At 41.1% G+C, this 144,179-nt stretch overlaps 6 protein-coding genes across 8 annotated transcripts; 1 reads left to right on the forward strand and 5 right to left on the reverse strand.

Moving 5' to 3' along the window:
* The first annotated feature begins 368 nt into the window (after positions 1 to 368).
* Positions 369 to 31,017, forward strand: LOC125905198 (carnitine O-acetyltransferase-like). The gene is made up of 13 exons (XM_049603090.1): positions 369 to 635; positions 3,788 to 3,906; positions 5,261 to 5,314; positions 7,725 to 7,875; positions 8,091 to 8,265; positions 9,744 to 9,922; positions 12,914 to 13,014; positions 14,542 to 14,661; positions 15,957 to 16,079; positions 17,443 to 17,578; positions 17,764 to 17,826; positions 29,202 to 29,339; positions 30,679 to 31,017. Exons 1-13 carry the CDS (start codon positions 369 to 371, stop codon positions 30,895 to 30,897), a joined length of 1,845 nt encoding a protein of 614 aa, XP_049459047.1. The 3' UTR covers positions 30,898 to 31,017.
* A 1,724-nt stretch (positions 31,018 to 32,741) lies between these two features.
* LOC125904197 (zinc finger protein OZF-like) lies at positions 32,742 to 43,811 on the reverse strand. Its single transcript, XM_049601447.1, has 2 exons — positions 43,170 to 43,811; positions 32,742 to 39,581 (listed from the first exon to the last, which is right to left on the reverse strand). Exons 1-2 carry the CDS (start codon positions 43,261 to 43,263, stop codon positions 38,320 to 38,322), a joined length of 1,356 nt encoding a protein of 451 aa, XP_049457404.1. The 5' UTR covers positions 43,264 to 43,811; the 3' UTR covers positions 32,742 to 38,319.
* Positions 43,812 to 56,846: 13,035 nt separating this feature from the next.
* Positions 56,847 to 67,512, reverse strand: LOC125904196 (gastrula zinc finger protein XlCGF57.1-like). Its single transcript, XM_049601446.1, has 2 exons — positions 66,798 to 67,512; positions 56,847 to 62,125 (listed from the first exon to the last, which is right to left on the reverse strand). The coding sequence occupies exons 1-2, from the start codon at positions 66,985 to 66,987 to the stop codon at positions 60,933 to 60,935; spliced, it is 1,383 nt and encodes a 460-aa protein (XP_049457403.1). The 5' UTR covers positions 66,988 to 67,512; the 3' UTR covers positions 56,847 to 60,932.
* A 14,017-nt stretch (positions 67,513 to 81,529) lies between these two features.
* Positions 81,530 to 90,505, reverse strand: LOC125904199 (zinc finger protein 771-like). The gene is made up of 2 exons (XM_049601450.1): positions 89,787 to 90,505; positions 81,530 to 86,117 (listed from the first exon to the last, which is right to left on the reverse strand). The coding sequence occupies exons 1-2, from the start codon at positions 89,974 to 89,976 to the stop codon at positions 85,054 to 85,056; spliced, it is 1,254 nt and encodes a 417-aa protein (XP_049457407.1). The 5' UTR covers positions 89,977 to 90,505; the 3' UTR covers positions 81,530 to 85,053.
* Positions 90,506 to 95,331: 4,826 nt separating this feature from the next.
* Positions 95,332 to 97,692, reverse strand: LOC125904203 (gastrula zinc finger protein XlCGF8.2DB-like). Of its 2 annotated transcripts, none has more exons than XM_049601456.1 (2): positions 97,353 to 97,692; positions 95,332 to 96,593 (listed from the first exon to the last, which is right to left on the reverse strand). In XM_049601456.1, the coding sequence occupies exons 1-2, from the start codon at positions 97,369 to 97,371 to the stop codon at positions 95,617 to 95,619; spliced, it is 996 nt and encodes a 331-aa protein (XP_049457413.1). In that variant the 5' UTR covers positions 97,372 to 97,692; the 3' UTR covers positions 95,332 to 95,616. The 2 variants fall into 2 exon arrangements, with proteins under 2 accessions (XP_049457413.1, XP_049457412.1); XM_049601455.1 differs by having other exon boundaries at positions 96,950 to 97,690.
* An 838-nt stretch (positions 97,693 to 98,530) lies between these two features.
* LOC125904204 (chorion transcription factor Cf2-like) lies at positions 98,531 to 103,979 on the reverse strand. Of its 2 annotated transcripts, XR_007451399.1 has the most exons (3): positions 103,263 to 103,979; positions 99,200 to 102,080; positions 98,531 to 98,684 (listed from the first exon to the last, which is right to left on the reverse strand). XR_007451399.1 is itself a non-coding variant. In XM_049601457.1 (2 exons), exons 1-2 carry the CDS (start codon positions 103,450 to 103,452, stop codon positions 101,191 to 101,193), a joined length of 1,080 nt encoding a protein of 359 aa, XP_049457414.1. In that variant the 5' UTR covers positions 103,453 to 103,979; the 3' UTR covers positions 98,971 to 101,190. The 2 variants fall into 2 exon arrangements, 1 of the variants encoding a protein (XP_049457414.1); XM_049601457.1 differs by lacking the exon at positions 98,531 to 98,684 and having other exon boundaries at positions 98,971 to 102,080.
* Between the last annotated feature and the right edge of the window lie 40,200 nt (positions 103,980 to 144,179).

A 144,179-nucleotide genomic window follows, 5' to 3' on the forward strand; every position in this document is an offset into this window, starting at 1 on the left:
TAGGTCATGCATAGCATTACCAGAGAGACCAAGGGAAGGGAGTAGTGAGATACTCTTTCAGACACTCTCGCATTATATATATCTTGTATATGAAATGTCTATTGTTGTGTCTAGTGATGTGGCGTTATTCTGAATCCCACTGCTTTTCTAAGCACGCCAAAAGTGTTTGTGTTATTACTCACTGCCAGAGAGGGCTGACAAATGCTACACACTCCAGCTTTAAATTCAATGCAGTCAGGTTTCTTCTTGTTTTTGCAGAATTGACTGTAACACAATAAATCCTCACTGGTATCTGATGAAACAGTTGTCATTATAACTAGTTATAAAATACATGTTTTTGTTGCTGTATCTCTCAGATAAAGGTGGGGATGGTGAAGCCCTATCACTTGGTGAAACCTGTATCAGTGACCCTGGCCTCTGGCAGAAACCTGAGCCAGCAGATGGGACTGCCCAGGCAGCCTATCCCTGATCTGCAGCAGACCTGTAACCGCTACCTCAGCTTCCTGGAGCCAATGGTGGAGGTGGACGAGCTGAAGCGAACACAGAAACTGACGGAAGAGTTTCTGAAAGCAGGAGGGGACGGAGAAAGACTGCAGAGAGGTCTGGAGAGGAAAGCACACAACACTGAGAACTGGGTGAGCTCAACAACTACACCAACAGCTGCAGACACATTTACTGAGACACATTGTGCAGTTATTTAGCCCCTGATTTATCAAATCAGTAGCTCATTATGCACTCAGCTCCTGGGACTGACCGTTAGAGACATTCAAAAAAGTGCAGAGAGAGAGAGAGAGAGAGAGAGAGAGAGAGAGAGAGAGAGAAAATTCGACTGCACTTACACTGGGCTACATAATGACGCGACGGCGGATGCTATGGGTCTGCTGTGGTGAAACTGCAATGTTCTGAAGATAGACTACAAAAAGCGCATCTTAGATAATGTGCCCCGTCCGTTCTCACCGTGTTGTTTCATGCAGGATATATAAACATGGTCAACACAGTGAAAGATATTATTTAATTACTAAGGTCGGAAGTGAATTAAAAAAGGAATAGGCCTATAGGCTATCAGCCACAAACTGAAACGAAATTGTCACATTGAGAATGTTTGCTCACACTCACCCATCTGAATCCCAAGTAGTAAAATGAATTAATGATATTACTAAAGGCTGGCAATACAACAATGCTCAAATGAATAAATGACTGATGCAAACTGAGCATATGTCACGGGTGCGTGTCCCCTCCGCCCACAACTGTGTTCAACTTGTTTGTTTTATAACAGGATAAACAAATATTAAATGCATTATTTTGTTTGTCCGTGTGAATTAAAAAAAGAATGGAAATCCACGTGCTTTTTCCATTTTCTTCTTCAAATGGGCAATTGGAGGCGAAATGAGACCACAACCAGTAATTAACTTGTGTTTGGCCTTTATTGTTATATCAATATTATGTGCCCCTACTGCATAGATAAATAATAAATAATAATATTAATAATAAAAGTGATGTTGCGGTGCCTTGTGCTTAAATGCGCACAGCGTCTCTCTTTATGGGGAAACACGCTTATTGTTTCTGCTGCGGGGTGGGGGGTGGGGTGCTCTTGCAAGTAGCCCATTTAATAACCTCAGGCAGATATCTGTTAACGTTACAGTCTTTTGTATTTTTTGTTATGATCCTTCCACTGTAGCTCTGCAGGGAAACACTGTACAGGGGAATAAACGGTGACAAGCAGTAACTTCATTGATTATTTAAATCTCCAGATACACTGCACGTTATGTCATTGATTATTTATCCTTTTTTTTTTCAATTCAGTTTTATTTATATAGTGCCAAATCACAACAAAAGTCATCTCAGGGCACTTTACCCATAGAGCAGGTCTAGATAATACTCTAGGTCTAGATAATACTCTCGAATCTATCTATCTATCTATCTATCTATCTATCTATCTATCTATCTATCTATCTATCTATCTATCATCTATCTAGGTCATAAGCATAGCCGATGCTTATCGATGTTTTGAGATGCAATAGCGGCAGATAATATCGATATAACAATCAAGGCGAAAAACAAGTAGGTTTCTGGTTTTGGCTTAATTTCTGTTTCAATAAGCCATTTGAAGACGACAACAGGAAACGTGGATTTCCGTTTTTTTCTCATTCACACTAAAATTGGAAAATTAAAATGATGCATTGTATATTTGTTTATCCTGTTATAAAACAAGTTCAACAAAGCTGTGGATGGAGGCTACACCAATAGTAAAGAAATGTTCATAGTTCGCGTCTAAGTTTGGACAAGTTATAACACGAGATGTGTAATGCTTCATAAACATATAGCATATGAAGAAGTTATGGCATGAGATGTATAATGCTTCATAAACATATAGAATATGAAGAAGTTATGGCATGAGATGTATAATGCTTCATAAACATATAGAATATGAAGAAGTTATGGCATGAGATGTATAATGCTTCATAAACAACGTTAACTTAGATGGTGATCTCCTTCCTTTCTCCGTCATGTTGATCTTTTTTTCTTTCCTGATCATTTGAGTTTATGAATGGTTCGTCGCTTGGTCGCTTTAAAAATTGCCACTGCAAGGACTTGTGGGACGGAATAATCTCCTTTCCTTTTGTAAAGGATGGTCCAGTGTACCCTATGCTACAGGAGATTAGAAAGGAAGCACTGAAGCACCTTTCCTTAAAATTTAGAGAATTCGACCAGCTCTTGTCATGGCTGCCACTGAGATACTTCTGGTTCATTTCACACAGTTAGGAACCTTCCTAAGCAAAAAAGACTATTTGACCACAGCCAGAGGGTGGTCAAATAGTCGTTTTTGCTTAGGAAAAAAGACTATTTGACCACCCTCTGGCTGTGGTCAAATAGTCTTTTTTGCTTAGGAAAAAAAAGACTATTTGACCACAGCCAGAGGGTGGGCCTGGAGACAGTGGGTGGGGCTGGAGGTAGAGGACGGGGCTGGAGAGAGAGGGTGGGGCTGGAGAGAGCTGGAGAGGGTTGAAGAGAGAGGGTGGGGCAGGGGAGAGAGGGTGGGGCTGGAGACAGAGGGTGGGGCTGGAGACAGAGGGTGTGGCTGGAGAGGGATGGAGACAGAGGGTGGGGCTGGAGACAGAGGGTGTGGCTGGAGAGGGATGGAGACAGAGGGTGGGGCTGGAGACAGAGGGTGTGGCTATAGAGGGATGGAGACAGAGGGTGTGGCTGGAGAGGGATGTAGAGAGGGTGGGTGGGGCTGGAGACAGAGGGTGTGGCTATAGAGGGACGGAGAGAGGGTGGGGCAAGTGCACATACACGCACTCACAGATAGTGATTTTTTTTTTTTTAATTCTTTTTTTGTTACGCATTGTGGCAGTATCAAAACCTTGCACAAATAAGAGGAGAGCCTGGGCATAGAAAGCTAGCAGCTCATGTATTGGCTCTCACAATGGTGACTGTGACTGACTTATTGGAAACTTAACTCCTTTTTTGTACATTTTGTACAATTCAACCTTCAAATACCTTCTTTACAAACTCATGGCCAGTGGCGGTTCTAGCCTAAATGGTGCCCCCCCCCACCCCCCCCCAGAGGTCAAGTTAATTTAATTTAATTTAATTTTCTATGTAGCGCCAGATCACAACACAAGTCATTTAAGGTTACTTTTCCTACAGAACAGGTCTATACCTTGTCCCTTTATTAAACAAACTAACAAACTCCTGCCCATTCGGCCCATATCAGGATCCGCTACTGTTCAAGGCACTGTCCATGTTTGTGTGTATCATCTGTGTGTCACTCACCTGTTTGTAGTTTACAGAGGACTACGTGAAAATGGATTATCTCTACAAGAGGCATTCTGTTGTGGGTTATTCAAATCCTGGGGCGCTTTATCCCGAAACAGACTACAGAGATAAAAAGGGACAAATAAGGTACACACACACACACACACACACACACACACACACACACACACACACAGGTTTGTGACCCAGAGTCGCCCTTTTTTGCAACAAGTAGCACATGAGCTGCTTTGGTGCACATCAAAGTGACAACAAGTGCAATTGAGAGGCAAAGGCAAAATAACCTCTAAAGGGGGAACGGTTTTACATGTGGTGGCCACAGACAGTTGCTCTCTCCTTCTCCAAAGCAGCTCATAGATGAGTATCTTAGTTTCAAACAGCACATACAGTATTTAGTAACAAAATTATCTAAATATGTTGGTTTATTTTATAAAATTAGACACCACCTGCCAGTATCTACTCTTCTTAGTATCTATCAAACTCTATTTGAACCCCATACCAATTACTGTAATGTTATTTGGTGTAACATGTTCCCCAGCCATATTAAAAAACTTGAAACCTTGCAAAAGAAAATCACAAGAGCCATGTCTTGGTCCAGGTTTGATGCCCCCTCACACCCACACCCTCTGTTCCAGCGCTATGGTCTTATTAGACTTGCAGAGTTGAACTAATAATCATGCCATTGACTGGCCCTCTTGTTCCCCTGACCTAAATCCAATTTAGCACCTATGGTACATGTATTGATGCATCAGATGCCAGAGACTCTCCAGGAGCTCACTGATCTAGGTCTGGGAGGAGATCCCAGAGGACACCATCTGCTGACTCAGCAGGAGCATGCCCAGACGTTGTCAGAAGTGCATACAGGCCTGCAGGGGCCGTACACACTACTGTGACATTATGAGTTGATATAAAATTCACACAAGTTGGATCAGCCTGTGATTTCAATTTTTTATTTTGATTTTCGATGTGATTTTGAATCCAGCCCTCAGTGAGTTGATCATTTTGGTTTCCACTGGCCCTCGGTCTGTCATTTTGTTCTCAACAAATTATACAATGTACATCAGTAAAAACTTTCAACTTGAATAATTTGTTCATGAAGATCAGATGTGTGATTTAAGTGTTTAATTATTGTTTTTGAACACTGTATATTACCTGAATACCACTGTCATACTGAGCATCCTGCTGAGCCCGTTCAATCATTAACACTTTGTATGAAAAAAAACCCTTGAATTGTCGAATGTTCATCATCAGTTTGTTATATAATGTCCTCTGTGGCTCTGGAGGTAACCTTCTAAAAGCTGAGAAACTACATCAGGGTTATTTTGGATTGGTCTTGAGATTTCAGTTTTTGGGGTTTTAGGAGATTGAGCTATACAAGGGATAAAAGTCAGGATATCTCAGCTCTAATTTGGACGATTCTTTTATAAAATTTTTAGAGTTCCTTTCGAACATTTAATTGAATAACCACATCTTCTCTGTTCAGGTTTGCTGCCAAATTCATAGCAGCTACAATGGACTTAAAAACAATGATTGACAAGTAAGTACTGAACTTCAACTTCTGATTTTGAATTTTTACCAGATGTAAGAGATCTTTATCATCCTAAAAGTTTCATTACTTTCTGTCATGACGTATTGCTTCGCACAGTGTAATACTGAATACAACTATTGTGCAGCTCAGAAATGAACTGTAACAATGACTCAATTTCTTTGTTGTTCTCACCTTCAAACATTAAATGGCAGAAGCAGTTTATACATTAACAGAGGTTTTAACTGGTTTTAACTGGTTTTAACTGGTGCCTGAAAGTAGTACTGTGCTTTTTTTCAATGATTGTTGAGTAACATACAGTATGTTTTTGATGTTGATGTTGCCTGAAGTTGCTTTGTGTCGAAGATGGCTGCTGGTTAGATGCATTGTGTTGTTCTGCCCTTCCACTCCATCAAATATCATGGAAATAACTTGACATCTAAGTAGGAAGTAAACTTTTTTGATTTTATATGAACATTCTTTTTTAACATTTATTTCCCAGATTAATAATACAACACAAACAATATACAGAAACATAGACAGGGCAGGATATAACACAAATATCGAAATTACTCCACCAATCTTGCTCCCCAGAAGACACACTGTTGGACATAATGTGAAATCTATATTGAATATTTTGCACAAAAAAATCTTTCACATTTATTCAACACTTTTTTTTTAACCTCTGTTTGACTACCTATACTTTGACCAGCTCAGTATAACTTCCCACTGATCTAATGTGAGAGGTACACCCAGGTCCTTCTCCTATTGTGTTTTGGTAGATGCACAGCATTTAGAAAAGGTATGACATAATATTCTATATAATTTAGAGACAGTTCCTCTGCCAGCATGTGCATCTCTTAAAGTCATATCAATAGTTTCATTATTACCAAGAGCAATGTTTTTCAGTGTATAACTGCACAAAATAGATTTTAATTGCAAATAATGGAAGAAGTATGAATTATTTAAACCAAAATGTATCTTGAGTTTGTGGAAATGTATCCATCCTTTAGTAACTGCCCCAGCTTTACAATATTTTCATTTTGCAGTATGTCATTATTAAGAGGTTTACCACCTGTTGTAAATAATGGATAAACCACTGATTTTAAGATGTTTATGTATTTCTTTAACCATTTTACATGAAAACAGCATCACATGGCTCTTTATTTTCTTATCACATTTAGGATGATAGCAGGGGGAGACCAGAGAAACATGTTTATTGTTTTCAGAAACCATCTTCTGCTCCAGCCATCTCCAGCTACCTACATCTACATGCTCTGTCTTATAGGCCCAGGATAATGGATATATACTATTGTAAGCCACGTAATATAAATACACATCTGGTACCCCTAACCCACCTTTGTTCCTAGGAACAGCTAATTTTTTTTTCAGGCTAATTTGGGGCTTTTTGTCCCTCCATAGAATCAATGAAAGTAGTTTGTTAATCTCATTGAAACATTTTGGGGGAAATTGTAATGGGATTGCAGAAAACAGATAACAGAAAAAGATAATCTGGGGAGTACATTCACTTTTAATACTTCTGCCCTCCCCCTCAGTGACAGCAGTGATTTTGTCAATCTCGTTAAATTTTTGGGGGGGCATTTTGCCTTTAATGGACAGGACAGCCAAGTGTGAAGGAGGGGGAGAGAGAGAGAGGGGATGACAAGCAGCAAAGGCCACAGGCTGGACTTGAACCTGGGCCGCTGCGGCAACAGCCTTGTACATGGGGCGCCTGCTCTATCCACTAAGCCACCGACGCCCCAATCTCTTTAAATCTTTGACAGTTTTCAAGAGCTTGGGGTCATTCAACTCGAAGATACTCCCAATTGGAGTTCTGATGCTGACTCCAAGATATTTCATGCCCTGTGATTTCCATACAACAGGAGTTGTGGTCAGATGTCCAGGGTGTGTTAGACGGTTTAAAGAGATAGCTTCACTCTTAGACCAGTTGATTTTGTACCCAGAAATCAGGCCAAAATCACTGATAAATTTGAGAAGGTGTGGAATTGAATGATTTGGACTGGACAATGTCATTAAAATATCATCTGCTTAAAGGTTGGCATTGAAATCATGATTAAAAAGTGTGATACTGATTATATCTTGGTTAGCCCTGATAGCACAGGCAAGAGGCTAAAGTGCTACCGTAAAGATAACTGGTGAGGCTGAGCATCCCTGTCTGGTGGATCCGAAAAGCTGGAAAGGAGAAGATATTAAGCCATTAGTTTTGACACATGCAACTGGGATAAAGATAAGATAGATCCAGCTATAAAACCCAATTGATCTAAATACTTTATAGTCATTATTTAACAGGCTGAGAGGATAGAAATTGCACATTTCTAAATGGTCTTTACCTGGTTTTGGTAACAAGACAAGACATCTTGGAAACAAAAGGCCTAGTATTTAATGTTTGTATGTTTTCCAGTGACACACTACCAGTTGAGTACATGAGAGGGAAGCCAATGTGTATGAAGCAGTACGAGCAGTTGTTTTCATCATGCCGTAAGCCTGGTCTGAACATAGACACCATTGAGTACTACACCAGCAAACACATCACCGTAGTACACAACGGTCAGGTGAGGAGCATCACATCACTGTAGTACACAACTGACAGGTGACAAACACCTCATCACTGTAGTAATTACAGTTATTTATTGTAAAGCAAAATACCACAAAGTAATTTCCTCACAGACTACCTGAGGCCTCCGGAGGCCTGAGTTTCTTTGGTCCTGGGGGTTTTGCTCAGTTGGTAATTCAGTCTTGCTTTCATGTTTTCCCCTCTTGGATTCAGTTCTTTGTGCTGGAAATGTACAACAGTGATGGGACTCTGCTGACAGTTGATCAGCTCTGTGTTCAGCTGGAGAGGATCTACAACTCCTCCCTACAGACCAACATGGAGCCTGTTGGGATCCTCACCACCCAGCATCGTGATGTCTGGGCCAAACACTATACTGACCTCATCAAGGGTGAGGGTCAACTCTGCTCTCATGCAAGTCAAACTAAAGAACCACTAACCTAATAATTAATAAGGACATGTGAAATAAACTTTTGTCTACAGTGATGCATGCCTGGTGTAGAACAAGAAGAAGAGGACATACACCAATCAGCCAAAATATTAAAACCACTGACAGATGACGTGAATAACACTCATCATCTTGTTACAATCCAGTATTCTGCTGGAAAACCTTTGGTCCTTGCATTCATGTGGATGCCATTTGACTCGCTCCATCCACCCAAACACTGATGCAGACCAATTACCCTGTGTCTGTGTTTGATTGACACTAGTTGGATGGTCGTGTTTAATTGCTAGTCTGGTCCTTACTCTATAATACTACTGCATACAACACACTGTCAGTCAAACACAGATACATCCATCCAGTGGCTGTAAGGCTGCTGAGATAAAAAGGAGCATGTCTTTTTTTCCCCCGAAGATCTTTTTCCTTTTCAATGATATACAAAAATTACATCTTCATATTTTTTATTGTAAAAAGGGATGACTAGTGGTGATCCCAGATAGACATTATTGACACCAGGAAATTTAAAATGAGATAGAAAAACAACATTTTTGCAAGCATCATGTTTTACACAAAGTGTGTATATGACCACCCAATTATCTGGCTTTGCTACACAAGCAAATATTGCAGGGAAGATAAGACAACAAACATGGGATCATGCTGAAATGTAGTATGAAAGAGGCTGAATCAGTTGTATGCATTTGTAGGATTTTTGCCGTAACATACAAAAAGTCTAATGCAGTTTTAAAGAGAATTCTAAATAACCTGAAACATGTGAAAAACACTTGAAATGTTTCCTGGAAAAGCAGGTCTAAGGCTCGGGCCACCCTGCATGCGTGAGCAGCGTGTGAGCTACCTCGCTGAACTGCTGCAGCACGCACGCTTGCGGTGTTCACACATTCAGCATTGTTGCCGTGGCACTGATGCAGAATGGCCTGCTGCTGTATCAACTGTATTTCCACAATTAAAAGCCAATATTCCGCTCATTAATGGAGCTGTGCAGCCACTGTGTTGTCAACACAAACATGCAAATATTTTACAATAAAAAGCCTTGTGTTAACAAATGAAGGAATTCTGTGCACAGAAATGTTGTCAAAGTGCTTTTATTTTTAAATGGAAATGGAAATCCATGGAAACAGTACTGAAGGGCGATATAATGTCAAACTGATTTTTAAAAGACCATTTTCACTGTCTGTTTTTGCTGACAACCTTGTGCCTCACACAATAAAAAAATGAGCCTCTGAATCTCTGGATGTGCTGCAGTTGAGCAGCAGCTGAGCCATGCCTGAGCAGCGCTGCTCATGCAGGCAGTGTGGCCTAGGTCTTAGTATATATTGTGAAAATATCTAGGACCGATTTGTTGAACTGTTGTAGTCGGATTACATAATAACATGATGTTTGTTCTGTGTGCATGTCCTTGATGTGTTTAGATAAGACCAACAAAGAGTCAGTGTCGGCTCTCGAACGCAGCATCGTCACAGTGTGTTTGGATGGAGCGATGCCCCCAGCGTCTGATAACATGTATCGCACCAGTGGTTTTCATCAGGTGCTGCATGGAGGAGGCAGCCAGTGGAACGGTGGAAACCGCTGGTTTGACAAGGGAATTCAGGTGATATAACGACCATGCCAATAATACACAATTCACAAGTTTATTGTCATTTGCAGTGTAAAAAGTCAGCGATTGCACCGAACAAGGAATTCTTAATTGCCAGTCGTTCTTCTTACCAGGCAATAATGGAAATAGAATTAAAGTTAGATTTCAAGATAGATAAATAAAATAGCAGAAACATAGAAATAAGTTGCAAAACCTGAGTTAAAATGGTGATGGGGTTTGATGGCCTGTGGGTACAAGCTGTTGGTCAGTCTTCTTGTTCTTGATTTAACACTCCTGTAGCATCTGCCTCATTGCAGAGGTGTGAAAAGAGTAAAAGGAAAAGTGGTTGGGGTGTGTACTGTCCTTGATGATGTTGTAGGCCCTTCTGATGACCCTGCTGTTACAAATTTCCTGAATGAAAGGAAATACTGCTTCTGAAATGAGTTGTGCAGTTTTAAATCACATGCTGGAGGGCCTTTCTGTCCTAAGTAGTACAATTTCCATACCAGACTGTGACTAAGCTGGTGAGGACACCCTCAACTGTACATCTGCACAAGTTAATGAGGATATTGGTTGGCATGCCAATTTCCTCAGCTTTCCTTAGAAGTACAGTTGCTGCTGGCATTTCCTAATGATCTGATGTGTGTTGATGTGGGTGTCAAGAAGCTTAAAGGTTTTCACCCTCTCTACTTCTGTCTCACCAATGCGTAGTGGCATGTGCTTCCCTTTCTACTTCCTGGGATCAATAATCATCTCACTTGTCTTATATGTATTTAGGGAGTGATTATTATCCCAACACCAGGCCACCAGTTCAGCTACCTGTCTTCTGTATGATATTTCTACCCTACCAGTGATCAGCCCAATGACTGTAGTGTCATCTGCAAATTTTTTAAGCTGGTATTGGTCTGGGAGGCCACACAATCATACGTGAAGAGTGTGAACAGCAGGGGGCTCAGCACATAGCCCTGGGAGGTCCCTGTGCTTACAGTTCTTATGCCTGATGTACAGTTTCCAACTCTGGCTGACTAGGGTCTGTCTGATAGGAATTCTGCACCCAGGCACAGAGGAAGGGTATCAGTCCGAGGATGAGGAGCTTTTCAGAGAGTTTGTGTGGTATGACTGTGTTGAATGCCGAGCTGTAGTCAGTAAATAGCATTCTCACATATGTGTCCTTGCACTCTAAGTGTGTGAGGTCTGTATGGATGGTGGTGTTGACTGCATCATCAGTGGACCAGTTCTGACAATATGCAATCTGCCATGGGTCCAAGGTGGTTTGAATGGCCTTTCTGATGTGAGTCATGACAATCCTTTCAAAACACTTCATCACAGTTGGGGTGAGTGCAACAGGACGATAATCGTTTTAGCAGGTCACAGTATTTTTCTCTGGGAGGGGCACAATAATGATGTACTTAAAGCAGGTGGACACAGAAGTCTGAGTGAGGGACAGATTGAAAAAGTCAGTAAACACACCAGCCAGCTCTGATGAGCAGAACCTGAGTGCTTTTGTCTGGACCAGCTGCCTTCCATGGATTTGTTCTCCTCAGAGCTGTGCACACCTCCACTGATGACACAGAGAGTGGTGCATCCTGTGTGCCCCCTGTGGCCGTAATCTCTCTCTGTTGGTTGGTGTTGTTGGTTTCAAAGCGAGCATAGATCTCGTTCAGCTCATCCGGTAGTGTGACTTGGCTGTGTTCCCCTAGGTCCTCTGCTGCAGACCTTGCCACATGCGTCAGGGGATCTGCAGGGGTGCAATATCCCTCCAGCTTCAGTCTGTACTGTCTCTTGGCCTGCTTGATTGATCTGCGCAGGTTATATCTGGCCTTTTTGTATTCCTCAGAATGAGGAGCTACCTGAGACATATGCATGGATTGTTCTTCACAGATAATCCAGGATTTCTGATTAGTCCTGCAGTGTTTGGTGGGAAAAGTGCTCTCAATGCATGTGCTAATATATGCAGTTACAGCTGAAGCATATTCCTCCCTGCTGTGTCTCACTGTTGTATACATGAGCTGTACGTGTAAGATACATATCAATGCTAATATAAATACTAAGTAGTGGTGGTAACGGGAGAGCGAAGCAAATACGTCAGCCACAATAAACGCCATCTGAAAAAAAACATACAACTAAATCGTACAAGAAAACACATTGTTTTGTGATGTTTTTTCTTCTGGCACAAATACTGTGATTAATAACATGAATCACAACTAGAATTTGTGGATCTAAAGGCACGACTGGGGAGAAGAAGGGGTCTGGTTTGGTGACCTCAGAATTGGATCTCTGCTTTTTGCAGATGATATGGTTCTGTTAGCTTCATCACACAATGACCTCCACCATGCACTGGGGCTGTTTGCAGCTGAGAGTCAAGCAGTCAGCCCCTCCCAGTCTGGCTGAATTAAAAAATGTCAGCTGGTTAAGGCAGTGCATTGGTGAAATACGTTTTTGAGTGATAGGGGATAGTAAACCTTCTCATTGGACAAATTAAAAAATGATTGACAGGTACTATGCCCCCTCAATGTCTCTGGTCTGCAGAGACACCCTTCTCTAATGTTGTGTTTACACCAAACATGATGTGAATTGTGACTGGCTATCGCTGCGCAAATTGGTCTCTGAAGTTCAGATTTTTCAGTAGTGGAAAATTTGCTTCTAATGGCATCTTTTACATGGACTTTACATGTAATTCACGTGAATTGTTTTATTTGCACCCCGTGTGAGCACAACATATAAAAGAAGAAATATGCTGAACAGTTTCACTCCTCGGAGTGGCACAACAGCAGGTTTCTTTTTGATGTGAGTTACTGTTGATTCACTACAAACAGGTATTTTGAAATAGTTGTTAAGCTCCAATACCATCTAGTCACCCTCTAGGTTTCCCTTCTTGTCAGAGGACACTTAGCATTTACACATTCACTGATTGGAATAACTTCAGCAACACAGTCACACACACAGGAACAAACAGACTCACGAGGAGTTTGGATGTAATGCTAATTGTTTCTTTTTTTTCTCCAGTTAATTATTGGAGAAGATGGGATACATGGTGTGACCTTCTCAAATACTGCTGCTGATGGTGTAGTCATGACATCCGTGAATGACTTTATAATAGCAGCCATGTAAGTAGACTAAAATTAAATGCGTTTCTGTAAGTGTAGCTGTTTGGATTTGCTCTTTGAATGACTGGAAGTTCAATGATTAGGCAGAGTGTACAATCACAACAACCAGTTGCATGGACAGGTGTAAGGATACCTGTCTTTGTTCAATCACACATATGGCTACATTACAGAGCTACTGAATTGTGCCCTGTGAAGTTTTGTGGTATAGAACACATTTGGCCTCATTCACCAATATCTTCCTACATTTTCTCTTAAATTTAACTATATGTACTGTGTATATGTATATATATGAAAGAACAAGATCCAAGCCATCAACACTCGCTGATTTAATTATAATTTGGCCAAAGGAGGAGACAGAAGCCACTGATATCAAGACAAGGAAGCTTTTCACAGTGCATGGAGGATTTAATCCCAAGCACTGGTGAACATCAGTGCCATTGTCCAGGACAAAACAACCAAGATCCAGGGATACATCAGGAAGATGGCCCCCGAAGATGAGCTACTAACCCTCAGGCAGCAGAAGAGAAAGACAAAGCATCATGAAAGGACAATCCCCTGTACAGCATGTACCACAGACAGATTGAAAAAGTGGCCAACATCAAGTGGCTAGAAAAGGCTAGACTAAAGAACAGCACAGAAGCACTAATCATGGCATCTTAAAGGGATAATGCACCCAAAAATGAAAATTCAGCCATTTTCTACTCACCCATACGCTGATGGAGGCTCAGGTGTTTTAGAGTCCTCACATCCCTTGCGGAGTCCAAAAACTCATAATTGAAACCACAAAGTATCTCCATTCTGCTCGTCCATAGTGATCCAAGTGTCCTGAAGCCCTGACATAAAAAGTTGTTTGGAAAAATGTCATTTGAACTCTGTTTTTAGCCTCATTATAGCCTGTAGCTCTGACTGCTTCTCTGTACACCGATCTTACGTGTGTGTGCTTGCGCGCAAGACCAGCGAAAGCACGTGAACACACATGAAGGTGGTGTGTTGCTACCCCCTCTCCCCTGGGATCTCCACAAGGGATGTGAGGACTCTAAAACTTCACCTGAGCCTCCCTCAGCATATGGGTGAGTAGATAATGGCTGAATTTTCATTTTTGGGTGCACTATCCCTTTAAGAACAGGCACTTCGTACAAGATCATGGATAATAGGAGCACTCAGGCTATGACCCCCAAACTGGGAGAGTGGCTCCAGCAGATTCCAGGTACAACATCTGAGGTCTCTGTGCAGAGGAGTGCAATCTTAGGAACAGCTAAGAACCAGATACAATAGGTAGCACTGAGAGCCTCAGCAAGAATTTCACCCATCAGCACACAAGGATCCTAAATGAAGACCCTGCCTACTACTTCCAAATCTTAATTTTACATTCACTATTACAGTCCTTTTTGTAATGCACAAATTGATGTAATTGACAGATTAAATTTCACTGAAATTGTATTTTACATACTTTAATGTGACAGATTGATTGATTGATTGATTGATTGATTGATTGATTGATCGATTTTCTCTTGTGTGTGGAAACAGGAAAAAGCCACAGGTGATGCGAGCTACCACAGAGCCTTTACCTGAACCCCAGAAATTACAATTCAACCTCACACCTGAGCTCAAGAAGAACATTGAGGAGGCCAAGCAGCACCTGAACATGTGAGAGCAGGTTTTAGTTATGATAGTTACATAGACACTCGGTGACCAGACAACAACTACATGCAGCAGTAACTCCATTTTCACAATTTATGTATATAAACTACAGATAAATGGCTTCAAATGCAACCTTAGAGATTTAAAATAACCCTGCATAAGCCTGTATTATGTCCAATGCTTTCATTTTTTTGCATTCAGGGTCAGCACTTTGAAAAATCTTTCTACTGAATTTGCCACAGAAAAATTGTGACTGATTGTGTCCTCTGGGTTGGGAGAGAGTTATTGCCTCAAGCAAGGGAGTTCAAGTATCTTGGTGTCTTGTTCACGAGTGAGGGTAGAATGCAGATGGATCCACGGTTCAGTGCGGCATCTGCAGTGATGCAGGCGCTGCACCATACCGTTGTAGTGAAGAAGGAGCTGAGCAGGAAGGCAAAGCTTTTGATTTACTGGTCCATCTTCTCAACCCTCACCTATGGTCATGAGCTCTGGGTAGTGACCGCAAGAATGAGATTGAGTTCAATGAAATGAGTGTCCTCTGTGTGGTGGCTGGGCTCAGTCTTAGAAACAGGGCGAGGAGCTCAGACATCCGGAGGGAGCTTGGAGTAGACCCGCTGCTCCTTTGCGTCGAAAAGGGTCAGTTGAGGTGATTCAGGCATCTGATCAGGATGCCTCCTGGGCGCCTCCTGTTAGAGGTGTTCCGGGTATGTCCCCCTGGTAGGAGGCAGGAGAGATTACATATCTTGTCTGGCCTGGGAATGCCTTGGGGTCCCCCAGGAGCTGGAATGTGTCGCAAGGGAGAGGGACGTCTGGGGTGCTTTGCCTGGCCTGCTGCCCCTGCGACCTGGCCCTGGATAAGCCAATGAAAATGGATGGATGGATGGATGGATGGATGAATAAGATATTATGTTTATAGTGATTAAACAGCTTTGTTCTCCTCCCAACCTTGATCATTGTTCACAAAAAAATCACTACAACCTGTGGGACCTCAGGCAATCTCAGCAGACATTAATGTCATTAAGAGGCTATTTAAAGCTTAACATTGTGAGAAACAGCAGTGTGAGTGAAAAGAAGCTGCTGCTCATCATTACTGTACAGAAGCTTTCTGTCCCAAAAAAGAGGGAGCAGAAAATTCAGTCTGATATGGACAGAAATAATACTGCAGCAAGTATGTAAGGGTATCACATTTTCAGAGAAATGTGTTTAACACATCACTTTTACTTAATGCATAATGCTGTCAAATACTTTTTCAAACATCTGTCAAACTACCCAAGAAATGTCTCTCATCCTCACCACCACAGACTGGTCCAAGACCTGCAAGTGTGCGCCATGGTATTTAAACACTACGGGAAAACTTTAATAAAGGCCCACAAGATGAGCCCTGATGGTTTCCTACAGATTGCACTACAGCTGGCCTACTACAGGTGAGGTGCTGAAAAGTCGTGTGGAGATGGATTGTCTTTGTATGGAAACTTTTTACTCTTTACTTTTTACTCATTAGAAGCCCAGGGGAACTACTGTAAAACAATTAAAAGCCTAGTCCCAATCTTATGCCCAGTCCCTTTTACCAGCCGGGTGCAGCTATACTTTTTGAAAAATATATTCTTGTCCCAGTTAGATGCCTGGTCTGGTTCCTAGCTGTTTATTTTTTACAGAAGTTGTTGGATGTATAAATTCGGGTTGTTGGCTCCCCACTTGAGCTTATGTTGGTTAGCTGCTTCAATCATGCATACATATACAAATGTTTAAACTTTTGTAAGTATGGATATACTACACATTTTTAGCTCTGGTAGATTCTCCACAATTCAATCCTGAGTTCTTTTTACTGAAACCATGAGCACCCAAGAATACAGTAATTGTTTTAGATTTAGCCGACCTGGTAAACATGAGAGACAAGAAAAACAAATTGGTGACTCCTTACCTTTGAAGCGGTCATAAAGTCAGAGTGTGTTCATTCCTTAGCCTATAAATTATTCATATTCCTTTTTTTTAGACGGGTCCAACAATCAAAAGAATCAAAAGGTTGTTGTTTTTTTTTCTAAAAAATTATCCAAGCTCTGAGTATTGTTTTGACACGAAAAGTGGTGTCTTGTCGGTATGCTGCAATCCGTGGGTGCCATAAAAAGAGTATCGTAACTTTGTCTCTAATTTTCTGTCTGTCTGAGCTAGAACAAATGACTGATTCATAATTAATATCATTCAAAGACCAATTTCTATACAAGTAATAATTATGTTGGTTTAAATCAACAACTTGATCATATTTCCCATCATTGTTGATCAACAGTTTTGTGTGAAGGGAAATAAGGGCCTGTCCCATAAACAGTAGACGCCTGTCCCAAATATAGGCCTGTTGAGTTCAGCGATTTAAGCAAATTAAAGTCTGGGTTATTTATTGAAGTTTTACAGTAGATAGCAGTAAAGGTCCCATTAAAAACAAACAAAAACAAAAACAAACAAAAAACCCCTTGATCATACAGTCAGGCAGGAACAGAGAATCTTGTAAAACTGAGTTTTCCAGAGCTTTCAGGTTAAGTTTAAAAAGTTGGCATTCGTGATCATGAATGATCGTGAATGATCGTAAATCACAGACAGCACATTTTCTTATCAGCCAGACACTGGAGTAATGAATTAACAAAAGCGCTCAGCAAACCCAAATTGGATAGTAAGTGAAACATTATACTAACTGTTGCAGAGCTCTGGTATTTCTCGACTGGTCACCAAGTTTTAGGGCTGTGCATGTTGGAACAAGGAGTATGATGAAAAAAAGTCTCTCATTTATTTTGTCAGGATGCACCAGAAGATCACTTCATCACTGGAACCTGTCTCCCTGCGTACATTCAGACTTGGTCGTTTGAGTGTGATGAATACAAACACGCCTGCTGCAGTTGCCTTTGTCGTGGCCTTTGATGATCCCAAAATACAGGTCAAAAATACAGGGGAACTTGTATGCAACTGTTACATAATGTAACTGTGCAATGAAAAAATGTGTTGACATCTTAGATACTGCCATGGTTTCCTTTAGATCATACTACTGCTGCATAGCAATCACGCTTATAAGCCTAAAAGTGGTGAATTGTAACATTCTTGTTGTCTTCTTGTTGTGCACAGAACCCAGAGAAGGTTGATTTATTGGACAAAGCTATGAAGGCGCACGTACAGAACATTGACATGGTGAGTACCATGCACCGCACCACTCAAGAATTCAGTTCAGTGTTTGTCCAGTTTATTTTCAGTGTAAGGATGCCGGTCAGCAATAACAAAGGTTACGATATGGTAATCCTAGTTCTGTTAACACAGACAGAGCTCTCTACTGGACTCTATGTGTACTCTCTCCTCCAATCATGAGCAAGCATTCACCCACTGAAACTTGCATAAAGCGTCCGTAACCCTTGTCGCTGCAGTGTGCCCTGCACCGTTGGCTCTCACTGGCACTAGTAGGCTTTTTTCCCCCACCAATTCAGCATGATGATTTAGCACTGGAGCCCATCTGTGATTGAAATCACTCTGATTGGCAGTTCAGCTCAGCCCATGAGAAAAGAAACGGAGGTAAGGAAAGTAAACAAACAGCTAAAGTCAAGAGGGAGTGAGAACAAAACAAAGTTGTTACATAAGGTAAGATTAGTTTTCTTTAGCCATTTAGCTCTTTAGCAGAAACATTTCCTGATGTGATTTGTGTTATTGTTTACTAGCCAATGGTAAATATTATACATGGGGACTGTTCTAAATTCCCCATCTTCGCCAGTAGGTGGCATTGTTTCCTAAGGAACGGTCTGGTCATTTGGGTCAGGCAGTGAGTTGGACCACTAAAGGAATCCCTGAAGGGTCCTTAACGTGTGCTCACCGTAGTTGCTTCGCGCTGGTCTGGACAGTCGGCACCTGAGCAGCATATGAGTGCATGAGCAAAGTAAGTTGGCTAATGATGTTTTGTCGTTAAGAATAATGTTGTTTCTGCTACACTTGTAAACTTTTGGGATGTTTATAATGACTTAAGTTGAGCTGTTGAGCAGTTATTTGCCAGTTATATGGCATGAATATTTGGTAACACTTCATAAGTCAGCCCGCTTTTTAGAGTGTACCACTCGCCCACTTTCCCGGGAGTTAGCGTTTAACTCCCGGGAACTTACATGTACTTTCCCGAGAGTTAGAGCATAATTCCTCCCGGTCACTTACCACATACTTTCTCAGGAGTTAGAACATAATTCCTCCCGGTCACTTACCACATACTTTCTCAGGAGTTAGTGTATAACGACACGGTCACTTGGTACATACTTCCCCGGGAGTTAGAGTATAACTCATCACTTATGTAATTTCCCAAAACTTGACCGCAAGGGATACTCTAACTTCTGGGAAAGTATGTGGTAAGTGACCACAAGGGATACTCTTAACTTCTGGGAAAGTATGTGGTAAGTGACCGCGAGGAATTATGCTCTAACTCCTGGGAAAGTACATGTAAGTTCCCGGGAGTTAGCGTATAACTCCCAGGAAAGTGGGCGAGAGGTACACTCTAAAACCCTATTATACTAGCATGTGTGGATGTTAAAGGGCTAGTCTGGTGTTTTCAATGCTTTATATGCAAGTTACTAATTGTGTGCTATTGTTTCTATGCTGTTGTGCTAGTTGTAGAGGCTAGTAGATTTGAGTTGATATTATAGTATTGCTATAAGGTACTTAATTCACTGCCTTCTTTATACTTATACATTTGGTGTATTATCCTCATTATTATTCCAGAAACTATATGACTGTTCAGGATCACTATGCTAATTAAAGGACAAACACCACTGATATCCCTGTCCCGTGTCACTCTTTGACTGGAGCCCCACTTCGGATGCAGAAGCCTGCCTAAGCTTCCTGAGTAGATGTATCTACTTCACACGATTCTTAATACTGGTCCTTCCTACCTCTGGACTGATTCAACAACTGTTCTGTATTGGCTGATGTCTGAATCCTGTAGATTCAAAGTCTTTGTGGGAACCAGGATCGCTGAAATACAGGAGCTTACTCAGCTTTGTGAATGGAGGTATGTTGACTCGGCGAATAACCCGGCCGATGATGCGACAAGAGGCAAGACATTGGCTGAACTGGCTGCCCCCAACCGGTGGATCCAAGGACCCCCCTTTCTGAGGTGTCATCCTGAGGAGTGGCCAGAGCTGCCAAGTACACAAGAACCAGAAGACTCGGATGAGGTGAGGAGAGGTGCCTTCTGTGGGCTCACTCAGACAGCTCCAACCCTAAAACCAGCCACTGTTGGCCAATATGTTACCTGGTTGGATCTTGTGAGGGACACTCACCAGTCCTTAAACGGGGCGGCTGTGGCTGGTACTGGTTTACCACAGGTAGATCTGCGTGATGCCGAACTCCACCTTCTACAGACATGCCAAGCTGACAGTTTTCCTGATGAGGTAAAGACTTTCAAGGCTGGCAAACTAGTGTCACCCAGCAGCAGGCTGAAGATGTTGTCTCCAGAGTTGGACACTGCTACTGGTCTCATCCGCGTCGGAGGACATTTACGACACCTGGATAATGCCAGCATTGATGTTCACCCCATTGTACTGGACTGTGAACACCCAATGACGAGTCTACTCATCAAAACAGTTGATTCACAACTGAAGCATCCTGGGCCCGATAGAGTGTTTGCAGAGCTTAGGCACCAGTACTGGATCTTACATGGTCGTCAAGCCATCAAACAACACCAGAGGACCTGCGTAGGATGCCAGAGATGGAGAGGACAGCCCAATGTGCCAGTAATGGCAGATCTGCCACCCGCCCGTCTTTCATTCTTCTCCACGGGAGTCGATTTTTTCGGACCCTATGTGGTGAAGATAGGACGTCGTCACGAAAAACGTTGGGGATTGATCTTTAAGTGCCTAACAACTAAGTGCATCCACTTGGACTTGATCCCTAGCCTCGACGCAGATGCCTTCCTTCTCGCACTCAGACGTTTTATCTCTCGACGAGGTACTCCCTCTGAACTACTGTCGGACCAAGGAACGAACTTCCGTGGAGCTGAGAGGGAGTTGAAGGAGGCCTTGGCTACAATGGAACCAGGATTACGTGAAAATTTTGCCAAGTACCAAATCAAACTCCAGTTCAATCCATAAGGTGCTCCTCTCTTTGGAGGCATGTGGGAGCGTGAAATTCACTCCATCAAAAACGCTCTCAGAGTGGTAATTGGAAAACAAAGACAAAGGCCACTGATATCCCTGTCCTATGTCAGTCTTTGACTGGAGCCCCACTGCAGATGCAGAAGCCTGCCTAAGCTTCCTGAGTAGATGTATCTACTTCACACGATTCTTAATAGAGACTTTAATAACTGCACCATGTCGAAGTCTCTAAGGAACTTTCATCAATAGGTCACATGCCTGACAAGATATAATAAGACTCTGGACTTGTGCTTTGGGTCAGTTAAAGGCGCGTACAAATCCATACCGCTACCCCCGCTAAGCACAGCTGACCACAACTGCGTGCACCTTATCCCGGTGTACCGCACTGCTCTGCAGAGGGTAAAAGTGATCACTAAGCGGGTTAAGATCTGGACAGAGGATTCCTCTCTGACTGTGCAGGGATGCATGGACAACACTGGAATATGTTTGTGGACTCTAGCAGGACATTGATGAATTAGCAGATGTTGTCAGTTCATGGGTGTCATACTGTAAAGATATTGTGCTTCCTGATAAAATTGTAAAAATTTACCCTAACAGCAGGCCCTGGGTTAGTAAGTCCTTGAGGATTTTGTTGAACAAAAGAGACAAGCCTTTAAACAGGGCAAACTCTCTGAAATTAAGAGACTGCAAAAAGAAGTGAAATTTGAAGTTAGGAGAGCCAAACAGACATATAAAGAAAAAGTGGAGGACAGACTTAGCAGCAGTAGCCTTGGTTCAGCATGGGATGTAATGAAAACTATGACTGGTCTGCAAGATAGTAAATGCAGGAAAAAAGTGTTTTTAGATGGTTTTGACAGTAAGTCACTGGCTGATGAGCTGAATCGGTTTTATCCTAGATTTGATGTTAATGATTTTTCTAAGGAATCTGAATTTTTAAAGGCCAGTCTCTACAACTCTTCTCCTGTCAATGCATTCGATGATCGCTCTGTAGTTAACATCTTCAAGCATTGCAAACGTAAGACTAGCCCTGGCTCTGATAACATTGGGAGCAGAGCATGTGAGCGGAGCGGAGCGCAGAGCGGGAGGATTTTGTGTTGAGCGAGGAGCGGCTATTTTTTTAAAAGGTGAAGCGGAGCCTTATCTCTCACTCCAATTTAGCTCCGGTCGCTCATGCCCCATCCAGAATGCATCTTTGCACCTGCGCACACCCACACTATTTTCTTTCAAAACTATGGAGTTTACTGTGTACTTCAGAAAAGAAACTGAGAAGAGAAGCAGCGATACCTTGGAGAACGGTCCCTAACTGCGGGGAGAGGCGAGAGGGCTTCGGAGGTCAGCCGCTTAACCTGGTCCGTCTCCTCCACACTTTGACTATTTCCACCCTGCCAGCGGTACCGTGTAGAACGGTCCCTAACTGCGGGGAGAGGGCTTCCCCGGAGAATCTACCAAGCTCATGCTTTATTGGTGCCGTAGCATTGTTCTGACCTCTCATTGTTCCGACCTCTCATTAGTCCGACGTCCCGTTGTTCCGATATGTGATTATTACTGTAGCCTATTTGTGTACCATAGAGGATCAGCAACGCAACAAAAGTAGGCTACTGGTCGAGATACAAGTGCAATAGAGAGGAGAGAATGAAACACCATAACCTTCTGTTTATTGTGGCCAGCCTAAGGCATACCTGTGCAATAATCATGCTGTCTAATCAGCATCTTGATATGCCACATCTGTGAGGTGGGATGGATTATCTCGGCAAAGGAGAAGTGCTCACTAACACAGATTTAGACAGATTTGTGAACAATATTTGTGAGAAATGGTCTTTTGTGTGTATAGAAAATGTTTTAGATCTTTGAGTTCAGCTCATGAAAAATGGGAGCAAAAACAAAAGTGTTGCGTTTATATTTTTGTTCAGTGTAGATATCTGAGGGTGAGGGTGAATGGGTGTATGTCAGGAGTGATGTCTTCATCCACTGGCTCACCTCAAGGGTGTGTCCTCTCACCACTCCTTTACATCTTGTACACCGATGACAGTAAGAGCCAGTTTTTAAACAGACACATCTTGAAGTTCGCAGATGACACAGTTATTGTAAGTCTCCTGCATGATAATGAATCTAGCCATGGCCCTGTGATTGACTACTTTTTAAACTGGTGTAAAAACTCTTTTCTTAATCTTAATGTATCTAAGACAAAGGACATGTGCATTGACTTTAGACGCCATGCTCCTGCAACTCAGTGCACTGTTATTGATGTCCAAGAAGTGGAATCTGTTGTCAAATACAAATATCTGGGGTCCATCATTGATAATAAGCTGACCTTTGAGGATAACACGGAAATGATCTGCAAAAAAGGCCAACAACGACTTTTTTGTTTAAGGAAACTTGCCAAATTTCACATTGACAAAACCCCGATGACCCTTTTTTACACATCTTACATTGAATCAGTTTTGACATTTTCTTTCATCTGTTGGTTTGGTGGTTTGAACACTAAAACAAGAATGCTCTGTCAAAAATTGTTACCATTAGCAGCAAAATCATCGGTGTCCAGCAGCGTAACCTGTCTGTGTTGTATAATAGTCAGGTGGTGAAGAGGGCACAATCCATTCTTTCAGACCATTCTCACCCTCTTCATCAGGAGTTTCAGTCCCTCCCCTCTGGTACCTGTTTCAGATTCCCCTCAGTTAAGTCTAACAGATACAAACACTCATACATTCCCTCAGCCATCACCCTCCTTAATGCAGGGAAAAGGAGGTGACTTATAGCCTCATACATGCACATATTTATATTTATTAATTATTTATTGCTGTTTTTGTATTACACTGTGCATAATGTTTGTTTGTAAGATTTGACTGCTGTCAATTTTTAACTATGGAGATGGCAGAACTGTTGTTGTTGTTGCTGTTGTTGTTTTTTGCATTGTGACTAGCACAAGAGTGTGTTTCCTTGTGTGTGTGTTTTTTTTACTGTTGCTTTCTGCCTGTCATCGATGTAGTGCTGTTGTGCTTATTCTGTTTCTTTGTCTTTCTTTTTATGTCAGTACCATGCTGCAGCACAAATTGCCCACTCAGGGACAATAAAGTTTAACTTGACTTGAATATGCTAACTAGCTTCATGACAGTCTTAGGTTTCCCTTTTTGTATGATGATTATAGACTACTACTGTCTGCTGGTGTGGAGAGTTATTTCCAATCATGCAAGTGCAGAATGCATGTGTTGGTTTGTCGTCGTTTGTAGTCTTTGTGGTGTGTTCATATGCAGGTCTTTGGCCATGACACAGGTGGCCTGAGGCAACACAGCAGTAGGCTTTTGTCGCTGCTAGTTCCTTGAAGTTGGCTTGGTGTGTCTGGGGCTTAAAAGCGGCAGAGCCCCTAGATAGAGGGCTCCACCTGCGCTAATAAAACTTTGGTTATAATATCGTAACCTTCGTCCTATCTCATACCACCCTCCAAGTTCCACCCTCTATGCCCTATAGATACAAAGAATGAATGCCATGTTGTGACATAACATCAACTCAGCCACACTGATCCTGACAGGCTAAAGATTTGTCGCTGCAGTCTGCCTGCTTCTGTATAACTTAAGCTGATGCAGCGGAGGGGTGTATCGTCTTGTGATGCCAGAGAGAACTATTGCGGCCAGTGGGTGTTGCATTGGCTGGCTAAAAGATTCCCTTCCGCTTTTCCAAACTGGGTGGAAATCTGCTTCACCACCTTGAAGGAAAAGCCTCCACTACTCCTCTTGGATCACCATAAAATAGAAGGTCTCTTGTCTTAGCAATGTACCCTACAGGTGTTGAAGAGACCCTCAGGTTCTTGGAGATCATCCTGATCCTTTTTGGGGAGCTTGAGTCCCAGCCACACGTGAGGGGAACCTACTGTGACTGAACATCACACTGCCCACTTCAGCATTACCTTAAATGTGATTATGAATTTTGCCGATGCTGTGTTCCAAAATGTTCTTCTGAGATGGTGAGGGGGGCATTTAGGTGAGTGGAAACCAGCATACTCAGTTTGTTTAGCAGCTAGCAGTGGTGATCGAGGCTCCCTGCTCTCTGACCAGCCAGCTGACTGTGGAAAGTGGGCTGCTGGGCCATCAAAGGGGGGTACGCGTGGTTTAAATTTTCCATGCTGTTTGACACCTTTCCAGAATGAACGGGACAACTTGACTTTGTTTAATGATAAGATAATTGCATATTACTGTGTACTGTGGAAAGGACTGGCAGAGAGCTAAAGGTATCCTGTCATGTTTTTGACCACTTTTAGTGCTATGGAGCAATGCTGTACCTGTGGGTCTCCATGTTGTTTGTTCTTGTGCACTAGGATGTACTTAAATGTGTAAGCAGTTACTGTGTGTTACATGCACCAGCAATGGTAGGGAAGTAGAAGACTGCTAGCAAGTAAACATGACTGTAAACAGTGCAGGTTTCAAACTTTGAGGAAAAATCAGGTACGCAAATATTTCAGAGGATAGAAATGCATTTAACATGTTTGTTGTACCTGAAGGCACAAAGTGAGTTTTGGTGAAAAACAAAAACAAGACTAGGTCAAAACCTAGAATATAGCTGGACCTTACGAATTGCTAGAGGGCTTTTAAACTGAAACAAAGACCTTTAATTTGAAACAGGAAGTGGCTGGCATATACCCAGTCGGATTTTTGTTCGCTCTGACTTTTGCTTTACAGAGCTGGGACACAGTCACACAGCAGAGTGGAGCTGCTTTCTCTGGAGCTGTACCCACCGATCAAACTCCTTTGCTCCCAGAGCCGAGGTACATCCCTGCATGGCTGGTGGAGGCTGCTTTCTGTGCCAAGTTCCACTATATTGATGCCATTGTACTGAACTTCTCTCTTCCTTTTTGATAAAGCTTATATTTAGGGCTGGCTCAGGCTTGCCTTGTACCAGCCCCTACTTAGGCTGACTTAGGCCTAGTCTGCCAGGGGACCTCCTATAATACACTGAGCACGTTCACTCTCTCTCTCTCTCTCTCTCTCTCTCTCTCTCGTATCCTATTACTGCATCTTGCTAACTCGGCCATTCTGGATGTCACTAACTCGGCTTCTTCTCCGGAGCCTTTGTGCTCCACTGTCTCTCAGATTAACTCGTATCGCAGCGGTGCCTGGATAGCGTGACGTGTGTGGTTGTGCTGCTGCCGTGGTCCTGCCAGATGCTTCCTGCTGCTGCTGCTGCCATTATTAGTCATTAGTCATACTTCTACTGTTATTATACACATATGACTATTGTCACACATGTATACTGCCAGATATTAATACATACTTTCAATATATTGTACCACAGTGGCCAGAACTATAACTATAATATTATTACTTTTATTAATGTTGTTGTAAGCTACTGTCATTACCGTCTGTCCTGCATCTCTCTCTCTCTCTCTCTCTCTGTCTCTGTCTCTCTTTCTGTCTCAGTGTTTCATACGGATTACTGTTAATTTATTATGTTGATCTGTACGACATCTATTGCTCGTCTGTCCGTCCTGGAAGAGGGATCCCTCCTCAGTTGCTCTTCCTGAGGTTTCTACCGTTTTTTTCCCCTGTTATAGGTTTTTTTGGGGGGAGTTTTTCCTTATCCGCTGTGAGGGCCGAGGACAGAGGGATGTCGTATGCTGTAAAGCCCTGTGAGGCAAATTGTGATTTGTGATATTGGGCTTTATAAATAAAATTGATTGATTGAATAACACTCGGCCTATTTCAAACTTACGTAAAGTTATTGAAAAAGTTGTCTACCAGCAACTTTGCAACTTTTTGAAGTTATGGTAATAAATGACATTCGCCTGCACAACGACTCAGGCAAAGTCTTTGTTTTAGTGCTGTTGGATTTAAGTGCAGTCTTTCACACAGTGGACCATTTTGTTACAAAGACTAGAAAACTGGGTCTGACCTGGGGTCCCACAAGGATCCATTTTGGGACCTCTCGTTTAATCTCTATATGCTCCCATTGGGCCACTCATACAAAATAATAATGTAGCCTACCCTAATTATGCAGATAACTCGCAAATATAATTATCACTTTCACCAGGTGATTATGGACCTGTAGAACACGTGTCACTCTATCAAGCAAACAAATGATTGGATGTGTCAAAATTTTCTCCATCTCAACAGAGATAAGACTGACATGATTATCTCTGGGCTACGTAAAGAAAAACAGTGTCAGCTCTCACCTCAAATCCCTCTCTCTTGTAACTAGGAGTCAAGCAAGACGCCTTGGTGTTAGCCTGGACTCAGATTTAAAATTCCACAGCCACATCAAATCTGTAACGTCATCTGCTGACTACCGTTTAAAAAACATTGCAAGAGTCAGAGGAATAATGTCAAAGCATGACCTGGAAAGGCGCAACCAAGCCTTTATTTCCAGTAAATTAGATGACTGCAGTGGTCAGTTTGTAGGACTTTCAAAACAAGCTGTTCAACAGCCTTAGCTTATTCAGAATGCGGGTCCTGACAAAAACTAGGAAATATGACCACATTACTCTAGTTCTAAAATCTTTGCACTTTCTAACCGTCACTCAGAGAATTCATTTCAAAATCTTGCTGCTTGTGTATAAATCACGCTGTGGCTTAGTGTCCAAATATATCGCACACAAGCCCCAACTCTGAACACTATTCAGTATTAATATTAATTATTAATATTAAATTGTCCTTGTATATGAAATGTGCTACACAAATAAATCTGCCTTGCCTATAACAACAATTTGTAAAACATCCAGTCGGTACCCATTCCCAAAAGGAGAATTTTGTCGTTGTGGCAGCACCCATTCTGACATTTTTAACATGTGATATTTACTTTAATTTTAATCAGTGTCTTATTTCCACCTTCTCTTTATAACGGTGGCTGCACCTGTGACCCTCTATGTTTCTGAATTGTAACACGTAATGGTCAGTAATGTTTAAATACATTTAAGGCTTGTGTCATACAGACATGGCTGTTCCTCAAACATACCGATGAGGTGATCCTCTCTTTTCGCCATCAAAAACTGCCATTTTGCTGGTGGGTGGCTGGCTAGCTTGCTAATTACCCCATGCTTTTATTTTTTAACGCTACAGTGCTTACAGAAAATGAGCCAAACCAAGTTGTCACTAATGTGATGATAGCAATGTACTTTTCTAGGCTGCCATAAAAGTGTATGAATGAAGCATTAAGTTGTTACATTTTACTAATGTAGCGCCTGGCTTGTTAGCTAGCTAGCATCCACCATGCTATCATGCTACACTAATTACAGAAAATGAGGAATACAGTAATACAGGACTGTCAGCATCCACAGCTCAGACAACACTTCTGAACTCAACCAGTGGTGTAACTTCATCGCTCACTCACTCATTCACAGACAGATTTATGTGTTTATAGACCTTTTACTGTTAGTAAACAGTATGACTTTTTTTGGTGGACGGGCTTAGCTGGAGGCAAAACAATTCTCTACAGATGTTAGCTAGCGCTAGTTAGCAAGTTCTTTTGGCTTGTGTTACACAATGGAAGAAGATGATGCTAGTGGTGCATTCAGAAATACTCATTTGAGTGCCGGAAAGCACTCTGGCACAAACTGTACTGTTCGTAAATTTGTAACGCAGTCTGAATGTACTGTTTGGTTGTGCAGAGCACCGCACTCTGTGAGTAGCAGAGCCCACTCTGGCTACTCTGTCTGTTTCGTATAGAAATATAACGCTCCGCTTCTTCGACCAACAGGGCCTTCATTTTAACGTAAAGCCTTGACTGAATTTACCAATGCACCATGTCAGGTCAGACCAGACTGGCCGACCCGTATGCTCTCAATCAGTGGCTGGATGATGTCACAGGAAGCTTTGTGGTTGATAACTATACCAATCTATACCATAGGAGGATGACACACAGTTTCTTCCAGTTTGTTTTTCTGTTGAAGTGATTGTTAGCTAATGCGCTAAAAAGTTTGCATTATGGAGAAATCCAATATTCCTCTTACTACCTCCCCAGTTTCTGATAAGGTGGACATCATAACCCTTAATACATATATATATTATGTACACATATTATTCATCCCTACAACAGGAAATACTAGTTTCTCCCCAACTTGAAATGAATTGTGCGCTGCACGTGAGCATTTTTGATGATCGCCTCCATCTAGTCCTTTTGTCCTATCACATGTAACCATAGTTGTCTTCGATTTTGTTGATGAGTTTAACTTAAGTTTTGACTCCTTATATTCTGGCTCCAAAGAACACAAAACGACCACATTTAAGACTTCTATGTAGCCTACAGCCCTGTGGTGGCGAGTCATGTTATGCCTCCATCTAATACAATGACGTAATCGTGGAGGTTTGTAGGGCTGGCCCCCTCTGTGGTCAAGCCAAAAACAGAATATATAACAATATAAACAGAAACTTTTTTTTTTTTTACTAGAAAACATCACAGGGTACCTTTAATAGAACTTGTAATCAACTTTGTAAACAAATTGAATTGTCTTCTCCTTGACAGGCATTAAAAGGCCAGGACATCTACTGCCACCTCTGGGCTCTAAAGCACCAGGCTGTTGAGGAGAAGATCCCCATGCATGATTTCTTCAAAGACACCAGCTTCAAAAAAATATTTGACTTCAAACTCGCTGGAAGTAATGTAAGGACCTGGCTTGAAAAATGACAATAGCACAATACTACCACTAAATATTGCCCATTACTTTATACCCTGCAACAAAATGATTAACTGGTTACATAATCTAATATTAGTCTTGGTGTGATCCAATATAGAACTTCAGTCAGCCCTTTGCTCAAAGCAGCAGGTGGAGTTGTCCACACAGTCTTTGTGCCCAAGACCTACAACCTTTTATATGTCATTGTGCTTGCTGAATTAAAAAAGGGGTCTTAAAATGCAAGCTGCCACCAGTTTGTTCCTGTCTTCTACCTGGTTGTTCCTCTCCTCCATCCGTTTATTCCTTTCACTCAATCTGGCTGTTCCTCTCCTCCTGGTTGTTTTCTTCTCCACCTGTTTATTCTTCTCTTCTCTTTGTTTTCTCCTCTATGCATTTGTTCCTCACCTTCACCTTTTTGTTCCTCTCCTCCATCTGTTTCTCTCCACCTGTTTATTCTTCTCTTCCAACTGTTTGCTTTCTCCACATCTGTTTGTTCCTCTCCTCCACCTGTTTGTTCCTCTCCTCCTGGTTGTTTTCTGCTCCATCTGTTGGTTGCTGACGTCCACCCATCTGTTCCTCTCCTCCACTTATTTGTTCCTCTCTTGCTTGTTTTCTCCTCTGTTTGTTCCTCTGCTTCGCCTGTTTGTTACGCTTGTTACTCGCCTCCACCTCTTTATTCTTCTCTTCCGACTGCTTGTTTTCTCCTGTTTTGCTCTGTTTATTCAGTTCACTTCAATTTATTTGTAAAGCCCAATATCACAAGTCAGAGTTTGCCGCAGAGGGCTTTACAACATGACATCTCTCTGTTCTAAGAACCGCAATGTATCATTTCACCAGATGAGTGACAGACACAGCGTGATATTTAACGGAAGGAGTGAAATATGGAAGCAGGTAGAGAGAAAATCTATCTTTAGGGGAAAATTAGCGAACAAGTGCCACCCACTCTGCGGGGGAATCTGGGTGTGAGGGTAAAGGAGTAGGCTGAGGACAGGGCTGCAAGGGTGGAGGTGTTCTCTGGTGTGATCCAAGATCAAATGAAGGCAGAGCCAGAGATTAAGGGGTCAGATTGGCAATTCCACAGGCCCCCTGTGACAAGGTGTTGGGTATTTGTGAAGCAGGTGGGGTACAAAAGATTGGAAAGGTTACAGTGATGCAGAAAGTTGCAGTCCACCCCACATTCATATGGAATATGTCAGGGAAAATGCTGCTGAAAATGATCGCTTAGCCCGAAAAGAAGATTCCCTATATTTCATAGAAACACATAGCAGAGGTGTCAGTGCTGTAACGTTAACTATCTGCATTTTAACTTCTGTCCCTGTTCACCAGATAACAAGCAAGGCTGGAGTTATACCATGCTTTGGCCCTGAAGAACCTGGACAATACGATGTGGTCTACAGTATGAAGAACAATTATATTGAATTTGCATTGGGCGCTCTTAAATCTGACAATGTCTGCGATGAAAGTAATGCAGCACGTTTAGCCCAAGCCACGGAAAATGCACTGTTGGACATGAGGACCCTGCTGGAACAAACTACAAGAGGCTAATCTGGATTTAAAGTAACTAGTTCAAAACATGCGTCATCCGAATCGGCCGACTGCTCAGCCTGCGGTGTTGCTGCTTGCAGCTCTGCTCATACAAACGGGACTGTACTTATTTTGGATTTTTTAACATTGGATTTTTTTTTTGAATATCACTCCTTTGTTTTTAACAGTCCTCCTATACTGTGTATGTGTGTTTATCCACCCAAATAAAGCTCCTCTTTTATCTCAGACCACTGAAATGGTGTCAATCATCCACACTAACTACTACGAAGTTATTATTTTAGGTGATTTTAATCTGCACGTAGACAAACAATCCGACTCCTTAGCATTAGAATTTTTAATTTATTTAACTGTATGAATTTTATCCAACATGTTAGCCAGCCAACACACAACAGAGGCCACATCTTAGACCTAGTGATAATCCATGGCCTCTCTACACATTTCTGATCATTTCTGTGTCTTTTTTAATGTAAATGGTTTTATACAAGAGTATATTACAGAACACACTGTCAGTAAACACTATCTTACTACTGAAGTGGCTGCAAATTTTATTGAGCTTTTAGGTGACACTCCTGCAGACATTTTACCCTTGTCTTGTGATTTTATTGTAAACAGTTATAACAGTGAATTTAGATAAACTCTGGATAAAGCGGACCCACTACAACTGAAAAACACTGCGACCAATCCGACACCCCCATGGAGAAACAAAGAAATTAAACAATTAAAGAGAAACTGTCGGATAGCAGAAAGAAGATGGAGAAAGAATAAGCTAATGATCAACTACCAAATTTTCCGAGATCAACTCACTATCTACAATAAAGCAGTTAAACACACAAGACAGGCACAATTCTCTAAAATGATCACTGACAACCACAGCAACCCGAAAATTCTTGTTTCAACCACTGATCGTTTAATTAACCCAGTTTTTATGAAGTCCAGCAGTATGTCAGCCAACTTAAAATGTGAAGAATTTGCAGTCCACTTCTGTAGTAAAAAAAGAAACGATCTAATTTAAGTCAATCCCAGCCAATGAATTTTAACACCCTTCAACCTTTGTTTTTATGTGAGGGAAACACTGGAGAAGTTTGTCCTGGTTGATGCTGAAATGCCTAGGAAAGTAGTTTCTCAATTAAAATCAGCAACTTGCCTTTTAAATCCCATTCCCACATCCTTTTTTAAAACAGTTCATAGCTTTTTAGATGAAGACATTCTTAACATTGTAAATGATTTTGTTCAAATGTGTGTTTTCTAGGGCTGCAGCTATTGATTCTTTTAGTAATCGAGTATTCTATCTGTTATTCTGGCGATTAATCGGATAAGAAATACTGCGTGTTTTCATCAAATTACTTTAAGAGCAAGAGTGATATATAAAAGAGAAAATTAAAGTCTCTGAAATTAGATAAATGAGCAATAAATTTGTTCTTGCTCAGCTGAACATGGTGGAACCCTCTGCACAAAGCTGTCCAAAGTATGACTCTGCGACTTAAGAGCAACTGTCAGTGAGTGTGTAAGGGGTGCGTGTGTGTTAATGTGTGTGTGACTAACCACATGAATGAAGTTAAGGCTTTAACAAATTGACAACAGCAATTGAATAACTCAGACGTCTCTGTACTTAGCAACTACAAACCAGTGTCCAATCTGCCACTTTCAAGTAAAATCTTAGAGAAGCTTGTTTTTAATCCCTTAGATAATTTTATGATCTCCCAAAATATTTTTGAAAAATACCAGTCTTGCTTTTGAGCTAATCGCTGCACAGAGACAGCTGGTGATCTGAACCGGTCAGTGGCAAAAACAGCACTTTTAATGTGCTAACCTATACGGGACGCATTTGCCCCCATTACCGTTTTAGCTCGTTTCGTGGCTCCCGGCTGCATCCGCCTCCCTCAATACTGAACCAATTTTAGAACGAGTTGTACCTATGAATCATACGCACACATACACATGGGGAAATAGAGCCCAGGTTGAAAAATACCGAAGTTGTCCTTTAATGACCTGAAGTCTAATATGGATATGAAAAAACTCTCTGTACTAGTACAACTCAATCTTACTGCAGCCTTTGATGCAGTTAACCACACAGTTTTTTTAGCTAGACTTCACAATCTGGTTGGCCTCTCTGGTACTGTTTTTAACTGGTTTAAATCTTTTCTTTCCAAAAGAGAATTTCATGTAACAATGGATGAATGTTCATCAAAAAGCTATAAAATGAATTGTGGGGTCCCCCAAGATTCAATTTTAGGTCCAACACTTTTTAATCTTTACATGCTGCCACTTGGAAACGTCATTAGGAGGCACGGCATCAGTTTCCATAGTTATGCTGATGATACACAGCTGTACATGGCTGTGTCTCCTGATGACTGAGGTCCAATTGATGCCCTTTTTAACTGTTTAGATATCAATTTCTGAATGGCAGAAAACTTTCTTCAACTCAGCCAGGACAAAACCAAGGCCTTAGTTATTGGTCCTGAAGCTCAGAAAGACAAACTCAACACAAAACTGCGAGAACTGGCACTAAAACCCTGTCAACAAGTAAAAAAAAAAAAAGACCTTGGAATTATCTTTGATTCCAATCTTAGTTTTTCTATATTAGAAGTATAACCAAAACTGGATTTAATCATCTTAAGAACATTGCCAGAGTGCTACTGTTTCTCTCTCAAACCATCACAGAGACGATAATGCATGCTTTCATTACCTGCAGAGGTGATTACTATAATGCTCTAGTTTCTGGTCTTCCTAAGAAAAACATTGATCAGTTACAGTTATCACAAAACTCAGCTGCCCTGACAAGGAATAGAAAGAGAGCACACATTACACCAATTTTAAAGTCTCCGCATTGGCTTCCTGTGTGCTTCAGGATTGATTTTAAGGTCCTTTTATTGGTTTATAAAGCTCTTAATGGTCTTTGTCCAATCTGTTTATCTGATTTGCTTTTATCGTATGAACCCTCTAGAACCCCCACTTATGATAGCGTTTCCTCAGTTGCAGGTTTTTTGTACTGTTAAAATATTAGTCCTAACCATTACAGTCTCTGAATTTGCGTGTGTGTTTTTATCAAGTGAAGCACTTTGTGTTGCATTCTGTTTGTATGAAAAGTGCTATATAAATAAAGTTTGACTTGGATATAACAGATGATTTGTATGCAGTGCCACGAGAATTAAATACTCTGGGAATACTATGAACATGAGGGCTCACCTCACAAGCCACCATCCAGAGATATCGTTAGCCGCTGACGGCCAAGCTAACGCTAAACCCACTCCACCAAAAAATCAACTAACACTAGACACACTTTGTTTGGCACAACTACCATCCAACTCTGAGAGTGAAGAAAATAACACAGTCCATCACCTACTTCATGAGCAAAGATCTGCGTCCATACAGCGCTGTTAAAAACCAAGGCTTGTTTGACGTTTGACTTGGATATAACAGATGATTTGATTGATGAAGTTAAATCATGGCGCTCCGAAGCTAACTGTGCACTGCACGAATTCATTGATTGACAAACTAGACGACCTAGACGCGAGGGCCAGAAAGAACAACTTGCAGATTTATGGAGTACAGGAGGGAGTCACTATAAGTCATTCCTCCTGTCCTCTGTCCTCCTGTCCTGCTCCCTCTCTGCTGATGTGATTCGCTGTGTGCAGGTAATATTAGCACTGGTAGAGGGAGGACGGGCTGTTTCATTTTAGCTTATTTGTAACAATTTTCCATTAGCCGAAGTAGTGTGCTGTCCTTGTGTAAAACATAATATTAGCAGCAGTGGATAAGATACTGCGGACAGAGCAGAATTAAATATTGCGGCTTACATGTTCATACTTGCTGAACACATATATTTATGAAGTACTGGATTTTTACTTGTCATGAGCTTAGCTGCCGTCAGTAATTTTAAACTGATTTTACTCAATGTCATGTCTGTGTGTGTATGTTTGTGTGTGGAGGAGGTCAGCCAGACAGACTGAACTGTTGGCAGTAGGGCTGCCACGATTAGTCGACTAATCGATGACTAATCGACTATTAAAATAATCGGTGACTATTTTAGTAGTCGACTAATCCATTTGAGTCATTTTTCATAGAAAAGTACTATAAAAGTACCCAAAATACTCTTATTGCAGCTTCTTGCGTTCAGATATTAACAGCTTTACACACTCTCCCATGACGGTGAACTAAAACCCTTTGGCGTGAGTATGAAACAAGACATTAGATGACGTAATTTTGGGGTTTGGGCAAGACAGACCGACATTTTTCAACATTTTAACACATTTTTTGATGAAATGATTAGTCGACTAATCGAAGAAATAATCGACAGATTAGTCGACAATGAAAATAATCGTTAGTGGCAGCCCTAGTTGGCAGATTTAACACCCTCTGCAAGGCCAGGTTATGAGCAAAACACTCGCCATGCAGGTATCCTGCTAACTGAATGGCAACACCCATTTTAGATGCGTTGTTGGTTACATTCTTGTGCTGAATTTTGCAGGAGGTCTGCAGTGTTTGCTCCGGTGTGACTTTGGTGTACTGCTCTAGTTTGGAGAGCGTGAGACAGCAGTCTCCAGTCCTCGGTGAGATAATGTGCCGTTACAGTCACATATGGATCCACTGACCTTGAAGTCCAGGCATCACAAGTTAATGCCACCCTTCCTAACGTACTCAAAGATTTCCCAGCTTTATGCTTCACTTCTCTTTAGAGCTTGAGTACGGCTGTGTTGGTAAAAAACTGTGGGGGCGGAGTCACATACCTGGGTTCATGTGTTTTTCAACAAGTAGAGGACAGGAGGAATGACTTTACTGATAAATACTAAACTAAATACTAAACTTCTCCCAGTATTGTGATGTCATGAATATTATTTATATGACTGCTGTTGTAAAAATGTCTGTTGCTGCTCTACAAAATTTAGTTATATTTAAAATATTCAATAATTCTGTTCTGAGTTTTTTCTTCTTAAATTAATTTATCTTTTAAAAAGCTATATTTAAAGATGGAAAAAGAACTGATAAAAGTATCCATAAAAGTAGCAGTATCGATAAAATCTTAATACCCATCCCTAGGGGAAATAATTTGCAGTTGGAAAAAAGGTAATACATTGCAATATATTGCAGTATGCTGTATCGCAATACTGAGCAGATCGCAATACCGTATTAAGTACCGTGATAATATTGTATTGTGAGTCCTCTGGCGATTCCCACCCCTATGGTGTACTACTGAAAGTTGAGGATTGACCTGGGAGACTGACCTGGGGCCTGTATCACGAAGCGAGATCAACCTTTCCTGGGTTACCCAGACCTATCCTGGGTTGACTAACCCTAACAATGGCAATCAGGATAATCGGTATCACGACGCTGGATATCAACTCGGTAACTCAACCCAGGGTTTCTTTATCAAGAGCCGTGAACACGCACGCAGCAGACCAATCACAATCATGAGAGAAGCGCAGCGTCACTGAGCATCCTCACAGAGCGCTGTGTGTGAGGGAAAAAAAGTATTTCTCGTGAGGATCAGAGATTAATTCCACTAAAATATGAGGAGGAGAAAAGCAACTTTACAGAAAAGGCCAACACCATGGCAGCTGCAGGAGGAGGAAACATGCGTGGCAACACATAACGGGATGAATAATGTTTAGTTTTAGTTTAGATTAGTTTATTTGCACATAATGTTAAAAACTGACAGCATAAAATTTACAAGATTAAAAAAAGAAAAGTGCCAGAGAAGTTAGAAGCCACTAAAAGCTTATCAAAGAAATTCCCCTGTCAAACCATCAATGAAATCACATAATAGAGAAGAGAGGAAAAAAAAACGGGTCAGGAAAGAAGAAAGAGAGGAGGAGAGAGGAAAAAATCAAGACAAAACAAGGTAGCAAATAAAATTATGTGTAGGTTAAATTACTCATCACCGGTTCAAGTAGCTGCAGTACCTGTACCTGTATATCTGACACTGATCACACCCTTGAATCCCATGAAATCAATGCTGCGCAGATGAATTGCGTGTATTACAATTATCGTCTAATATCATTGCGTCTGATAAATTGGTCTTCTTTGTCATAACGTTATATATGCTACAATAAAGCTTAAAGCTGATGCCACAATTAAATCATATCAACACCAAATTGATAGTCTGAATACAATCATCCTGATATTGAGCTGTGTTAGAAATTAACAGCTGCGCAAAAATATACCTGGTCTCCCTCTTTAAAAAACAAAAAGGAAAATCCCTCAAACACCATGAAGTGTACACGATAGGCTACTTTCCACATTTCCAGCAGCAAAGCTGTCAATTAGGCCCATTATCTTTAACAGGGATCATTTCCTCCAACAAAACAAAATGTTGGCACTAATTAATGGTGCTATTAAGTGTCAGCAAATGATCAGTTTCTTTCTTATGAAGGGGTGGGATGAAATTTCGACTTCTTTCCACTCCTTTTTGAACAATCTTTTCATTGTCTGTTGTTGTTGCTTTCTTTTCTGTTTTAATGTTCAAAATAAACTTTCAAATCAAAATCAATCAAATGAATTAAACTTCCCGTCATGACTGGGCTGCATTTCTGTCAGCGCAGTCACTTTTTTCCGAACAGCTGATTGGCCAGTGGGTGGTGCTTTTTATAGGATCAGATTCAACCCTGAACTTACCCTGCTCCGGAGCAGGATAGCCATTCAGAGTAAGTTACCATGGCGATCTACCCCGATAAGAACTGAACTGGCTTCGTGAGACCGAAAACCCAGGGTTAACCCTGAAGTTACCTCGCTAAGACATTAATCCTGCTTCGTGATACAGGCCCCTGCTTTAGGTTTCGGTGCCAGAGCTCTGGGCACGCTAACTCTGAAGGTAAGTGATTATTAAGAGTTCATCACGGAGTCATTTCTCCATGCAGTCATACAGTTTACTTCTTCATCTTGGTTGTCCAAGTATTTTGCCTTTGTTTTCGTTGCACCTGTGCACGTTCTCAGTTTTTTTCTGCGTTTATTTTGGTGGAGTAAATTGTGTTGGCGTGGAGGAACTCTCCAATCAGCGATGCATGCTGCTCTACCGTCCCACTGGAAGTCCAATCATGACATATTTACAAGTGTTGTCACAGTACTGAAAAGTCCAACTTTGACACCATACCTTGACAAATATTGATATTTCATACCATTTTTAACACCACAGGGAAGAATTGACATTAAGGCCATACAATTAAATTTTTAATTGATAAACAAATTATAACAAGGCTACAACATGACAATGCTGACTCGAATTGTGATCGGGGGCAAATAAAACGTGATCATGACATCCCTAATTTAAGTGGTTGTGTAGCTTCATCTTTGCTGAAAAGACTCAATTTTTAGACTGTATCAGCCTCAAGTCTGACAGTTTTTAGTTGATCAGTGCTGAACCGAGTCTTTTCCTCTGCACTTAGTCCTGCTGGAAAAAATAATGGCTCAAGAAACATTTCGTCGACTTCACTTATTACTGCTGCTCTCACCAACACACTTATGTCTTTTGACATTATAGAGCCGGGCGAATCTTTTTTTGCAAACGCTACAACTAAATTGTTTCTCCCCTGTGTGAGCAGTCAAGTGTAGTTTCAGAGTTCCCTTTTGTGTGAAACTTTTACCACAAACTGAACAACTAAATGGTTTCTCCCCTGTGTGGACAGTAGAGTGTCGTCTCAAATCTCTGCTTTGTGTGAAACCTTTACTACAAATTGAACAAATAAATGGTTTCTCCCCTGTGTGGACAAGCAAGTGTCTTCTCATGTCTCCTTTATGCGCAAATGTTTTGCCACAAACTGAACAACTGAATGGTTTCTCCCCTGTGTGGACAGTCATGTGTCGTCTCAGATTACCCTGGGCAGCAAATCTTACACTACAAAATGGACAATTAAATGGTTTCTCCCCTGTGTGGACATTCAAGTGTTGTCTCAGGTGGGCCATTTCTGTGAATCTTTTACCACACTGGGAACAACTAAATGGTTTCTCCCCAGTATGGATTCTCATGTGTTTAACAAAATTGCTTCGGCAATTGATTTTAAGTTTACAAACTGAGCAGCTGAAACGTTTTTCTCCTGAATGAAGTCTCATATGAGTTGTTAAGTAGTACTTTCTAGAGAATGTTTTGCCACAGACAAAGCAACTAAATGGTTTCTCCCCTGTTTTGATTCCAGTGTGTTTCTGCAGATGTCCCTTGTGGTCAAACCTTTCAGCACATTTAGAGGAACTAACTGATATTTTTTCAGTATTGCATTCCACAGCACTGACAGGTACCTCACTGTTTTGCAGCAAGTTTAAACCTGACTGTGGTTCCCGTGTTTCCTCCCAATCTCTACTGTCATCAGTCTCAGTCTCAGACTGTGAAGTCTCCTCATCAGGACTATCTGGATCTAAGATCCTGGCTTGTTCTGATCCCCCGCAGTCCTCTCCATCAGTTTCTGTTTTCAAATGCTCTGCCTCTCTGTTCTCCTCAGTTTGTCTTTGATGAAGCTGTGAGGACTGAGCACTCTCTTCATCATCATCTTCACTCTTAATAGGGACAGGAGTGAATGTGAACTTGATATCAGCCTCCTCCAGCCCTTGAAGCTGCTCTCCCTCCTGACTGCTCCAGAGTTCCTCCTGTTCCTCTTTAATGTGTGGGGGCTCTGGTTCATCCTGGTCCAGACTGAAGCACCACTCCTGCTGCTCATGGGGAACCTCTTCTTTAACCACCACTAACAGCTGCTGGACGTCTGTGGAGAGAAATGAAATAAATAGATACAGCTTCGAAAATTGTTATCTAATGTTAACACTAAAACCTTGATACCACTACTATTCAATGAGAAAAGAAAGTAGTTTCAACACACTACAAGCTGTTTGGTGCTGTTGGGCACTAACCAGTGTATCCCAATCCATTAGTTAACAAGTTGAAGTAATAAAAGTTAATCATACTAAATGTGCATTTACAAATTGATCTTTCATGCAATTAAAACCATCTCTTAAAATACCTATGAATATCTTTTTAAATTCAAATGTATTCATTTCAAACTTGAGAATACTTGCCATTTTTCTTCTTTACACAACACATTATGCTTTTATTTTAGGGTCGCAACTGTATTCATTATCTATTAATGTGTTGATTATTTTAACAAAAATATCAAGTAATCGTTTAAGTTAATTTATAAAATGACCAAACACAATCTCACATAGCCCTGAGTGTCACTTTCAAATTGCTTTTTTGGTCCAGTCACAGCCAAAAATCCTTACATTCAAGAAGTTGGAACCAGACAATGTTTGGCATTTTTCCTTCATCAGATAACTTAAATTAATGTAAAATCAAACTGCCAAACATTATCGTTCTATTGACCATTTGATTAAATGCCTAATTGATTCAGCTCTGAAGCAGAACGTGCACTCAGCAGAATGCAGTTCTCCGACCTTAGACAATGCAGGGGGCTAAGGCTGAGCAATATGGCCTATAAATATGATCACAATATTTTTTGGCTATATTGTGGTCCATGATATCCTTCCATCCATCAATCCATCCACTTATCCCGGGCCGGGTCGTGGGGCATGTGCATGTATATATATATATATATACACAGTACAGGCCAAAAGTTTGGACACACCTTCTCATTCAATGCGTTTTCTTTATTTTCATGACTATTTACATTGTAGATTCTCACTGAAGGCATCAAAACTATGAATGAACACATGTGGAGTTATGTACTTAACAAAAAAAGGTGAAATAACTGAAAACATGTTTTATATTCTAGTTTCTTCAAAATAGCCACCCTTTGCTCTGATTACTGCTTTGCACACTCTTGGCATTCTCTCCATGAGCTTCAAGAGGTAGTCACCTGAAATGGTTTTCCAACGGTCTTGAAGGAGTTCCCAGAGGTGTTTAGCACTTGTTGGCCCCTTTGCCTTCACTCTGCGGTCCAGCTCACCCCAAACCATCTCCATTGGGTTCAGGTCCGGTGACTCTGGAGGCCAGGTCATCTGCCGCAGCACTCCATCACTCTCCTTCTTGGTCAAATAGCCCTTACACAGCCTGGAGGTGTGTTTGGGGTCATTGTCCTGTTGAAAAATAAATGATCGTCCAACTAAACGCAAACCGGATGGGATGGCATGTCGCTGCAGGATGCTGTGGTAGCCATGCTGGTTCAGTGTGCCTTCAATTTTGAATAAATCGCCAACAGTGTCACCAGCAAAACACCCCCACACCATCACACCTCCTCCTCCATGTTTCACAGTGGGAACCAGGCATGTGGAATCCATCCGTTCACCTTTTCTGCATCTCACAAAGACACGGCGGTTGGAACCAAAGATCTCAAATTTGGACTCATCAGACCAAAGCACAGATTTCCACTGGTCTAATGTCCATTCCTTGTGTTTCTTGGCCCAAACAAATCTCTTCTGCTTGTTGCCTCTCCTTAGCAGTGGTTTCCTAGCAGCTATTTGACCATGAAGGCCTGATTCGCGCAGTCTCCTCTTAACAGTTGTTCTAGAGATGGGTCTGCTGCTAGAACTCTGTGTGGCATTCATCTGGTCTCTGATCTGAGCTGCTGTTAACTTACGATTTCTGAGGCTGGTGACTCGGATGAACTTATCCTCAGAAGCAGAGGTGACTCTTGGTCTTCCTTTCCTGGGTCGGTCCTCATGTGTGCCAGTTTCGTTGTAGCGCTTTATTGGTTTTTGCGACTCCACTTGGGGACACATTTAAAGTTTTTGCAATTTTCCGGATTGACTGACCTTCATTTCTTAAAGTAATGATGGCCACTCGTTTTTCTGTAGTTAGCTGATTGGTTCTTGCCATAATATGAATTTTAACAGTTGTCCAATAGGGCTGTCGGCTGTGTATTAACCTGACTTCTGCACAACACAACTGATGGTCCCAACCCCATTGATAAAGCAAGAAATTCCACTAATTAACCCCGATAAGGCACACCTGTGAAGTGGAAACCATTTCAGGTGACTACCTCTTGAAGCTCATCGAGAGAATGCCAAGAGTGCAGCGACATGCCATCCCTTCCGGTTTGCGTTTAGTTGGACGATCATTTATTTTTCAACAGGACAATGACCCCAAACACACCTCCAGGCTGTGTAAGGGCTATTTGACCAAGAAGGAGAGTGATGGAGTGCTGCGGCAGATGACCTGGCCTCCAGAGTCACCGGACCTGAACCCAATGGAGATGGTTTGGGGTGAGCTGGACCGCAGAGTGAAGGCAAAGGGGCCAACAAGTGCTAAACACCTCTGGGAACTCCTTCAAGACTGTTGGAAAACCATTTCAGGTGACTACCTCTTGAAGCTCATGGAGAGAATGCCAAGAGTGTGCAAAGCAGTAATCAGAGCAAAGGGTGGCTATTTTGAAGAAACTAGAATATAAAACATGTTTTCAGTTATTTCACCTTTTTTGTTAAGTACATAACTCCACATGTGTTCATTCATAGTTTTGATGCCTTCAGTGAGAATCTACAATGTAAATAGTCATGAAAATAAAGAAAACGCATTGAATGAGAAGGTGTGTCCAAACTTTTGGCCTGTACTGTATATATATATATATATATATATATATATATATATATATATATGTATATATACATACATATACACACACACACACACACACACACACACAAAACAAAGCTAATAACGATACAGACTGAATGGCTGATTTTACATTATTAGCTGATATTAGTTTAGCACACACTAATATTGCACAATGTATTGTGTATTAACACTGGGCTGTTTTAAATAATAAGGTACTAAAGAACAGATCTGTGGTCAGTGAGATGTGAAGCTTCTTAAAATAACACTGAAGCCCTGACTATATCAGACTGATCTTAAATGAAAGCTGTTATCTTGAATTTCTATTCTCTGTGTTTAACTGTTAACTAATGCTTTAACGTATTTATGTTTGAGCGTGACATGTCCGCTCGATTTATTTATATACAGCAGCAAGCTGATATGATGCTTTTTTACATGAGAATTCAGTAAAATGGAGGTTGAACCATGAACAGAAAGTACAGATCGCCTGTTAAGCATTTAATTAGTTTACTCTGTATTAATTAAAATAATAGGAGACTGCGAACAAACTGATATGTGAGTTTGATAACATTTTAAATAATTCTGAATCAGATCTCGTCCACTTTTTCAGGTGAGGCGCAGTTCAGCCTAATCTAACGTTACTGAGTAACATTCCACCACTGCTTGTAAAAGAGTATTTCCACAGTGTTATATTTGTACTTCTACTTAGTATAAGAAATCAGAATCCTCCCTCCACCACTGGTTGCATAGCGGTTTAAAGTCATAATAAAACAATGAAAACAGTACAAACCTGGTCCGTTTAATCGGTCGTCAGAGTTGAAAACAGCACCAGTTAGTTTCCGCTGTCTGAGATTCTCGTTTGTATTAAACTCAAGCTCCTCCATTTTTAATAAATCACAGCAGCTTTTCCTCCTGACACACCCCGTTGAAACGGGTTGCTCACCCCGATGTATTCCTCGTTATGTTCGTGTCTTGTCTATGTTCAGCTAGCAACCTAACTTCATTTGCTTCGCAATATACGAGAAGATAATTCGTATGGTTTCAAGTACATAAAATAAGACAGAGTCCATTCAAACACCGCTATCTGGACATAGTGAGTCCATGAATTATACAGTTTAGTTTCTATTGAATAGTCACTCCGACTAGCGCTGTGTGGTCGAGTTCCGTCCCCGTCTATTTTTCAGCTAACACGCTAAGCTAACTTAAGTTAGCATTCTTAGATAACAGAGAGGAGTCTGTGACAAAACGTACCGAAAAATTACACAAAGTCCACTTAAACACGTTTACTCAAACATACAGGCTCTGGTGGTTCACTCCGATTGTATCTGCTGAACTACGTGACGGAAAGAGCAGGTCTCGCGACGGAGAAATCGTTTAGCATCAAAGACCCGAGAACAAATCTCTTTTACTAGGCTCCTCGTGTTAGCCACAGGAAGTGAATATAATTCTTCTTCTTCTTCTTCTTCTTCTTCTTACATTTAATGGTGGATTACAACCAACTTTTTCAGGTGTATACCGCCACCTGCTGTACCGGAGTGTGTAGTATCATAGTGTATACTTCAGGTTACATTCTAAACAGGAAACAAACAAACAAACAAACAAACAAACAAACAAACAAACAAAAAAAGGGTAAAACTGCCTTATATTCTATTTTCTAATCCTGTGTCTTTGAGGAAACTAAATACTGCCCTGTAACATTCCCTCATTTTCCCACTCATCCCTAAAATTCCTTCCAAGCTCCATTCCCGTTCCAGCTCATACATCCTATCACGCAACCTGTTCCTTTCTAACTCATACTTACTACATTTCAAAATGACATGCTCAACATTCTCTGGAGTATCACACCTATCACATTTATCAGACGCAAACTTTGCCATTAGATACAGAGTTGATTTTAAACTAGTGTGTCCAAGTCTTAACCTGGAAATGATTAGTTCTTCTCTTCTGCATTTCCTTTAAAAACCTTTGTGTTAACTGACTTCTGTATTTTATAATAGTGTCTCCCTTTAACATCCATACCCCACTTCTTCTGCCACAAATCTATCACTGCCTTTCTGATTATTGATTTTGCCTCACCTTTTCCAAAGGGAATTTTCATTATATCTTCATTACTTAATCTTAAAGTTCTTTTGGCAATATTGTCTGCTTTTTCATTACCACTAACACCTACATGTGCAGGAACCCAACAAAATTGAACAAAAATTCCACTTCTGTGTAATCTCCACATTATCATTAATATTTCCATCACTAGATCCTCTCTTATTGATTCATTTGTATTTAAGCTCAGAAGAACTGCAGTGGAATCTGAGCAAATGACCACTCTCTCAGGCCTAACCTCTTCTATCCATTGTAATGCTAGTATTATGGCTGTTATTTCTGCAGTACATACAGACAATCTATTATTGATTCTTTTACAAATATTTACATTAAACTCTGGTATGTATACTCCTGTTCCTACTTGTTCACTCTCTGGATCTTTAGACCCATCTGTAAAAATGGGGAGAAAGTTATAATAATTCCTCTTCAAATAATCTTCAACATAATACTTGATGTTATCCATATTCATCTTGCTCCACTCGCTCTTCTGTTCTACAAGTTGTAAATTTCCATTGGGTACTGGAAGTATCCAAGGAGGAACATTGCCCCATATAACACCAGGTCCAAATTCCAAATGACTGAATCCATATTTTCCTGCTATAGACTTGATATTCCATCCAAACCCTCTCCGGTCTAGGTATCTTTGGATAATTCGTAATGCATTTCTAATTGACAAATGAAAAAACCGTTATTTTGTTATTTCTTTCAAAACGAAGAACGGAAAAACCGTTTTTGATGTCAGAATCAAAAAACGAAAAACCAATCAAAACCGAGCCGTTTTTTCGTTATTGAATATTCCTTTTCTCCTTATTCGTTTTGGAATGAAGAATGAAACAACCCATGGAGTCACGTGTTCTTTTGTTTCTCAATTTAAAACCAAAAACGAAAAACGAAGTCACGTGATCCATTCCTTCGTTGTTTCCAAACGAAAAACCAGAAAAACAATTTGGGTTTTTGCAAATTCCTTTTTTCATTTCTCATTTGGGACAGACAGTAGCACGGTGGGCAGGCAGGAAGCCAAAGTGAAGTGTAAAAACGTCAAAATAAAATCCAAGAGGGTAGAATCATATATATGGGGCATTCTACCGAATGTGTACAAAGTTAGGCTGGAAATATTTTGAAATTTTGTATGTTTTATTTCCAAAACTTTGACCCTATATATATTGTACCATATGTGAACGTCACATATCTAGTAAAATGACTGTAAATTTTTATATTGTATTTTCAGACTGTTTTGGAATGTTTTTCCTCTCCCAAAATTTGTCACTAACGAAACATAGAGTATTATATTCATTCATTCATCCATTCATTCATCTTCTAACCACTTCATCCTCTTGAGGGTCGCGGGGGGGCTGGAGCCTATCCCAGCTACATCGGGCGAGAGGCAGGGTACACCCTGGACAGGTCGCCAGACTATCGCAGGGCTGACACATAGAGACAGACAACCATTCACACTCACATTCACACCTACGGACAATTTAGAGTTATCAATTAACCTAGTCCCCAATCTGCATGTCTTTGGACTGTGGGAGGAAGCCGGAGTGCCCGGAGAGAACCCACGCTGACACGGGGAGAACATGCAAACTCCACACAGAAGGGCTCCCACGCCCGGGATCGAACCGGCAACCCTCTTGTTGTGAGGCGAGAGTGCTAACCACCATACCACCGTGCCGCCCGTATTATATTATACAAAAAAAATATATATCAACCTGTTACGCTTGTTCCTTCCCTTTTTTAAAGATTTAATTTTTTTTTTTACAAATTTTGACTGAAGGTTTTCACAATTAAATCTATAAAAAATAATATTTTAACAAATTTTGAAGTTCAAATTATAGAATTCTTCAAAATCTAAATGCATTCTTTCTTTGTAAACTGCATAACGCTGATCAGATTGATTTCAGAGTTAACAATTGATGAAACAGAACAGAAATGTAACCGATTAGCATCATAATACTTTAGTTGATAACTCAAGATACTTTATTTTTTACAAAACACCCAGTGTTTCGGTAGTGACTGCACTGTTTCGGTAGTGACCAGTATTCTGTTTTAAGGTTGCATCATATTTCCTCAAATGTATGCCTTATGGTGGGAATTACAAATTCAAAGGCAAATGTTTTGTGGTCAATAAAACAATTTAATTTTTGAGAGGGCAGAGCAGAGTAGAGTAGAGCAGAGTAGAGTAGAGCAGAGTAGAGTAGAGTAGAGTAGAGTAGAGCAGAGCAGAGTAGAGCATAGTAGAGTAGAGCAGAGCAGAGCAGAGCAGAGTAGAGTAGAGCAGAGTAGAGCAGAGCATAGTAGAGTATAGCAGAGTAGAGTATAGCAGAGCAGAGCAGAGTAGAGCAGAGTAGAGTAGAGTAGAGTAGAGCATAGTAGAGTAGAGTAGAGTAGAGCAGAGCAGAGCAGAGCATAGTAGAGTAGAGTAGAGTAGAGTAGAGCAGAGCAGAGCAGAGCAGAGCAGAGTAGAGTAGAGTAGAGTAGAGCAGAGCAGAGCATAGTAGAGTAGAGTAGAGTAGAGTAGAGTAGAGTAGAGTAGAGCAGAGCAGAGTAGAGCAGAGAGCAGAGTAGAGTAGAGTAGAGCAGAGCAGAGCATAGTAGAGTAGAGTAGAGTAGAGCAGAGCATAGTGGAGAAGAGCAGAGTAGAGCAGAGAAGAGTAGAGTAGAGTAGAGCATAGTAGAGTAAAGCAGAGCACAGTAGACTAGAGTAGAGCATAGTAGAGTAGAGCAGATTATAGAATAGAACAGAGTAGAGTAGAGCAGAGCAGAGTAGAGTAGAGTAGAGTAGAGCAGAGAAGAGTATAGAAGGGCAGAGTAGAACAGAGTAGTGCAAAGTAGAACAGAGCAGAGTAGAGCAGAGCATAGTAGAGTAGAGTAGAGCATAGTAGAGTAAAGCAGAGCACAATAGAGTAGAGCATTGTAGAGTAGAGCAGATTATAGAATAGAACAGAGTAGAGCAGAGCAGAGTAGAGTAGAGTAGAGTAGAGTAGAGCAGAGAAGAGTATAGAAGGGCAGAGTAGAACAGAGTAGTGCAAAGTAGAACAGAGCAGAGTAGAGCAGAGCATAGTAGAGTAGAGTAGAGCATAGTAGAGTAAAGCAGAGCACAGTAGAGTAGAGTAGAGTAGAGCAGAGCAGAGCAGAAAAGAATAGAGTAGAGCAGAGTAGAGCAGAGCAGAATAGAGTAGAGCATAGTAGAGCAGAGTAGGACAGAGTAGAGTAGAGTAGAGCAGAGCAGAGCAGAGCAGAATAGAGTAGACCAGAGTAGAGCAGAGCAGAATAGAGTAGAGCATAGTAGAGCAGAGTAGGACAGAGTAGAGTAGAGCAGAGTAGAGTAGAGCAGAGAAGAGTAGAGCAGAGAAGAGTAGAGCAGAGAAGAGTAGAGTATAGAGTAAAGCAGAGTAGAGTAGAGTAGACCTGAGTAGAGTAGAGCAGAGCAAGACTTTGGACCACAGAATTATGGGGTTTAACTACTGACCATTCCATTTTGTCACTACCGAAATGATCATGTCACTACCGAAACTTTACCATAGGTTTCGGTAGTGACTGTTTCGGTAGTGACATTCTTAGCTATTTTTCAGGATAACTAAAGAATGCTAGCAGTCACATGGCTAACAAGCACATGTTTGAAAAGTTGTTCATACAGAAAAACAAACAAACAAACAAACAAACAAACAAATATTTTGCATAACCCCCCCAAATTTTTACATAATTGAAGAGAACATGTGCTCAGTAGTGACAGTTTTAAAAGTTACACACTGATTTTCAGACTTTGGAAGACATTTATTGAAAAAATGATGGGAGTCAGCGACTTACCATGGAGTCATGTAGGATGGGGGTGCAGTACTACCCCCCTTCTCAGAAATTCAGGTGTGTGGCTAAAATCCAGACCCAACCAGAGCATTAAAACTCTTGGGTTTCGGTAGTGACATGAAAACAAGGGACACTATTTTTTTTTAGCATAGTTTCTTAATTTAAAAATGAATCCCACAAAACATCTAAATCTTTCAACTTCTGCTTAAACTTAATCACAAAGATGTTTTAAATCACACTTTTGAAAAAAAATATGAAAAATGTTTTAAGTGTTATTTACATCAATTGAATTTTAGAGGTCAGGGCTGGGGACAGCTACTTCCCAACAGAAAGTACCCTATAAATGGTGATTTTGTATATATTTAGCATATCACTTTCTCATTTAATGTCCTGGGTTTAAATAGGCCATAGCTCAATTTTATTATTTTTGTTGTTTTTTTTGGTAAGGGACAGCAATTTGCGCAAAATCGGTAGAATGCCCCATATATATATATATATATATATATATATATATATATATATACATATATATATGTATATATATATCCATCCATCCCACTCTGGGGTTGAGGTGAATAAAATAACTGTGTTATGACCTAAATAACATGCTGTTGCTATCTGCAGAAAGTATTAAAGCATGAAATCCCGTATTTTTAATGTACGAAAACATCCTGTATCATAACTACATGTGTGCCGTTTGTAACAAACCAAACCGCGTGAAAATCAGTTGAAAATTCAGTGAGTTATTCTATTTTACTTGTGCATACAGCTCCTTCCTCAATAGAAGTGAATGCACTGTGGAGGCGAAGCAAGACCCATCCAAGATGGCGGCCGGCGAGGATGCGCTCCGGCAGTCGATGCGGCGTCTATGTGTATATGTCTATGCGTTACTGGGTTTGGAGTTCGACACAGACGTATGCTTGCACTGTCTGTAATGTTTGCATCCTCGGCACTGTGGTTATTAAACCAAGTTTGAAGGTACACTACTTGTCTTATTTCGAAACACATCTTTCAACAGAAACAAAAAAGGAATAGATCACGTGACGTCGTTTTTCGTTTTAAATTGAGAAACAAAAAACCACGTGACTCCATGGGTTGTTTCATTCTTCATTCCAAAATTAATAAGGAGAAAAGGAATAATCAATAACGAAAAACGGCTCGGTTTTGATTGGTTTTTCGTTTTTTGATTCTGACATCAAAAACGGTTTTCTGACATCAAAAATGTTTTTTCTGTTCTTCGTTTTGAAAGAAATATCAAAATAACGTTTTTTTCCATTTGTCAATTAGAAATGAATTACGAATTATCCAAAGATACCTAGACCCTCTCCCTTTATGCTGTTGTGAATACTCCCAGCAATCAGAAAGTACCGCTTTTGCAGATTGATTTTCTCCAGATCCATTTAGTTTAACCCAATAGGCTAAAGACAACTTTTATCATCTTAGGTGTAATGGTAATTCATCTGCTTCCACCAGTAATGCATTAGTTGGAGTTGTTTTAACTGCACCAATACGGATTCATATAGTTCTGAACTGAATTCTGTCTAACTTTTCCAAAACACTCTTAGCTGCAGCTCCATACACCATACAACCGTAATCAAGGCTAGATCGTATTAAGGTCCTATAAATATCCATTAAAGATTGCTTATCTGCTCCCCATGCATATCCTGCCACTGATCTCATGAGATTCAACACTTTTTTACATTTAGTCTCCACCTGTTTAACATGATTTCTCCATATACATTTCTCATCAAACCACAATCCTAAGTATTTGAATTCACTTACCCTATCCATGTTTTGCCCATATAATTTAAGCTGTATATCTCTTAGCTTTCTTTTCCTGGTAAAGAGCATGTAGCAAGACTTTGTATCAGACATCTTGAAACCCCAATCATAAGACCATCTCTCTACCTGTTGTATAGCCCTCTGAATGCAATTAATCACATGGATGATATTTCTCCCTCTTTTCCATATCGCCCCGTCATCTGCATAAAGTGATGACTCAATATCTCCACCAACATTTTGAAAAATATCATTTATCATTATGTTAAACAGGATTGGGCTAATAGCACTACCTTGGGGAATGCCATTTACTATTTCAAACTTCTCTGAAATAGCATCCCCGACTTTAACTCGGAATGTCCTATTAGATAGGAAGTCTAGAATCCAGTTATACATTCTTTCTCAAGGCCTTAGTCTGTACCCGGTCCAGCTTACAAAGAACAGATTTGGCAGCAGAACTAAATATCACAAATCCATAATCTAAGATGGATCTTATCATAGCATAGTAAATCATAGTCAGGGTATCCCTTTCTGCATGCCAGTCACTTCCAGCTAGACTTCGGAGGATATTTATCACTTTCTCACACTTACAAACTACCCTTTCTATATGGCCTTTCCATGTAGGGTCCCACAAAATGCCCTCCAGCACTTTCTTTTAGCATCTTTTATTGTTTTCCTTGCCTTTGCCCTACAACGTTTAAAATTAATGATGTTTTCCAGAGTAGGGTTTCTATGCAAAATCTTAAAAGCTTGTTTTATTTCTTTCACAGCCTTGTTACAATCACTATTCCACCATGGGACAATCACTCGTTCCTTTGGGATCTCCCTACATGGTACTGTCCTTAAGGCCACATTAAAAATCATTTTACTCAAAGAATCATTTAATTCATCAATCGATCCATCACTATTCATCATGAAGAGATTAAACATCATCAAAATCATTGAAGAGGACATCATCATCCATATCTTCCCCCTCCTCAACCACTCTCTGAGTGACTTGCTGATTCCTGGACTACTAGCACTTGACTAGTCCTCATAATGCAGTGACTGAGGAGAGTAATTCTTTACTCCCAGAAATCTCTCTGCCACTTCAGACACAAACTTAATAACATCTGACCTTGATTTCTTTTCCCGGGCACCATAACGTCAACCATAAATGCAAGAAGGGCCTCCTTGTTGATTACAATTTCATGATGAGAGAGTACAGGTGCAGGCTGCCTGGACACCAAAGGCCCGCACACAGGCACTCTCACAACAGGGCCGGAAACCCTTGTTCTTTCCATTTTCTTTAATGCTTCTGCATAGGAGATTTTATGCTGGTCTCTGGTTTCCTGAATTTGTCTCGCTTTCAGAAAGTGTCCACACTGTTTAAATTAAGCCATATGACTTCCTCCAAAATTTAGGAGCTGGTACTTCATATTTCAGGATGTCATGGTCCTCTCCACATTCAGCACAACACCTGTTTCCCCTGCATGAAGCTGCCATATGCCCAAACCTCTGACACTTGAAACAACACTGAGGAGGTCTTTGATAGGGTCTGACTTGGAAAGACAAACATCCTATAAAGACCCGAGCTGGAAGAAAACTTCCATCAAAAGTTATAAACACAGGGGTATTTTTGTTTCCACCTTCCTTGGCTTTAAAGTGCTTCACAGCCATTGCTTTTCCTCCTTTTATATTTTCCTTAATTTCTTCCTCTGTCATGTCAGCACACACTCCATAAATGACACCTTTTATCTCAGTTTTCTTTACAGGGGTTACCACTTCCACCTTTTTCCCTAATATTTTCCCGATTTTCTTTGCTCTTCCTACTTGATCCATATTTCTGCATAACACAAGCATTGCTCCATTAGGTAAGATCCGAGCATCTATTCCCTCACCAACACATCTTCGGGAATCTGCAACTTTAAGCAGATTCATGGCTCTAAACCCTCCTCCCACCTGATCTTTCAACTTGAAAATAACCCGAAATTCCTCTTCAGCCCTCACCATTTCCACCACCCTATCTCCCTCCTTCTCCTGAGAATGACCACATTTCCCTCTAAAAGTGACCAAACTTTCATTAACGGACCCAGGTAACTCATAATTGGTTGTGCAGCAGACCGACCCGTCATATTTTGGGTTACTTGTTGGAAGAGACATTCCATTTACACTTACTACTACTTCCTCAAAGGGACAATAATGAAAACAAGCCTTCACTGTGTTATCCCGACTTTTTCTTGTTTATGTAGCTTTTCAGTGAAGATTCTCAGTCACCCAGGCCATGGTAATCATAAGTGCTATATCGTAGGTAACTGGACTTGCGTTTTTTGAATATGTTTCGCCTCTCCCTGTTTATGAAATGCACCCATGAGCTTAGCTGAGTTGGTGTTTTTTTCCTTTTACACCCTCACACCCTTTTACAAGAATAAAATTATTTCATAAAATCAATCACAAAGAACCCTTCCTACACATATTTGTTCTTTAAATAAATTGCTCTATTATTTGCTTTTTGGTTAAGTGTTGGATAATTTTACCTCTTTGGCCCTCATTCATACACTTTAGATGAAACCATGTGACATTTATTATGTTTAGAGGGAAAATGTCTTTTTGGTGAAACTGAACAACAAAGGAGATATCTGAAACATGATTGCTTACTTGTGAGTGGTCACATGACAAAGAAACTTGGACATGAACATTGGATGGCGATTGGATTCAGGTCTGGGGAACGGGCAGGCCAGTCAATAGCATCAATGCCTTCGTCATCCAGGAACTGCTGACACACTCCAGCCACATGAGGCCGGACATTGTCATGCATCAGAAGGAACCCAGGGCTCACTGCACCAGCATATGGTCTGACAATGGTCTGAGGATCTCATCCCGGTACCTAACAGCAGTCAGGGTACCTCTGGCTAGCACGCGGAGGTCTGTGTGGCCCTCCAAAGATATGCCTCCCCAGACCATCACTGACTCACCACCAAACCGGTCATGCTGGAGGATGTTGCAGGCAGCAGAACATTCTCCATGGCGTCTCCAGACTCTGTCACATCTGTCACATGTGTTCAGTGTGAACCTGCTCTCATCTCTTAAGAGAACAGGGCGCCGGTGGCGAATCTGCCAATTCTGGTCTTCTCTTGCAAATGTCAATCGGGCTGCACGGTGCCAGGGTGTGAGCACAGGCCCCACTTGTGGACGTTGGGCCCTCATGCCACCCTCATGGAGTCTGTTTCTGACAGTAAGGGCAGAAACATGCACACCAGTGGCCTGCTGGAGGTCATTTTGGAGGGCTCTGGCAGTGCTCCTTGCAGTGACTCCTTACTGTTCCTCCTTGCACAAAGAAGCAGATAGTGGTCCTGCTGCTGGGTTGTTGCCCTCCTACGGCCCCCTCCACCTCTCCTGGTGTACTGGCCTGTCTCCTGGTATCTCCTCCATGCTCTTGACACTGTGCTGGGAGACACAGCAAACCCCTGGGCCACTGTGCGTATGGATGCGCCATCCTGGAGTAGCTGCACTATCAGAGCATCTTCTGTGGGCTGCAGATACCGCCTCATGATACCACTAGTGGTGAGGGCACTGGAAAAATTCAAACTAGCCAAGAATCAACCAAAAAGGACGCAGAGAGGGAAATGGTCTGTGGCCACCACCTGCAAAATCATTCCTAAATAGGGGCTGTCTTGGTAATTGCATCTCCTTTCCTCCTGTTGTCTGTCCAATTTGCACAACAGCAGGTGAAATTGCATCACAGTCAGTATTGCTTCCTAACTGGACAGGTTGATATCCAAGGAGTTTGACTGACTTTGAGTTACACTGTGATGATTATGTGTTCCCTTTATTTTTCTGAGCAGTGTATACTCTATATATACACAACCAGTGATGGTCTCCCAACAAACCATGTGATAACACATGTAGTTATACAGAAACTGAGTACAACACACTGCAAAACCAGTACAAAATTACATCACAGGAATACAATATATTTACAAAAAAACATTTACAAAAAAAATATACTTACAAGAAGGCCAGCTGTGCCTAGAGTGTCAGCTTGAATATCCCATTACTGAAACATCAGATGAAAAAAACGTCATGACATGACATGCAGATTCAAGGTGAAATTGTAGAAGATATTTTTCTTACTCATATATATTTACATTATGGAAGTTTTTTTTAATACAGGTACCTCTAATACTACAAAAGGTAGTGATACTCAATGAGAAATACCACAGTGATGTAATAAACAAATCAAATAAACAAATGTGTTTATTACATCGCTGTGGTATTTCTCATTGAGTATCACTACTTTTTGTAGTATTAGAGGTGCCTCTATTTAAAATAAAATCCCCAAAAATGTATTAAAAAAATACATGAATGATAAAAGTAGCTTATTTTTTAATTTCACCTTGAATTTGCATGTCATTTAACATTTTTTTAATCTGATGTTTCAGTTGTGATATTCAAGGTGATACTCTAGGCACCGCTGGCCTTTTTGTAAATGTATTATATTCCTGTGAAGTCATTTTGAACTGGTTTTGCAGTGTGTTGTACCCAGTTTCTGTATACTTTACTTTATTTCAGACCAGTATGGTCCATATAGACACAAATAAAAAAATAAAAAACAGACATAGAAACAATCATGTATAGCTACATGTGTTACCACATGATCTGTTGGGCGACCACCCAACAGATATATGTGAGAGAGAGAGAGAGAGAGAGAGAGAGAGAGAGAGAGAGGTGTGTCTCCTTATCTTGTTCATGTCTGATTAAGGGCTGGTGCCAAAAACATCACATGATTTGATTCTATTAAAATTTCCAAAAGTAGCAGTTTCTGGTGTCCTTTTTGTATTTGTTCTTCTGTCCAGCACATTGTCATTTTGGTATGTGCGTGCTGTGCGTGTATCATCATTTAATACATGTTGTGATTAAATGTGTCACTGTATGTGTTCAATGTAAAATGCCACCGGTATAACCATAGATGTCATGTTAATGTAGTACAATCTTCCCCTCCATAGTATAGTGAAGAAATGTAAAGTAGCATCAAATGAAAATACTACAATACATTTATTTGACAGCTGTAGTTGCTTTCCAAATTAAGATTTCGCACACAAAACACAGGGAACTCCAAAAACATGATGCATTTTTAAAGACTAAATTATCCGACAGAATACAACGTTAGAGCTGAAATGATTTATCAATTTGTTGATCAACAGAAAATTCCCTCTTTCCACACACTGTTTTCCATCTGAGCTGGGCGAAGGAATATGTCGTGGTAATCACTTGGATTTCTTGCCGAGACAAAACATCTGTAACAATCCTACACAAGTCTCCGGACAAAGAGACACAGTTGAGGGACAATTACAATGACCAAAGACTCTTTCATCATTCATATGGGATCCAAGTATTTAATGTAGACAGGCTTGAAAAATCTGAAGCCCATCTTAAAGGAGAAGTCCGGTATTCAGCTCAGCTAAAGTGCCAGCTTCACAGTGCTGTGTGCGCTCCTGGAGGAAGAACGAGAACGAACCAAAAAGTTTTGTAATAAGTTTAAACAACTGCACAATGGATTACTCGCTTGTAAACAACCTTCACAGTACGATGCCTTTGAACACAATGCCAACCTGCTTCTTCTGCTTCTTCTCTGTGTCCCATTACATTACAATGGTTTCCTGCCGGTTGGCGACACCCACGTAAAGGAGCGTTATCGCCATCAAGTGGGCTGGAGTGTATAACGCTTCAGGGTCAAACAAATGATCAAGTGGAAGTTTACACGCGGGTGTTAGGCAGCTGAAAAAATAGATCCACGATTGAGATGAATAGCGAAAACACAGATGGAAACCACAGTTTGCTACGATTTTTATGTCAGAACATCAACGAACACCACTGACCACCCGGTGAGGTTCATGGCTTTGAAAATGAACGTTTAGGGTGGTTTTAGGACAGATATACACATGGCCATCGGCAGCACTGTTTAGCCAGGCAGGGGAGAGCCAAGTTCTCTGAAAAGGAGCAATCGTCATAATTTTGGTCTTAACCACTCTATTTCATCATAAACAACCCAGAAATTGGGCTCAAAGTGCAAAATACTGGACTTCTCCTTTAAAAAGGCATCTGGGTAAATCTGACACCTCAGGTGTTGAATTGTGTCCAATCTAAGTTTGTCTTAAATACTTGTGATTCATCTCCCCCAACCCCATCAAGTTGATATATGACACAAAGAACAAAGTAAGTGAAAAGTAAATGGGACAACAAACAAGTTGGATAAAGAAGCTAAAAAAAATGAAAAGGTGGAGCAGAAAAGGTCTGAGACAAAAGGAAAAAAGTATCATGGCTGATGCTTCAAAGTGTTTTTAGCCTTAGCAGCAGTGACAACAAGAACAACAGTTTGCCGGCGACAGCAAATAAAGTGGAGGAAAGAGTAACGTGGACAGATGTGCAGCAGCAGGCTGATAACAGCTGCGTAACATTACAGGCCAGGGGCAAGAAGAGGATGTTGCTGCCCGCTGCTGAGGAAGACAACATGACAACTTCTCAACTGCTCAGCTAGCTCATGTAGTGACAGTAAATGGAGCTAACCCATTACAGGAGTACTGCCAGGGCAAATGCTGTACTACTCAGGTGGCTTCAAGGAATCCCTTACAAGGCTGAGTGTATCTGTGCTGTAAATCCTGTCTTAAAACCATTATATGTGTATGTATTTGAATAACAGACTGCCCAGAATAAAACAAAATAACTTTGACACAATTAAAAACAGAATTTAAATTAGGGCTGTCCAGATCCAACCTAAAAGATCAGTATCAGGGGTGCTCAGGATACTTTTTAACTGATTGGGATCAGCTATATTGAGCTATATAGAGCCCGCTCTGATCTTTTGCTTTATGTCAGCTGGTGTTTTGACTAGTCGTTGTCAACTGTCCGTCCATCTGCTGAGAGAGGGACAGTGGTGCAGAACCAACAAAAACCACACTCTCCACATCATGTCAAGTACAAGAAAAGCCCCACAAGCAAAAAGCCAATACAACAATTTTTTTTAATGTAAACTTATTCATGCAAAAGATGCACAGATAATGAAAAGTAAACTCTCAAGAGCCTGTTTGAAATCACATGCCTATTATGACATGCAAAATTCAGAGGGAAGGCAGACAGTGATAAATCCTTGTACTGCATGAATAGTAAGCAGAGGACAGTGGCTACATAAAAGTTTTAAGTGCAGGCAGCAGGTATCGTTGAAAAATTGAAACTCATGTTGGACGTAATCCATACAAAACAACGAAGTAATTTTTCCCACAACTCAACCAACTTGTCGGTGTGGACACCATCATCGTGAGAAATTACCTCATCCTCCAGACCTCCTAATGTTACCAGTGTTACACGGCGTGCCGATAAAATCGTGCAGTCTAATCGACTGTAACCATTATGTGTGCAATTGGGTCCATGACTGAAACAACTGCCATCTTGTTTTTTGGCGGGTGACTAAACATGTTTGACTGTAAATGTCTTTTATATTTGGATGCACACGGATGCAGGCAGTGTCAGGTTAACGTTACTAGCTAAGGTTAGCTAATTTTTGCTACTATTTTCTACCCACTTGGTCGAATGCTACCAGAGGTCTGGTGAAATGCTGTTAAAAATCTGTCTTGGCTTAAAACACTGAGAAGTTGTCCCAGCACATTACAACTCAAGGCACGTTTAACACAAGGCTTTGACGTTTACGTTTAAAATAAGTTGACTCCGCGTCTCCAGAGTAAAGATGGAGGTTTTTATTCACATCTGCTGCTGTTTCTCTCTGTGTTTTTTGTTTCTTCTCCCCTTTACGTCCTACGATTTTTGGGATTTAAAGTGGCCTTTATTTTTTCCAGTTGTATTGATTGGAACAGCTGTTAACAGCAGAAAACATGGGCATTTGTGCAGTGCTGGGTAGTCTTTAGCCCTGATTACACAGAAAGCATTTTAGCAGCTCGGCAGATATTTAATATTAAATTATTTGGATCAGGGTCAGGGGTCGAAAAACTTAATTGGGACATACCTAATTTAAATAATTGTGTAACTTCATCTTATCTAAAAAAGGCTGATATAGGCCCAATCTCAATTCTCCTCCTTGTGGCCCCACCACTCCATATTGAGTGCTGCTCTAAAGGGTACAGTGTCCTGTTTCTGTTGGGGGATTGAGGAGTAGTGGTCATCAACCCCTTCAGGTGGTTGTCCAAACATAGTGGCACAATAAAATTCCCAGAGTGCTTTCGGACTACGGCAGTTGAACTATGCATTCTAATACCCAATATTATATAGTACACCAGAAAAGATTTAGTGTATCCCAATACATAGTATGTGAAATGCAGTATGCCAAAAATACCAGGGGCCGTATTCACAAAGACTAACTTAGCCTAAAAATTCCTAGCAAGGAATCTTAGCTTAGGAGTTTCTGAGAGCAACTCTGAGCAAGGAGGGGACAGAAACTTTTATCTTAGTGAGGAGGTGTGGTTGACCCCGTTGCTAGGTATGACGCAGTCTTCTAAAAGCTGTGATTGGTTGTTACAAAAAGAAAAAAGAAAAACAAATGCGCTCCTAGTAATGATTGGACAGTGAAATCAACCGATCATAGAACTTAGACTGTATTAAGAAATGTGTAATCGTGAAAATAATTTTATGTCATGATGATGAAACTCAGCAAAATTAAATTAATTGTTACACAGCTTCAGAATGTTTGAACGTACCTCATTCACATGCAGATTATTATATTGATTTGTTTATTAGCTATGTTTACTCGCCATGCTGGTAATTTTACTACTTAATCTATTTGATATTAATGGTGGACGCAGACTCAGCTGTCAGCAATTACTGTGATTGCTGGCCTCCTTGTAAAAAGCGGTTTGATTAGGCAGAATGACCAAAACAACGAATGAAATGAAGAAAAAAAAGAACGAGAAAGCCGAACTGGACAGAAGAGCAGTGCCTGCTGTTGGCACAGCTCGTGGAGGAGAACAACGGAGCTTTAAGAGGGAAATTCGGTCCTGGGATCACGGCACAAGGGAAGAGGTAGACTTGGGAGCGCATTGCCCGACAAATCAATGTGTCCTTCCCTCTCCTTTTACGCACAAGCGATGAGTGTGAGAAGCGCTGGTACGTGCTGCAATTCAAAGCGGGCGTTATTGTGTTACTACGCTGGGTGGGAAAAGTAAGCTCATCCCTGATGAGGTCAACCACAAACATTCTCCCTGCACTCAAGCCGGTAGCGTCTTATTTAATCACTGTTGTTCAATATACGGAGAATATCTCTCCTTCCTCTCTGTCTTTCCGCCATCTTCTCTGTTTAAGACACTCTTAGGCTTCTTAAAAGTCCTCCTCCCTCCTCTTAACAGTTTTTCACCTTAGGAGCTCTCTCAAGGCCTAAGATGCTTTGTGAATAACTTTTATCTTACCAAGGGAAAATTCTAAGAAAAATCTTTTTTTCTTAGATTTTTCTTAGAATGACGTCACTACGAGCTACTTTTAGTCTTAGAATTCTTTGTGAATGCCGGCCCAGGATATTCTACTACATCCCGTCTGATTTCTTAGTATGCAAGCCAGCATGCTTTTCTGGCTTTTCTGACCCACAATCCTCTGCACAGCAGACAATACGTCACATCGACTAAGTCCCAAACAGATGACAGCTTGACAGCTGACAGAAGTTGCAATGTCAGATGACAACGCATTCAAGTAACCGATGACCAGTCACATACAGTAGTAATAATAGGAATATTAATTGTTTAAGTGAACAAAATAATCGTAAATAAAACAACAATAGGACATAATTATAAAAGTAACGACAGAAAACTGCAGATGCAATGTCACTGTCAATTTGTTCGAATCTTTTTCTTTATTTCAAGGATAGCCCCTTTAGATGTGCCATCTCATTTTCAAGGGGGTCCTTACAAATAATGACAAACATAAGCAATACAAACATAATAAAAATTAAATACAAAACATAATACCAAACATATAAACACAAGGACAATCTACAATCTGTACAGTTGTAACTTTAACGTTGAACTATATATACTGCAAAGTAACAGCAGGGTTGATCTCCGTCTCTGGCGAAACAAGCAACATGGCTGCTATCGGGGCAGGGGAAAAAAGCCATAAATTAAAATCATAGTTCAACGCTAATCTAATTTATGCTGTTTTAACCATTTGTCAGTTACTTTAAGATAACTATTGCAGTTTCAGCCACTTACAAATTACTTTGAACTTCGTCAACATCTAGTCATTGCTTATTAGCTACCTAATGATATTTCAACTGCTTATTGGTTACTTTTGTCAATCTGTTTCAACCATAATCCATTGATTTTAGCTAAAGAGTGCTATTTCAACCTCTTAACAGTTACTTTTAACAAATGGTTTCAACATTTATCCATTACTTTTAGCTAAGTAATGCTATTTTAACCACTTATCAGTTACTTTTCATGAACTGTTTAAACTAGTATTTATTACTTTTAGCTAACTAATGTTACTTCAATTGGTTAATAACTACTTTCAGCTGACAATTTCAACAAATTTTATTCATCACTTTTAGCTAACTAAAGCTGTTTCATCTGGATATTAACTACTTTTAGCAATAAGTTTCAACAGAATTTCTTTTATCACTTTCGGCTGACTAATGCTACTGGTGACGTAACAAGTGGCATCCCATTTCGAAGTTTAAGATTTCAAACCCTGCCCCTTGCAGCTCCATTCTAAAGGGCCAATACTCTGCCAAGGGCACCCCAAAACTAGGGGTAGGACCAAGGGGGAGAATTGGGATTGGGCCATTGAGTCTATATCAGCCTTTAGTCTGACAGTTTTGGCTAACCAGTGTTGAAACCAATCTTGCCCCCAGTACTTTGTTGCTGCTGGAAAAAATTTAACAACAAGAATCTCTGCAGCTTCACTTATTACTGCTGCTCTCCCCGACACACTTGTGTTTTTTGACATTATACAACCGGGAGAAACTTTTATTGCAAACATTGCAACTAAATTGTTTCTCTCCTGTGTGGCCAGTAAGGTGTTGTTTCAGAGTTCCCTTTTGAGTAAAACTTTTGCCACAAATTGAACAACTAAATGGTTTCTCCCCTGTGTGGACAGTCAAGTGTCGTCTCAAATCTCCAGTTTGTGTGAAACCTTTACCACAAATTGAACAACTAAATGGTTTCTCTCCTGTGTGAACAAGCAGGTGTCGTTTCATATCTCCCTTGTGTGCAAATCTTTTACCACAAACTATACAACTGAATGGTTTTTCCCCTGTGTGGACAGTCATGTGTCGTCTCAGATTTCCCTGGGCAGCGAATCTGACGTTACAAAATTGACAACTAAATGGTTTCTCCCCTGTGTGAATATTAAAGTGTTGTCTCAGATGGTCACTCACTGCAAATCTTTTACTACAAAATGAACAACTAAATGGTTTCTCCCCAGTATGGCTTCTCATGTGTTTAACCAAATTGCTTCTAAAATTGAACTTCACTTTGCAAACTGAGCAGCTGTAACGTTTTCCTTCTGAATGAAGTCTAATATGAGTCTTCCAAGACCTCTTTTGAGAAAACCTTTTACCACAGATGGAGCAACTAAATGGTTTCTCCCCTGTTTGGATCCCAGTGTGTTTCTGCAGGTGTCCCTTGTGGTCAAACCTTCCAGCACATTCAGAGGAGCTAATTGGTGTTTTTTCACTTAGAGGTACCTCACTGTTTTGCAGAGGGTTTAAACCTGTCTGAGGTTCCTGTGTCTCCTCCCAGTCTCTACTGTCATCAGTCTCAGGTTCAGAGTGTGACGTCTTGTCATCAGTAGTTGGTTGTAAAGGGCTATCTGGGGCTGAGTTCCTGGCTGATTCTGGTCCTCCAGCTGAATGAAGCTGTGGGGACTGACCATTCTCGTCATGTTCTTCACTCTTCACAGGGACAGGAGTGAATGTGAACTTGATATCGGCCTCCTCCAGCCCTTGAAGCTGCTCTCCCTCCTGACTGCTCCAGAGTTCCTCCTGTTCCTCTTTAATGTGTGGAGGCTCTGGGTCCTCCTGGTCCAGACTGGATCTCCACTCCTGCTGCTCAGGATGAACCTCTTCCTTAATCACCAACAGCTGCTGGACCTCTGTGGAGAATAATGAAATACATACATGTCTTAGAAAACTGTAATTTAATATTAACAATTCAACAACTAATAGCTCTACTGTTTTCAACAAGGAGAAAAATCTTGCAACCTTTGTACAACATATTTGCACGCCATTCAAACAAAACTGCAAACTGTTACATGTTTTGCTTGGCTGTGTGACAAAGTTTTATTTAGTGTTAAAAGTTAAAAGAATAAAGGTTCATTATACTAAATGTGCATTTACAGACAGATCCTCCATTCAATTAAGTTCATCTCCTCAAATACATAGGAATGAATTTTTATTTGTATTAAAATGTATTTGTGTCAAAACTGAGAAAAACAGAACCTTTTACAGTAGAAGACAAAAGTGGATACAGGCAATAAAACGTGAGGTTTCAACAGGGAAGAAATTGTGGGATCCTGACACTTGGTATGCCTATGTGTGCAGCAAACACTTTGTCAAACCCTCCAAATGTATTTTTAGAGTAACAGTTAACTGTATTTATGTATGTTAAGCTAAAGCATTGACAGTATGAATGCAACTATTGTTATAATTTTGCCCAGCACTCCGCGATTCAAGCAGTCCATTCCAGCGGGCCGCTCTAGCACTTCTATCAATGTACCAGCATGTAGAGGCAAGTCTCAAAACAACAACGTGTGCCGGTAGTAGGAGCAGGCTCATGACTGAGCATGCTTAAATGCTCATCTTCTTGAAAAAGAATCTCCACATCATATTTTTTTGAAGACGAGCAAGATAGGGAGAAGGGACACTGAGGTAAACGGGCAATATTAAGCTTATCAATATACCGTTGCCTCTCTGTTAGGCATAGCGTGCTAAAATAATCCTTTGCCATCTTATTATTAGCTAATCATTAGCTAGCTATAGCTAATAATTTTAGCTAGCTAGCTAGCAATTCAATCGAGGAGACTTGAAGGTGCGGCTGCGGAGGCAGAATGACAGCGAACGAGCGAAGAAGCGGAGGGGAAAGTGGCCCTTGTTTCCCCTTTGAGGGCGTGGCTTTCAGATTTTGACATGTTGCGCTCTGTCTCTGGCTCTTGTCTCTGTCTCTCTCTGTCTGGCATTAGTAACTGTATGTATCTGAACACAGATCTTTAGCCACTGATCCTCAGTAATTTCCTGTTGTAACTCTCTGTCCCACTTTTCTGTCACATGACAAGTATTATCCATAGTCATCGAAGCCAAGATTCTATATATAACGGTATTTAGTTTATGTATACGATTTCCTTCCTGAATTTTTGATAAATATTATTCTATGAGAGAGGGCTCTGTTAATCTCTTCCCATTTGGGTGGTCAAATATGAAACTTCTAAACTGAAGATATCTATATAGTTCTGTTTTAGATAAATTAAAATCTGCCCTTAATTGGTCGAATGAGTTAAAACTATAGTGCGTAACTTCTACGGGTCCGTAAATGTCCGTTTCACCCAAGCCACTAACTAGAGGAGATGACACAATGCTGATTAAGCCGATCGGCTCCTCTAACATCTCGTGGTATTTTTCAATATATATCATTTTTAGTACGTGTGTCGACCGGCGACATTCCTGCACTGGCACACAGGAAATGCTTCCTCACAACAAGAAGGGAGGGGGAGGAAGAGCGGGAGGAGAGTGTCAAAGCAAGAGGTAGAGCGCAGGTAGATAGAGAAAGCAACATGGCGGAGAAGCGGCCGAGACACGGTTCAGAAGTGGATCCTACCACAAAGGCAAGTGTTACTCTGTGTACACGGTGTGTGGTGACTGGCGAGTGTTACATGAACTGCTGCCGGCTTATTAGTTGTAATAACGCATTATCCGCTGGGAGGCGACAGAAGCTGCGCATTATAGCTTTAAAGATATTATTACTAAATAATTGATGTTATAAAGTTTAAATTCAGATGTGTCCAATTTTTAAAACCTACATCAAGTTTTAGAGGCAAGAAGTCTTTAATATGGCTTATCGAGCTTAAGATAGAGAGATCTCTTGGTAGCTTAAACATTTGCTGTACCTCTTTCCGAGCCACATAGGTGGTCTTTGACCATTCTCTTGGAAAATCTCTGATTGATTTAATCCTAGTAAAAGGAATCACTGACAAAGGTATATTAATACTACAACTTTTTTCACATTGAGCCATTTATATCATCTGACAACCACACTGTCATTGCTCGTAATCGTGACGCTATCCAGTACTTTTTCAAGTTGGGCATTCCTAATTTTTTGATTTTGCTAATTGTAATACTTTATATCTGACCCTAGGCTTCTTACCCTGCCATATAAATTGTGAGATGAGGCGGTCTATAAGAATGAACACAGATTTAGGAGGAGCAATTGGTAAAGTCTGAAAAAGAAAGAGAAATCTTGGAAGCAAATTCATTCTAATAGTCTCCACTCTGCCTATTAATGTAAGGGAAAGTATACTGCTAAAGATCTGAATGTTGCATACAGTAACTTTAAAGTCCCCCTCTAGTCACTTTTCCTGACTGTTTAACAGCTAATAATTTTTCTTAAACGGAGAATGGGGATGTGGTTAATAATCCATTACCATAGCAACATCTCAGTTACAGTAGTTTAGAAACAGCAGTATGGCACTTACTTTGATGAATTTACTGTTTATCAGAGCACAAATGAGACAACAATTAGCACAACACAGCGACTCTCTCTTTCACTCGCTCTCTTATTTAATGTCTGGCTGCTACGTCACAGGGAAGCTGCACAGCCACACGCTGGCCACAGTCCGTTGAAGGAAGGACAGATATGTTGCTGAGGTCCGCTGCTTAAAATGGAGTCATGGGAAGTTTTGTAGGTGCACCATACACCAGCACTGGCTGCTCTTGCCTCAGCTCAACACCAACCCCACCCCGGGCAGCTCTGTGATGCTTTTTATTTTTTCTAAAGGGACTTGTCAACTTTTTAATCTGGAAGTTGTGCACTTCCAAGTGTCCAGACTGTTACAGGCTGATGCTGGTGGACGGTGCAAACTTGAACATGTCCTGAAACTGCATTTAAGATTAAGGATCTCAGTCACATATCTGTCCTTTCTTTGGTGTGCTGTGGCCAGGCCAGCAAGTGAGAAAGACAGTCACTGTGTTGTGTTATGTCTGCCATGGGATTAGGTGAAATTCAATGCGGATAAGAAAATAACCCAGTAAACTAATGTTAAGGGCAACTACACAGAGAGATTTAACTAAGGCTATGATGCAAATGTTATGGCAAAATAAAGGATAAATTGACTGGCTAGCTTACTGTGATGTTTATAATAGCACACCTCTTCAAGCTTGAAGGATGATATATGACTTGCAGATTCCACTATACTCATACGGCATCTTCCCCTTTTAGCATCCAGACGCTTTGAGTACAAAATTATTAAACTCGTCTCAAAATTGAACTCTTATATACAGCTCAGTCGCCAGAATAAATTATTGGCATTGTATGTTTGTGCAAACCATGGGTATATTTGTATGTTTCATTGGTATCATATCAACGTTTCTACGTGGCATAGTTCTTATTACATGTAAGTGTGCTGACTTTGTCATTTGGAGGTGGAGGGGATGGTGGATGATGCCAGCTGGGCAAGGCAGCAGCCAAGCTGCAGACCCCAGTTGGAGATCAACAAACAAAAAAGTACTGCTTTTTAGCAAGACATTGCAGCCTTACCAGTGTGACTGTGGTACCATAAGCTAGATTTTAAGGCAAGAAATTATCTTTTCTTAACCATGACAAAGTGGGTTTTTTTTTTGCCAAAACACAAGCAGTAGTGTGTGGCTAGCATTGTCACCTCACAGCAAGAGGGTTTCTAGTTTGAACCCAAGGAGCCCTTCTATGTGGAGTTTACATTTTCTCCCGGTGTCAGCGTGGGTTTTCTCCAGGAACTCCGGCTTCCTCCCACAGTCCAAAGACATGCAGGTCATCTTAATTGGTGACTCTAAAATTGGCCGGAGGAGTGAATGTGAGTGTGAATGGTTGTCTGTCTCTATGTGTCAGCCCCGTGATAGTGAGGCGACCTGTCCAGAGTGTACCCTGCATCTTGCCCAATGTCAGCTGGGATAGGCACCAACCCCCTGCACCCCCAAACAGGATATGCATAACTAAATGAATATTTTGTACATGATAAAATGTTCAATATCTGTGGTCTGCAGAAATGTATTCCAACATTTAATCAAGCATCTAGGTTGTTATATAATGTGGGATAGTTTATTGTACAGCAGTGCATTACATTTTCTTTAAGAGTATCATATACTTATAGTGTTGCTGTACTGTGAGAATTACAATACTCTTAAAAAGTCAGCTTTTCACTGTGTAGGGAAAACAGTCCTGTTTTCAGCTACGTGACGATACATTGTCCAGCTGATTCACGAGGGTTTCAGAGGGTTTATTTTGTAGGAGAATTTTCTCAACACATGACGGACACTTTATACTTCGGTTCATCAAAAACATTCAAATTTAAATCAACAAATCTGGAGAAGCGTGGTTTTCGCTGGACAAGAAGGGGATGAAAACTTACAATCTGAAACAGTATTTAAAGGGTATCAGTATAAAGTTGCATTATTAAAATAACATCAAGAACAAGTATGATTAAATAGCCTACTTTTCTTAAGTAAATGTAACGGTACTCAGCAATAGGTAAAGGATCTGACTACTTCCTCCATCGATAAAACAATAAAACCAGTACAAACCTGCTCTGTGTAACCGGACAGGGTTGTAAACAGCGTCCAGTAGTTTCCGTTGTCGGTGATTCTCTTTTGAACTGAACTCAAGTTTCTCCTCGTACTCTGCTATCGTTGTTTCAAACAGCTCAAAGATCTCTTCAGCAGCCGCAGCTAGTCGCTGGTTGACAAAAGCTCTCAGCATTTGAACTTTAGACATTTTTTTCTCAATCACAGCAACTTTTCCTCCAGACACACTCCGATAAAGGTTTGTTCACTCTGATGTGCGCCGTGTTACTGGATACCGCCGCCTCCGTCTACTTCCAGCTAGCAAGCTGGCTTCATTAGCTTCGTAAAAGATCAGACGGTCATTCACTTTTTTTCAGGGAAAGAAAAAAGACAGAGTCCATTCAGACAGGTTTATCTGGACACTGCTGGCCCATGAAAAAAGGTTGGTCTCTAAGTCACTCCGACTAGCACTGTGTGGTCGAACTCTGTCTATGTCTATTTGCCGCTAGCACGCTAAGCTAACTTCATTAGCATTCTTAGCTAAGGAGGATGAGCCTGCGATGAAACGTCCCAAAAACTTACACTAAGTTCGCTTAAACAAGTTTATCTAAACACACGGGCTCTGGCGGTTCACTCTGGTTGTACCAGATGAACTATGTAACGGAAAGAGCAGGACTCACGGCAGAGACAAGGGTTCACAACAAAGACCCGAGACCAAACCTTCTTCTTCTTCTTCTTCGTCTTCTGTGGAGTTTATTTGCGGTTGGCAACCAACTTGAAGGTGCATTACCGCTACCTACTGGACTGGAGTGTGGGACAGTAGATTAGCAGACCAAAAAAAAAAAAAAAAAAAAAAGGGGGGGGGGGGGAATTAAATCCTCGACTCTACTCTGAGTATTTAAACATATCTTGGCCTTCTCTGCACAGTGCCCTCCTTTCCTCCTCATATGCTCTACACTCCAACAGAACATGCTGGACAGATTCAGACTGACCACAAGTGATTGCATTTGCCATCAGGGTGTTTACCTATTTTATGTAGTGTATTATTCAGTCCCGTGTGCCCTATCCTAAGTCGTGTGATCACTGCCTCTTCCCTCCGACTCCTGTCCATCCTTCTTCCCAACCCAACCTGTTTCTGTATTAGGTGTCTTGGATGTCCCAGTATTCTTGACACACTTTTTCCACATGTCTCTTAATTATTGATTTACCCTCTGCCCTACTTAACAGAATTTCTGTATCTACAGTGTGTGATTTAAGTGACTGTTTGGCCAGAAAATCTACCCCTTCATTTCCTTCTATTCCTACATGGGCAGGAACCCAAATGAAGCAGACCATCAGACCCCTCTTGTGTATTCTGTTCAGTAGATTATGTATTTCAGTTATGAGATCTTGCCTACATGACTTCATGGTTTGATACTTGTAAGTGCTGCCAAACAGTGTGATGCTATTAGTGCATTGTTACGGTTGTTTTCTTCTATCCACTCCAGAGCTAATATAATAGCTGAAAGCTCAACTGGATATACTGATAAATGATCTGTGGTTCTTTTCTTGATATGTACTTTGTGGTGTGGATGAAAACTGCAGCTCCTGTTCGTCCAGTATCAGGGTCTTTTGACCCATCGGTGAAACTCATTGTTTTGTCTGAGAAGTGTCGTTCCAGATAACTCTGAGCTACCCTCCCAGCAGAGACTTGCTTACTCCTTTTCTTCAGTTGTTGCTGTATTTCAAAGTTTACTGATGGTTCAATAAATAGACAGGGAGGAGTACATGAATATGGGACTGTCGGACTGAATTGTATATGATCTAAACCTGCTTGTTCTGTTTTTATGTTCCCTATCCATCCAAAGCTCATAAAATTAGAGTCATTATGTTCCCAGCAGTCCTCCAGGATGGCTTTAGCAGGCTGTAAAGTACTATGCCCTTGAAGATTGACCCAGTATGCTAACATAAGTTTCATTCTTCTGTTCTGTTCCCCCCATTTCCACTTGTATGGCTGCTACTGGAGAGGATTTATATGCTCCACTACATATCCTCAGTCCCTGTGCCTGCTGTACATCCAGCTTTTTAAGATGACTTTCTGCTGCTGATAAATACCCTATAGACACGTAGGCTAGTGTTGCTCTCATACTTGTCTGATATATATTTAACAGTGATGCTCTGGTTGCTCCCCAGTCTCTTCCTGACAGGCATCTTAAGAGACTATTGACCCTTTTGCACTTATCCCATACTTTATCAATGTGATGCCTCCAAGTCAACTTTTCATCCAACCACATTCCTAGTAATCTTTTGACTCTGACTTGCTCAATTGTTTGTCAGTTGTTGTCAAAATCTGATCACTGTGCTGACGCTGAATGTGTTGCCTCCTATTTTGAGTTTCTCGTTTCCCAAGCAGTTGCTGTAGCAGGCTGCCAAACTTGTGATGTTTCCAAAGGCTTAAGACATTGCATTTCAGGTTGTCGTTGCACTGCTGAGATTTGTTTTCCAGGTTGTCTTATTTGCATTTCCATTGCTTCTTGTTTATCTCGTGTCATTGACCAGTTCTTTCGCTGTCGTGTTTTACAGGCTGCAGGCTCATATTCCTTTGCCAGGGGGTTGAGTGTGTTTTGTGCCAGTTTCCTCTTTTCTTTTTCATGTTCCTCTTTTCTTTTTCATGTTCTACTCAGTCATCACTTGTAAAACTAGATGTGAGAACTTTTTGTTGTAGTCAGATTGTAATCCACAGTGATTTAGGCCATGGAAGCGGACAACAGATTTGCAAACTTGCTGAAAAATCTTTCAATTAGTATTTGGCAAAGTCAGCAACTCCCCCTATTGGCCACACAGAGAATCAATACATAAAACCTCAAAGAGCAGCCTGGCATGTTTTACCCATCTATGGTTTTTAATCTGAAATGGTAGCAAATTCAGCTACAAGAGCAGCCTGGGGTTGATTTACACTTAATATTCAAAGTGATATAGTACTGAGTGGGATACCAAATGTCATCTAGGCCAACTAAAAGTAACAAAATAAACCAATCATTTACTGTAAACACAATCTGCTTTATTATTTTTTGTTTTAAATAAACTGCAACACAGAGGGGACAGTGGGCACAGTGGATGGAGCAGAGGATGGAGATGGACCTAAGATGAAAAACAACAACAAAAGCTAGTCATGTTAGATATCATATTACACTTGAAAATTATGCTGCTTATTTTCTAAGTAAAATAGTACAGCTATAGCTTGTAATAAGAAAACAATCTGCCAGTGGAACAACTGACAATTGCCTAAAAACATGTCCCTTTTCATATGATTATATCTTATAAAAAATTATTCATCTCAGAATGTTCTGCAGTACACTGAGCAATTACAAAGGCTGTTCTGTTGTTAACTGACCAGGTAGAGCTGAGGTTGCAGCAGACACAGAGGGGACAGTGGATGGAGCAGAGGATGGAGATGGACCTAAGATGAAAAACATGTCCCTTGTCATATGATTATATCTTATATTAGTATATCTTAATGAGATCATTTGACTAGAAATTAAATATATATGGTGACAGTTTTTCCCTCACTGGATTAGCCTTGGCTGAGCCTGAGGAGGTGGACTGCCCTTGGGCTGAGTCAGTGCCTCCTCCAAAATACTTTAACAGTGCTCCTGGGGAACTTTCATATAGGCCTAACTTATGAGCATAATAGGGAGTTGATGTAAAAGGAATATGTTTATTTACTCACATAAATTACTATGCTCTGCAGCAAACAATTGCAAACAACATATGTCAAACTATAAGTTAACTAAGTTAATTCATTAATGCAAAAACATATCGCTAGCAAACGTTACCACGTTTGTAATTAATGTTAGTTGTTATTAAACATTTGCTATCAAACGTTGTTATCAAAAACATTGTTTTGACGCCAAAAAGCGACCCAGAATATATACACCGAGAATCAACTTATTCAAAGTAGGCTATGACACAAACACAAAACGTTAGCTTGAATAGTAAGCTATATAACCTACCATAATATTGTGTTTTTGTACAACAATGTACATTTGATAATATATGAATCATCATCACTCACAAATGGAGTTTTTTAAAAAAAAATTCCCTTATTTTAAGTTAATTGCTCTTGGGTACGGTGGCCGACAAGGACAAACGCGATGCATATATAGAAATGCACTCCAAATAGAGAAACGCGCTGCATATAAGAAAACAAATGCAAAGGGAAAATGCCGCAAATACAGAAACGTGCTGCAAATACGAAATCAAATGCAAAAAGAAAACGCTGCATATCCACTCATACAACGGAAGTGCTCCAGGCCTCTAGGGGCAGTGCTGAGCTTCCACCCGAGAGAGAGACAACGGACGTATCAACAGCTGTTTCTCAATACACAAGTTCAGCAGTTCAGACTTGTGGACTTGGCAAGTTCGGACTTGGCAAGTCTGCGCAAGAGGACGGGAGTACAGTCATTTCTGCTTTTGGAACAGCAGCGAACTTGATGATGTCACCACCTCCGCTCGCCTTGGCTGTTGTACAGTGTTGTATACATGCATTTAGAATAAAACAATATAAACACAGCCCAGACCGGCGTCTTTTCATAGACATTGTAAGAAATTAATGTGTAGGCCCATATGTTTTTAATGTTTCAACATATATAACTGACATACAAAAACATATAAATAGCCAAAATAGTTTCATAAAATGTCTTTTAAAACCTTTTCCCTGCAGTTTAATCATATTTAATCTATAGCCTATCCAATTCCCACACCTGGCCTCTGATAATAATCAAGTCAGGTGCGGGGAGTTGGTGGTTATTGTGATCGTGAGCACTGGTGAGATGGAAATCAAAAATCAATAACGGACATGGATCGGAGAAGGCGTCTTGGTGCATGTTATTGCAGCAGGATTGCTGTACCTGCAGGCTGAGGGGGAGGCTGCCCAGCTGAGGAGGCAGATCCGAGAAAGACAGCGGAGATTGAGGCGGAGGATGAGGATGAGATGTGATGAGACGAATGAAATGAATGAATGAAAAGTTAAAAGTACTCATTATGCACAGTGACCCAATTTCAAGTGTTGTTATCATCATATACATTCTTAGTTACTGTCCATCACTGCATTTGTCTCATCATTATGCTTTCTGTCTGACATATATATATATATATATATATATATATATATACATATATATATATATATATATATATATATATTCATTCATTCATTCATCTTCTAACCGCTTCATCCTCTTGAGGGTCGCGGGGGGGCTGGAGCCTATCCCAGCTGACATCGGGCGAGAAGCAGGGTACACCCTGGACAGGTCGCCAGACTATCGCAGGGCTGACACATAGAGACAAACAACCATTCACGCTCACATTCACACCTATGGACAATTTAGAGTTACCAATTAACCTAGTCCCCAACCTGCATGTCTTTGGACTGTGGGAGGAAGCCGGAGTGCCCATACACACATATATATATATATATATATGTGTATATATATGTGTATATATATATATATATATACACACACACACACACACACACACATACATACATACATACATACATACGGTGTTATCTTCCCTCCAAAACTGGCATATTAAATTGATATTAAAACACTTTAAAACTTACACCTCAGGAGTTCTTACCTGTCAGGATCCTTCGGGAAATGGTGGAAGGCCAGGTGCGGGGTGTTCTACTGATAGTTGTTGCAGTTAATTGCGCTACACTGTTTTCTTTTACTTTTTTTCTCCTCTCTTCTTGACATCTTGCATGTTGTCTGGGCGCAACAGTCCAAGCCGTCCTCTGTCTTCCTGTTACTCCTCCTCCTCCCGAGTGAGGAGTTGTACAGTAGTCTGATGGCCTGAGGGACAAAGGAGTTTTTCAGTCTGTTAGTCCTGCACTTGGGAAGGAGCAGTCTTTGGCTGAACAGGCTCCTCTGGTTGCTGATGACGGTGTCCAGAGGGTGACTGGCATCATCCATAATGTCCAGCAGTTTGTCCAGTGTTCTCTTCTCTGCCACCATCACCAGACAGTCCAACTTCATGCCAACCACAGAGCCGGCCCGTCTGATCAGTTTGTCCAGCCTGGATGTGTCCTTCTTGGATGTGCTGCCCCCCCCAGCACACCACGGTGTAAAAGAGGACGCTGGCTACCTTTGACCTACCTTTTGACCGCTTACAGTGGAGTCCAGTAGGATGCTTTCCTATTCTGTGTGCCCTATCCTCAGAGGGGTAATGAGGATCTTTTCCCTTGGGCTCCAACTCTGTAATCTACCAACACCTACAGTACAGGCCAAAAGTTTGGACACACCTTCTCATTCAATGCGTTTTCTTTATTTTCATGACTATTTACATTGTAGATTCTCACTGAAGGCATCAAAACTATGAATGAACACATGTGGAGTTATGTACTTAACAAAAAAAGGTGAAATAACTGAAAACATGTTTTATATTCTAGTTTCTTCAAAATAGCCACCCTTTGCTCTGATTACTGCTTTGCACACTCTTGGCATTCTCTCCATGAGCTTCAAGAGGTAGTCACCTGAAATGGTTTTCCAACAGTCTTGAAGGAGTTCCCAGAGGTGTTTAGCACTTGTTGGCCCCTTTGCCTTCACTCTGTGGTCCAGCTCACCCCAAACCATCTCGATTGGGTTCAGGTCCGGTGACTGTGGAGGCCAGGTCATCTGCCGCAGCACTCCATCACTCTCCTTCTTGGTCAAATAGCCCTTACACAGCCTGGAGGTGTGTTTGGGGTCATTGTCCTGTTGAAAAATAAATGATCGTCCAACTAAACGTAAACCGGATGGGATGGCATGTCGCTGCAGGATGCTGTGGTAGCCATGCTGGTTCAGTGTGCCTTCAATTTTGAATAAATCCCCAACAGTGTCACCAGCAAAACACCCCCACACCATCACACCTCCTCCTCCATGCTTCACAGTGGGAACCAGGCATGTGGAATCCATCCGTTCACCTTTTCTCTCTCACAAAGACACGGCGGTTGGAACCAAAGATCTCAAATTTGGACTCATCAGACCAAAGCACAGATTTCCACTGGTCTAATGTCCATTCCTTGTGTTTCTTGGCCCAAACAAATCTCTTCTGCTTGTTGCCTCTCCTTAGCAGTGGTTTCCTAGCAGCTATTTGACCATGAAGGCCTGATTCGCGCAGTCTCCTCTTAACAGTTGTTCTAGAGATGGGTCTGCTGCTAGAACTCTGTGTGGCATTCATCTTGTCTCTGATCTGAGCTGCTGTTAACTTGCGATTTCTGAGGCTGGTGACTCGGATGAACTTATCCTCAGAAGCAGAGGTGACTCTTGGTCTTCCTTTCCTGGGTCGGTCCTCATGTGTGCCAGTTTGGTTGTAGCGCTTGATGGTTTTTTATGCGACTCCACTTTGGGGACACATTTAAAGTTTTTGCAATTGTCCAGACTGACTGACCTTCATTTCTTAAAGTAATGATGGCCACTCGTTTTTCTTTAGTTAGCTGATTGGTTCTTGCCATAATATGAATTTTAACAGTTGTCCAATAGGGCTGTCGGCTGTGTATTAACCTGACTTCTGCACAACACAACTGATGGTCCCAACCCCATTGATAAAGCAAGAAATTCCACTAATTAACCCTGATAAGGCACACCTGTGAAGTGGAAACCATTTCAGGTGACTACCTCTTGAAGCTCATGGAGAGAATGCCAAGAGTGTGCAAAGCAGTAATCAGAGCAAAGGGTGGCTATTTTGAAGAAACTAGAATATAAAACATGTTTTCAGTTATTTCACCTTTTTTGTTAAGTACATAACTCCACATGTGTTCATTCATAGTTTTGATGCCTTCAGTGAGAATCTACAATGTAAATAGTCATGAAAATAAAGAAAACGCATTGAATGAGAAGGTGTGTCCAAACTTTTGGCCTGTACTGTACATGTTTTTGAATACTGGACAGATGTCTTTCTGTTAAAGTCCCAGTATTCCTGACAGGTTTTGTGTGTATAGTTTCAACCTGTTATTTACTTAATGGTACTTGCAGAAAGTCATACTGTATCTTCTCAATCATATTCATTTCTTTTAGATAATACACAGTAAACAGTGATCATTTCCCTGGGTTCTTCTGTAAAATATCTATTAAATCAAACAGTACTTTTATCTTTTTAGGGTTTCGAATCAATTTTCTTCTTTCTTTCTAATATTTCAATTCAATTTTATTTATAAAGCTCATTATGACAAATAACAATTTGCCTCAGAGGGCTTTACAGCATATCGCACCCCTCTGTCCTTGGACCCTTATGGCAGATAAGGGAAAACTCTCCAAAAAACCCTTTAACGGGAAAAAAAGGTAGAAACCTCAGGAAGAGGAACTGAGAAGGGATCCCTACTCAGATGTAGATGTACAACAGATGTTTTGTGTACAGAACAGATCAACATAAAAGATGTGCAGCGATTCCTATGACAAAATGAGAGCGAGAGAGAGAGAGAGAGAGAGAGAGAGAGAGAGAGAGAGAGAGAGAGATGCATGGCAAACAGTAATGACAATGGCTACAATAACATTAATTTTAATTATAACAATAATAATAATAGTAATAGTATTTTGGTAATATATATATATATATATATATATATGTATTAATATATGATAGTATATATATGTGACAATAATAATCATATGTGTATAATGATAATGGAAGTATGACTAATAATAACAGCAGTAGTAGGAGGCATCAGGCAGGACCACGGCAGCAGCGCAACCACGACCCACGATCCAGGCACAGCTGCGATTTGTGGGAACCTGCTAGACAGCAGTGATAGGACATGAATGTTAGCAGATGACGGAGAACCAATGTTGCAGAATCTGAGAGTAAGAGGAGAGAAGGAGAGAGTGAGAAGGAGAGAAGGAAAGAGGGAGAGGAGCTCAGTGTACCATAGGAGGTCCCCCGGCACACAAGGCCTATATCAGCCCAACTAGGGGCTGGTCCAAAACCAGCCTAAGCCAGCTAACTGTAAGAGCCAGTCCTAACTATATGCTTTATCTAAAAGTAAAGTCTGAGGTCAATATTTTTGACAATATAATACACTCTGCTGTTTCATCTTGCCCACAGTAATCACATCTCCCTGTATTATGTTTGCCTATTTTGAACAGCGAACTGTTAAGTCAAATATGTCCAAACTGAAGTCCTATTGTTTCCTCTCTCCTGCTCCTTCTTGTGCATCCAATTTCTCATACTTTCCTTAAAGTTCTTTCAAACCACAGTCCTTTCCTCTCCTCCCAATGATTTCAACACCTTTCCTTCAGTCTCTTTTTTATTAATGCTCTTGATTAATGCAGTTATTTTTTGTGGCCCTCTTTGCAAACTTATCTGCCATTTCATTTCCTGTGATACCAATATGCACTGGTATCCATAAAAATATGAGTCCCATCATTTGAATTGTGTACGGCGTTTGTTGTGTCTCTATCAAATGTCTGCAGAGATTACATGTAATACCAAAAAGGCACAGTGCTAAAACAACTACATAATAAAGCTTCATCTTAGCTGAAAAGTGGGGCTTAAAGGACAACGTCGGTATTTTTCAACCTGGGCTCTATTTCCCCATGTGTATGTGCGTGTATGATTCATGGGTACCACTCATTCTAAAATTGGTTCAGTATTGAGCCGTGAAACGAGCCAAAACGGTAATGGGGGCAAATGCGTCCCGTATAAGTGCTTTTTTTCGCCACTGATCGGTTCAGATTGCCAGTGTTATCTCTGTAAATAGCATATGTAGCGGCCCTGGGGCAGTGGTGAGTGTGAATGAGTGGAGTCAGCTGTCAGTCAGTGTTGGAGCAGAGAGGGGGAGGGCGTCCCGCTTGGTAATGTAGGCTAAATGAGTATGTGTGTGTGAAGAGTGTGTTACGCTAGAAGAGTCAGAGGACAGAGTCTTTTACGTGCTACCCCCAGGAGTGTTACCGGAGTTTTTGGAGTGCTCAAATAAATGGGCCTTTTTCCCGAACGCAAGAACAGGATGTCACGCAACACCCCGTAAGTTACAGCTTTCATAGGCTGCCTTTGTCGGACGGCGAGATGCTGAAGTTGTGGCTAGTTGTGCTACAAATGGATGCTAACACTCCTGTCCAGACACTGCACATTGCAGACCATCGGGTCTGCAGTGCTCACTTCTCCCAAGATGACTACTGCCAGCCAAAGAAGAGAAGACATCCAATCCCGAAACACCTCTTCCTCAAGAAAACGGCTGTCCCACGAGTAGAGAGCTTGTGACATCACACAGCCCAGAGGTAAGGGAAAGGCTAAGTTAGCATGCTATTTACAGTGATAGCACTGGTGATCTGAACCGGTCAGTGGCGAAAAAACACACACACATGCTCATTTACAATATCGAGCGCGGAGCCATCGCCCTCTCTGCTCCAACACTTACTGACACCTGACTCTACTCATTCACAGTCACCACTGCCCCAGGGCCGCTACAATATGCTATCTACAGAGATAACACTGGCGATCTGAAAAAGCACTTTTATACGGGACGCATTTGCCCCCATTACCGTTTTAGCTCGTTTCGCGGCTGGACCGCGCCGCTTTACCCGGACCAGAGGAAAAGGATCTTCACTTGGCTCTCTGCACGATCGATAGCAAACAAGACGTTTTTGCTAAACGATTTCTTCGTCTCACGTAAACTGGATTTTATGTTCCTGACGGAGACATGGCTACATGTTGGTGAGTCCACCCCACTCTCGGAACTTCTCACTCCCGACTGTCTGTTTCTCAGCTCCCCGTGATTAACCGGCAGAGGAGGGGGGCTAGCGTCGGTGTTCAAATCCAGCTTTCAATGCCAACAATCGTTACCTGGCTCCTTTTCTTCTTTTGAACTGCAGACATTTGTGTTAAACTTAACATCTCCAATTCTGTGTGCGCTGGTCTATCGCCCACCTCACCTCAATAAGGATTTCATACAAGACTTTGGTGATTTTCTGGCAGAAACAACATTGAGATATGATCGGGTTTTAATTGTTGGTGATTTTAACATACACGTCTGCTGTGAATCAAAACCTCTGGCCAGGGAATTCATGAATCTTATTGACTCGTTTAATCTCACCCAATCAGTGGCTGGGCTAACGCATGAAAAAGGACACACACTGGACCTTGTGCTGTCACTTGGTTTAAACTTAAGCATTACTGAGACTTGTAATACTCATATCTCTGATCACTTTGCTGTTTTATTTACTGTTACTGTGCCTTCTTCCCATGTTAAACCGTGCGCTCCTGCGCGCCGTGTGCGCACTATTAACTCTTTGACAGCGTCTCAGTTTTCCAAAGCTTTTAATGTCTCTGGGCTCCTCGCTAGCGAAGGGCACTGTAATCTTAGTACCGAAGAGTTTACAGCTCTTTTAAATTCTACATGTACTGACCTAATGGATTTGGTGGCGCCTTTTAGGATGAAATGCGCTAAACCACTGACTGAACCATGGCTGAATGACACCACACGCACTCTCAGACGTGCATGTAGACGCGCTGAGATAAAGTGGAAGAGAAATCGTCTTCAAATCTCTCTAGATATTTTAAGTAATAGTTTATCTGAATATCAGAGAGCTGTTAAAGCTGCAAAAACTAATTTCTTCTCAAACCTTGTGTCAAACAACAGCCATAAACCTCAGTTTCTTTTTAATAGCTACTCTTAATTTGCTTTTAAATACCTGTAATTCTACCTCCATTGTATCTTCGCCTGCACTATGTGAAAAATTTGTTAAATTTTTCAATGACAAGATTTCTGCTATCAGGTCCATTCCCTCTCCTCTGGCCTCTGACCCTGTTGCTTCCCCCGAAGCCCCAGTTATTTTTGAGGCTTTTGAGCAAGTGTCTCTTCCTTCTTTAACTAAAATAGTTCAGCAGCTACGGCCCTCCTACTGCCCCCTAGACAGCATTCCACCCCGTGGATGTTTTTATCACGCTGGGGCCTTGTATTGTCGACCTTATAAATTCTGGCTGTGTCCCCACTGCTTTCAAACATGCTGTGGTGCAGCCCCTCATCAAGAAGAATAATCTTAACCCTTCAGTTTTGTCGAACTACAGACCTATTTCTAAGCTTCCTTTTTTGTCCAAAGTCTTAGAATAGGTAGTGTATGAACAACTGCAGTCGCATCTGGACTTAAATGGCATTTCTGAAAAGTTCCAGTCAGGCTTTAAAGCACTCCATAGCACAGAAACAGCCCTTTTAAGAGTCTTTAATGATCTGCTTTTATTTGTTGATTCTGGTAACACTGCTGTTCGGGTGCTCTTAGAATTGACTGCAGCTTTCGACACAGTAGATCATAAGATTCTTTTATCACGTCTTGACCTGTGTGTAGGTTTTAAAGGTACAGCGCTCAAATGGTTTGAATCCTATTTATCAGAAAAGAGTTTCTCTGTTCACATGGGCCAGTATAGATCTGCTGCATCCTCACTCAATTGCGGGGTGCCTCAAGGTTCCATCTTGGGCCCCATTCTCTTCTCCATTTATATGCTGCCCCTGGGCGCTATATTTCTAAAGTACAATATAACATTTCATTGCTTTGCAGATGACTTACAGATCTACCTTCCTCTTCAAACAAACAGTTCTGCCTCCATTCAAGCTCTGCTGAACTGTCTCAATGATGTTCACACATGGATGGCTTCAAATTTCTTGAACCTAAACAAATCCAAAACTGAAATTATTTTATTTGGCCATTCTGACCTTTTAGATGGGTATGACAGTGCCATTGGCCCATTAGCTTCCTACTGTCACCCTGCTGCAAGAAACCTAGGAGTAATTTTTGACTGTGCCTTTAAATTTAGACCAGACCATTTAAACCAGATTAATTCAGTAGTCAAATCAAGCTTCTTTCAATTAAGGCTACTTAGTAAGGCAAAGCCCTACCTCCCTCCACTTGATTTTGAGAGGGCAATTCATGCTTTCATTACCTGAATAATCCTCGTCTGGATTATTGTAATTCTCTTTATGGTGGATTGGACCAGCAGTCACTGAAACGCCTGCAGACTGTCCAGAATGCAGCAGCCAGACTGCTGACAGGAAAGAAAAGACGTGATTATATCACCCCGATACTGGCCTCTTTGGACTGGCTCCCTGTCCAGTTTAGAGTTCAGTTTAAAATCTTATTTGTTTTTAAAAGCCTGAATGGCTTAGCTCCATCCTATCTATCTGAGCTTATTCAGCTTCACATGACAGCCAGAGCACTGAGATCAAGCAACCAGCTACTGCTGGCCTGTCCTAGAACTAAACTTAAAAGCAAAGGTGACAGAGCCTTTTCCGTTGTGGCACCAAATTTATGGAATACTTTACCTTCTTTTTCTTTTAAAAACCTACCTCTTTTCGCTTGCTTTCACCTCTAGTTGAGACAGACATGTCTTTTACAGCTTTTATTTGTATTTTACCTGTACTCTAATAACTCTCAATAAGATAAGATGTACTCTCAATAAGATCAACCTATTGTTGATCTTATTGATAATTTTTGTGGTTTTTGCTATTCATTCATTCTTTGGATGAACTGTACAGCACTTTGGTAAACCGAGGTTGTTTTTAAATGTGCTATATAAATAAATTTTGACTTTGACCTTCAATACTGAACCAATTTTAGAACGAGTGGTACCCATGAATCAAACGCACACATACACATGGGGAAATAGAGCCCAGGTTGAAAAATACCAAAGTTGTCCTTTAAAGCACGGAAAATTACTGTTTGGGGGTTAGGAGAAAGAATGGAGAAAGGGGAGTTCATGAAAAGAAATTTCCATGTACACACACAAGAATCCCCCCAACGGTAGATTTTACAGATTGCCTACTTCATGGTGGTACAAAATGGTAGACAGTTAAAATATTGTGACATCACCCATTGGTTTGTGGTCCCTCCGTTTTGAAGCCTCGAGTTCAGCATTTAGGCCCTTGGTCACTAACAGGCAGACCGTGGTCCAAGCCCGGACCCAGACACCGTCCTACACGGACCCGGACCTACTGTGTAACCAGTAAATTATTATGGGATTTTAAATTTTGGTGGAACACTTCTATTTTAACCAGTGCAGCTTTTCTAGTCTTTACGGCATCGGTTTAGCTGATCAGGAAATGCACAGACCAATTGCATCGAGTTAAGCCATTCCACATGATGCCACCCAGCCAAACAAATCTCTGCATTCAAGCTGAGGTGATTAACATTGCGACTCTGTATACAGTCAGATGGGAGAGGTGAGAGGCGAGTGATACGCGGAAAGATGATAGAAAAACAGTAAGATAGTAATATAGAAAAAGAAAGAAAGCGATACAGGGAGAGAAGACGGAGAGGAAGAGGCGAGTGAGCGAGGGACAGAGAGGAACACAGAGGAAGCTTTCCCAGGTCTGAGGAAAGTAGCCCTGTACATGTTGACCATGTTTGGCTCCACATACAGCTGCAAGGCAGCTTTCTCCACAATGAACATAATAAAAACTAAATATCGTTCCAGGCTCACCAATGAGCACCTGTACATGTGTATGAGAACGGCCCTGACACCATTCCAGTCCAGATTTAAAATCCTGGGAGGACAAGCTCGAACTCAGTTCTCTCACTGAACAACAAAAAGTAGGGAGTGGGAAAAGAGGGAAATAAAGAGAAACTGTAAAAGTGTTCAATTGTTATTTATTTATTGTAAAATTGGTTGAGACTGTTAAGTCAAGATGTGAAACATTTAACAAACAAAAAGGAAAATTCAAGCTGTTTATTTTATTTTTTCTAAAATTAGGCACTTTATTTCAAGATGCACAATTTTTCAAAAAATATTTCATTTATTTTCTCCATTTTATTTTTAAATGCATATCTGAATAGTTCAGTGTTAAGTGACAATAATATTGTCGAAATGTTTTTGATTCGTACTTTCTTTATTTGATTTGACAGTCAGATGCTGATTACATGCAGACATTGATACAACTACTACACTACGTCAGTATTTATCACACTAAATCATAACACAAGTTAGACATTATGATGTTCCAGACTTTTGCATAAGGAAATTTTCTCTAACTGGACCTCTTTGAATTTTAGTTGAATACCCCTGGTCTATAATACGGCCTATAATCCCACACTGGAGTGTCATGATACTGCAGTAATTTGGTTTTGTAAAAATGCAAAGGCAGCAAAAAGACAGGACTTTGTAGCAGCCCTTAGCGCCACCTCTGTGTAAACAGAGTTGCTGACATCGACTCCAATCATTCCTGCATGCCAGTCTTCATGTTAACTTAAAAGGTACAAACTTTTCAATGCCTGTTTCTTTGTTCTGGATTGCATAATACTGTTGTCAAAAGAATGTCAAATCAGTCCAAAAAATCACAACGGTGATATGAAAACAAATTTAACTGCAGTGCTTTTTCATGGCAGTGCGCTTGTGCATTGCTGAGCTGAATTTCGCTAAGCCGCATTGTGTAAAAGGTTTTTATTTTTGGACTACTTTATTGGTAAAAAATACAGGGTTCTTAATGGCTGTATACATACACATACAGCCATGTTATTGCTACACGTCAAGAAATTATGCTTGAGTGTTTTCAACAGACATATAATTATCTACATTAGGGATGGCACAATATCAGATTTTCACATTGTGGAGTTCATCATAACAATAACATCTATAGAAAATTTAAGATAAAATGAACACTTTCAGTCAAGTGCATCTTTATATTTGTTTATTTTGCATTTTGTCTCATTTTCTATCAAATGAATTACACTCAGAATACAAATGCAGGTAGGTGAGGAGTGAGTCTGTTACCATAACTGAAAAAAAGAACTCTAAGAGCAATTACACTTTATGGATAGTGAAAAGGCAACCAGATGGTGTTGTGGGAGGGAGACAGCCAGAATGGGAAAGGAACAGAAATAATTTAGGAGATGCTGGATTATTTACACAATATTATTATGTGTCTTAATTACATGACATAAATGTTTAATAAAAAAAAAAGAAAGAAAAAAAAAAAGATTATCATCAATACTGAAATTTCACGGCACCCCTAATCTACAGATAATCATTTATCTATCTGATCTATTTTTTAATCTAAAAGGCCCTACGCCGGAATTTTAAAACATTGCCAGAGAACTTTAGGCTCCATTAAGTCTGTATTAAGGCCCTGACACACCAAGCCGACAGCACAGACAGCACCGTCTGTGAGCGCCTGTCGGCCTAGTTTTTGCGGTGTGTCCCGCACCATCGGCACTTTGGCGTCGGCGGCTTTTCGGCCGATTGAGCATGTTGAATCAGCAGCGGAGCTAGCTGGTTAGAGAGATCACTCTGATTGGCTGTTCAGGTTTTATTTTCTCGCCCCTGTAGCGAGTGAATCTGCCTGTTGTGAAACCGGGGCTGACCGGGGCTTCCTCCTCAGGCTCCACTTCACTCAGCTGCCCACAGACCCGCTGCTTCTTCCCTCTTTAACCTGAATGACAAACCGGATCTAGCTGGGAGCGGCTAGCGGAGCATTAACCGCAGCATGACCGGAGGGAAGCACAGCCAGTTAGCCTCTGCTAGCTTCCCAGCTAGCCCCGGCTCTCAGTCAGAATCCAAACGGAGAGCTGGGGCTGGCTGGGAGCGGCTAGCGGGGCGTTAGCCGCAGCATGTCCGGAGGGAAGCACAGCGAGTTAGCCTCCACTAGTCTCTGAGCTAGCCCCGGCTCTTCGATTGGATCCAACCGGAGCACCAAGCCCTGGTTTGTTATTCATGTTAAAGTGGAAAGAAGGAGGGGGTTTATCGGGCAGCTGAGTGAAGTGGAGCCTGCGGAGGAAACACCGGGACTGTCTGGATATAATAGTCCGTGGAGGTGCTCGGCTGCACAGATAGGAAACCCCTTGGCTGTCAGGATGTACCAGTCACTCCGCTCTCTCTCACACAGGTGCAGAACATATGTGCCACTTGGCCGTTGGATGTAGTCTTTGTAGCGTGTTCAAATGCAAGTGACACAGGGCGACGTGAGGCGATGCAACAGTTGGCTTTTGTCACCACTAGTTCTTTGATTTTGGTTTGGTGTGTCAGCACCTTAAAGCTATAGTTGGTAATGTTGGAGAACTAGCAAGATTTGAAAGTGGCACCTCCTCTAAGCTCCACCACCCTCCTCCCCCTCCCGTCAGTGTCAGTGCTCCGTCCAAAGCCATGCCCCCACAAACTTGAACGTGCATCCTGCAGTACACCGACAGAGAAGCTAATGTTAGCATTGGGCTAATACGAGCTACAAAAGTAGCTAAGTTGGCTAACGTTACATATTTCATGAAAATAACTAATCCCCCTGAAGCAAAACAAATAATTACCTGTCTAACAGAAAGACAGCAACCTCTGCATCACTTTTCAGGTCCTTCAGCTCCCTCAGTTGTCTCCACTGTTCATGTTGGTTGTTTGTCCTCTCGCTTTATCCAAAGCCTTTTCCGTCGCAGCCTTTTCTGCCTCCGACTTTCTTTTCTTAGCCTGTTTAGCGGGGCAAGCCGTTACAAGTAACGCTGGAAGTGGTACTTTTGGCTGCATTTTCTCTGCCATTGTTCAACAAACTTATTCTCCTGCTAACTTGGTATTTCTGCTGAGGAGTGTGCTGAATATTTCCAGCAAAGGTGACACATGATGACTACATGCAGGGAGGAGGGAGGGACAGAGGGGGGTGTGGGCAGGACCAGAGCGATATAGCCTCGCGTCACCAGGCTCTTCACGTACGGGGAAGAGCCTGGTTTCCATTCACTCTGAGTTTTGTCTGGATTCTGGTTCCGGAATTCAGCAAATTCACCAAAGTAAAACTTTAAATTCTGGCGCACCATGGATTTACAATAAAAGAAAAAGGTTAACTTAATGGCTTGGGGCTTTTCTTGTAAATTAAATTCTGTAAATTATAAAGTTTCACCGCATTTTTATTAGCTTGGTGCTTTTACTTTGAGGGAAAGGCGCATCCATCGAATTCCGGATCCTGTCTCTCTTGCTCTGGCTCCGGTTCCTTACCAAAACGGCCACTAAACGGCCCCAGACTAAGAGCGATATATAAGGACGAGACATGAAGGCATCTGATTGGTTCTTTCCACTCGCACCGAGAAGCAGGAATTGGTCAGAGTTTTTACAGGCATGCAGTTGCCACAGAGGTTGGATTTTTTTTTTTTGTTCCTTTTTCTAAACACATTATGTATTGACTACTCTCAGGATGGAAGGACCATTTCACCCAGTATAACAAAAAGTGTTTCTGAACAGGATTACCAACTATAGCTTTAAGCTTCAATTCTAACTAAATTTGGCTGATCAGTATTGAACAAAGTCTTGTCCTCAGTACTTCATTTCTGCTGACAAAAAAGGCTTAACAAGCATCTCTGCAACTTCACTTATGACTGCTGCTCTCGCCAACACACTTGTGGTTTCTCAGGTAACAGGGCCTAGTGAATTTTTTGTCGCAAACACTGCAACTAAATGGTTTCTCCCCTGTGTGGACAGTCAAGTGTCGTCTCAGAGTTACCTTTTGATTGAATCTTTTCCCACACACTGAACAGCTAAATGGTTTCTCCCCTGTGTGAACAGTCAAGTGTCGTCTCAAATCTCCCTTGTGTGCAAATCTTTTAACACAAATTGAACAACTAAATGGTCTCTCCCCTGTGTGGACTATGAAATGTCTTCTCAAATCTCCCCTATGTGCAAATGTTTTCCCACAAACTGAACAGCTAAACGGTTTCTCCCCTGAGTGGATTCTCATGTGTCGTCTACGATTTCCATAGTCCGTGAATCTTAGGCTACAAACTGAACAACTATATGGTTTCTCCCCTGAGTGAATAGTCAAGTGTCGACTAAGATCTGCCTTCTGTGCAAATCTTGTACCACAAATTGAGCAACTAAATGGTTTTTCCCCTGTGTGGACTCTTGAGTGCCGTCTTAGGTTACGATGGTGTGTGAATCTTTCACCACAAACCGAGCAAATAAATGGTTTCTCAGGTACATGAGCGTCATTGCTTTGCAGAGAGTTTAAACCTGACTGAGGTTTCTGAGTGTCCTCCCAGTCTCTACTGTCATCAGTCTCAGTTTCAGAGTGTGAAGTCTTGTCATCAGTATCTGGTTGTAAAGGACTATCTGGATCTGAGTTCCTGGCTGGTTCTGGTCCTCCACAGTCCTCTCCATCAGCTGTTTCCATCTGTTCAGTTTGTCTTTGATGAAGCTGTGAGGACTGAGCTTTCTCTTCATCTTCTTCTTCACTCTTCACAGGGACAGGAGTGACTGTGAACTCTATTTCAGCCTCCTCCAGCCCCTGAAGCTGCTCTCCCTCCCGACTGCTCCAGAGTTCCTCCTGTTCTTCTTTAATGTGTGGGGGCTCTGGTTCATCCTGGTCCAGACTGGAGCTCCACTCTTGCTGCTCAGGAGGAACCTCTTCTTTAACCACCAACGGCTGCTGGACTTCTGTGGAGAATATTGTGATACATACACCCTCATTAGAAAACTGCTATTTAATGTTAACACTGAAACCATGGACACCACTTCTTTCTTAATGTCCAGAAAAATGCTTCACATTTTGTATAACATATTTGGATACTACAAACTGCTAAGTGACAAACAGCTATCTGACAAAGTTTCATTCTGGGGACAATTAAGAAAAAGTTAAAAGAACTAAGATTAATCATACTGAATGTGCATTTACAAACTGATCCTCCATGTAATGAAGGCCATCTCTTTACACGCTGTTCACACTTACGAACAAATATCTACATATAATCAAATGTATTTATGTCAAAAGTGAGAAATCGTGCCAGCTGGGAGGCTAGCGGAGGCTAACTGGCTGTGGCTGGAGATCAACACAGAGAGAGGTTGTGTGAGGTCATGCTATACTCCAGATGAAATTACACCTCTAGTTCTTCACATAGCAATTTTTTTAATTCCTTCAATCTAGAAATGATGAATTTCGCTTATTGCTCCTTCAATGTGCATCACTGATCACTTGAGCTTCACTATCATCAAACAATTGCAACATAAGGCAATATTAGTTAGTAATTAATGGCAGCAGATGGTAGGTCTGTTTGTTTGAACTGAAAATAAATGTCAGTCATTTTGAACGGCCCCTATGAACCATTTAAGTCTTAAACATAAAGCTCAGAATATGAGCATACAGTGTTATCGCTCATTTATGCTCAATGTTAGATACTAATATAAACACGGAGGGAGCCTTCTGTGTATACTCTATATTCATGTTGTTCATCTCTTGTGCGTGTGTCTTATGAATTCAGCTTATGAATATAGCTGAACTGGAGCAGTACCACCGGAAATCTTGGGGGCACTGTAGCATAGTTAAAACAAGACAGGACAGTAGTAGGACACCAGTTTTAGGACATTTTAAAGGGGCACTATGTGAAATTCAGAGTATACAAGTTGTCTGAACATGGTTCTCTTTGTGGAAGGGGCTGAGTCGGCAGCTAGCCACTACCCGTACCTCCACCTTAAACAGCACTACACAACATCAACAGTGCTGACAGAGCTAATGGTGTTAACCTGGGGGGGGGGAACCAGATGGTGGGTGCTACACTTTTGTGACGATGCCATCCCTATATCAGCGGTAGCTCCATATGAGCTAGCCAGTGGGATTCACACATGCACTAACACTCGCAGATGGACCAGCGTGCCACAACAATCCACAGAGAAGCCTGAATTTTAACACAAACAGAGGTAGCATGACTTCATTTTCTGCTCAGGATGCTATTGCTCCACTGTATCTTTACATAGCAAATAGCCGTTTGGTGCTAATTTTCTGAATGTTGCATACAGGGACTTAAATTTTGTGCAAATCTTAACTCCTTCATATTGAGCCCACTCCCCAGAATAAATGTTGCCATTGTACATTTCTGCAAACCATATATATATATATGTACATTTCATATCAACATTTCTAAAACGTCTGTCCATCCTGGAAGAGGGATCCCTCCTCAGTTGCTCTTCCTGAGGTTTCTACCATTTTTTTTCCCTGTTAAAGGGTTTTTTTTGGGGAGTTTTTCCTTATCCGCTGCGAGGGTCATAAGGACAGAGGGATGTCGTATGCTGTAAAGCCCTGTGAGGCAAATTGTGATTTGTGATATTGGGCTTTATAAATAAAATTGATTGATTGACTGATTAAAATTACATTATTATCTCATTTGCATGAGCTGACTTTGTCATCAAGTGTTAGAGGGGATTTTGGATGGCGTGATAGCTAGGCGAGGCAGCTGTCAGGCTGCAGACAATAGTATGAGACCAACAAATAACAAAAGGTGATTGTTTTTTAGCGAGAGACTGCAGACTTTCCAGCCGAGATTGTGGCACTAAAACCGGAATTTTTAAGGCAAAATACTATCATCTCTTAACCATGACAAAAGTAGGTTTTGTGCCTAAACATAGCCACACAGCCACATGTCCACTATATAATAAAATACAGATGTTAAATATATTTTATTCTACAGCAATGCATAATATTCTTTAAGATCATCATATGTTTGTAGTGTTGCTGTCCTGTAAGAACCACATATCTCTATAAAGTCAACTGTATGAGCTCAGGAAAACAGCCCTACTTATAGATTTTTGATGATGCATTTTCCAGCTGAACCAAGAGGGTTTTTTCGACTCATCAGATTTAATCTCACCTCTGGAAGAATTTTTCATGCATCCCGGGGGAGAGTGGGGCATGGAATCTGAGTGGGACACGTTCAAAGCCTCCATTTTAGAAGCAGCTGCTGAAAGTTGTGGTCAGAAAGTCGTTAGTGCCTGTTGTGGCAGCAACCTAAGAACCTAAGAGAAGGAAGCCATGAGGCTGAAGGAGGCCTTTCAGGCTTGGTTGAGCCAGGGGTCTTCTAAAGCAGTAGAATGGCTGACTGGCCAGAAAGGCTGCAGCTGTGGCAGTGTCCAAAGCAAAAACCCAGGTGTGGGAGAAGTTCAGGGGGGCTATGGAGAAGGACTTTCAGTTGGCCTCAGTGAACTTCTGGGGAACCATTAGATGCCAAAAGAAGGGAAAGCAGGGCTTGTCTCAGGCTGTGTTTAGCAGGGGTGGAGAACTGCTGGGGGTTCAAGTTGTTTCACGTGTGCCAATGCTGTGTAATAGAGGTTGAGTTAACATTGCTTACAAATTATGACTTGGTTCTAGAGGCAAGTCAATGCATTCAGTGGGTTGTTTGAGTCATTAGGTTCTGCAAGTGTATCGTGACAATACACAACAATACACTGAGATTAAAAAAAGGTACTTAAATTGTTTTTTTAAAAAGGAAAATACTTCAGTACTTCAACTCAAGTAATGATCTGACTAAGCAACCTGCACTTGTCTTGGAATAATATGTAACCAGGAGTATCTATACTTTGACTCAACCAATAGAGTTGTGTACTTACTTACTGTAGTCTTTGTGGTGTGTTCATGCAACCTTTTGACCAAGGCACCGACAATGTGAGGTGATGCAATAGTCAGTCTTCTTTACCACTAGTTCTTGGACATCAATTTGGTTTGTCTGGGACTTTAAGACTACAGGTTTGGTTCAGGTTTAGGTGGAGGGGAAACACATATCAAAGGGGAACCAATCTTCGACACAACACAGGCTTTAACTTAAGCCATGTAAAATTTGGCCATGCCAGCATAGGCCTATTGGTTTCATTGGGGTTTTAAAAGTTGAGTGTAGTAAAACATAAACTACAATGTCAGGCAGGACATCGTAAATGCTAGAAAGTAGAGAGCGCGTGTACTGCAGTAGGCAAGGTCAGCAAGGTCAGCAATCTCAGCAATTTGATTAAAATGACCTGATGAACAAAACTTTAGTCAAAACATATGGCAGCATTGAGTTTCATTGTAGTTTAAAGACTTTTTAAACACACTCTGTTAAAATTTAGCTATTTTCAAGGTATTCCTGTAATTGATGTTTCTTCCTCAAAATTTAAGCACTAAGCTTAAGGACCTTGTACAAACCCAGCAAACAATCAAATTCAAAATCGCCACATCTGGGGATGCATGGAGTAATTAAAGCTGTCGGAACACAGTATTTTCAGAGTGGTATTAGCGTCTTTACTTATGTTAACTGGTTTCCCAGCCGTTTTAAGTGATAATAAAAACAACGAAATTGTACAAACCTGCTCTGTGTAACCGGACAGGGTTGTAAACAGCGTCCAGTAGTTTCCGTTGTCGGTGATTCTCTTTTGAACTGAACTCAAGTTTCTCCTCGTACTCTGCTATCGTTGTTTCAAACAGCTCAAAGATCTCTTCAGCTGCCGCAGTTAGTCGCTGGTTGACAAAAGCTCTCAGCATTTGAACTTTAGACATTTTTTCTCAATCACAGCAACTTTTCCTCCAGACACACTCCTTTAAAGACGGTTTGTTCACTCTGATGTGCGCCGCGTTACTGGATACCTCCGCCTCCGTCTATTTCCAGAGACCAAGCTAACTTCATTAGCTTCGTACGACACCGAAGGATGATCTGGGCGTTTTAAATTAGAAAGGACCGTACAGACTCCATTCAGACAGGTTTATCTAGACATTGTGGGTCCACAAAAAAATACAATTTGGTGTCTATTGGATATTCACTGTGACTAGAGCTGTGTGACCGAGTTCTATCTCCGTCTAATTCCAGCTAGCACGCTAGGCTAGCTTCAGTTAGCATATTTAGCTAACGGAGTCTGCCGTGAACCGTCCTGAAAACTTACAAAAAGTCCACTTATGCAAGTTTATCCGAACATACGGGCACTGGTGTTTCACTCCAATGGTATCAGATAAACTACCTGCGGAAACAGCAGGAATAACGGGGGACAGAAGGGTCTATAACAAGGCACCAGGATAAACCTCTTTCACCTCTTCTTCTTTTTGTTTTACGGTGGTTGGCATCCAGCGTTTGGTGCATTACCGCCACCTTCTGCTCTGGAGTGTAGATCAGACAATAGACCCCCCCTCCCCCCATCTTAACCTCTGCTTTACTGACACTCACTTGCATTTCTATTCTTCCTCTCTGTAAATCCCTCTTTGCCAACTCATCTGCCCTCTCATTCCCCCTCACCCCTACATGCGCTGGTACCCACATAAATTTAATCTGACCTCCTCTATTTATTATTCTTGTGACTGACTGAAGGACTTTATATAACACGCCTTGACGGCTGTTAGAATGAAATGATCTCAAGCTTGCTAGAACTGAGAAAGAATCTGAGCAAATCAGTACCTTGTCTTGTCTGGATTTTTCCACCCATCTTAAAGCAATCAACACAGCCAACATTTCCACCGTGTAGACCCCTAACACATTACATGTTCTTCTATTAATACCAACTCCTTTTGCTGGTACTGCCACCCCAAATCCTGTCACTCCTGTCTCCGGTTCTTTAGCTCCATCCATACATACCCATATACAATCACTATGCTTTCCCATTACATGACATTTAAAAGCATTAACCAAGTCTATTTTACCTTTTTCTTTTCTTTTAAGCTCTAACAAATACCAGTCTACATCTGACCATATAAGCAACCATGGCGGTATCACCGGATACACTACTGTGGGGCTTGTCCTCACTCCTAAGTCTCCCAGTTCAATTGCCACATCATTTCCTACCCGCCCAAAATTTTCCCTCTGATTCTTCCCATTCTCCCAGCACTCCTACAGAACTTCTTTTGTCGGGTGAGAATCACTGTGTCCCTGCAAATTTGCCCAGTAACTCACCATCAGCTGCTTCCTTCTCAATCCCAGTGGCATCTCTCCCATCTCTACCTGTAAAGCAGGTACTGGTGATGTTTTAAAAGCCGCACTGCAAACTCTCAGTGCCTGTGCCTGAAATAGCCTGGCATATTGTTCTTCTCACTACTGCCTGTGCCCACTTATACTGGATTAAATGTTGTATGTTATGGGTTCTTTTAAGTTGTCTAAATGCTCTGTTTCTATTTCTAACAGCCTGACAGCATTCCTCTGTCCACCATGGTACCGGTTTCCTATTCATCTTATTTTTACTCCTGGGAATAGCTCCCTCTGCTGCCCTAATAATTCCTGAGGTTACCTGATTGTTTATTTCCTCTATATCTACAGAAAAGTCCATTCTTGTCATTGTTTCTTCACTTAACTCCTGGAATGAATCCCATTTTGCCTTCACAAAACCCACTTTGAGATTTGTACATTGCAGTACCTGCAGTTATGTATGCCCTGGTTCCTCTCCCATCATTCATACATACCAAATTCCTTTCATCCATTAATTCTTCAACTACTTTCCCATTTGAGTCTGTTTGTGAATGTGCTGCATTGACAATATATATATGTGTGTGTGTGTGTGTGTGTGTGTGTGTGTGTGTGTGTGTGTGTGTGTGTATGCTCCACTCCGCATCCACATATACATATCACATTAACTCTTTTACAACTGTCAGAGTGCTGCCTGTGTGTTTTCATAGTGTCAGTTTTGTCTTTCTGTGAACTGGTCACATTAAGATGATCATTGGCAGAGACACAACGTTGATGAACGCAAGTAGGATACAATGTAGTCTCTTTATACAGACTCTACATTCAGGGAATGTAGAGTCTGTATAAAGAGATCTTGCCTCCAGAACAAGAGTGGAAGAGCCCCGGTTTCCAGTTGTAGGCTGTTTGTAGTCCACGTGATATTGACCAACCGGCTGCAGTTGTTGCCAGGTTAAACGGTCCGTGCAGTGAACTAACGAGGCGGAACATAATTGGCGTCACTGCAAACTCTGAATCCATCGCAATGGTTCAGCATATTTACTTAAATATAAATGGAAGTCGGAAACAGAAATTCGCCTCCTCCGCCCAAATCAAACTGGAATGCCAAAAAATTGGGGGTCTGCCCCCAGAGGCTGTATCGCCGTCTGCTGGAAGTCAGACGCCGAATACAGCCGATGGGTCCTGAGAATGGAATGTGGTCAGGACACAATGCAGGTCCTTAAGTTAATTTGTCCTTTCGTCTTTCATATTTTTTCAAACATAATACATTTCCTCATGATTCTCTAACCAAGACTACTTCTTATTTAGTTGTAGTCTTGTTTTCGTCATGAAAATAGGTCATTAACAAATATCTATCATCTTGGTTTTTCATTAGAATTATTAACAGACATATACACGAGCAGCAGGAAATTGGTGCATTAGGCAGCAGCGCTGACTAAAGAGATAGTACACCCAAAAATGAAAATTCAGCCATTATCTACTCACCCATATGCTGACGGAGGCCCTGGTGAAGTTTTAGAGTCCTCACATCCCTTGCAGAGATCGGCGGGGGCAGCGGCTAGCACACCTAATGGCTGATGGTGCCCCAGACTAACGTCCAAGAACATAAGAGTAAATCCACAAAGTATCTCCATACTGTTCATCCGTAGTGATCCCAGTGTGCTGCAGCCGCGACATAAAAAGTTGTTTGGAAAAACGTCATATGAACTCTATTTTTAGCTTCACTGTAGCCTGTAGCTCTGACTGCTTCTCTGTGCTCCGTGCTCACATGTGCATGCTTGCGTGCAACCAGCAAAAGCATGAGCTTTGCTTACCCGTGTTTACATCACGTGACACGTGCACCGCAGGGGGAGACAACAGTAACCACAGTAGCTAAAAGATAATTTGCACTACGGTCTTTTAGCAAAGGACAGCCCAACATGTCTGAAGACTCTGAAATTGAGGAGGAACAGCATTTCTTTGTTGAGCCGCATTTGTTTGAGCCTGTGTATACAGACGCGGAACTCAGGCTACTGGACAAAGCAGCTGCCGCAGCTCATGAGCCTAACCCTCAGCCAGCCGCAGAATACCGGAGTCGAGCACTGGAAACCTGGTAGTGTAGTTGTTTCAAATGCAAAGCAGTGCCAACGGATGAGTCTTTGCTGCTCAGACTGGGAATTGGCGATGCCTGCACTTGAGAATCTGGACATCAGTACTGACAAGACTGCTGCTCTTCAGAGACCGTGCATCACCGATCACCCTGAGCGCGCACACGTGAGCACGGAGCACAGAGAAGCAGTCAGAGCTACAGGCTACAGTGAGGCTAAAAACAGAGTTCATATGACGTTTTTCCAAACAACTTTTTATGTCGGGGCTTCAGGACACTTGGATCACTACGGATGAGCAGTATGGAGATACTTTGTGGATTCGATTTTGTGTTCTTGGACGTTAGTCTGGGGTGCCGTCAGCCATTAGGTGTGCTAGCCGCTCCCCCGCCGATCTCTGCAAGGGATGCGAGGACTCTAAAACTTCACCAGGGCCTCTGTCGGCATATGGGTGAGTAGATAATGGCTGAATTTTCATTTTTGGGTGCACTATCCCTTTAAGTGGTAGGTGATTGATTTGCCTGACATTGATTGATTTAGATTCAGCACCGCAGTAGTGGGCAGCTCCAGTTAAGACCTTCTTAAAGAGCGATCTTAAGAGCGATCCTACGAAGGGCATTAAGAACTCATCTGGAAAAAACCCCTATCTTAGCAACCCTTCTTTGCTAAGACGTTCTTAAATGTGCTCTTAAGTCTTAAGATCGATCTTAACTGGGAAACACGGCCAATGTCTGACAAACAACTGGCACCTTTTTTGGTTTAGGTCCTCTCAGAAAATATTGGAAAAAGGAAAAAAAAAAAAAATGCTCTTCCTGTAACTAAAACTCAAGGTGTCATCACTCTGATCCTGATACCAAACAAAGACACGGACTGCCTAGAAAACTAGCTTCTTATCACACTTTCAAATGATGATCATAAAATTTTGGCCGTTTTTGCGAGCAGAACAGTTTGTTTGCAAATGTGACCATTATGATGCGCAAAATTCAGATGGAAGGCAGGAAAAGATCAATCTATGTCCTGCATGAATTGGATTCAGAGGAAAGTGACTACATAAAATGGTTGGATGAACCTGCAGGCAGCAGGTATCATCAGAAAATAGAAACTCATGTTGGATGTGAGCCATACAAAACCAAGAAAAATGCTTTTCTCAACAACTTGACCACTTTGTCCGGTGTGGACACAGTTGACATTTTCAAATTACCTCATCCTCCAGACCTTTCAACATTATTAACATTATACAGTGAGTGGCTTAAAGCCTACAAGTGTCTATAGTAAGGCTACGCAGTATGTTGAAAATGCAACTTCACTGCAGTATCAACATGTGCGATACAGGTATCACAAAAGACTGCTTGAACTGCAATAACTAGTATATTTAAAGGTGCCATGCATTGACATGATGCGTGCCATTTTGAAACAGAGGTGTTGGGTTACTATACTTATTTTGAGTATTTCTCATGTCACAGAAACCACTGAGAGTGAAACCTGGTTTTGGATGTTATTATCAATCTGTCTGTGATGTATCGGGGTTTTTGTTCTGGTGTTCTTCACAGATGTCATACCTGTCCGCTCACCCACCAGCTCTCTGAAGCTTGGGGCACTGCTGTTTCCTGGTAGAGTTGGCAGGGCAGCACGGAGGTCCCCAGGGACCTCTGGTAGACAATAACCTCTTATTACCTTGTAGATTCATAAAATACACCTAAATTCTGGAATATGTAAATATTACGAGACATTGCTGTTATCTTACATCATCAGCTGTGTCCAATCTAAGTTTATCTAAAAAACTTGTGATTCAGATGAAATGACACTGAATACAGTACTAGCAGTTTAAGAATCAACTGTTGTTGATGTTTTACACACGGTAAGAGATCAATTCAAGAACAGGGGAGTCCATTAAATTATAAATACATTGTGTTATTGGGAGCTAAGTCAAGTCGTTTCATTTATTAATCACAAATGTTGATGACAGTGATGTAGAGGGAACATTAACATTTTTAAGACAACTTAAAACAAGTCTAATCAAAGATTATACTAATCAAATAATGAAATCAAAGATCATCTATTAAAGATTAGACTTAATTTGGAGTCTGTATCAGTCTTAATTCTGACTGTTTCCTAATCAGTGTTTAACAAAGTCTCGCTGTCAGTACTTGAATTCCTGCTGGAAAAAAAAATGTTTCAACAAGCATCTCCACAGCTTGAATTATTATTGCTGCTCTCACCAACACACTTGTGTCTTTTGACAAAACAGGGCCGAGTGTATCTTTTATTGCAAACGCTGCAACTAAATGGTTTCTCTCCTGTGTGGACAGTCAGGTGTCGTCTCAAATCTCCCTTTAGTGCAAATCCTTTACTACAGATTGAACAACTAAATGGTTTCTCCCCTGTGTGGACAACCAAATGTCGTTTCATATTTTGTTTTAGTGTAAATTTTTTACTGCAAACTGAACAACTGAATGGTTTCACCCCTGAGTGGAAAGTCAAGTGTCGTCTCAGGTGTTGCCTCTGTGCGAATCTTTTACTACAAACTGTACAACAAAATGGTTTCTCCTCTGTGTGGATTCTCATATGTTTAACCAAACTGTTACTGAGACTGAAATTTGCTTTACAAACTGAACAGGTGAAACAATTTTTTCCCGCATGATCTCTTAATGATGTTTTTCCAGTATTACAGTCCATATCACTGACGGGTACTTCATTGTTTTGCAACAAGTTTGAATCTGACTGAGATTCCTGTGTCTCCTCCCAATCTCTACTGTCATCAGTCTCAGGTTCAGAGCGTAAAGTCCTCTCAATGGTGTCTGGTTGTAGATGTGTGTCTGAATCTGAGTCCCTGGCTGGTTCTGGTCCTCCACAGTCCTCTCCATCAGCTTCTGTTTCCATCTGTTCAGTTTGTCTGTTATAAAACTGTGAGGACTGGGGTATCTCCTCATCATCTTCTTCACTCTTCACAGAGACAGAAGTGAATGTGAACTTGACATCAGCCTCCTCCAGCCCTTGAAGCTGCTCTCCCTCCTGACTGCTCCAGAGTTCCTCTTGTTCCTCTTTAATGTGTGGGGGCTCTGGGTCCTCCTGGACCAGACTGGAGCTCCACTCCTGCTGCTCAGGGGAAACCTCTTCTTTAACCACAAACGGCTGCTGGACATCTGTGGAGACTAATGAAAAACATACATATGATCAGAGGTAACACTGGCTGGCATATGCCAGCTTTTGGCTGGTATCACGCGTGGTTTGTGGCGAAGCTCCATTACCAACTGGTAGTACTCTCCGTGATCCACCCTTTTTTTTTTAAGAGTCTCTTGTACCCACATAGATCTCCGTTTCCCTGTACCCAACAGCCTTTCGACCTCAACCAGAGCTACAGCAAGTATCCGCTGCTTGTCCATTTTAAGAACTAGATTTCTTTCTCTACTTATGAACAAATATGCATGTACCGTCAAAAAGCGAGACGATGAGCCACTTTGAGATAAAAAGCCGTCAAAGATAATAAAACAATAAAACCAGTACAAACCTGCTCTGTGTGACCGAACTTCAGAGTTGTAAACAGCGTCCAGTAGTTTCCGTTGTCGGTGATTCTCTTTTGAACTGAACTCAAGTTTCTCCTCGTACTCTGCTATCGTTGTTTCAAACAGCTCAAAGATCTCTTCAGCAGCCGCAGTTAGTCGCTGGTTGACAAAGGCTCTCAGCATTTGAACTTTAGACATTATTTTTTATAAATTACAGAAACTTTTCCTCAAAAACACTCAAGTTAAAATGGTTTGTTCGATCTTATGTGCGCTGCGGTGAAAGATTACATTCGCGTCCGCCTACTTCCAGCTAGCGAGCTAACCTCATTAGCTTAGCAAAACACCGGGGGCTAATCCAGACGTTTAAAATTGGAGGGAGCAGCACGCCATCCATTCAGACGGGATTACCTGGACATTGTGGGTCCATGAAAATTTGTTATCCTTCGAACTGTTACTCCGACTCCGCTGTGGTCGCATTCCGTTTCCGTATATTTCTAGCTAGCACACTATGCTAACTTCATTTAGCATTCTTAGCTAACAGAGGCGAGTCTGCAGTGAAACGTCCCGAAAACTTAGAAAAAGTCCATTGAAACTAGTTTATCTTAATGTACGGAATCCGGTGGTTCACTCCGGTTGTATCTGATGAAGTAGGTGATGGAAAGAGCAGGGCTCACGGCGGAGAAAAGGGTTTTCAGCAAAGATCTGTCAACACACCCCTTCTAGCAGACTGCAAACAGGAAGTAAACCTGCTGCCAGCACCGCTTCTTCAAAATAAAAGTGATCACACTATTTTACTCACTGTGCTAGTTGTGTTGCAGAATGGCGCATGAGAATGTTATTTCATACAGTTTATTGTATTATTGGATCAGTATTATTGATATATCATGATTTAAGCAGCATCTTCAGTAAAAAAAAGTAAAGGATTCTCCCCTCTCTCTCTCTTCCACACACACATACACACAATGATATTCCCTGCATTTATAAACATATATCAGTCTAGCAAATAACAGGTTAGGATGAACTGTGTGACTGTATTTTCCATAATTGTATCATAAAAAAATATTGCAAATGCTACAGTATGGAATTTGCGACATTATTAATGCACCAACTCTACTACAACTCACATCAAGATTACTTGTTTGAGACCTTAATGATGTTGTATTCTTTGACGAAGAACTCTGTCATTCTGTTTACATATTTGTATTCGTTTTTCTGTTAAACTTTTCTCCCTTTTTTGTGAAATATTAGATCATTTTACCTCTTTGGGCCTCAAACGTTGACTTACTTAAAAGAAACCATGTCACATTTTCCCAAGTTTAGAGGGGAAATGTCTCTTTGGTGAAAATGCTAACAACTCAGGGACACCTGAAACACATCTGGTTACTTGTTAGTGGTTACAAGACTTTGAGCCTCTGTTCAATCATTAAATACACATCATGACTAAATGTATCACACTGTATGTCCATCCATCCATCCATCCATTTTCTAAGGTCGCCAGATTATCGCAGGGAGATAACCATTCACACTTACATTCACACCTACGGACAATTTAGAGTCACCAATTAACCTATCTCCAATCTGCGTGTCTTTGGACTGTGGGAGGAAGCTGGAGTACCTGGAGAAAACCCACGGTGAAATGGGGAGAACATGCAAACTCTGCACAGAAAGGCTCCCACATCCGGGATCAAACCAGGAACCCTTTTGCTGTGAGGCGACAGTATGGTTGCACAATATTTCTCTCTGAAATATAGAGGAGGAGAAATATAAGGTAGCATAAAGTGAAAATAATCCAGCACACTTATTTGACAGCTTTAGTTACGAGTTACTTCTCAAATCAGGATTCTGTGCACAAAATATACGAAAAGCTCCTAAATGATGATTAATTTTTGTGGATTAAAGGACCCAACAGAATATTAAATTAAAGCTGAAATGATTGATTGATCAAACAACAAAAATTAATCAACAGAAGATTCATTTTTAATACCTCGTCTAACCACTTCTACTCTAAGATTTCTCTTTGGTGGAGGATAGATGATGTATTAATGGTATGGAATGGTACATTGACTAAGCTATATGCCTTCATGGAATACATCAATTGTACATTCACATTACTGTCTTTCACTTCAGAGCTTGATCTTGATAAAAGAAATTTCTTGGATCTCACCATATGAACAGCAGTTATACATTATGCTCAAAGACTGAAAACCCTTTTGTGAAAATACTCTTTTAACAGATAGTAATTATATGCAGCCAACCTGCTAAAAATGGGTGATAGACCTCTTTCTCATTGCCAGTAGACCAGAGCTGTGTACATGGCTCTGCAGTAGATGAGTATGTCTTTCTGTTTTTGTTTTTTACTTCTGGTGTGTCACGTTCAACCTCATGAATGCACTGAAAAACATGTTAGTGAAAAGTAGAGAGCTGTGTTTATATCAGTAATTGTGTCAATGGAACCTAAGTCGTTAATTTATAAATCACATATGTTGACCATAGTGCAGTATAAGTGCACAAAATATACTATGAGATGTTTTGAAACTATTTCAATCAATGAATACATGAATGAAGAATATTTAGTAGGATGAATACTGATTTTCTGCCTAAGGATAGTCTGATTCCAGGCCTATATACAACTCAATGGTTTGTCGGTTAGGACAAAGGAGCAAAGCCGAGGTTCCAGTCCAATCTTTTCATTTGAAGATAGTTTGGTTTATCTGATAACAGAAGAAAAGGAATAAAATCTAGACACCATAGTTCCTAGTTTCAATAGATAACCCAACAAAGGCAGTTTAGCATCACAATTTTAACAGTGTTAACTTAGGCATAAAGAGAAAAACTTCCTACTAATGAAACGTATCTATACAGCAAATTAATCATAAACTACTAAAGCTGATTTAATGCATTTAAACAAAAGAAAACCTACATTTCACACAAACAGTTCAAAGAATAGGAAGGAAAAGTCATGCACATGTGGCAAGCCAGCTCTTGGTTCTTTAGGGGTTTGCCATAGGTGAGCTGACTGCCTATAAAGGCTCTGAGGCTCCGCCCATCCATTGAGCAGAGAGACAGATTGAGGAAGGTTAAAGGGGAGGGGATTTTCAATAATACATGTTATACCAAAAACACAGTGTCCAGAAAACAAAATAATGTTGAGAATAAATTACAGAATCAAGAAATGTCAACAGTTGAACAAGAATATATTTTTGACTGGTTAGACATGTTGGCCAAAAGATTGATTTTACTACCCTACATTCATTGTACTGTGTGCCACCCGGGTCTGGTGGAAGTGAGCTAACATTGCTGCTTCTTTGGTGATTACAACAAGTAACGCCGCCTGACCCAACAGTGTTGCTGTGGAAACATCATGTTGACCCTCTGGTCTCCCCCCAGGTTGCCCCAGTGAGTAGGTGGTTCAATTTTGAGGCACAAACTCCCTTTACGTGTTGTGAACAACGTTATCAATGTATAGACCTGTTTACTGTTAGTAAACAGTATAATGGTTTTTTGGTGGGCGGGGCTTAGCTGGAATCAAAAAATTGTCTCTACAGACATTAGCTAGTGCTAGCTAGCAAGTTCTGTTGACTTGTTTTCGACAGTGGAGGAAGATGATGCAAGTGGTGCATTCAGAAATACTCATTCCAAGGGCTGGAGTGCACTCTGGCACAAACTGAACAGTTCATAAATTCGGAGCGCTGTCTGAGTGTACCGTTTGATTATCCAGAGCACCACATTCTCCAGGGGGTAGAGTGCACTCTGTCTGGGGAAATGAAGCAGCACAGTGCCAAGCCAGGTGAATGTGTGATTAACTTAACTGTTCGTTAATTCATGTAGAAATATAACGCTCCCTTTCTTCAACCAACAGGGCTCTCATTTTAGTGACACATAACACAAGACAACATTTTAAGAGTCCTTTGTAGCCTACAGCCCTGTGGTCGTGAGTCCTGTTTTGCCTCCAGCTAATGAAATGACATCATAGTGAGGTCAACCCTCAAAGGGTCTATTATATCTTACATCTCACATGATGTAGTGTAGTTTTAATTATCCAGTTAGTTACTGGTTAACAGGTGGGAGGCTATCGAAAGAAAAATCTACAAAAATTGACATCCCTAACAGAATTACAACACTTGTGCAGCTTCATTTTGTCTGAGAAGACTTTGTATCATCCTGAAATCTACAGTGTTAAACCAAGTCTTGCCCTCGGTGCTTAAATTATGCTGGAAAAAATGTCTTAACAAGCATCTCCACAGATTCACTTATTGCTGCTACTCTCACCAACACACTTGTGTCTTTTGACATAGTTGAGTCGAGTGAATCTTTTATTGCAAACACTGCAACTGAATGGTTTCTCCCCTGTGTGGATAATCAAGTGTTCTTTCAGAGTTCCTTTTAGCGCAAAACTTTTACGACAAACTGAACAACTAAATGGTTTCTCCCCTGTGTGGACAGTCAAATGTTTATGCAGATGTCCTTTTCGCGCAAATCTTGCATCACAAACTGAACAACTAAATGGTTTTTCCCCTGTGTGGACGATCAAGTGTAGTTTCAGGTGTTCCTTTTGTGCAAATCTTTTACCACAAATTGAACAACTAAATGGTTTCTCCCCTGTGTGGACATTCATGTGTCTTCTGAGATGATGCTTTAGTATGAATCTTTTACCACAAACTGAACAACGAAATGGTTTCACCCTATTGTTTTGTGGCGGGTTTAAACCTGACTGAAGTTCCTGAGTGTCCTCCCAATGTCTACTGTCATCAGTCTCAGGTTCTGAGTGTGAAGTCTTGTCATCAGTAGCTGGTTGTTGCAAAGGACTATCTGGATCTGAGTTCCTGGCTGGTTCTGGTCCTCCACAGTCCTCTCCTTTAGCTCCTGTTTTCATCTGTTCAGTTTGTATCTTATGAAACTGTGAGGACTGAGCATTCTCTTCATCATCTTCTTCGCTCTTCACAGGGACTGAAGTGAATGTGAACTTGACATCAGCCTCCTCCAGCCCTTGAAGCTGCTCTCCCTCCTGACTGCTCCAGAGTTCCTCCTGTTCCTCTTTGATGTGTGGGAGCTCTGGGTCCTCCTGGTCCAGACTGGAGCTCCACTCCTGTTGCTCAGGATGAACCTCTTTTTTAACCACCAACAGCTGCTGGACATCTGTGGAGAATGATAAAATACATACAACCCTCTGAGAAACTTTCATGTTAACACTTACACCCCTAATAGCACTACTTTCTTAAACATTTGCACCTGGCTGTGTCAGGTAAAAGTTTCCTTTAGGGGGCAATACAGTAAAAGTTAAAAGAACAAAGGTTAATCATACTAAATGTTCATAAACAAACTGATCCCCCAGGTAAGTAAGAAGAGTTTCAAAAATACTTATGGACAAATATGCATTCATATTCAAAAAGTAAGAAAATGAGCCACTTAGTGATAATGAACAGCCCAGTGTGGTATCTACTTTTATTGGCGTTATTTTGTTTTTGAAAAACAAAATAACTTCACATGATGCTGAGAAATTGATTCATGCCTTTATTTCAAGCTGACTCAACTACTATAGCGCACTTTTTTTTGGCCTTCCAAAAAAAAAAAAAAAAAAAAAAAACCACCACTGAGAGACTTCAGCTCATTCAAAACTCTGCAGCTCAGCTACAGGACAGAGGAGAGAGCACATCAGGCCAGTCTGAGCTGCTCTGCACTGACTTCCTGTTACTTTTACAATTGATTTTAAGCTCCTCTTCCTTGTATACAAAGTCCTAAATGGACTGGGAACTAGCTACATTGCTAAATTCCTTGTTAACTATTTGCCTCCAACAGCACTGTGATCATCTGCCGCTGGTTTATTGGTGGTCCCCAGAAACAGCCTTTGGGGTGCAGCCTTTCTCAATTACGCTACAAAGCTATGGAACACACTACCTATTGATATCAGGGAAGCCAGCTCGCTACATATTTTTAAAAGAATGCTAAAAACATATCTGTTCACTTAAGTCTTTAACTAGCTCTTACTTTCCTCATATAGGTCCGAAACTCTTTCTTTGTATGCTTTTACTTTCTATTTATGCTTCACGCTGCTGCAACTTTAAAGTCTTATCTGTTTTTATGATTTCTAGTTTTCTGTTCTGATTTTATGCTGTTTTATGTTAATTCTATTTTCATGTGAAGCACTCAGTGCCTATAGTGCCCTTATTGTAAACCACTCTGCATTTCTTGTATGAAAGGTACTAAATAAATAAAGTTCATTATTACTACTATTGTTATTCTCATTATCATTTAGGTAGAGGATCTGAGTACTTCCTCCACCGCTGGTTGTGATAATAAAACAATAAAACCAGTACAAACCTGCTCTGTGTAACCGGACAGGGTTGTAAACAGCGTCCAGTAGTTTCCGTTGTCGGTGATTCTCTTTTGAACTGAACTCAAGTTTCTCCTCGTACTCTGCTATCGTTGTTTCAAACAGCTCAAAGATCTCTTCAGCAGCCGCAGTTAGTCGCTGGTTGACAAAAGCTCTCAGCATTTGAACTTTAGACATGTTTACTGAATCACAGCAACTTTTCCTCCAGACACACTCCTTTAAAGATGGTTTATTCACTCTGATGTGCGTCGTGTTACTGGATACCGCCGCCTCCGTCTACTTCCAGAGAGCAATACAACTTCATTAGCTTCGTACGACACCGGACAATCCGCACTTTTTCAGTTAGAAAGGACAGTGCAGACTCCATTCAGACAAGTTTATCTGGACATTGTGGGTTCAGGAAAAATACAGTTTGTTCTCTATCGAACAGTCACGCCGACTCCGCTGTGTGGCCGAGTTCTGTTTCTATTTCCAGCTTGCACACTATGCTAACTTCATTTAGCATTCTTAGCTGACAGAGGTGAGCCTACGGTGAAACGTCCCGAAAACTTAGAAAAAGTTCACTTAAGTTTTACCAAACATACGGCCTCTGATGGTTCACTTCGGTTTTATCTTATAGCTACTCTCACAGATAACTCTTCCACGTGACAGAAACAACGGAACTCAAGGCGGAAAGATAAGTTTTTGACAAACCTCCTCAACTAGACTCCGCACAGGAAGTGACACTGCTTCCGGCACCACTTCTTCAAAATAAAAGGTCCATGTCTGTCAATTATTCTGAGATCGTTGTACAGCAGAGTGGCCCTTGTCAGTGTTATTTCATACAGTTTATTATGTTATTGCATCATTATTACTGATACTTCATGATTTAAGCAGCATCTTGATATTAGTTAGTTCATATCCACAAATCCCAGTGTAATAACTCTAAACCCTCCTTGAAAATGACACCAAGTCACACATGAAAACCATTTTTCCGAAAACAAGAAGGCTGTTAAGACGATAAATTTGTGCACCTTCTTAATGTATTTGTATTTAATATTGTTTTCAGGCTTTGTTTATGTCCTGTTTAATTATATTTTTTGTAATGATTTATGTCACTTCTATGTGGTTTGTATTCGATTGTTTAATAAAGAATTAAAACAACATGAAACGAAATACTCCTCCTCCTTCTCCTCCTCCTCCTCCTCCTTCTTCTTCCTCTTCTTCTTCTTCTTCTTCGGCTTAGTCTTCTGTTTTTTTGGGGGGTGGGGTCTTCTGGAGTTAGTTAACTCCTACAATGTTCACTTAAAGTCTCTTCCTGTTGTTACGAGGAAGCTGACCAGGCAGCTCCTGCCTTGTTAAATTTCTCCAGTCACCTTGAAGCGTCCTGTTCTACATATCTACCAAGTTTAGTAAAAATCGATATGGCGGTTAGGCCTAGATAAGAAATTAGCTCTCTAGCGCCCCCATTTTGTTTGATGGGCTCAATAATGGAGGGGTCCCCTCAGATTATGTGTGGTCATATGCCTACAAAGTTGCGTGGTGATCGGTGAAACCCTTGAGATGTTATACACCTTTATGTGATGAGCCACGCCCTCCGCAATATTCATTGCCTTATAGAAGCTCAGTTTTAGTAAGTTTTCCAACTTTTGCCAAGAGGGAACTTTAGATATTGGTCCCTAGATTATGTTCACTGAGTTGCATGCAGATTGGTCAAACTTCCTAGGAAGAGATCGATAAGTGTTTTTCAAAAATTCAAAATGGCGGAAAATCTATACAACCGCAAGTTATGGGTTCTAGAGGCATATTTGTTCCTCATGAGGAGAGGCATCTCTGTGTAAAGTTTCACGTCTCTACGACATACGGGACATGAGATATGCCCATTCAAAGTTTGCGATTTCAATCAGTTGCTATAGCGCCCCCTTTGGCCAGTTGATGTAATACTGCTTCATTCGCATCCTCCCGTTACCTTTTACCACTGTGCCAAATTTCACATGGATTGATCAAGTCAGTGAGGAGAAAAACGTGGAACAGACACACAGACAGACACACCCATAGACAGAGTTTTCGTCATTATATACTAAGATATAAAGTGTACTGCTGAGACGACCATGATCTCATCCTGGTGATGACCGTCTCTTCTTTCATATTTCCCTCTCTATTTCTTAATAAACGGACTTCATCTTGAATAGAGTGTAAGTGTCTTCCTCCGACTTCCTGATCCTAGTGCAGCTGCTCTGCTTTAGTGATCTCTGTCCATACTATGCCTTTACCCTCTGCTTTTGATACTTTAATATTTGTTTCTATGGCGTACCCGAGTAGGAATCTTAATAAATATGGCTGCAGTGCCCTGTTTTCTCATTCTATCATGGATTGTTGTGATTTCATACATTAAATCTTGATGGTTATTGTTAATGCCTGACATGAGACTGCACGGGGCAGAGTCAAGTCAAATTTTCCTTAGTTTGTTTCTTTCACGTGACCTCCAGCATGCACTGGGGCCGTTTGCAGCTAAATGCAGGGGAGCGTGTTAGGATGAGAGTCAGCACCCCCAAATCTGAGGCCATGGTTCTCAACCGGAAAATGGTGGATTGGTCCCTCTGGGTTGGGAGGGAGTTACAGCCTCAAGCGAGGGAGTCCAAATATCTTTGGGTCTTGTTCACAAATGAGGGTAGAATGAAACATGATATGGATCAGCAGTTTGGTGCGGCTTCTGCAGTGATGTGGGTGCTGCGCCAGACCACTGTGGTGAAGAGAGAGCTGAGTCAAAAAGCGAAGCTTCCGATTCACTGGTCCATCTACAACATCTGACCCTCACCTATGGTCATGAGCTCCGGGTAGTGACCAAAAGAATGAGATTGAAATTAGTTGTCTACGTGGGGTGGCTGGGCTCAGCCTAAGAGACAGGGTAATGAGCTTGACATCATTTTGTGGTTGTTTTATGTCTCTTTTTGGTTGTGTTGTGTCTATTTTGGTCATTTTATGCCTCTTTGTGGTTGTTTTTGTTGTTTTTCCTGTTTTGCAGTGAATTTAGTGTCTCTTTGCTGTTCCTTTGCATCCCTTTGTAGTGTTTTTGTGTCTCTTTGGGGTCATCTTGAGTCTCCTCCTGGACAGTATGTCTTAATTTAAGTGATATTTTGGTGGAGGCAAGGGTGGACCCTAATATCTTGGGCCTCGGGCCTGTGCCCAGCAGGGCAATTAAATAATCCATCCATGCATATGTGTCATGTTCACGCAGTGTGCTGGTATTACCAAACAATAAGCATGGTAATTTATCCTCTAGACTGTCAAAATTGTTTGAGCTCTGAAAACTTCCTTAAGTGACGAGATGCACTGTAAAAAAAAAAATTAAAAAAGCTAGTAATTTTCACTTCCTTAAAATTTTAAGTTGGCTGAATTTGAGAAGACAAGTTGAAGTAATTTTGTAATGATTTGACGATTTAAGGCAGCCAATAACTTTTTAGAATTAAAACAAATAGTTTCTTTTTACAATGTGTGTGTGCAGGGCCCAGCAATCTGGTATTTTGTGTGTTTTGAGTTTGTCACAATTACTGGATTAAATCTGATGATTTTATTTGAAAACATGTTGAATTGGTTTTCATGTGAATAATTTAGTTATGTTGTTTAACATTAATAGCTGAATTAAAACACAAAAAAACGGAAACTGAGATTTTTTTTAAAAAAATTTCACCTAGTTTTTTATGGTAATTTTCAGTGCATTTGTTGAAAAATGTCAGTAAAACCAGCACAGACTGTTTTTCACTCTTTTCACCGTCTGCAAATGTTGCAATGCTTAACATGTCCAATAGATGGCGATAGAGATTTTAAAAGAAATCTTGCAAATTTGGATTCTCTGATCTGGAGTCATGGGAGTGTGAATGACATTTTTTCATTTTTCTTTTTTAATTTCTTTTATTAGGGGCTTAAAACTGGCATCTTATCCCAGTTTGCAGAAAAACTGGGATGTGGAACGTTTCAAGTGTTCACTTAAAATATTAAATGACAAAATGTAGGAAAATTGGATTCAGAAGAGTTCAGGTCCTGCTGCTGAGAGATAATGATCTGTCCAAGGTGCTGAAACAACCCCAGCTGACATCTGCAGCAGTTTTCTCTGTTAAATGATGTAATGTCTGTGGCTAAATTAAGATTCCTGTCGGCTGTTGGTCATTACACCTCAAAGGGATACTTTGTAGCATCACTCAATGGGTATTTTCCCTTGGAGCTTTTAGGATTTCTTTGCAGTGTAACAACGAAAACAGACAGTCAGGGGTTAGGCTGACATGACACACATGACGCACAGGCTATCTGTTATATAATGTGTTGAGAGATGGGTATCAGTTTTTCTCCATGCAAAGTAGAATTAAACAAGCACACTTTGCTTAGTCACTTCTGCACCATCTGATCATTTTCTTCACTGGAAAATTCTACATGTACATTCAGTATTTTTAAAGCACATTTCCTGATTTGTTTCTGTCTCTTTCCAGTGGTGTATGCACACCCTGTAAAGGGAGAAAAACGGCATCTCTTCAGCAGGAAGTGTTAGGTTTGGGCTTCAAGAGTGAAAATAACACCACGCAAAAAGGCATATCAGATACCAAAATAACTGACATGGATTTATAATACGAGACAGGAATTTTTTTCTTTTTTTTTCTCTATCAACAATGTACCTCACACAACACATGGTCGTACAGTAAAAATTCCATATTGGCATAATACTCCAAAACTAGCTCAACCACAACAAATACAAACTGACAAAAAGGCATTCTTGAAGAAATAAGTAGAGACCATTCACAGTTTTAGATTTCACCACTTGTCATTTCTCACCACCCCTCAGCTTCAATAAACTTTTCCCACCTATCAAAGTAACCTTGCTTATATGTATAATATCCTTCTAACAAAGACTGGTGTTTAAGGAAGTCCTTAAATCTATAGATGTTTAAAGACTGACTGTATCGTCAGAAAATTTCTGGAGGAAGCATCCACTGGTGTTATGTTTGAAGTCTGCTGTATAGATTGTGTACAGGAACAGGGCCAGGACGGTTTCTTGTGGTACCCCTGTGCTGCTCTGGATTGTGTCAGAGTGTGTTGCTGACCGTGTCCATCCCTTTATGACCACAGTGTACCCATCTTCTGATGGCTACTTCCAGCAGGGTAACGCACCATGTCACAAAGCTCAAATCATCTCAACTAGTTTTCTTGAACATGACAATGAGTTCACTGTACTCCAATGGCCTCCACAGTCACCAGATCTCAATCTAATAGAGCACCTTTGGGATGTGGTGGAACAGGAGATTTGCATAATGGATGTGCAAATGACAGATCTGCACCAACTGTGTGATGCTATCATGTCAATATGGACCACAATCTCTGAGGAATGTTTCCAGCACCTTGTTGAATCTATGCCACTAAGAATGAAAAAGGGGGTCCACTAGCAAGGTGTACATAATAAAGTGGCCAGTGAGTGTATATCAAGGCTTATGTCATACTTTTGTACACACTGAAAATGATTGTTTTATTTATTATAAAGCCTTCATATGTCTAAATGAAATACTTCTGATATGTCACAGAGAGCAGTAAGATGTGTATATTTCCACATAAGAGATGGAAATTCCAGCCCAGCCTCTTATTGACTCAGTGAATTAAGTGGAAACTGGTCCCACAACTATCTCTGAGGTCATTCCTGATGAATTTCACTTTTTAAGGGGAAGTGACTATGAGAAGTCACCAAGGGAAGTGATAACAACCTTTGGTTATCTGGGACAGTGTCTTCCCTGAATAATACAGGAAGTCATCAGATATTTCAGAGCCAATGAAAATGGTTGCTGTTGATGATGTGAATGACACAGAAAGTGAAATTCATCTGGAATGTATTTAGTTGAAACCTGTCCTTCAGCTTCCTCCAAGGTCATATGTCAGAGTTTGTCTTTGCCTGTAATGTGAACATGAACTGATGTAGCAGACAATGTTAGAATCATACACACACACATATGGGAAGTGAATGTGATATATACATATATGTATACAAATATATATATATATATATATATATATATATATATACATACATACATATATATATACATACATACATATATATATATAAATATATATATATATATATATATATATATATATATATATATATATATATATCAAAGTAATAAGGTGGTTAGAAAATGACTAAAATAGACTAAGTAAGAAATTTTTAAAAAACCTAAAAAAAACCCCACACACTTGGGGGTGAGTGGTTACGATACCTTAAAGTGACACTGTATGTATGGCAAGAACTGATAATTATTGTTTAAAATCTAAATAAATTTCCTACAATATTCATGCAAAATATCCAAAAAACTTTAGGTTTAAATTCATGCCATTTGAAAGGGTGAAACAATAAATAATAACTATTTTCACGAGTGTTTGTCTGAACATTACCCTCAGAAAAAACTGCATCACTGTGGAACAGCCCATATGCATTAAAGAGTGTAGCAAACTTTATATAAACAATTTATCAAACTAAACTGTCATAACCCTTTCAAAACAAGATAGTGAGTTATCTACCATATCGAGATTATCTCCCCACCCAGTATCATAACTATGGGAATTATCTCCACCTGGGCTAATTAACGTGGAAAATTAATAATCTTTAAGATTATTAACCTAAAGTGGTGTGCGCATGCACCCACTGATTCATTGATTTTCACTTTTTTTCTGATGAAATGTTTTATTTCTTTTTTTTTCTTTTTCCCCAAAGACAGTTACAACATAAAAAAAGGCCAGTGAGATTTGTTTCTCAAAAGAAAAAAAAAGGTTATGCATATATACATATACATATAAACACATACACACATATGTAAATGCGTATGCACACATACATACATACACACATGCATGCATACACACATGTAGTCACAACGATAACAGTAGTTGTCATTAACATCACCACCATCATTATCACTAATACTATATGTGCATGCACACATAAATACATACATACACATGCACATATGCACACATACAGATATCTAAGCATACCTACATACATGTGTAAAAACATGTCACTGGCATTCCATGGGTATAGTGTCTCCATGTTGTGAGTGGAGTGAAGTAAAAGTGAAAGAACAAGCAAACTAAAGAGACAGTATTCCATGAAAAAAAAAAAGGCATAATCATTCAAGATTATATTCGTTCCTTCAATTTCTCAGCTGCCGACTGCCATAAGCTAATATTAGATTCTTCAACTCCTGCCACCCGAGCAGTGGATACCTCCAGGTAAATTATATCTAAATAAGTCAAAATCCAGCTGCTTAAAGAGAGTTTACTGGGATGTTTCCACCTTATGGCAAGCAGCTTCTTGGCTACTGTGAGGCCAGCAAGAGTGAGTCTTTGGAGTTGTCTAGGTGCCGACAGCTGAGATATATCATTCAGGAGTAACATAGTTGGGAGTGCAGGTATAGTTAAAGAAAAAATATCAGACAATTGAGAGGACACATTTCTCCAAAAGCACGCAACGGGTGGGCATTCCCAGAACATATGGAGGAATGTGCCAGGAACCCCAAGGGTACATAAAGTACATTGCGGACCAGGCAAGAGACCCATCGCGTGCATTCTTCTAGGGGTCAAGTAGGCTCAATGTGCATAATTCAGGTGTATTTGTTGGCGGCCCGGATTAGGAGAAGATAAACAGATACTGTGCCAGACTGATCTCCAACTAAAATCAGGATCCAATTCTGGGACATCCCTCCTCCATATTCTGTCTAGAGAGAGATCCTTATAGGAGGACACAAGTAGGAAACTATAAAACTGAGAGACAAAACCCTTAAGTGCTACTATATTATTAAAAAATCTGTGAATTGGGTGTTATTTTAGTGCTTTGTCCCACGGTACTCCATAAGCCTTCAGCGCTGTCCTGAGCTGTAAATAAAAGAAGAAGGATGTACCAGGAAGATCATACCAGCTTGTCAAATCTTGAAATGAACAGAGGCCACTGTCATTAAACATTTCCCATAAAATATGAACACCCTTTTTCTCCCACTGAGAAAAGGTAATAGGTCTCCGCCCTATGAGTAATTGACTGTTATTAAAAATTGGGGTGTTAAGATGCCATTGACATTTAATATTACAGGATTTCTGGGCATAAAGCCAGGTTTGTATAACGTGTAATGAGAGGACCAAACTGTAGTCTGCATTGCTTGATGGAAATATTTGTATAAATGATGTCCTGGAGTCTCCATGGGGAAACTAGCTCCTCCTCTAGAGCCCACCAGGATACCTCCATTTTAGAATCGAACCAAGCAATTAATGGTCTTAGTGAAAAGGACCAAAAGTGTAATTTGAAGTTTGGAATTGCCAACCCCCCATCCTGTTTTTTCCTTTGAGCAGTCGACATTTTTAGTCTGGGACGTTTAGCCAGTAGCCAGTAGGCGGCGGTAAGAGAAGTGGTGAACTAACAAAATTAACTCTTGGTAATATGTTCATTTTAATTATTGAAGCTCGGGCTTGTAAAGAATAGAGTAGTCTTGACCATCTATTGAGGTCCTGGAGAATCTTATTAGATAAATTGGAGTAATTGTGTTTAACAGTCTGGTTTAATGTGGGAAATATTTCGATACCAAGATATTTAAAATGTTCGACCATGGGAATGTCTGCCGGGAGAATGGTATTCCTGGCAGCCTCATTAATGGGTAAAAAAGCAGATTTTGGCCAGTTAATTTTAAAGCCTGACAGACTGCCAAAGTCTTCTATCGCCCTGAGCAGATAATTTATTGATATTGAAGGGTTCTGCATAAAAATAAGGACGTCGTCCACATAAAAAGCAATATGATGAAGTGTGCTTTGTATGGGTATAGGAAAAATATTCTGTGACTGTCAATTGAACTGTGCCAATGGTTCAAGAGAAAGCGCGAAGAGACCTGGACTTAAAGGGCATCCCTGTCTGGATGATCTTGAGACAGGGAAAAGTGATGAACAAATTTTCCCAGTCATGACCATAGCCGATGGTGCCACATATAGTACTTTGATCATGTGAATAAACCCCTCCCCAATCCCATTTTCTCAAGTACGGACCAAAGGTATGGCCACTCCAGCCTATCATTGCGTCCAAAGACATAATAGCTGTAGGTATTTTCTCATCTTTACAAACATCAATTATATGTAATAAACGTCTAAGATTGTCATTGGCTAGGCGTCCTTTTATAAAACCAGTTTGGTCACAATGGACCAAAAAAGTTATGTATTTCTGTAATCGACGGGCCAGGACCTTGGCATAAATTTTGAGACCCGCACAGAGTAAGCTAAGAGGCCTATAGCTGCCACAGTCAGTTGGGTTTTTATCCTTTTTTAACAGTAAAGAGATAAGGGCTGTATTAACATCCCTAGAAAAACTGCCCTGCTCTATTGAGTGTTGAGTCACTGACAGTAAAAGGGGGCCCAAGATATCCCAGAAAGTCAGGTAATACCATCCAGTCCTGGTGACTTTCCCCTCTGCGTATCAGAAACTGCATTTTTAAGTTCACCTAAGGTGATGGGGGCCGCTAGGTGTACAGCATCTGCCTCTGTAAAGAAAAGCCTTAAATTTAGTATTATCAAGGGTGATTTCTGACCTATATAAGTCCTGATAAAATGATCTGAAAGTATTGTTAATCTTTTTAGGATCTGTAGTTATCTCCCCCTGTTGGGTTCTGATAGAAGGTATATCTGCGAAATGCTCGTTAGAGCGAATTTTCATAGCCAATAAGTGACTATGGTTAGAACTGTGAAAATAATAATGTTGTCTTGTCCTATGCGTGAGAAATTCGGATCGCTGTCTAAGAATGGCATTAATTTCTTTCTTGACTACTTTCAACCTCAGAGCTGTCTGTTCAATATAATTAGTTTGAAGTGAGGAGACCAAGGTAGCATATAAGTTCTCTAATTCTTCTAATTTAGAGAGGCGCTCTTTCCGTAAATTGGATGCAAATAGTGTAGTGTAGCTCCTAATAAATCCCTTCACTGCGTCCCATACTATTCTAGGATCTTCGACCGAGTTTATATTAAACTCTATGAATTCTGAGAGTTTATCCTTAAATTGTCTGCAGAAATTGTCATGTTTTAACAGGGTATTCATTGATTTTCACCTGTCAGAGTCGACGTGAGAGCAGAAAGAAAACAGAGAAGAGTTAAGCATTTTGTCCACTTACCTTCATTGTTGGAGAGATGGCCTTCGTGGGTCTGTCTCCAGCAGCTCACTCGAGTCTGATTCAGTCAGGGGGCAGTGTGCTGCGTCCCTTTAGGAGGTAGTTGCAGTCTCAAATCAGACAGAGTCATAATCCATACTGTGGCCACACTTACATCTGTGGGTTCAGGGAAACTAATTGAAGACAGTAAGCAGCACTATTGCTATAGCAAAAGATTTTTTATTTTTTTTATTTTTTTATTTAACCTTTATTTAACCAGGCAAGTCATTAAGAACAAATTCTAGAGTGCACTTTCTGGTCACACTTCAGTGACGTCAAAAAAACAAGAAAAAAAGGAGAGAGAGATGATGGCAAGCTGGCAGGGCCCTTCTTGTGTGGGTTGTAACGTTAATATGCCAGTAGAGGATGGCCATGACTACTGTGTGTGATGTTTGGGCATTAAGCATGCAGTGGCTGCTCATGATAATCCAGCTTCATGCCTAAATTGCTTCTGCATGTCTGCTAGGCAAAAGGAAGCCCGTTCAAGGAGGTGGTCAAGAGTCAGTTTACAACACCAACGGCAGGGGCATGCTGGTTGGAGCTCTGTTCATCACGACTTGCTCTGATGTATTGCAAAAGTGGACAATGATATTCTCACAAGGTCGTGGTAGCCAGTTTTTAGTCAGGCACTGCAGTTGCTGTCCATCGACTGCAAGACCCAAGTCATGATAGGAAATGCCTGACTCTTACCTGATCTAAGAGCTGATTGGTTTAGAGGTTGACTCAACAATATGACATTTGAGACAAACTTTTAATTTTAGTTGAATTTCAGAGACTTAGATTTTATTTGTCTGATTTGAAGGTTTATTCTGTTAACAGAAAACGTGTTACTAACGGTGATGTCTAGTAGTCAGACAGGCTAAATACATTCATCATAAACTATATAGAGTCTGTTGTATATTAACAGTGGACTGTTTTGTTTATATAAGAATTTAACAGCAGACTCGTGGTCAGTGGAATGTGAGGATTCTTAAAATAACATCTGTACAGATGTGAAGCTCTGACTATATCTGACTGATTTGTAATAGGTTAGCTGTTGTCTTGTATTTCTTTCATCTGTGTTTGACTGTTAGGCTGATGTTTTCAGTTTATTATATGTAGTTGAGGGGACAGGTCTGCTCTGCAGCAGCAAACTGATATGATGCTGATGTACATGACAGTTCATGTAAAATAGAGGTTGAACAAAGAACAGATTTTACAGATTGCCTGTTAACCTTTTTATCAGGCTACTCTGTCATAATTAAAACAATTGGAGGCTGTGAACAGACTGATATTTTTAATAATTGACACCAGATCGAACAGGATTTGAGTGTTTCTGTGACTTCCTGTACAGACTGAAGGCTGCTGGAAACTGTTGGGAATCTCTCTGACTTGACAACAGCTTTTTCTCACTGCCTCCCTTTGCAGCTGCCCTCCACTTTCCAGGCAAGACACAGTTCATCTTGAACAAGCCGAGTGCTATTGGTTTACTTAGAGCCCTGGCTGTTTTTACAGGTGTACTGTGAGTGTAAATGGCCAAAAATGGTTATGTTACCTCGAGGCAACACGGTACCATAGAGGGATATAGGCTGACATTATATCACAAATCATACAGTGACACAGACAATCCTAAAATGAAATATGGTTATTGTGTGTAATAATCTGGTATCTGGAACATTTTTGAAGTTCTTCTCAACCAAAACCATTTTTCAGTAAAAGTAATAAAAGTTTAAACTCACATCTGAGTCAGTGAGGTTAGAACAGCCAGTCATTCTTATTATTCACTGTCTTGTCTTCACTGGAGTGCAGCTGCAGCACCTGGTTTTGATAATGAGAACTTTCTCATGACCTCATTTCCTATCATCAGAGTGATACCAAAACAAGCCAGGAGGAAGCTGGACAGACACCATTGTGCTAACGAGGAGATGACAAAAAGTGATTTATTTTGTGCAGGGGGCAGGTCTGGCTTGTCATGAATGAGCAGAGCATGCACACACTTTGGGAAAACAGATCAAACTGTTAGTCAAAGTGACTAACATGAATTTTGATGACTCAGGCAGTGCAGAAGCAAAACTCCACTGAGTCATAATGACAATATTTTTTTTTTATATGACACATAACAAACATGGTCAAGATGAAAGACCAAAGTCACCAGCTGGAAAAGCCCAGAAGTTTATTCCATGCTACAGAGCCAGAGACATGTCGTGTGAAAATGTACAGGTGTGCACACCCTGATTAAACACAGTCTCTATTTGTGCAGCTGAATGCAGCTGTGGATTCAGGTTTACCTTGGGTGAAACTGTTCCCTGGAATTATTCATTGGTGCAGTATCTTCCAAATCTGCTCTGAGCAGGTGACAAATAACCTGAAAGCATCTTGCACATGCACATGTGCTTATGAAGTGATACGGTTTGTGGTCTACCTTCCACGTATTTGGGGGCATAACACCAAATTCTGGGCCCTGTGCATAAGCAGTCTCGTTGGGCCCCCCACCCTTCTTCTCTTGATCCATGTCTCTCTCAGGTAACATTTGAAACGTTATATTTAAAGTCAGTTTGTTTCTTTTGCTTTCCTTTCTGTCTTTTCTGTTTTTGGAAGCCTGATTTTCCTTTTTTGGGAAAAGACATGACAAGGTATGCTGGTGCTCCAGCAGCAGAAGCAGACACTCACTCGGCTCTACTGTGAAATGAATCCTAGTGCTGGGCGGATTAAACCATTTTGTGCCTTTACGGGGTGAAAGGAGCCTCAGAGAGCTTCAATTTTTTCCAATTTTGAAATACTGATGGCACTAATTACTTAGAAATAAAAAACTGCAAATAAAACCAAACTTCTTAGACTGGGCTTTTTGAGTGCCCCCCTCCCACTGTAGCACTTTCCCCTACACTGTTACCCTTTATTCCAGGCAGCGGTCAATACACAAGGAAGCAGTACAAACCAGGCAGAGGTATCCAAGACGTGAAGCAAAAAGGCAAGGTCAAAAAACAGGCAAGGATCAAACACACTATGACTATGACTATGACTGAGAGAACCGCTGGAACGTGAGCAGAGAGCATCGACGAACTGGCAACGAGACAAGACACACGAGGGAATATATGCAGGGCTGATGGGGAGTGATTAGACACAGGTGCGGGAGACACAATCAGGGATCAGGTGCACACAGACGGGGAGGGGGCAAGGCAGACAGGAACCTGGAACAGAGACAACGGTGAGTGATCACAAAATAAAACAGGAAGACAAGACATGAAACATGAGGGAGAAAATAAAATACTTAACAAACAGTGGAACATGACACCAAGCCATGCAGAGATGGACCTTCACAGGAGTGGGTCCAAAAGCCAGGTTGCCTGTCCTCAAGCAGGTAGCGGTGACGTCTTGTTGACCGCAGCCAACCCCCAACGACCCCCGTTCTACCCCCTAAAAAAGCTTGTGTGTTCAATAGTGCCAGACCCTTCTCTGTATGTTGCGAGACTCTACTCCCCTCTGTCTGCAGGAGACCAGAGAGAAAGGCATTTTCTTAGTACTTTTGTTGCTCCTAGTGTAATTGAATCTCTGTGGTTTAGAGTTTAGTTTCTCTCCTGCCTCCTGTTTTTACTTTAGATACCTACTTTATTTTACTGTTTCATGTTCGCTATCAGCCTTATTAGAAGTAGTGTGAAGTTGCTGCTGGAAAACTCAACATCTCCTTGTTTTGCTGCTTCACAATAAAAGTTTATGCATAACAAATTAACAGGGTACTTTTATTGTGAAGAATCTGTAGGAAATGAAATGGGTTATTACTAAAATAAGGGAACTCTGTTAGCAGCTTCTCCTCAATAAAGGCAAGTCTAATAATATGGCAGAGAGGAGAGTGAAAGCAGAAACAGCCACAGTGAGATGTTCATGAAGAATTGCAGACAACAGGCTCTTATTGCACCTCTGCAGACAGCTCAGCCCCAACAGGTAAACTTCTTTAACCTGCACTGCTGTGGAAAAACACATGCACACATGCCTCACCAAGGGCAGCCCCCTCACTCTGACATCTCTCCACTTTGTGCATGTATAGGTCCTGTTTGTGCATGGGTGTGTCTTTCGGACATGTGTGTAATTGACAAGCAAGGGTGAAAACATTGAATTTCCCCTCAGGGGGATTAATAAAGTGAATAAACTTAAACTTAAAAAATGGTTAGGTTTGGGCACAAACAGCACTTAGTTATGGTGATCACGATATGTACAACAATAGCTGTATTTGTTGTTTTTTAAGTGGTTTGCTCATACGTCATGTTGTTCAAAAGCTACAGTCATGGTGGTTCCATTTCTGACCACTACACCAGGTTCAATAAATGCTTCTGTCAGACAAAAAACAAGCAATTAAACAGTTACTCAACCTATGAAGCATAACCACAGATTATCCAGACCAAATACTAGTAGTAGTAGTAGTAGTGGCAGTGATTTTTATTCCAAACATGCAAATGATATATAACGTACAATATATATGAACAAGTAAAACAGAAATAATAATACAAAATTGGACAATCAAGACAATTTTAGAAAAAGAAAACAGCACAATAATTTCACTTACATGTCCAAAAAGGGGTGGGAAGAAGTGCAACTTATTTAATCCCGCCCCTTCTCCATAAAATATTAATAATCGTTATTTATCTCCCTCTTCCTTTTACATTACTTTTTTCTTATTTATATATGCATATATATGTACACACACACACACACACGCATATGTATACACAAACATACTGTATGTACATATATACATATACACACAAACATACAAGTACACATACATACATACACACACACATACTCTTTTGCCGTTACATTTCTTATTTGTGCTGACAAAATATAAATAAATAAATAATAATGAACAAAAGAAAAAATATATATATATAAACAGCAATGAACACATGGTGACAATCAATAACCCTCATCCCTGTATCTTGTGAAAAACATTTTTCTATAGGTATATTTGAACTGGTTTATGTTTGAACATTACTTGTGCTCCTCCCTCAACCTATTCCACAATTTGACACCACACACAGATATACTAAAACTTCTTCTAGTAGTGCGCACCCTCTGAATTTTGAAATTAAATCTACCCCTTAAACTATAACCCCCTTTCCTTACAGTGAATAATTTCTGAATATTTCCTGGCAGTAGATTGTTTTTGGTTTTGAATATGATTTTTGTTATTTGCAGTTCTAATATGTCTTTGAGTTTTAGTAACTTTGATTGTAAGAATAATGAGTTTGTGTGATCTTTGTAACCTGCCTTATGAATGATCCTTATTGCTTTCTTTTGCAGAATGATTAGTGGATGTATTGAACTGATGTAATTATTGCCCCAAACCTTTGCACAGTAACTTATATATGGAAGAACTATTGAACAGTAGAGAATGCAGAGTGATTTATAATCCAGGACCTGTTTTGCTTTATTTAATGCTGCTATGCTTCTTGATATTTTGGATTGTTTGTGTTTGATACGTGGTTTCCAGTTGATTTGGTCATCTATTGTCACCCCTAGGAATTTGATTTCAGTAACTCTGTCAGTGTTCACCCCATCCAGTTGAATCTGTAATTTTATATAATTTCTGCAATTCCCAAACAGGATTATTTTTGTTTTACCCAAATTTAATGCTAATTTATTTATATCAAACCACAGTTTTAATTTCATCAATTCAGTGTTAATGTCATGTATTAGGAGTTGTGGTTCACTGCCAGAACAAAAAAATATTGGTATCATCTGCAGATAAAACCAGTTTTAACTCCGGCTTCCTCCCACAGTCCAAAGACATGCACATTGGGGATTAGGCTAATTGATAACTCTAAATTGTCCGTAAGCATGAATGTGAGTGTGAATGGTTGTCTGTCTCTATGTGTCAGCCCTGTGATAGTCTGGTGACCTGTCCAGGGAGTACCCTGCCTCTCGCCCGATGTCAGCTGGGATAGGCTCCAGCCCCCCCGCGACCCTCAAGAGGATGAAGCGGTTAGAAGATGAATCAATGAATGAATAATTTGGGGCCCAACACTGACCCCTGGGGGACGCCACAAGGAATGCCCAAACATGTTGAATACAATTCACCCAACTTCACAAACTATTTCCTGTCAGTCAGATAACTCCTCATCCAGTCCAATACCCTTCCCCTGATACCATACTGCTCTAATTTCATAAGTAAGATGTCGTGGTTTATTGTGTCAAAAGCTTTTTTTATATCTATGAATATTCCAATTGTATACAGTTTTTGGTCCAATGAATTAGTGATTTCCTCTATTGACTCTATTAATGCCAGTGATGTTGGTCTGTTTGATCTGAATCCGTATTGACTTTCACTGAGTAATTTGTGTTTGTCCAAGAATTTATCCGGCTGGTTATTGAACAGTTTTTCGAATATTTTGGAGAATTGTGGGAGTAATGAGACAGGTCTGTAGCTTGTGAAGAGGTGCTTGTTCCCAGAGTTATGCAATGGAATGACCTTGGCTATTTTCATTGTATTTGGAAATGTACAGGTTTGAAATGATAAATTACAGATGTACGTGAGTGGTTTCGAAATTCCCTCAATTACATTCTTCACAATAGACATGTCAATATCGTCACAGTCAGTTGATTTTTTTGTTTTTGAATTTTAAAACAGTTTCAACAATCTCTCTCTCCTCTACTGCTGTAAGGAACATGGAGCTAAGATTTCTTTCTATAAGACCACCACTCAGTTCGTCTGATGTTCCTGAATCAGGGATACTTTTAGCCACATCAGACCCAACATTAACAAAGAATTTATTAAAACAATTAACCACCTCGTTCATGTCATATTTCTCAGTATATTTTATGTCTATCATAAAATATTTCGGGTAACCGTCCTGTCTTGAACCATTTTTTCTAATGCTATTTAGAATTTTCCACATACCTTTAACATTGTCTTTATTATCATCTAGTATTTTATGATAGTATTCTTTCTTAGATGTTCTTATAATAGTTGTTAGCTTGTTTTTATATTTTTTATATTTATTTTCTGCCTCTTTGGTTCTCTGTTTTATAAATTCTCTATAAAATGTGTTTTTCTTTTTGCAAGCATTTTTTAATCCCTTTGTGATCCAAGGGTGATCTTGTTGTGGTTTATCGTTAAACAATTTTATAGGACAGTTTTTATTATATAATATTTTGAATATTCTCATGAATTCATCATATGCACCATTTATGTTGTCATTATTGTATACTACATCCCAGTTCTGTGTCGTTAAGCCATTTTTAAAAGCATTTATTGAATTTTTTGTTCTCACTCTTCTATATTCAGGTTTTTTGTCAGGATGTTTGTCAAGATGTTTTGGTTAGCTGTTGTCATGAACTGTAAATACTGGCAGATGGTCACTGATGTCGCTGATTAATAGTCCGCTTATTGTGTTATTGAAGATGTCATTTGTGAAGATATTGTCGATTAGAGTGGCGCCGTGGGAAGTTATTCTGCTGGGTCTGGTGATTTTTGGGTACAAGTTCATACTGTATATTGTATTGATGAATTCTTCTGTTATTTTGTGTCTGTTTGGATTCAGCAAATCAATAGTGAAGTCCCCACAGATAAAAATTATTTTGTGAGTTATTTTGAAAAACATTTCTTCCATCCAATCTTGGAAGAGTTCAATATTAGAACCCGGTGTCCTGTAGACACAGCTGATAATTATATTTTTATTTTTCCCATTGTAAATTTCTAATGATATACATTCAAGCATATTATTGATAACAACTGACATGTTTTCAACCACCCTAAAGTTCAAGTTCTTGTCCACAAAAAATGCCACTCCTCCACCACCCTTATTTTGCCGATCCAAGGGTATGAACTCATATCCGTCCAACTCAAAGTCTGCCCCTTTTTCCATGTTTATCCATGTTTCAGATACTGCAATGATATCAAATGACTGTGTAATTTGGCACAAGTAATCTTTAATGTTTGCAAAGTTTACATAGAAGCTTCTGCTATTAATGTGTATGATTGAAAATTTGCCATCCTTATTGATTTGGTTATACTGATCATCAGTATAGTAGCAGCAGTTATTGTTGATGTAGTTGAAGAAGTTATTGTCCGGGTCTATATCATTTTCCATGTCCTGTAGACTGTGATCTGTGTATTGAAATGTTTGTAGCTCTTAACTGTCATGATCACAAATCCTCTGAGAAATATTGCCATTGTAACCTGGAGATTTAATACTCCAGTCTCATGGGCTGTGGGTAATAATCGGCTACAGTTGTCTTCAATTTCTTTTCTTTTATTCCGGCCAAAACAGCAACAGCAGTAGCATACATTCAGCACGTCCATTGTTTACATGGCGCACCGGAGAACTTCCGTTCCCAAACATTAACGTCCCTCCAGACACACCCCACAGGTAGGAACCAAAATCACCCTATAACAATAGTAATGATACATCAATCCCTCAACAATGACTATCCCCACAATGACCCTAACAGTCATGTTCAAACAGTGAAATACAAAACCAACCTCTCAAAATAAATGTAATACAATAACTCAGATTACAGTCTTCCCCTGCTACATAAGAAATGTATGTTGTATGAATGTCGTAATGAAACGTATAGCAATGCCAAGAATGCAGTAGTACCTTAAAAAAAAACCAAGAAATACCAAATATTCTGCAAAAGCTACCAAAACAAGTTGCATCAAACATTACTTCACCCCGAGCTCACTGAGTGGCTACAAATGTCATCCTTTGGTTTTTTTTGTTTTGTTTTTTCTGACTGAATCTCTTTATATGAACAGTCTCTTGTGAAGTAAACAGCTAAGGGAGGAAACACAACAAATTAAAAAAAAAACAACGTGTAAGAGTCACAATGTCACCCTTCAAGTGACAAAGTCTTTAAACTTTGAGGGGCGTCGAAGCACGCGGCCACTGCGAGATGTCATGGGTGAGGGGATGGGCGCATGGGCAGATGAGGGGAGCCTGCTAGAGTCAGTAGGAGCAGTGTCAGTGGGAGGGGGAGGGCAAGGGGGAAGGAGTGGGCAGGGCACAGCAGCAGGGGCTGAGAGGGGCCCCCATAGCAGCTGCAGGTGCAGGCTGCACAACAGTCCGTTCCGGTACATGGGGAGGGGTAGGAGGGCGAAAGGGCAGGGCCCCTGACAAAGCAGTCAGAGGGGCTGGTGTCAAAGCTTTACCAACTCCAGTTGGCACAGCGGGCACATGGCTGCTGACAGGTGAAGATGGCACAGGTCCTCTGTAGGCTTTGAGTCTGTTGTGGTGAACTATCCATCTCCCTGAATGCTCAGTCCTAGGATCTGTGATCTCATAGGTCACACCAGGGCTGCCATCCCTGCTCATTCTCCTCAGAACCACAAATGGTCCTTTCCATCTGGGGGCAAGCTTGTGCATCCGCTGAGCCGGATCATCCAAGAGTACCAGACCACCTGCCTCATGAGGATGAAACACCACCTTTTTGTCATAGTGGTGCTTCTGGTGTCATTTGGATGCGGCAGACATCTGAGCTGCATCCTTGAAAGCATGTGACAGACGCATGGTGAGATCCCTGGCGTATGCTGCAGGTGTGCCTGGTGTAGAAGAAGTCAGAGCAGGATCACAGTTCAACATGATATCGACTGGTAGGTTCGGCTCTCTCCCATGTGCTAGGAAGAAAGGTGAAAATCCAGTGCTTGAGTGTATGCTGGAATTATAGGCGATTTCCACTTGTGGCAAATACTGATCCCATTCACCTCAACTCTGATACACGTACTTTGCAAGTTGGTCTTTGAGTGTCCTGTTTAGCCTCTCCACCATACCATCTGATTGAGCATGGTAGGGGGATGTCCGAGTTTTTTCAATGTCCAGTGAGTGGCAGAGATGTTTAATCAGATCCGATTCAAACTGCCTTCCTTGGTCCGTGTGAACTGACTCTGGAATGCCATGCTTTCAAATGTAGTCCTCAAAAATACACTTGGCTACAGTTGTGGCATGCTGATCCTTCAGAGGAAAGAGGTTGACATAATGTGTGAAATAGTCCATTATTACTAACACGTACCTATTTCCTTGTGCCATGATGGGTAGCTCTGTGAGATCTGCTGCAATCTTCTGGAATGGTCGTTCTGTTTGAATAGACTGTAGTGGGGCTCTTTCATGTGGAGAAGGGGAACCCCGTGACTGACATGGCAAACACTCTGCACAAAACTTTTGAATATCACGTGACATGTAGGGCCAGAAACAGGTGCGTCTGGCTCTTTGTAAAGTGCGCTCTGCACTTAAATGTCCACTGAACTGGTTTCCATGCATGCCCTTTAAAGCTGTGGGAATGAGGACCTCTGGCAGCACCACTTGGAAGCTTGGTGACGTGTGCGGCCCTGGTTTGACTTTTTGGCAGAGTATTCCATTCTGTATTTCCAGTTTGGGACACTCATGCGAGAGCTTTCTCAGAATGAGAGAGGAGTGCTTTAACTGGCCAAGTGGTGGCCTGTTTTCCCGTCTCTCCAGCCAAGCCATGACTTTGCTGAGACATTCATCCGTACTTTGCTGTCTGCGGAGTATATCCAGGTCAATAGACAGTGTGGGGCTGGTGTCAGGAATGACTGACGTGGAAGTGTCATTCCCAGTCCTGCCTGTGGAGGGCACTGTTGCACTGGGACTCCGAGAGGTGAGGATACACTGAACAGCTTTACTCTCTGTCTCTGTGGTAGGCCGTAGCGGTAGCGTGTTGTTTTCCTTCTCTGTGAATGATGTTGTAGTCATACACGTCCAGCTCAAGTATCCAGCGGCTCCGTCTACAGAGGCTTGTGATCGGTCATTACTGTGAAGGAGGTGCCAGATAGGAAATGCCTAAAGTGTCTCACTGACCACACAACTGCCCACAGCTCACGGTCATAGGTAGACCATTTTCTCTCAGGAGTGCTTACGGTGTGGCTCGAGTAGGCAACCACACGCTCCCTCTTGTCTTGATGTTGAGCAAGCACAGCTCCAATCAGGGCCGCCCCTCCCTAAATGCAGAACACACGCTGTGCGTAGGGCCTCATCTTCCATGGGGGGGGGCCACATTTTGCGCGAGGGGACGCATTTGCGCATATGCGCAATGGATGCGCACATGCGCTACTGTGAGGCGCGCGTAGAATCAGCTCGAGGAAGGAGAGAAGAGACCTGACCGCCCATGCCTCGCTGCAATGATTGACAGCACTGGACATCTGAACAATAAGAGGGGTGCGCTGGCAGGAATTTGCAGAGCTGCAGCAGGTGAAGAGTTGTCGACATGTCGTCCAAAAGAGCCTCAGGTTTATGTGCACGCAAGGGACGGCGGGCGGGCTCCACGGAGGGGGAGACCCGAGCCTCCGGGGTATGTGCGGGGCCGGGAGGTCGGATGCTCCCAGAGAGGGGAGAGGGAGAAATATAGCTAAATAAGATGAAAATAGAAAAGAATGTCTCTGTATTTCATTTCTGTTTTCAGTGTTTAATTAAGGTGGGAGAGGCAGAGGGCTGAGGGAGATCAGATGCCTCCAGAGAGGGGAGAGGGAGAAATATAACAAAATAAGATTAAATAGGAAAAAACTGTCTCCCTCTTTTATTTTATTTTCAGTGTTTAATCAAGGGTGGGGGATTGAGGTGGTGGAAGTTACTTTCTTTTGATGATTAATTGATGGCTATTTGTGACTCAGATTTGTTTATTTATTTATTTCAGTTTGAATTTTTTATTTTATTTGACTCATGCAGCCAAACTACTGTATCTACAGTACATTTGTTATTGCCAATAAAGGTTGTCAAGTTAAATGGCAAGTTGTTGTACGGTCATTTTGTATCTATGATACATTTGGGATGGGGGCCTCCAAATAAAATTTCGCTTAGGGCCCCAATTTGGTCAGGGGCAGCCCTGGCTCCAATGCAGTCTTATGAAGCATCTGTGTATAACAGGAATGGCTGCATGAAATCAGGATATGCTACGATTGGAGGATTGGTGAGAGCATGTTTGAGTGACTGAAAGGCATCCTCACACTCAACAGTCCATCTGAATAGAGCACCCTTCTGTGTGAGCGCGTGGAGTGGAGAAGCAATAGTTGAAAAGTTCCTCACAAACCTACGATAGTAGGAGCACAATCCAACAAATGCTCTCACCTCTGTGGTCGTTCTGGGTGTCGGCCATTCACGGACTTTATCCAGGTTCTTTGCATCTGGCTGCAGACCTTGGCTGGACACAACATGTCCGAGGAAGGTCACTTGGGTGCATGCGAGCTGACACTTTCTGGTTTTCAGCTTAAGGCCAGCTGAGCGAAAACGGCTGAACACTTCTCCAAGGCTTTTCAGGTGATCTGTGAAGGAGTGGCTGAACACCAGAACATCATCCAGATAAATCAGACATTCTTTCCAGTGAAGGCCATGGAGCACAAGCTCCATCAGTCTTTGGAAGGTAGGTGGGGTGTTGGTTAAGCCCATCAGCATGATTTTAAACTGGTATAATGCGCTTCCAGTGGTGAATGCCGTTTTCTCTTTGTCAGATGGATTGAGCTCGACTTGCCAGTACCCGCTTGAGAGGTCCATGGTGCTGAACCAACATGCACCGGACAGGCTGTCCAGGGCATCCGCAGGACATGGCAACGGGTATGAATCTTTGATGGTGACTGCATTTAATTTCCGGAAATCAATGCAGAACTGGTAGGTGCCATCTTTTTTCTTTACTAAGACAACAGGGGAAGCCCATGGGCTACAACTTTCTTCAATAATGTCTTGAGAGAGGAGCTGTTGAACCTGCCTGTCTATCTCAGCTCGAACGTGGGGTGAAGTCCTGTATGCTCGCTGTTTGCGGGGCGAAGCATCTCCTGTTTTGATACTGTGTTGGACTATGTTAGTGCGCCCATAATCCTGATTATGTACACTGAAAATATCAGAGTAGCTCAGAAGTAAGGCCTCCAGCTGCTGGTGTTGCTCATCATTAACTGCAGACTGACTAAGATCAACTCCGGGAAGTGATTCAGATGTGGCTTGACTTTTTACTTCAGCTATTGTGGCAGTTGTGACCTCTTCTATGGAGAATTCCTCACCCTCCTGACTACCTAGGGAGTGAAAATCTCCTAGTGTCCTCAGGCTCACCCTTAATGGACTGGACTTTAGCCATAATGTTCATCTGTGACATAGCAGGAATCACTATGGGAGTTAAAGTGACAGCACTGCAACTGAGGGGAGCAGTTTGGAGGGCACGGAGGAGAGGGACAATGGCATGATTCCCCACTGTTAACTGGCCTGCCCTGATGTCAAGAATAGCATGATGTTTCTTAAGAAAGTCCCATCCTAAGAGTACTGACTGTGTAGTGTTTCTGACTACTTGCACATCGTGACAGAAAATCTCATCACCTAACCTGATGGTAATGGAAAGCATGCCCAATGTGTCTAAATAATTACCAGTCACTGCTGTAGCAGACAAGTAAGACTTTTGAATAGGCTTGGTTCTCAGGGAGGGAATGGACATTCTCTGGGCTTCACTGATCAAAGATATTTTTGAACCTGAGTCTATCAAAACTGTGCTGGCAATGTTCTTAATGACTGCAAATACATACGATGTGGTGGTGTAATCTTCAGGTGTTGATAACTGCTGTGGGGCCTCATTTGCAGAAGTAGCAGACACTTGGCCCATAGTACCTGCTACCATGCGTTTCCCCGATGAGAGATGTCCTCATTGAAGCTCACATGATGATCACGTTCTTTGGAGAACGGTCGCCCCTCCCGTGAAGGGTAGGTGCTGTGTGGGCTGTACCTGTTCCTGGCTGGCTCTGGTGTGGAATAGCTGGCGTGTCTGTGTGAGCCATGGTCATCCGGATAGCTGGAACCAGGGCTGCTGGAGTATCGCCGTCGATCTGGACTGTAGTGCGAAAAACGATCATAGCTGCCAGTAGAATGATGCTCACAACGAGGAGATGTAGGTGAATAGTGTCTCTCACAATAGCCAGGTGAGTAGCTGCGGTGAGGATAGTCCCCACTTGGCCTGGTAGATCCATTATGTCCAGAAGCAGAAGAGTGGGAATAACGTGCAGGTGATGCTATCTGTCTCTGCCGCGCTCACGCCTAGACCAGTCAGGAGAGTCAGACCTCCTGTGAGTAGCAGAAGGGTCACTGTGCTGTCGAAGATGAGTAACTTCCAGTCTGAGTGCACTTACATCCTCTGATAGCTGTTTAACTGCATTCATAAGGTCAGGAGATCGGTCTGATTGTGATGCACTATGCTTCGTGGACACCAAAGCAGAGAGTGGCTCACCTTGTGGGACAGAGGGAGTTGTCTCCTGTGTGTAGGCTGGCGTGAGAGCAGGTGGGGGAAGAAGCCGCAAAGCCTCCTGAGCTCGTTCCTATTTGCATGCAATAGATAAAGCTTCCTCTAATGTAGTAGCTCCATGCTCATGACATTTTGCTTGCAGAACTGGGTCCATACCAGCTATGAACCATCTGAAGCGTTCCATGGCTATGGCTGGAGCACCGTAGTTAGGGAATACCTCCAGGACAAGCCTCGTGACTTCAGCTGCATACACTTCCAAAGGCTCCCTAGGCAGACGTTGCCTTGCATTCACAAAGGTCTGAAAATGTAGCAGAAATTCCTTCCTCCCGAAAACATCATTCAACTTGGCTGCACATTGTTCATAGTTCTGCTGCACTGCTGATGGTAATGATAGCCAGTATGCTAATGCATCCCCACTTAGCCTAGTAGGAAGAATAGTGGCTATATCTTGTTGCTGTCCATCTGCACAATCTTTAACTACCAGCTCCAATCTAGCTTTCCACAGTGAAAAACTTTCTTTGTCCTTGCCATCTCCGTGAAAACTCGGAGGCAGCTCCACTCTGAAGTGAATGACTCGTTGAGTGTTGTTGTTGCTTGGTATCGTCACAGTGGCGTTGCTTGATGTAGCAGCGTTGTCGTTAGCATTAGCTAGCGCAGGGCTAGCTTCCTCATCGTCCTCCTCCACTTCATCCACAGACGAAGCGACTGACATGACTAATTAAACTACTGTCCAACTTAGAAACTGGTGGTAGGACTTCTTTGTTTGTCTTCAGTATGTGTTTATTCATAAACTGTCCGTGTATCCCTCCAACAGCTCATACAACACAAACTTGAAAGTCCGAAGATCACCGCTGTATGTAGTTGTTTGCCTTGGCCTCCGGCGATAATATGAAGAAGGAAAAAAAAGACACCGCTGCCACCAGTCTGTAACCTGAAGATTTAATACTCCAGTCTCACGGACTGTGGGTAATAATCGGCTACAGTTGTCTTCAATTTCTTTTCTTTTATTCCGGCCAAAACAGTAACAGCAGTAGCATACATTCAGCACGTCCGTTGTTTACATGGCGCACCGGAGAACTTCCGTTCCCAAACATTAACGTCCCTCCAGACACACCCCACAGGTAGGAACCAAAATCACCCTATAACAATAGTAATGATACATCAATCCCTCAACAATGACTATCCCCACAATGACCCTAACAGTCATGTTCAAACAGTGAAATACAAAACCAACCTCTCAAAATAAATGTAATACAATAACTCAGATTACACTATTATCTGCAAAAGCAGATGGGTGGTTCCCTTCAGCTTTCTTCCTTCTTTCAGTAGTGCGATTTTGTGTTTTCTATTTGCAAACCTCATGATAACAGACAGTCTGTCACTGGTGTTTCTCCTGGGCAGTGGGTGGCAAGCCTCGATGTTATTGCTGTCCAGCTTGATCCCCTTGGATTGCAAAAAGGCAACCACCTGTTGTTCCGTCGAGACTTCCAGCTCTGTGGTCGTCTCGCCTCTGCCAGCGGTCACCGCACGGGCATAGGAGCGGGGCTTAACCTGGAGCCCAGTAATGATAACATCATTTACCCTGGTGTAGGTCGAGATCCGTGACCCGGCATTCCAGATACGCGAACCGCTTATCTTTTTCCACATTTTGGATGCGTATTTGGAGCGCCTTGACTTCTTCCACCAGATCCAGAATACTTTTCTGCTGTAACCTAACAGCAGAGACTTCTTCTGTTAGAAACTCAAGCGCTTTCTTGATCTCCTCAGTTTCCTCAGACCTTTTTGGACCCATACTGCCCGACGTCAGCTGTCACCGGTCGGCTGTCTAGCCCACTGATCAGCTGTTAGCAGCACCGGTGTAACAGCACCAGCTTTGATTGATCTAAAGAGAGAAGAGCGAGAAATATTTAGTCCAAACGTACTATTACATCCACAGATACCCACAAAATAAAGATTTCTTTTGTTCTGCTGCAGCTCGTCTGTTAACAGGAGCATGCAAGCGTGAGCATATCACCCCCATATTGGCCTCACTCCGCTGGCTTCCTATTCGTTTTAGAATTGATTTTAAAATTTTATTAATTTACCTACAAATCTCTAAATGGGCTAGCTCCACCCTATCTCTCTGACATCTTCCAGCAACATGTCCCCTCGAGGTCACTCAGGTCTGCTGACCAGTTGCTTCTGGAGGTCCCACGATCAAGGCAGCGGAGACCGTGATTTTGCAGTAGCAGCCCCTAAACTCCATAACGCGCTACCGCTGCATATTAGGCTGGTCCCCTCGTTACCTGTTTTTAAGTCACGACTTAAAACACATTTTTATTCCTTGGCTTTTAACTCGGTGTGAGAGCTGCATTCCTCTGTAACACGTGGTCTTTGTTGTAGTGTGTTATTTCTTGTTGTGTCTTAGTCTGACTTTAAAGCACTTTCGTCAACTGCTGTTGTTTCTAAATGTGCTCTATAAATAAATTTTGATTTGATTTGATCTTGATATAAACAGACCAACTGGCATATCTTAAAATGAAGCCGAGCTTCTGGCCTTTTCACTGACACCTCACTTGAGCCAATAGGAGCCTTTCAATGCTGGTGCAATGGCCTTGACAGCCAACCACAGCCTGAGTTGAAGGAATACATTCCCTTAAGTTTTAGGTACTTAAAGCGCCGGCAATTGACCCACCTCATCCGAGTCTTATGGATCTTGTAGTCAAAGACACTCCGAAGCTACACAGCAGCTTTTAACCCTGTGTTGTCATCATAGGCTGTTAAAATTATACAAAAAAATGATTAACCATTGGCCCCTATGTTTTCTTAAGGGAAAAAACAGCATTTCTTATCAAAACATTTTATTTCAATGTGTTGAAACTTAGGTAACTCAATAACAGAAGCACTTACAATGATTCTGACTGGTAAGGCAAAACCTTAAGAGCACTACCTTTCAGATGAGACCGTGCATGTACACGTACTAAAAATGGAACAATAGCAGCTTTCAGTTTACTTTGGGTGTGCCCTGGACAGGCATTTTATTTTACAGGCATTTTAAAAGATCATATTTTGTCTTTGAATACCTGATTTTGGTGGCACAATCCTGATTGAAAATGCAGTGATGTCTGAGTAAAAAACAACTGCATTTGGTGGCACTATCCAGTCAAGAAACACAGCAAGGGTTCACTAAAAACCACCAAGGTTTAATACGTAAGAATCTTCTGGAAACAGAGCAATGACTCAAAAAAATGACAACCAGTTTTTTGTTTGTTTGTCTCAAACAGTGGCCTACAGCTTCACAGGCTTCTCGTCAAGGTGTCACACCATCCACCATCCCCTCCGCCTCCAGATGACAAAGTCAGCTCATATAATATGTCACTTCAGAACCACTGATGTGGTACATATCAAAACATAAAAATGAAACATTTTGTTCTGGCAGCTGGGCTGGGAAAGCAACATCATCCCTTAAAATAGGCACAGCTGGACAAAAAACAGGGGCAGATAGACAATCAACCATGATGAAAACAAGCTGAGAGTAAAAATTAAACCTGTCTAGTCTTTGTTCCACATCCTTCTAGTCTCTGTGTCAGTCACAGATCTGTTCTTTGTTAGTCCTGAACACTCACAGTCTGTGTGGACCAGATGGATGTACTTTTGTACTGTGGTCCTGACAGCTCAATGCACTGCAATTTAAGTAAACACATGCAAATAGACAAAATACAAACATCTTCACCAAATTTGAAAACACATGATGCACAGCATTTAGAAGAAACGCTGCAAATAGAGAAATAAAATTAACCCAGTTTTGGCCTTTTGCTTATTATTGGCCTGCCCAGTGGTGTAATGTAATAAAGCAATAATACTTCATTTTTCTTTACTTGTGTTTTTATTTTCCTGTCGACTTTAACTTTTACTCCACTACATTTCCCAAATAAAGTGGATACTTTTAATCTACTAATCCACTATTTCCCTTAAGCATCTTAGCGTGCTTTCACATCTGCAGTTGGGTTCATTTAGTCGCACCAGAGGGAAAAAAATTAGATGTTGTTTTAGTTTTGATTCAGTTCCTGTTCACACTGACTTTTTGCAAACAAACCAAAAGGACTAAACATAGCGTTTTACTGATTGATAGGTCACTTGTTGATTGGAACATTTTGGCATTTGTCATCCTGCATCATCAGAGCCCATGTGGGGAAATTAAACTCTAATGACTGAAGTTTCTGCAGCAGCACTTTAATGCTTCTAAAATGTTTATATTTCTCTTCTTTGGTTTCACAAAGAGCTCACATAAATAACTGACTGTAAGCATTATTAGGAGGCTATTATCAGGATGTGACTCAATGGCATGTTATGAATAATAGCTAACATAGAGACAGGATGAAAAGTAGGCCCCTTGTACAGTAATGATTCGGGGCCTCGTGATCACTGTCACACTTTTTAATGGACTTAATGAACACACAAAGTACACAGAGTCAGATACAATGGTGGTTGTTTTAACAGCTTTATAATCAGGGAAAATTCCCTAATTAATGTGCATATGTGTTGCCATGGTTACACGTATGCATTGGCATAAATAGGTTATATACCTGATATACGTGGCCTTTATCGGGATCAATTATTAGACAGACTTCATCAGCAGCAGATTTAGTATTGGTTTAGCTGTTGCTAAAATCACGTATCTGCTATCATAAAATTATGTGGATGGTGTGGTTTTTTTTTCACACCACAAACAAACTGCACCAAAGTCCATTAGGAAGCAGACTGGGACCCCCCTTTTTTGAATAGTCTCAGCTTGATTTTTTGCTTCACATTAGGGTTCAATACACACTTTTCACCATGCAAACAGACCTGAGTTTGTTTTATCTTAAATATGTTTTATGTCTTAAATATATTTAATATCATAAATTACTTTGGTACTTAAGTACAGTAAATAACAGATACTTTAAGACTTTTACTCAAGTCATATTCTTGACTTTAACTTCTACCAAAGGCATTTTCTGATAAGAAATCTGCACTTTAACTGAAGTGTGGCTTTCAGGTACTTCATCCACCACTGATCCTGTGAATTCAAATAATTTGACTAGATAATAACTTTTAAAACATCCTCATGCCCAATTCACGAGCATCTGTAAACATTAAAGCCAGACAAGGGCAAACAGAAAAATGAGAAGGAGCTCTTTCAAAGAAGAGGCACTCATCACCCTGACATTAATGACTCCAGGGTTAATGTTTGATGCAGCGTATCTCACCACTGCCGCTAACCAGCAAAGAAATGTAGGCAAATGCAACTATATTTAGCATAATCTGTCTGTCGCTGGCATGGGCATAAAAAATTGCAGCAGTGTGTTATAATAAAAATACCTCACTGGGCTGACACAGATACAGTGAAATGATATAATGCTTGTTTAGTGATAATAGCCCTGGAGAATTTAAAAAGGAAGACAAATCAGCCCCCCCTATAAATGCCAGGATATGTATATGATATGTACTTCCACTATAAAACTACACACTGACCTCCCTTTTATTACTATAATGATGTAAAGTATAAGTGAAATTTGCTAGAAAGAGTTGCGCAAACAAAACAGGCCTGTTAATTTCAGTATATGTTGTGTATATTCAACAATATCATTATTTTTGTCCAATGCTTATGACATATGGCACTTTCTCTTCCTGATAAAAGAAACTGAGCACTTCAGTTTCAGTGGAAAGGAAACTTTCCATTTGACTGTATGCTCTGTATGCTAATCATGGAGATAAGGCCTCACCAGCTGCTGCAAACAGGATGAATACTGTATGTTAACAAAGCACAGGCTCTTCAACAGAACAATATCGGATTATTAAAACATATCTAAATGCACTACTGGCATTTACTTCACATTTGCATGTTCATCATGAGTCAGCTGTGAGGATACAGGCCTAAGCAGATGATAATAGTTTTAAGCTATATTCACACAGGACCAGTATAACAAGGAGAAATGAACTCCCCATGTCTGTGTTTCATGTGGCACATTCGTATGAGATAAGCAAAGTCTGTATTTTACTCAAATTCATTGACATTATCACCCAGATATGATGCACATCTACTCTACACAACACAGAAACACTACACAGCATCTTCAATGTTAACATCCTTTTCTTCTCTTCTGTGTGTATTAACCAAACAGAACCACTTCTGCCAAACATTGTCACATGTCATTCATCTAATCATCTTAAGAGATGTTGCTCTTCTGATGGATTTGAGCTCGCTCTTTCTGCATACGGGCTCTATGCTGTGCAGCAAGATGAGCCTCCTACACCCAAAATGCTGTCAAAACTTTGTTTTACAATCACCAACACAGCCTGCATAATTTTCAGAAGCAGAAATGAGGTACAGAGAAAACTAAAAACCTAAATATGACCTGAATTACATAAATGCTGATTTGCAGGGGACTTATATTAACACACAAGCTCTGTATAGCAAAACATGGCAATTTGCAGTGGAATTATGGACATGGTAGATTTGGGATTAAGGTCACAGACAACCTCTGCAATTATTACAAATTACCAGAGGTCCCCAGATAATACCTGTACCATACAAACAGGGCTTTAGACAGAGATATACCACAATACATAAACTAAAATGACCACCCCAGGGTTGTATGCCTCAGCTTTCCCCTGGCAGCAGATAATATCTATACAATCAGCACAGTTTCAAGGTGGGCACCCAAAATGGCTGTCACCAGGTCAGTGTCTGACCAACGGTCTACATCTATTCCTGAAATGTGACATTGAATAATGACCAGAAAAGTGTTTTATGCAGAAGATTATGATGTCACAGTGAAGTTGACCTTTGACCTTTTGGATATAAAATGTCATCACGTCATTAATTTATCCTATTAGACATTTGTGTGAAGTTTTGTTATAATTAGTGTATGAATTCTTGAGTTATGGCCAAAAACATGTTTTGTGAGGACACACTGACCTTGACCTTTGACCTTCAACCTCAAAATTCTAATCTGTTTATTCTGCAAACCAAGTGAACGTTTGTGCCAAATTTGAATAAATTGTGTTGTTGATATATTGCGTTCACAAGAATGAGTCAGATGCAAGGTCATATTGACCATGACCTTTGACCTGTGACCACCAAAATCTAATCAGTTCATTGTTGAGTCCAAGTGAATGTTTGGGCCAAATTTCAAGAAATTTCTTCACTCTCAATTCTTGAAATATCATGTTTGCGAAAATGGAACACACGGACAACCTGAAAATATAATGCCTCCAGCTACAGCTATCCCCGGCGCGGAGGAAGAAAAAAGCAAAAGCAAAATAAACATGTGCAAGATGCAAGAGAGGGAACAAGTTGTCTGGAATTGGAAAGCTTTAGAGTCAATTTTCCTAGTGGCATCACATAATGCCCTGTGGACCAAAAACATTTTTTCTCAGTCACTTACATGGCGAAAGAGATGTCTGTAAATCTGGGGAAATGAAACGATTCGTTTCACTATCAGGATTTGATCCATTTGGTCCAGTAACATTTGGAAAGTCTGAAAGAGTCACATTTTTGAATAACTTTATCCCTACTCAAGTTAGCTGAGCACTAAACTAATAGGGAACATTACAAACTAAACATTGCGCTGTGCACTTTGCACTGTTTCTTTCATTCTTCCTCCATGTTGCGTGTGTATGTGTGTACCTGTGTGTCCGCGCAGAGCCCCGCGCACGCGTGTGCCAAAACTATGCTCCACGTATTTTGCCATAAAGCATGTTTCTAAATACAGTGTGCATTGTTTGTCTTACATTAATATTTATTACACAGTGCATTACAGTGCTCTGATTTTGCATCTCCTCTAATATACTGTTTTTGATTTCTTATTCCTCTATACATAACACATCCCCGGGTATGGACTAGTCTACGTAATTTTATACACGTCTGTTAAACATTTTTAGCTTTATGTGCCAATGAGCAACTTCCACAGGAATGAATAATAAAACTAATAATAATACTACACTTTATTTGTATAGCACTTTTCAAAACACAGTAACAAAGTGCTTTATGAGACAAATAAAATAGTAGACACCCTCAAGATAAAAACAGCAATACAACATTGAACACAGGCTGAGATCAAGTAAAACAATGTGTGTAATAAAAATAAATAAATAATACATTTGATAAAAGAAGGATAGAAACTAGACACACAACAGAATTACTGTAAAAGGATTTACTCATTGGATTATGCTGGAGAAAATGATTTTTCAGTATTTTTAAAAGTTTTTTTCTCAGCTGATTCTTGTAGTTTGGGGTCACCTTTTAAGAATTCAAGAGGGTGCCCAGTGATATCCCTTGGGCATTTTTAGATATTAACCCCTTAATGCCCGAAACACTAAAAACCCGACCAAAATAGAGCTTTATGGTATTTAATGCAAAATACTTGATCTAGATGCATCAAATATGCTTTCTACAGTGTTATACATGATAGTGGATATGTACAGTATACTTGATTTCAGATTAGGGCATTTTTAGATTATTATCCATCTATTCTTATTAACCCCTTCATGCCCGAAACAGCAAAATCCCATAAAATTTGATTTATGAGATTTTATGCACAACAATCAAGTCAAATGTATCAAATCCACTTTTTAATGTTTAATTTTTCATATTTATGGAAGTGGTCATGTACAGCATATCTCCTATTGTGGCCCAATGATACAGATTAGCCAAAATATGACTGAGACCCCAGAAGCACAAACCAAGATGAGAACCAAGTTTACAGGAAATTAGCTATAAAATAAACCAATCTAAATCCTATCTAACCTATGGGTGCCTTGGCAAGTGTGAATGGAGTGTGTGCTATGCTACATGTGTGAGAGAATGCAAGTGTCTATAGTGTAAGAAGATAAGTGTGGTATGTATGTAAATGGGGAGGTAGGTGTTTGTGCTGCATTTCTACCTAAATGAGTCCAAGGCAGGGGTGAGGGAGTTTTCCTGGGCTTGGGGGTGGAGAGAGGATTTCCTGGGTGGCGGGGGATGGCGTTGCCATGGGCGTGGTTGGCGTGGAGGCACAACATCTACTTTCCTATGAATTAACTCTTTTAGGCCTATCTTGAGCATCCTACACCAAAACATTGACAAAACATTTTGCATGGCAAAGCATGTACTTTACAGTTGCACTTTTTAGAGTTACACAGGTTTTCACTCTTGCAGCCACACTTTATCATTTCCAAAATTTAGTCTGGGGCAGGTTGTCAATAGCTGACAGTTCATACCCAGCTTTCAGGACTTTGATGACAGTGTCTTTTCCCAACCCATTGTAAGACGCTACATTGTCACATCTTGGTATGGCATGAGCTGGTAAAAGGTTCTTGGCAATTTGTGAATGCTTGGCTAGTGTTGACTTAATGTCCACTATTGCCCATTCCTGGCTCAGGGATTCCATGGTGAGTGGCAAATCCAGTCCTGCCTGTTGGTAATGGTGAAGGAGTAGGACGAACACATCTGTGTCATCCCGAACCACAGAGATTTGATGGGCTTCTTTAGCACACACCAGGACCTGTTGGACAATGATGGCGTCAGCTTCTTCCTGATGGTTTTCTAGATCATATCGGCTCCTTCTGTCTTCCATCTTGATCTCAATGCCGAGGTGCCTTTGAGCAAGGCACCGTACCCCCCAACCGCTCGGAGCACCTGTCATGGGTAGCCCCAGTTTGACATCTCTCCAGTTAGTGCATGTATAGGTCCTACTTGTGCATGTGTGTGTTCGGACCTGTGTGTAATTGACAACAGGGTGAAAAAACAATTAATAATTAATTAATAAAATGATTAATAAAGTATATATATCAGTCGGTTCAGCTGTTTCATGTTTTCAACAGATGACAACATGACCTTCTGGGCTGGAAGCTTTGTTGATAGAAGGAGATGATGACATCACTGTATGACAGGTATGAGGTCAGTGGTGTCTTGACATTTGTGATGATATCAGCTATGGTTCCATCAGCTGGCCAGTGGATGGTCCAAAGAAGGGCTGATCCATCTATGACAGTGACATCTAACTGTTGTTTTCATGATCAATACTGGTAGGACTGCTTTTTGCTATAACACTGAAGGATTGCTATCCAAAGACTGTGTGTTTTCATTGCTTTCACTGGACTGTTTGGGTAACTTAGAAATAAAACGGTTCATGATTTAAAGGGGCATACTGAAATCTTATTTTGTTAAATTTGTTACTGATTGAACTGTTCACTGAGGTCAATTGTAAAGTAGCACTTTCCTATAAGAGGTTTATCAATCAATCAATCAATCAATCAATCAATCAATCAATCAATCAATCAATTTTATTTATAAAGCCCAATATCACAAATCACAATTTGTCTCACAGGGCTTTACAGCATACGACATCCCTCTGTCCTTTGGACCCTCACAGCGGATAAGGAAAAACTCCCCAAAAAAACCCTTTAACAGGAAAAAAAAATGGTAGAAACCTCAGGAAGAGCAACTGAGGAGGACGGACAGACGTGCAATAGATGTTGTACAGAACAGATCAGCATAATAAATTAACAGTAATCCGCATAACACAGTGAGACAGAGAGAGAGAGAGAGAGAGAGAGAGAGAGAGAGAGATGCAGGTAATGACAGTAGCTTATAACAACATTGTTGAAAGTAATAATATTATACTTATAGTTTTGGCTACTGTGGTACAATATGTGGAAAGTATATATTAATATCTGGCAGTATATTAATATCTGGCAGTAGAAGTATGACTAATGACTAATGATGGCAGCAGCAGCAGGAGGCATCTGGCAGGACCACGGCAGCAGCACAACCACACACGTCACGCTGTCCAGGCACCGCTGCGATATGAGTTAACCTGAGAGACAGTGGAGCACAAAGGCTCCGGAGAAGAAGCCGAGTTAGTGACATCCAGAATGGCCGGTAGGGTATCAGTGTGTCATTCTGTTCAAAAAGGGGAAAGAACTTATTGTTTATTGTGATAAATGTTTATTTTTCCTGTTTACACAGAACAAAATCAATACAGTAACAAATCTTTTCAAACTTACCTGTTGACATGTTGTCCCTACTTTTGCTACGTAATGCTTATTACTGAATACTACTCCCCCCTGCAACACATCCAGAGCCTGATAAACTAGTCCGTGTGATAACTTTAGTGTCAAGATATAGGGATACAGGTCTCTGTACTACCCAGTGTCTACCATAGTGAGCTAGTGCTGAGATTGGTTACAAAATCAAATGTAAAAGATTTGATTTAAATTCCTCTTGTAGCTGTATGCCAATCAAATATTGTGTTTCAGTGGGAAATACGTCACAGTACAGAAGCTAAAGACACTTTAACTTCCACTATGACTTTAACAGGGAAATGAACTTGAGTGAACCTGACAAACCAGGTCGAGGCAGTTGGACTTGTTGTTGATCTTGATGTTGTGAAAGGTTGTGCAAAAGGCTTTATCAGTACAACAACTCACAGGGAGTCCCAGTTGTTCCCTAAACATTGACTTTATGAGTCATTCAGGTCATAAGCCTGTCATGACAGAGCTATGTGATTTGGGAATGAGGTGTCAACTGTTGTGAAAATACCAGGGAAGGAATTTCAAAATGAAACCATAATTGTTATTGCTGCAGAGCAGATAACTAACCACCAACGATAATGACTTTCATTTTCATTTTTAAATATGACAGTCATGATGTTGAAATGTTTGCCGCAGGGGAATTGGACTACCCGGAACTTTATAAGCTAGTATAACTTATTTTAACTTTGAAGATGCTAACTAATTTACATTGTATTTTATGGGGTATTTTACATATACATAGTCACTGTTTGTGCGTTTTGTTACTTGCTCGCGCCCCCCATTGCCCCGAAAAGGCACATTCTGTATGAACAAAAGTAGCCAGGCAGCATTTTGCAACACTCCCCGATTTTGTTTTTATACTGCCAATGCTGAAAGAAGACTGATTGGGCTTTCCTGCAAATTTGCACAATTTCTGTCTAAAAAGGGCTTATGTGTCACAACATAGATTCATTAAAGGGTACCCAGTGTCCCACAATATGTTCTCATCCCAAGTCATCACATATCGCCACTTTGTCAGTGGACTTTTAAGTCGTCATATTATGTTTATGCATCCTCCTGCATCTGCTGTTGACATTCTGGGATGCTGCAACCAATGCCAGGACGTCAACAAAAGCACATGATTGGCTTTAGAAAAAAACATCATGTTTTGGCTCTATGTTCTGACAGGAAGTGAGCCCCAGCCTACCAGGTGAAAGTCTGGTGTTTGTTGGAACCATCCACCACCCCTCCCATGCACCCTATAGTGAATTTCCAGCCTCTTAAATTGCGTTGTTAAAGGCAGTGTTTCAAACTGACGGCATCCTGTGGCCTATCATACCACTGCGAAAGGTACCATCCAGACGCATTATGAACTGACACCACCTGTCAGGTGTTGTCTGGCCGACAGGCAGTGTATCGCAACAATGTGAAAGGTTCTGTCTGGCCGCGTTACAAATTGACACCGCCTTTCAATGTATTTGACTACTTCGGAATGACAACGAGCTGGGGATACATATGAAATATACGAGTGTAATGTATCTGTGGTTTACAGAAACTTATAATGCCAGCATTTTCTTCTGGCAGCTGGGCTGCGGAAGCAACAGCATCCCTTATAATAGACCCAACTGGGCAAGAAGCAGGAGCGGATAGACAATCAAACATGATCAAAACAAGTTGAGAGTAAAAATGAAACCTGTCTGTAGTCTTTGCTCTGCATCCCTCTAGTCTCTGTATCAGTCACAGATCTGTTCTTTGTTAGTCCTGAACACTCACAGTCTGTGGACCAGATGTAGCCGAAGTACTTTTGTACTGTGGCCCTGACAGCTCAACACACTGCAGTTTACACACTATCAACACTGAATCCCCCCAAGGCTGTGTTCTTTCTCCTCTGCTCTTCTGCCTGTACACCAACAGCTGCACCTCCAGTCATCAGTCCGTCAAGCTCCTGAAGTTTGCAGACAACACCACCCTCACTGGACTAATTTCTGATGGGGATGAGTCCGCCCACAGGTGGGAGATTGACCAGCTGGTGACCTGGTGCACGCTGAACAACCTGGAGCTCAACGCTCTTAAGACAGTGGAGATGGTTGTAGACTTCAGGAAGAACCCAGCCCCACCCACCCCCATCACCCAGTATGATTCCCCAGTCGACACTGTGGAATCATTCCGCTTCCTGGGGACCACCATCACCCAGGACCTCAAGTGGGAGCTGAACATCAGCTCCCTTACAAAGAAAGCACATCAGAGGATGTACTTCCTGCGGCAGCTGAAGAAGTTCAACCTGCCAAAGGCAATGATGGTACACTTCTACACTGCCATCATTGAGTCCATCCTCACTTCCTCCATCACCATCTGGTACGCTGCTGCCACTGCCAAGGTCAAAAGCAGACTGCAGCGTATCATTCGCTCCACTGAGAAGGTGATGGGCTGCAATCTGCCCTCCCTACAGGACCTGTAGGCCTCCAGGACTCTGAGGTGTGCAGGAAAGATTGTGGCTGATCCCTCCCACCCTGGACACAAACTCTTTGAGACTCTCAGCTCTGGCAGGAGGCTGTGGTCCATCAGGACCAAAACCTCACGCCACAAAATTCTGATGCTGTTCAGCGTCCTCTGTTGTCCTCTATGCCGAGTCGAGTTTAGGCAGGCATTGAGGCTGAAAACCAAAAGAACTCGACACTTAATATGGGGCAACACTAAGGTTTTCCTTTTAATATATGTATATATATATATTTAAATATATATATATATATCAAACATATTTACATGTTGCTAATCATAGACTTCACCTGAATCTAAACCTGTGGTTTGATGTCACACAGTGGGTTCCATTCAGCCTCCTGGATTGCGTGACTAAGGTTTGGGCTCTCAGTGTGCCCATTACCTCCTTTATTTACTAAGCAAATATTTTTGTTTCCACTATATCTATATTTAGCTGTATTTGCATGCCTGCACCTGTCAAAGGATGCCATTTACTGACTGGTGTATTTACTCAGTCGTAAGGTTTATGCTCCGGATGGTCAAAAGTCTTTATGTGTGGTTTGTCCAGGGTTTGTTGGTTTCAACCCCTCCTCAGGTACGTCCAGAGATTTAGATATTATGGTCATGTATGTTTTAGTCTCTAAGTAGAGTTGTCATTGCTGCTTGGATTCACTGAGTGCTCCCTCAGAGTGAAGAGTCTCTCTGTCAAATATAACTGTGAAACAATTTGCCCAAAACCAGATGCTCAACTCCTTCATATGAGTGTTTTTCAATATATGAGCAGTTGCTTTACACCACCTGAAACATCAACAAATGTATCATATGTCTATGATATACTCATATATTACAATATCTTTTAAAATCCAAAACCAAAATGCTGCGTTTATGCACATCTGATCTGGCATTCCCAATTCAGTTGCTCAACAACTCATGTGATGTTTTTTAAGGGGGGAAAAAAAAGAAACTAAATAAGAGTGGAATCTTGCTAATAAGTATGACTATATGTGTACATGTGATTTTGTCTTGTGATAGACTGGTGACCTGTCCAGAGTATCAACCTACCTCTCAAGATGAAGAAGAACTTTAAAACTTTGCATGTTTTGTCTACTTACTGACCTCATATTTTCTTTATCAGTTGAAATAAATGTATTTTACCTCGGTGTCTGATGATAATGGTCCATGGACAGACTCTACTGGGAACATCATGCTCTCTATCACTGACACATATGGTACTAAAATAACAAAACAAAAGCCATATTTAATTCTCTATGTTGGAAAAGCAAGAGTTCATCACCCATCATCGTCACAATCAAGAACTTACTCATTAAAAATGCAGCCTGCTCTCATTCCCAACTTGTCAAATATATTTGTCAGTGATGTCATGTCAGACGCTGACGCAAAAAAGCACCTTACATGGAGGTATGATCGCCGCCTGCAACTATGTTGGAAAGCCCCTATAGGGAGGGCACAGGGGTGTTGGATGGTTCAACAAACACTAGACTGTCACCTGGGGGCCCGCTTATCGCTTCCAGTGTGAATGTTGAGCCAAACCATGATGTTTTTTTACTAACCAACCACCTAACCACATAGTTAAGTGTGTTTTGAAAAGATATAATGTAAATTGACAAATTGACACACCGTCCCTGAACACCAACAACAGATGCAGGAGGATACCTGGTATGTCATATTTAGACGTGAAAGTCAACTGAAAAAGTGGCGATATATGATGACATGGGATGAGAATGTGTTGAAAAATAATATTACTGCTTATTTTACTAGTAATTACGACAGCTAGGTGGTGCACTGGTTCACCTGTTCTCTTTGTGCAAGTAACAGTATCATCGTCATCATCAACAACAACCAAAACAACAGCAGCATCACATAAAAAAGCATAATCATAGTCTGCAACAAATGAGCCACAGAATATATAAGTCAAGTACGACTCCTCCCCTGAGCCGCATTCAAAATGGAAATGGCTGTAGGGATAAAGGAGTACTTATGTCTGTTACTCTTAACAGGGGGAAATCTGAGCCGAGACCCAGAGGGCAAATACTGGAACTCAGCATGTAAAGGGTGGGAGCTGTCAGAAAGAATGACATTAGCCTTCCTAAATATCTGCCTATGATACAGGTCAGATAATGTACACTGCTGTACTTCCAGTATCCTGCTGCTCATTTTAACAACTCTGCTGAGTGAATTTTCGGTCCTGGTATTGAGGTTACCAAACCAGCAGAGAAGAGAGAAAATCAGGACAGATTCAATATATGATTTGTAGAGGAAGATCATAAGGGACTTGTCAACCTGGAACTTGGACAGTTTTCTCAGATGTTGCTGGCCTTTTTTGCAGAGAGCGTCAGCGTGGTAAGTAAAATTGAGCTTATTATCCACAGTAGTCCCGAGATATTTATATAGGGTGACCACATTTGATTTCCAAAAAAGAGGACACTCGGCCCGGCCACAAGATACTTAAATGATACTCGCAGTTTACTCAAAGATGCCTTATATTTTTAATATATTTAAAGTTTATATGTATGGATAGAAAATTCAGTTTTATTACAAAATAATATCTCTCAAAGACAGAAATTCAGATAGGCCCCAATAGGGGACACATACACACACTAGAGTGTGGCTACCCAATCTGAGCCCGGCGGTACCCGACAGGTCGGGCTGGGTTCAGTCAAAAATGTATAAATTATATTCAGGCTCGGGTCAGATTCGGTCAGCTTTCAGTGAAAATGTAGTGTAAAAATAATAAAATAAAATCCTATTGTCTGTCCTGTTTATTGCTTGGGCACTGTTATTTATGTGACAACACCTGAACACAACACACACACATTGGCTGTTTGTTTCTACCTCTCCCGTCGCTGGAAGCCTCGGACCTCCCGCCGCCCGCCTCCGCCTTGATTAAATGCTGAAAATAAAATAAAAGAGGGAGACTGGTTTTTCCTATTTTATCTTATTTTGTTATATTTCTCCCTCTCCCCTTGCCGGAAGCCTCGGGCCTCCCGCCGCCCGCTGCCGTCT

Source organism: Epinephelus fuscoguttatus, linkage group LG17, assembly GCF_011397635.1.
Source record: "Epinephelus fuscoguttatus linkage group LG17, E.fuscoguttatus.final_Chr_v1".
Lineage (NCBI taxonomy): Eukaryota > Metazoa > Chordata > Actinopteri > Perciformes > Serranidae > Epinephelus > Epinephelus fuscoguttatus.

What these genes read in the sequence shown, in the direction of transcription:
- LOC125904199 (XM_049601450.1), bottom strand. Translation starts at nt 89,976, where the DNA reads ATGTCTAAAGTTCAAATGCTGAGAGCTTTTGTCAACCAGCGACTAACT. An exon ending in TGTCCGGTTACACAGAGCAG is followed by an intron (nt 86,118 to 89,786) that starts GTTTGTACAATT and finishes TATTCTCCACAG; the next exon opens with AAGTCCAGCAGCCGTTGGTG.
- LOC125904197 (XM_049601447.1), bottom strand. Translation starts at nt 43,263, where the DNA reads ATGGAGGAGCTTGAGTTTAATACAAACGAGAATCTCAGACAGCGGAAA. An exon ending in CGACCGATTAAACGGACCAG is followed by an intron (nt 39,582 to 43,169) that starts GTTTGTACTGTT and finishes TTCTCTCCACAG; the next exon opens with ACGTCCAGCAGCTGTTAGTG.
- LOC125904203 (XM_049601455.1), bottom strand. Translation starts at nt 97,142, where the DNA reads ATGTCTAAAGTTCAAATGCTGAGAGCCTTTGTCAACCAGCGACTAACT. An exon ending in AGTTCGGTCACACAGAGCAG is followed by an intron (nt 96,594 to 96,949) that starts GTTTGTACTGGT and finishes GTTTTTCATTAG; the next exon opens with TCTCCACAGATGTCCAGCAG.
- LOC125904196 (XM_049601446.1), bottom strand. Translation starts at nt 66,987, where the DNA reads ATGTCTAAAGTTCAAATGCTGAGAGCTTTTGTCAACCAGCGACTAGCT. An exon ending in TGTCCGGTTACACAGAGCAG is followed by an intron (nt 62,126 to 66,797) that starts GTTTGTACTGGT and finishes TATTCTCCACAG; the next exon opens with AGGTCCAGCAGCTGTTGGTG.
- LOC125905198 (XM_049603090.1), top strand. Translation starts at nt 369, where the DNA reads ATGGTGAAGCCCTATCACTTGGTGAAACCTGTATCAGTGACCCTGGCC. An exon ending in CCGTAGTACACAACGGTCAG is followed by an intron (nt 7,876 to 8,090) that starts GTGAGGAGCATC and finishes TCTTGGATTCAG; the next exon opens with TTCTTTGTGCTGGAAATGTA. An exon ending in GGTTTGACAAGGGAATTCAG is followed by an intron (nt 9,923 to 12,913) that starts GTGATATAACGA and finishes TTTTTTCTCCAG; the next exon opens with TTAATTATTGGAGAAGATGG.
- LOC125904204 (XM_049601457.1), bottom strand. Translation starts at nt 103,452, where the DNA reads ATGTCTAAAGTTCAAATGCTGAGAGCTTTTGTCAACCAGCGACTAACT. An exon ending in TGTCCGGTTACACAGAGCAG is followed by an intron (nt 102,081 to 103,262) that starts GTTTGTACTGGT and finishes CATTCTCCACAG; the next exon opens with ATGTCCAGCAGCTGTTGGTG.